General features: G+C 45.8%; 1 protein-coding gene across 1 annotated transcript; it reads right to left on the bottom strand.

Annotated features, from left to right (window-relative positions):
- Positions 1–62,420: 62,420 nt before the first annotated feature.
- Positions 62,421–132,281, bottom strand: LOC137434997 (cadherin-2). The gene is made up of 15 exons (XM_068128312.2): positions 131,999–132,281; positions 105,375–105,465; positions 97,965–98,206; positions 96,472–96,630; positions 95,970–96,125; positions 83,565–83,709; positions 82,639–82,811; positions 82,236–82,370; positions 79,344–79,529; positions 76,188–76,438; positions 74,619–74,761; positions 74,216–74,443; positions 72,974–73,204; positions 68,594–68,895; positions 62,421–63,846 (listed from the first exon to the last, which is right to left on the bottom strand). The coding sequence occupies exons 1-15, from the start codon at positions 132,062–132,064 to the stop codon at positions 63,640–63,642; spliced, it is 2,715 nt and encodes a 904-aa protein (XP_067984413.1). The 5' UTR covers positions 132,065–132,281; the 3' UTR covers positions 62,421–63,639.
- Between the last annotated feature and the right edge of the window lie 6,053 nt (positions 132,282–138,334).

Genomic DNA, 138,334 nt, shown 5'->3' with positions numbered 1-138,334 from the left:
TTGGTGAAGCTCAGAATATGATTCCCGATCCAGGAATTTTTTGAAGGATTTTTTTTACCATTGGAAGATAGGGCTCATTTTTTTTAAACATTATCTTCTATATATTGTATATATTCTATATTTAACATTGTGATATAAAAATAGTTTTCATATTTGTTGTAAATGTAGTTTAAACTCGTGGTTATGCGTTAGAGCGGTGTATTTTTTTTAGCAGCGTCGTCTTCAATGTTCATTTTTTTTTCTCTAATAAACACATATTCTGTCATTTTAAACCACCAAAGTGTGTATTAGGTTTCCCCGTTTCATAAAATGTATCGTTTGATACGTATAATGCTTTAAAACTGTTTTTTTTTTTTTTTACCTCAGAAGAGATATCAACATTTAGCTCAGCGAATGTCATTCACGGTGTCAGTATTTGATGAACTTATAAAGACTTAGTTCCAGATTTGTCAGTGGCTGAGGTATATTAACAAAAGAATAAAACAGATTTGGCAAAATTCCAACTTTTTTTTAAAAGATCGCATACTCACCCAGGGATGTGAGAGGCTGAAGAAGAAGATACCTCACATGGTTTCCCAGACCAAATAAATAATTCTGGCTCTAGCTCTGCGATTTTCAGTTTATTACTCCCGCCAAGGAGTAACGCATTCGATCGTGTCCGTCCGTGTGTGTGTATGTTCGTGTGTCCGTGTGTTTGTGAACAAGATATCTGGAAAAGTTCTGAACGGATTTGGATGAAAGTTGGTGGGATGATTGCCCTTGGGATAAGGAAGAATTGATTAGTTTTTGGTGAAGCTCAGGATATTATTCCGGATCCAGGAATTTTTTTGGGAAAGATTTTTTCTGTTTTACTGCATTAAAGCTTTTATTCTTATTCTTAAATGATGTTTTTCTCCTCTAATTCCGAGATATATCAAAATAAATTCTCTGACAGTTAGGGTCTACTTTCTTTTCCATTTATTGTTTTGGGGAGAGGGGATGTTAAAACAAAACGTATTATTCCAACTAAACCCACGGTGGGAGTACGCACTCTACTGAGTGGCGTTCTAGTTTCTTATATGTTTTTGGGTAGGTATATACAATATACATTCCTCACATGAAATGACTTGTTAACTCGAACGATCTTCTTGCGAACTCACGGTATGGGCTCGAATCTGAACTTGCGTCCTGATTTGATTAGAGCCAAAAATTAGGGGTAGGTGAAATAAAAATGCTTTAAAAAAATATTTATTATTAATAAAACTAATTGTCTTGGATATCATTAGAAAGGTCTGGGGTCAGGCTACAAATAGGTGGTATTTCACAGAAGGGCGGGTAAACGACGGGAGTAACTATACGCTTCGTCATCAGAGGTCACAAGGTCACGAAGTTGAAGGGGAAGTGAAAATGGGGGTACCCCTGTAGTAAAAGGGTTAATATCCAAAAATGCAAAGAGATTTAAAAAAGAAAACTGACTCATATTTTAGAGGGACTATATAGGAAGTTTTTAATATCAAGAAACTTTACAAATATATTAGCGTTACGGTGTTAACCCCTCCTGTTTCAGAGACAAATTTTGAGAAAATGGTAAAAAATGGGGATTTTGGGATATTTTTAGAATAATGCTACAAAGTTGATTTTGAAGCAGGGAAGAAAACCAAACCAGGGTATCTTAATGATTTAATTAATCTACAAGTGCTAAATGCCTCTTTTAACCCTTTGTATGACAATATTAACCCCTTTTCGCCCTTTGCATAAAATTCAAATACTTTATAAAGCAATAAAAAATTGTATTTCGTACGTCGTATATATACACATATATGCATTCAGGTGAGGGATGAATGATGTTAATTATTATACTTTATACAATATCCCATGCCAAAGCCCATTATTTAACCCCTTTACACCAGTATCATTAACCATTTAAATGCAATTCCTTTTCCTGTACCATAGCTGTCTTTGAAGAATGAGCCTAACGGGCCACCATACTTTCATAAAACAAAGGGCTCTTCAGTAATTGAAGATGCTAATCTCCTTCCTTGGAAACGTGTTTCAAGTAAAAAATTTAAAATGTCACATGGAAAATGAGTTGATTGGTGCATGCCGAGAAACCCTCATCTGTCAGGAAAACAAACCAAAGTATGTTGTTTGTACTTATCAAACACCAGGAGGCAAGTAGTTTCAAGATTGTTTGTAATTAATAGGACAGAAAGATATAATAATTAGGCCATTGCTGTACTTCATGACACTGTACTTCAATGCATGAAACCACACTGTACATTTCTCAGGTGTCTGATAATACCCTAAAAGCTGGGTTAGAAGGATTGCAGTTGTATCATAATCAAGGACAACCATCTATTAACTATGAGAGATAAAGCGTTTCTTCTAAATTCATTACTTTATCCTTTTTGTTAAAGTATTTCAAAATCTAGGGAAGCCCATGAGGATTATAACCTTCAAGTATGATGAAGACTAAAGCCTAAAATCCCTCATGTCTCAATCCTATAATTTATACACTATTTTGGTGAATGTTTGAATAATACCACATTGGGAATGAGTGGTAAAATGAACTGTGTGGCGAACACAAGGGACAAGAATTCAGCGCACCAGCAGGTGGCGCAAACGTCCAGGCGGGGAACTGTAATGCATGCCCCGCCTATCGGCCGATCGGCCACGCCCGGGGGCAAGGCGTGGCCTCGGGACATATATGCGGGCTCGAAATTCGAGCCCGCCCAGTGCTGAAGTGTGAGCTTTGAATAAAGACTCTTTGTTGTACCAACGCGTTGTGGCCTACCTCTCTGGCAATTGTTACATATTTATGTGAAGGTATGTGAATTACTATTCCGGGCTTTGCTTATCAATGTGTAGTCGATTAAAGGTTGTTGTGATTAAAGGGTCAGGAGCCCTTCTGAGAAAAAGGAGACCGGAAACGGATGAAGAAAAGACACGAGGTCCTGGAGACGCGACGATTCTTTTTCTTCCTCGCCAAGCTCGGACGCGAGCGGTATCGATTGAGCAACGTAAGAGAATCGGCGTTTCAAAGCCCGTCTGGCGAGAGGAGTTACCGGGACGTGTAACTACCCTTTGACACGTCAAGTCACTGTGGGTTTGTGCACGGAACCAAGCAGCTGGCACAGTTCGCCTCGCCGTCTACAAGGCCGCGTACGGGTCGCACCTTGGGCCGCGCGCGTGGGGCAAGCCACGTGTTGCTTTGCCTGCTTTACATTACCCACTTTGCTTGGCCAGGAGGTGCGTGCTGCAGCCGTTGTTCCCGGTACGGGACGTGCCCGGTGAAAGCACGTCAGGAAGGGTCCGTTCAACCGCCCACGTGCGGAGATCGAACTACAGGAGTACGGAGAGATTGTGAGAGACATCGACCACGGAGGGAGTCGGGAGTGGGGCTCACGTGAGGAATGTATAAGATGGCCATCTTAGAGTTAATGTAGATGAGTTTACATCTTTGTACTATTGATTGCTGATTGTTGATGGTTGATTGCTTGGGGAATATATCCTTGATTATTCCGGATCCTTGGTGTGGGGTTTTTTCTTGGTTGGAATTCATATTGATTGCGTTACGAAAGCGCATACATAATAAATCTTTCTGGCGGAGTTACTCTCACGGTCCGGGGGTCACCGAGACCAGGTAGTCACCGGGAGGACCACGTAACAGAATTGGGGGCTCGTCCAAATTACGATTTGCGGATTCGCAATTGGGTCTACGTCCGGGATTTAAAATTGTATCACATAATAAAATAATAGTTTTTATTAATTAAAATTTATTAATTAATTATTAATTGGTAAATTTTTGAGAAATTGTGTTAAAGTCTTGGGGGGAAGGTTAACAGGTGTTAACGATAGTCACCATGGCGTTTGTTGCACAGAACTTTGCAGTAACACCAAGTGAGGCACAGTTCCGAGCGTTACTAAAAGTGGACCTCTTGAAATTGGCCAAACATTTTAACTTGGAGGTCCGAACTAATTTGAGGAAGGCAGAGTTGCAGACCACGGTGATACAGTCTATGGTGGGATTAGGAACATGGGACGAGTTAGCCTGACAGTGGCTACCCGAAGAACCAGAAGACGTTGAGCTCTGGAAACTGGAGTTGCAATTACGGAGCCAGGAACGGATCAAAGAAGAAGAAAGGAAAGCAGAAAAGGAAAGAGCAGAAGAAGAAAGGAAAGCAGAAGAGAGGAGAGAAGAGAAACAAGCAGAGGAAAGGAGAGTGGAACAAGAACTCCAGGAAAGGTTAAAAGAAGAGGAAAGGAAAGCAGAAGAGAGGAGAGAAGAGAAACAAGCAGAGGAAAGGAGAGGGGAACGAGAACTCCAGGAAAGGTTAAAAGAAGAGGAAAGGAAAGCAGAAGAGAGGAGAGAAGAGAAACAAGCAGAGGAAAGGAGAGTGGAACGAGAACTCCAGGAAAGGTTAGCAGAAGAAGAAAGGAAAGCAGAAAAGGAAAGAGCAGAAGAAGAAAGGAAAGCAGAAAAGGAAAGAGCAGAAGAAGAAAGGAAAGCAGAAGAGAGGAGAGAAGAGAAACAAGCAGAGGAAAGGAGAGTGGAACGAGAACTCCAGGAAAGGTTAGAAGGAAGAAAAGCAGAGGAGAGGAGAGCTGCAAGGGACCTCGAAGCAGAGGAGAGAAAAGCGGAAAGGGAATTAAAGGAACGTGACATGGAGCTTCAGCAAGAAATTAAATTCAAGGAGCTGGAGTTAATGAGAGAACGGGGAGAGGGACCACCCTTGCTGATGGGGTCGACACCTAGCCAGAACACCTGGGATGTGGGCAGACATGTGAGGCTGGTTCCACCCTTCAGTGAAAAGGAAGTCGCTAAATTTTTTCCGCACTTTGAGAAAGTGGCTCGACAGTTAAGCTGGCCGGAGGAGGCCTGGACCATACTAGTACAAAGTGTGCTGGTGGGAAAAGCTCAAGAGATTTATTCGGCGCTACCAATGGACCAATGTGCAGATTATGAGGTATTGAAGAAGCACATCCTCAAAGCCTATGAGTTGGTTCCGGAAGCTTACCGGCAAAAATTCAGGAATGCCAGGAAGAGGGAGAGTGAGACCCATGTGGAGTTTGCCAGAGTGAAAGAAAACATGTTTGATCGGTGGTGTGAGTCAAAAGGAGTCGGGAAAGACTTCGAAACATTGCGTGACTTGATCCTGGTGGAGAAATTTCAACAGTGTGTCCACGAGGACATCAAAGTGTACCTGCAGGAAAAGAAAGTACCGAAGTTTTGGGACGCAGCCACCCTGGCAGATGATTATGCCTTAACACACCGGATAGGGGTCCACGAACCTAACTCCTCGCCTAGATCTCCGCAGGGGAGGTGGGGAACAGCAGGTGCGGAGAACGACAATACATGGCGGCGGCCTCGAGAGGATTATGGGGACAACGCGGATACCCCACCTGTTCAAAATGAGAGGGCTGCGGGCCCAAGACAAACTTATTTTTCGGGGGGCCCGAGGCAGACCACGAGTTTTTCCTCCGGGCCTACTTGCGCTTTTTGCAAGAAACCTGGACACTTGATGTCCAGTTGTTACCTCATGAAAAGGGAAGACCCAGAGCGGAGTCCGACTCGTACCACTCCGAATGCGATGGCAAACGTAAGAAATCGCCCACAGAAGAGTTACCAACCATTTATTTATGAGGGGTTGGTCTCACCCAAGGGAGACTTGACTAACCCAAGACCGGTTAGGGTTTTGAGGGACACAGGAGCCCATCAATCCTTAATGCTTGAAGGCATTTTGCCATTGTCAAAGAGTACCGCAACTGGTGATAGTGTTCGGTTACAAGGGATCGGTGGCTGTGTTAGTGCCCCACTTCATGTCATCCATTTGGAATCCGATCTGGTGTCAGGACCGGTCACCGTCGGTTTACAAGCCACGCTTCCTGTAGAGGGAGTATCTGTGATTATCGGGAATGATTTGGCCGGGGGGCAAATTTATGGTAACCCGAGGGTTGGTAAAGAGCACAGCAGGGAAAATAACACCCCACCAGCTCGGGATGGCGACAAAAGTTCCAAGTTATTTGTAGGGGGACTGAACTTCAACACAGAGGAAGAAGTTCTGACCTCTGTCTTCAACAGATATGGGCCGCTGGTGGAAGTGCGGGTGGTAAAAGACAGGGAAACGCAACGGTCAAGAGGGTTCGGCTTTGTCACGTTTGCAAGCACAAGAGATGCCAGGGAGGCAGAGAAGAATTGGAATGGTAAGGATTTGGAGGGTCGGACCATAACAGTAGGGAAGGCCTTTCGTAGGCGTCGAGAGGTCTACAGAAGAGGACAACTTGGCAGTAATTTTGGGGTTGGCAGCAGCCGATATTACTATGGAGGCTCCCAGAGTTACGGCACCTCCCGAAAGAATGAATGTCAGAGCACTGGCTGAGAAAGAGACCGCCAGTCAGGTAACGGCTGGGACAAGGGGTCCCACCGTAACGGTTAGGAGTCTGTAGAAGTTGAAGCACTATATACGGGGGAGCCACCGAGCCGGGGCTCCTACACGGACTAACCGTGAACGCCACGTTCTTAAAGGCGTCCAGGTAGTGAACTTTCCTGCACGGACTAACCGTGAACTCCACGTTCTTAAAGGCGTCCATGTAATGAACTTTCCTCCCCGGACTAACCGTGAACTCCACATTCCTTTTGGCGTCCATGTAGGGAATATTCCGCTGGGCCTCCCGAAAAAGTGCTATAGAGAGGTTTAAATTTGGGGGCTTTGGTCACCACCTCTTAACCGTCATTCAAGAGAAACTTGAAGTGGTTGACGCTTGGTCCAGAGGGAAATAATCTAGGGGATCGTGTGAAATTTTGTTGCTTTATTTTTAAGTGATGACTGTGCCCGAGGGGAACTGATGAGTTGGGGGGGGGGGGTGAGTTATCTGGTTTGTTTATCCAAGTTGGCCGGCAAAGAAAGTTTTCGCTGGGTTCAAACTTTCTTTCTTGAAGGGGGGGGAGTGTTACATATTTATGTGAAGGTATGTGAATTACTATTCCGGGCTTTGCTTATCAATGTGTAGTCGATTAAAGGTTGTTGTGATTAAAGGGTCAGGAGCCCTTCTGAGAAAAAGGAGACCGGAAACGGATGAAGAAAAGACACGAGGTCCTGGAGACGCGACGATTCTTTTTCTTCCTCGCCAAGCTCGGACGCGAGCGGTATCGATTGAGCAACGTAAGAGAATCGGCGTTTCAAAGCCCGTCTGGCGAGAGGAGTTACCGGGACGTGTAACTACCCTTTGACACGTCAAGTCACTGTGGGTTTGTGCACGGAACCAAGCAGCTGGCACAGTTCGCCTCGCCGTCTACAAGGCCGCGTACGGGTCGCACCTTGGGCCGCGCGCGTGGGGCAAGCCACGTGTTGCTTTGCCTGCTTTACATTACCCACTTTGCTTGGCCAGGAGGTGCGTGCTGCAGCCGTTGTTCCCGGTACGGGACGTGCCCGGTGAAAGCACGTCAGGAAGGGTCCGTTCAACCGCCCACGTGCGGAGATCGAACTACAGGAGTACGGAGACATTGTGAGAGACATCGACCACGGAGGGAGTCGGGAGTGGGGCTCACGTGAGGAATGTATAAGATGGCCATCTTAGAGTTAATGTAGATGAGTTTACATCTTTGTACTATTGATTGCTGATTGTTGATGGTTGATTGCTCGGGGAATATATCCTTGATTATTCCGGATCCTTGGTGTGAGGTTTTTTCTTTGTTGGAATTCATATTGATTGCGTTACGAAAGCGCATACATAATAAATCTTTCTGGCGGAGTTCCTCTCACGGTCCGGGGGTCACCGAGACCAGGTAGTCACCGGGAGGACCACGTAACACAATCGAGTCGTGTGTGCACAGCACCACACTGGTGACCCCGATTGGTTCAGCCGTTGCTGACCACCGAATGCGCCATGGCTACCAACGCCGTCGCAGTCAAACTCCCGGAGTTTTGGGAAGCGCAAGCCAACATTTGGTTTTTGCAAGCCGAAGCTCAATTCCAACTCCGAGGCATAACGGCAGACGAGACCCGGTACTACCACGTGGTTGCCGCCCTCGGGCCCGGCACTGCCGCCCGAGTCGTGTCCATCCTTCGGCGCCCGCCGGGCGACAACAAGTACGAGGCGCTCAAACGTTTCCTCATCGCCACGTTCGGGCTCACGGAGATCGAACGGGCCGACCGCCTCTTGGACCTTCCCGCCCTCGGCGACACACGACCATCCATCCAGATGGATTCCATGCTGTCCCTGCTTGGAGACCAGCCCCCGGATTTCTTATTCCGGGCGCTTTTCCTACGCCAGCTACCTGCACAGGTACGCCTCGTGCTGGCCGGTTCCAAAATAAAGGAACCCCGCGCCCTGGCTGGAGAGGCCGACAAGTATTTTGCGGCCTGCGACACACGGTCGGTGTACGGTGCTGCCGTAGTGGATCCCGGCGCGGAGGCTCCAGCGCTCCCGACTTCCCTCGTGGCCGCTGCTATGCCCCGTCCACTACCGCTGCCGCCACCACCACCGCCGGGGGGCACAGCCGCCACGGCCGTTACCGCTGCAAACCTGGTGCTACTACCATGCCAGGTTCGGCCGCCAGGCTAAAACGTGTCGCCCGCCGTGTTCTTTTGACGGGTCGGGAAACGACCGGCGCTCACTTGCAGCCATGAGTGTCGGCCATTCCGGCAGCCTCCTTTTCATCACAGACACCTTGTCCGGGCGCCGTTTCCTTTGCGACACAGGAGCGCAGGTAAGCGTCCTCCCCGCCTCCGCATCCGACAAGCAAACCGCGGGCCGGGGCCCCGCTTTGCTTGCCGCCAACGGTACACCCATCCGCACATTCGGGAAGCGTTGCCTCTCACTGCGGTTCAGAGAGCAGCGCTTTCAATGGTCGTTCGTCACCGCCAGCGTGCCAATGGCCCTGCTCGGTGCGGACTTCCTCTGTGCGAATGGGCTGTTGGTCGACGTGAAGTGCAGACGGCTTGTCCAGGCCGAAACATTCAGCTCGCTCGCTTGTTTGCTGAGCGGCTCACTGAGCGGCTCACTGAGCGGCTTGCCAAGCGGCTTGCTGGAAGGTTCCGTCCCGGCGAGTTTAGTTTGCACGCTTCCGGCAGCGGACGACTTTACCCGTCTCCTAGCCAGTTTCCCGGCCCTCACGCGGCCCACCTTCTCAGCGGTGGCCGTTAAACACGGGGTGGAGCACCATATACCCACACTCGGGCCGCCGGTCTACGCCCGGGCACACCGACTCGAACACACGAAGCTCGCGGTGGCGAAAGCGGGGTTCGCCACGCTGGTGCGGCTGAGGATCGTACGGCGCTCCAACAGCACTTGGGCTTCCCCTCTGCACATTGTGCCGAAGCCCGGCGGGGAATGGCGGCCGTGCGGGGACGACCACCGGCTCAATGATGCCACCACCCCCGACCGCTACCCGGTCCCGCATATTTTTTTTTTGTTTTGTATACAAGATCGAGGCTCGTGAAAGAGCGAACATTAATCACACAGAAAGACAAACAGACACATCAAACAAATAACATCGGGAGCGGTAGACAAGATGGGGAGAGAGGGGGAAGGACACAAACACAACATTTGAGAGCAGGGACCGAGAGACATGGAGACATCGAGAGAACTGTGGGAGGGAGAGGGCTTTGGGGGGGAGGCATGGGAAGGGGGAGGGGGGGTGGGAGAGGTATAAAACATATGGACACTGCCAGGACTTCCAGGAAAGAAGTTGTAATTTCAAACAAGGTGGATCTGGGGTGAATTAGTGGGGGTAGAAAAGATCAAGGTTTTGGATGGGGAAGATAAGAGATGGTGGTGAACAGCTGTTTTAAAGACCTGGAGGGAGGAGTGTGATTGAAGTGAGTGTGGGAGTTTGTTCCAGACCCGGGAGAAAAGAGGTATGAAAGAGTGAAGGTGAGCAGAGAGCCGAGATTTCGGCAGTTTAACCATCAGAGGGGGGCTGGCAGATCTTGTGCGACCTGTAGGAATATTTGGGGGACAGAGCACAGAGAGAGCTGGGGGAGCAAGGCCGGAGAGGAGTCGGTAGAAGACAGAAAGACCACCTACCTGCCTGCGGTGAGTGAGTGAAAGGCCCTCAGAGATAGCTTCATCGTGGGAGATTCCAATGATTCTGAAAGCTTTGGATTTAACAGCGTGAAGCCGAGCCAGGTGTGAGGCAGGAGCACCAGCCCATAGGGGAGAACAGTATTCCATTGAGCTGCGGATGAAAGCCTTGTATGTGGTGAGGAGCTCAGGTGTGCCTAGGAAGGACTTCGCACGACGGAGGATGCCCAGTCGGCGACTGGCTTTGGAGGCCAGCTTGGAAATGTGGTTTTCCCAAGAAAGATCATGGCAGATAGTGAGACCCAAAAGCTTGAGTGACAGAACTTCTTGGAGAGGATTGTTGAGAAAGTAGATGGGAGGGTTGTCCAGTCGATCTTTTCGGAGAGACATAGTAAGAGTGTGAGATTTGTCAGGATTGAAAGACATGTTCCACTTGTTTGACCAGTCTGTGATTTTGTCCAGGTCTTCAGAGAGTGAGGAGGCTGCAGACTGCCGATCTGAGGGAAGAGGAATGGAGCGGCAGAGAGTGGAGTCATCAGCAAAGAAATAGAGAGGATTTTCCAGAGAGTCGGAGAGATCATTGATAAAGACCAGAAAAAGCACAGGGCCCAGCACACTTCCTTGGGGAACTCCAGCCTGAACAGGAAGGGGAGATGAGAGAAATGCATTCAGGGCCACACGTTGACTACGACCAGAGAGGAAGTCCACAAGCCATGCATGGAGATTTCCATGGATACCATAGGAGGAGAGTTTGGTGAGCAGAGCTGGGTGCCAGACCATATCGAAGGCATGTGATATGTCAAGGGAGACAGCTCTGATTTCCTGTTTGGCATTGAGGACCTCCATCCCTTGTTGAGATAGCAGAAGCAGCATGTCCAGAGTAGAGTGACCTGGTCTGAAACCAAATTGATGATCAGAGATCAAGCCATTGGAGAAGAGGAAAGATTTCATATCCGAAGCAATGATGGATTCCATGACTTTGCTGATAACTGCGAGCAGGCTGATTGGTCTGTAGTTGCAAGGATCTGTTTTTGCACCTTTTTTGTGTAAAGGGGTAATGTTTGCTGATTTCCAGGATGCTGGCAGATGACCTTGAGCAAAAGATAGGGTGAAAAGAACAGAGAGAGGGTGAGATAGAGCGGCAGAGCAGTATTTTAGGACCCGTGGGCTGATGCCGTCTGGTCCAGTTGCAGAATCAGAGTCGAGGTTTGACAAAAACTCCTCCACCTTGTCAGGAGAGAAGGACACAGAGTCCAGGAGCAGTTGGGTTCGACTGGGAAAGGTGGGAACAGAGAGAGATGGGTTTGGGACTAAGGATTTTGAGGCAAACACAGAGTTGAGGCATTCGGCTTTGTCACGTGCGATGTCAACTGTGTGGCCATTTGAGGTAAGGGAGGGGATGGAGGGGGAACAAACACCAGAAACGGCTTTGACCAGACGCCACCAGGATTTGGAGGAAGGAGACAGGTTTGAGAGTTCATTCTTGAGTGAGGAGAGATAGTGCTTCCTGGCACTCCTGAGGGTAGACACACACTTGTTCCGAGCTTGGTGGAAGGAACTGAGATTGCCTTCAGTTGGATTAGCCTTCCAAGAGGCAAAGGTAAGTTGTTTCAGGGCAACTGCCTCACCACAAGATTCAGTGTATCATGGACGGGAGGAAGGGTAAGACAACTGAAGGCGAGATGGGATAAATCTGTGCATGAGAGAGATCAGTTTGCTTTGGAAGAATTCCCAGGAAGAATTGATGTCAGAGGCAGTGGAGATGGGAGACCAATCCAGACGATTGATGGCTGCTTGAAGACCGTCCCAGTCGGCCTGAGTGAAATGCCAGACTCGTCGACGCTGAGGAGGCTCTCTGAGAATGGCCAGAGAGATGTCCACTTTGACAAGCACATGATCAGAAGAACCGATTGGAGCAGAAGAAGAGCAGCAGACATTAGCAGGGAAGTTTGTCATAACCAAGTCTAGAAGAGAAGATACTCCATTGGCTGAGATCCGGTTCGGGAAATTGACAGATTGTGTCAATCCCAGTGAGTCACAGAAGTCCTTTGCTGAGGTGCCATGACTGGTGAGAGAGGAACCCACACCCATCCAGGTGGCATGATGACAGTTGAAGTCACCACATATGAGGAAGAGAGAGTTGGGATGAGTGGCTAGAAATTGGTCCATGTTGTCAGACAGTGAAATGTAGATGGAGTCATCACTGTTTGGGGGACGGTACAGAACACATATGAACAAAAGGTGGGAGCGGAGAGGAAGCCGTAGCCAGAGGTACTCCTGGGGGTGAGGAGGAGAGAGGGCAGTGCAAGGAGAGTGAGGAAGAGAGTTTTTGATAAAGATGGCCACCCCACCACCAGGCCGAGGCTCAGGTCTATCATACCGGAGGAGGGAGTAACCAGGAAGAGATATTAAGGAATCAGAGACATCTTGAAGGAGGAAAGTCTCTGTTAAGCAGATCAAGTCTGGATTGTCAGAAGCAACCTGTATGGAGAGATCAGTCAGGTTTGAGCGAAGGCCCCGGATGTTTGAGGTCCATACCGTTAATGAAGAGAGAGGGGGAGCATCGGGTACAGGACAGGGGAGGGGAGGAGTAGGGTAAGATGAAGGATGAGAGGGGAAGGTAGGGAGAGCAGTTGATAGTGTGTCAGAGATTGCAGAAGAGTTCCAAGAAAGGGAAGGATGAGGAGGATGAAAGGTTTGATGGTGAGGGGATGAGGCACAGTGAGGGGTTGTTTGAGGGGGGGCAGAGGAAAGTAGAAGGTTGGGGGGGGGGGGGTGGAGGTATGAGATAGAAGGGAGACGAAGTGGGGAGGAGGCAGCTTTGAGGAGGAGGGGGGAGGAGGGAGAATTGGAGAGGAATGGTATGGGGGGAGATTTGAATGGGAGGGGTTGGGGGGGAGTTTAGGAGGGGAGGGGCAAGGGGGGAGTTTAGGAGGGAAGGGGCAAGGGGGAAGTTTAGAAGTGGAGGGGCAAGGGGGGAGTTTAGGAGTGTAGGGGCGAGGGGGGGGATTTGGAGGGGAGGGGCAAAGGGGGAGTTTAGGAGGGGAAGGGCAAGGGGGGAGTTCAGGAGTGGAGGGGCAAGGGGGGGATTTGGAGGGGAGGGGCAAGGGGGGAGTTTAAGAGTGGAGGGGCAAGGGGGGAGTTTAGGAGTGTAGGTGCAAGGGGGGGGATTTGGATGGGACGGGCAAGAGGGGAGTTTAGAAAGTGGATGATTAATGAAAGACGAACATTGAAAACAAATTGGGTTTGTTGTGATTTTCAAGTTAGCAATCCGATTCAGAACGATGGAGGAGGGATGGAATGAATGTGAATTTAGACCATGTAGTGAGGGAGACGTATAAGATATTGAATTTCTTTTTTTTGACGTGGAATGAGTTGGAGAGGAAATTGAGAACAGCCTTTTAAATAGGAAGAAAAACAGCGTGTTGTAAAATACCACTGAGTAAAACACTGAAGGGGAAAGGTTAAACATATTTAAATAATATTTAAACAGAACCGTGAACAATCTTATATGCACAAAATACCAACGGGGGGAGAGCCGAGAGGGACCACCACGAGTCACGTGAACAGGGCAAACGGTGGATGGCAAGGAGATAATGGGGGCGGGGCGAACAGCACACCTGGACAGAAAATACAGGATGAGACAACAGTACACGTGGAGAAAGGAAAATAAATGTTTTTGGTTTTTTTTTTGTTTTTTTTGGGGGGGGTGTGGGGGGGGGTGGGGATTTAGAACGTTAGACAGAGTTTTATGTTCAGGGTTGAAGGGAAAAAACTAAGAGCCAAGCAAAACACGCTTAAGTTAACAAACACCGACGGGGGTACAACTACAAGGCCGCACACGAGGAGCAGAACACGATTAATTAATTACGAGTTACAGGAAATTCAAACCAAAACTAACTATAATCAAACAATAACGCATGGACGATAAAATAACGAGTTGAAATTTGACAATCTATCTGGGGAAATGGGGGAGAAACACGTGGTCGAAGAACGAACGAACGAATAAGAATGAATAAACGAATGAGAACAGAGAAGGAAATGTTTTTTGTTTTTTTTTGAGAGTTGAGATTTACATAAGGAAGTAGGCTATGGGGTGAAAAGACTGGGAAAACAGAGAACGAAAGTTATTGGATCACAAACGATGGACCGCTGAGAGAAAAACAAAGCCTCAAGGTTGTATAGTGTACACTGTACAAGGCCTCAAGACACGACACGAATTAACACGATTTTCAATACAGGTATGAAAGATTTGCACCGAAAATCTTCGTCGGGAGACAATATATACATCATAAAATAAATACAGTTATAACGAAAATACAAATGGGAACAAATTACTTAACTTTGATTTCGATGGAGAGCGTGCAGAGCTGAGAATAAACGAACTCTCGCCAGCAAGACCGGAAAACCAAATCGAGCAGATGGCGGAATATCCAGGACTTTTCCACACGGTTGGCAAACACGACTGTGTTTTCCAAGGTAGACCTCATCCGGGGCTACCACCAGGTCCCCGTACAACCGGGCGATGTCCCGAAGACGGCCGTCATCACCCCTTTCAGCCTCTTCGAGTTCCTGAGAATGCCTTTCGGGTTGAAGAATGCGGCCCAGGCGTTCCAACGGCTTATGGACAGCGTCTTGCGCGACTTACCTTTCCTCTTCGTCTACCTGGACGACATCCTAGTCGCTAGCGCTTCCCGGGAGGAGCACCTGCTCCACCTCCGCACGCTTTTCGAACGCCTGGGCCAGCATGGCCTAATCATCAACCCCGCAAAGTGCCGTTTCGGTGTCGCCATCATCGACTTCTTGGGGCACCGCATCACCAGGCACGGGGCCGTCCCTTTACCGGCCAAGGTGGAGGCGGTCAGGGATTTCCCTCGCCCCCGCACGATCAAGGGGCTCCAGGAATTCCTGGGCATGGTAAATTTTTACCACCGCTTCATGCCCCACGTCGCCCAGCTCCTCCGCCCCCTGCACGAGGCCCTCCGGGGCAAGCCGGGCAAAGGTGACATCGCCTGGTCGGAGCCGATGGCCACGGCGTTTGCGGGTGCAAAGCTGGCCCTGGCCAACGCCACCATGCTGGCGCACCCGGCGCCCGATGCACCGATCGCCCTCACCACCGACGCGTCAGACTACGCGGTGGGCGCGGTGCACGAGCAGTGGGTGCGTGGTGCTTGGCGGCCGCTGGCGTTTTTTAGCCGGCAACTTCGCCCGCACGAACGCCGCTATAGCACCTTCGACCGCGAGCTGCTAGGGCTCCACCTGGCGGTCCGACACTTCCGCCATCTGCTCGAGGGCCGCCCGTTCACGGCTTTCGTCGACCAGAAGCCCCTTGTGTTCGCGATGGCCAAGGTCGCCGAGCCATGGTCGGCACAGCAGCAGCGTCACCTCTCTGCCGTGTCCGAGTACACGACGGACGTCCGTCACATGGCGGGTAAAGACAACCCGGTGGCGGATTGCCTTTCCTGGTCCGTCGTGCACGCGGTCCACCTCGGGGTCGACTATACCCGGATGGCGGGCTCGGTGTCAAACTACACCGCACCACGGCCTACCACCCCCAGGCCAATGACCTGTGCGAGCGCTTTCATCGCTCAATGAAGGCCGCGCTCCGGGCCAGCCTCCGCGACGGCACCTGGGCCGACAGGCTCCCCTGGGTCCTGCTGGGCCTCAGGACGGCGCCCAAGGATGACCTGCGCACATCCTTGGCGGAGCTGGTCTTTGGGCAACCACTGCGGGTACCGGGCGAATTTATCCCCGACTCCACGGCTCCTTGGTCCGCGGCGCAACAGCGCTCCACCCTGCAGGAGACTGCCCGGAGGTTCGCCCCGGTGCCGACGGCACACCACGGTTGCCCGTCTTCCCATGTCGCCCCGGAGCTTCGCACGGCGGAGTACGTCTTCATCCGGCACGACGCCCACCGGGCACCGCTACGGCCCCCGTACGACGGGCCCTTCCGCGTGATGGAGACCGGGGACAAATATTTCACCATCGACATCGGCGGTGCCCCGGATCGTGTCTCCATGGACCGCCTCAAGCCGGCCCACCTCGATCTGGACCACCCCCCGCAAGCAGCTCTGCCTCCGCGTCGTGGCGGCCCCCCGGCGGTCAGGCCCGCGGCACCCCCCAGCCCCGCCGTCCCGCTACCCCCCAGCCCTGCACGCATCGCCAGGGGGCGTTTCGGCTGGGTCATCCGGCTTCCCCGCAAACTCACCCTTCAGGTGCGCGGGAATTCTGGGGGGGCGCGTGTGGTGGACACAAGGGACAAGAATTCAGCGCACCAGCAGGTGGCGCGAACGTCCAGGCGGGGAACTGTAATGCATGCCCCGCCTATCGGCCGATCGGCCACGCCTGGGGGCAAGGCATGGCCTCGGGACATATATGCGGGCTCTAAGCTCGAGCCCGCCCAGTGCTGAAGTGCGAGCTTTGAATAAAGACTCTTTGTTGTACCAACGCGTTGTGGCCTACCTCTCTGGCAATCGAGTCGTGTGTGCGCAGCACCACAACTGGTTTGTTTTTCAGGTCTACTTTTCGAGCCTCTTCACCAGAATGGAGACCGAAGAACAACCAATGATAATTGGCCAGAAGAGGCAGTTTTCTAATCTGACAGATTATGATGCCTGCGTTATCTGTCAACAGAATACGTCATGTTTTCTATCCAACCTCACGAACGTAGGCTACCCAAACCTTCTGCAAGCTTTATCACAGAGAAATGACGAAGTTTCTCAACGTCTTCTGCATGATGCAAGCAACAGGGACTCCTTCCTTGGCAAAGGCCCAAAGTTCCACCCCACCTGCCGGTCTGTGTACATACAGTCACGTGAAAAAGTAAGTACACCCCATGTAAAGTTTTGACTTTTTCAACATATTTCAACATACAGCTATTTGATCTTCATTTCAACAATATTGATAGATAAAGGTGATATAACAAAACAAACATGATGAAACATTTACATTTTGTAGTCCAATGTATAATTTAAATAAACATAAATGCAAATTTCGCATGTATAAAAAGTAAGTACACCCCTTTAGGAGTCGCGGAAGGCGAGAGAACGAGGCCATTCGTAGGGTTCGAAGATCGTTTATTGTAACAGCAAGATCCAGCACACTAAACTCGAACGGAAATCGGCACGCTCATATAAAGCCAAAAGCCCTCTTCGGAGGGCATGGCTCCGGCAACCGCGCGTGCGTCACGTCCGCACAACCACAAGTCCAACAGGCCCGTGCACGTGTATTATGCCCAAATAAGGTAATCACATAAGGTAACCGCCACATGCGGTTACCTGCACATAAGGTAACCGCCACATATGTCCCCCCAGAATGCACTCCACGGGCCTATGCGTAGGCCGAGGCGACCGAGGGGCTGGGCAAGTCCTCGGGGGAGGCTGCCGAGGTTCCTCGCGGGCCTCCCGAGGTTGCAGGTCGCGGGTGCAGTGCCGAGAAGGCTCGAGCGGTGGACGCGAAAAGCGGATGAGCCAACCGAGGGGCTGGTCAAGGCCTCGGGGGAGGCTGCCGAGGTTCCTCGCGGGCCTCCCGAGGATGCAGGATCGGAGAAGTAGTTGCGGTTGTAGTTGTAGTTGTGCGAGGGTGACGAAGCGGCCGTGCCGCTAACGTCAGCGCACGCGAAGGTGACAAAACAGCCGTTCCGCCAACGTCAGTGCGCGCGAAGGTGACGAAGCAGCCGTGCCTTCGGAGGGTCTTGGAGTAGGCTCGCCCCTCCGGTCGTAGAAGAGGAGCCGAGCGCGGTGCGTGAACCTCATAGTCATGGCCGTCGTCGTTACCGAAACTCCGGCATTTCAAAACCACGGTCGAAACTGCGCCCGAAGCCATGCGGGAGAAGCCGGCGTCACCAGCTTAGGTGGCTTCCCTGGCTAGGGCGCGCTTGCCGTGTTCGTTCACAGCCCCCGAATCCGTTCGGGGGCAGTCGGAGGTCACCAGTTTAGGAGTCGCGGAAGGCGAGAGAACGAGGCCATTCGTAGGGTTCGAAGATCGTTTATTGTAACAGCAAGATCCAGCACACTAAACTCGAACGGAAGTCGGCACGCTTATATAAAGCCAAAAGCCCTCTTCGGAGGGCGTGGCTCCGGCAACCGCGCGTGCGTCACATTCGCACAACCACAAGTCCAACAGGCCCGTGCACGTGTATTATGCCCAAATAAGGTAATCACATAAGGTAACCGCCACATGCGGTTACCTGCACATAAGGTAACCGCCACACCCCCACATTTATCACTACTTCAAATACCTAAAATTAGAATCAGGTGCATCAGCTCAGGTGCAAATGATTAGAACATCGTTAGAGAGAGGATCTTGGAGGAACCTGTCTTATTTAAACCTCAGCCATTTAGTTTGGTTTGCTCTTTGTTGTTGAAGTGTGCGGCGTCATCATGCCTAGATCAAAAGAGCTCTCTGAGGCCTTCAGAAAGAGGGTTATAGATGCCTACGAGTCTGGGTAGGTATTTAAAAAGATCTCCAAACAATTTGAAATCAATCATTCGACTGTCCGGAAGATCATGTACAAGTGGAGAAGATTCCAAACAATTGCCAACTTGTTCAGGGCAGACCGCCCCAGCAAGTTCAGCCCGAGAGCAGACCGCAAGATGCTGAAAGAAGTCTCTAAGAACCCCAGAATGTCATTCGGGGCCTACAGGTAGCTCTTGCCACTGTTGATGTCAAAGTGCACGAGTCTACCATTAGAAAGAGGCTGCACAAATTTGATCTACATGGGAGGTGTACCAGGAGGAAACCTTTGCTGTCCAGAAAGAACATCAGGGCAAGACTAAAGTTTGCCAATGAACACCTAGGCAAAGACCAGCACTTCTGGAACAATGTGCTCTGGACAGATGAGTCAAAGGTAGAGCTATTTGGCCACAGTACCAGAAGACATGTTTGGCGAAAACCAAACACAGCATTTGACCACAAGAACCTGATACCAACTGTGAAGCATTGTGGTGGAAATATTATGGTTTGGGGCGGTTTTGCTGCATCAGGGCCTGGGCAGCTCACCATCATAGAATCCACTCTGAATTCTTCATTGTACCAGAGGGTGCTTGAGGATAATGTGAGGCCATCTGTCGGAAAGTTGAAGCTCCGAAGGTGAACCTTGCAACATGACAATGACCCTAAACATACCAGTAAATCCACCAAGGAATGGCTGAAAAGAAAGAAATGGAGGGTTCTGGAATGGCCAAGTCAAAGCCCGGATCTACATCCCATCGAGATGTTGTGGAGGGATTTGAAACGAGCTGTGCATGCAAGAAACCCCTCAAACATCGCACAGCTGAAAGAATTCTGCATGGAGGAGTGGGCAAAAATTCTCCCAGTCGATGTCAGAGACTGGTAGACAGTTATAAGAAACACCTACTTGAGGTTGTTTCTGCCAAAGGGGGCAATACCAACTATTAGAGCCAAGGGTGTACTTACTTTTTCCACATGCGAAATTTGCATTTATGTTTATTTAAATTATACAATGGACTATAAAATGTAAATGTTTCATGATATTTGTTATATTATATCACCTTTATCTATCAATATTGTTGAAATGAAGATCAAATAGCTGTATGTTGAAATATGTTGAAAAAGTCAAAACTTTACATGGGGTGTACTTACTTTTTCACGTGACTGTAAGTAAGAAGGCTATCCATCATAAAAAGGTGAAAGTTGAACTCCTGAACGAAACCAAAGATTCAACAAAGGGAAGTTTGACAACACGGTCAAAACTCAGTGCACAATTCGACTTCAAGCGGAATTGTTTTGTTTGTGGTAAAGAAAGGGACAAAAAAGGAGATAAAAAAATTGACTGTAATTGCCACACGCGACACAGTTATCAGTATGGAAAAAAGCGAAAGAACTGAAAGACCAAAATATGTTACATTTGATCCAAGGTAATGGAGATCAGTGCATGGACATGATTGCAAATGATTTCCGATACCATAAGCTGTGTCTCAGTACATTTCTTAATAAGCGCATTTTGGGCACCGATAGTGATAACTGTAATTCGGTGCCAGCCTTCGAGAGGGCATTTCAGTGGTTAATTTCTGAGGTTGAACATAAATTATTTGAAGAGGGATGCGTTTACCCTATTTCATTCTTGCGAGATATGCTCTGTAAGTGGTTGACAAAGGTAGAAAATGCCGAAGAAGTGGCTGGTAACGGAAGGCGTCTCTGTAGGTATTTTGAAAACCATTGTGGTGATCGAATCAGGGTGGTGTCGCAGGTGGGTAGTTCCAATTTGCTATGCTCCTCAAATTTAGATTTAGGCAAAGTACTCGGAGAGGTAAAAAAGCTCGCAAGCTGCCCACAAGACATTCAATGCATTGAAGTCGGGTTTATTGGTGGTGAAAATGATAATGGCTCACATGTAGGCACAGGCAAACCAGAGTATCATGCAACTTTGACCGAGGCATTCCATGCCGCAAAATCTATTCGAAAGCAGGTGAAAATGTTAGGTCTTGATGAAAGAAAGCAATCAAACTATCTTCAGTGGAAATGAATCCTGAAGAATCAAACTTGGATATCTCGTACGAAAGTGCTGAGCAACGTGTCCCCCTTGACCTGTACAATTTTATGGCTTGGGTTATGTTTGAGGCAAGTGACGAATTGGATGCTGATGGGCGTGTTGTTCTTGAAAAGAAGCAGCATGAACGGGTTTTGAACCTTGCCCAGGATATTTGTGCTGCTACTGCAAATGTGAAAACTCCGAAACAAGTAGGCATTGCTTTACACATAATGAAAAAGACGAGAAGTAAGGACACAGTTACTTTGCTAAATAGATTCGGTCATTGTGTAAGCTATACGGACGCCCAGAGATATATTTCACATTTTGCTTCGGAAACAGATGACCAGGTCGATTTGCAAGGTTACTTCATTCCTCACAACATTGCGAAGGGGCTTTTTACCCAATTTGCCATCGATAACCTTGATTTTCATGAAAATACTGTTGATGGAAAAACCACCCATGGGACAACTCACATCATCTTTCAATATCCGAATCGTTCCACCGAACCAGTGAAGTCTTGTATCCCACGCCGCAGGAGTCGGTCTACATCTGTGAAGAGATCAGCTGGCTTAAAATCAAGGAAGAGTGGTGTTAGCCTTAAAGATCGTCAGCGAAGTCGCTCCCTTACTGGTATGAGACTTGTACCTGGTCATGATGAAGAAAACGACAAAGCGTTTGAAGGGACAAATGTGCATTTAAAAACATTGAGAATATTTGTAATTCAAGTTCTTTTTCTCGTTTATATTAGTCATTGGAAGCTCCACGAAAGCCTTCCATGTACAACATTGCATGATACTCTGATACGCCTGTCGCCTGTTCCGGAATCATGAAATTGCTTCATTAGCGTATCGCCTGGTTTTGGCTAGGACTTTTGTTTTGACCATTTTTGCCTTTCTCAGTGTTCTATTATCACTATTTTCCTGTCAGTAATATCTACATATGCATGGCTGGTTTATTTGTGAGGATATGTTTGCCTTTATAGGCTGCAGTTATCATTTAGAGCAAATACCAGTAACCATCATTTAACAATTAACGTATTAAAAATCAGGTTCATGTTATCAGTCAGTAAGGGTTAACTGCCAAACAAAGGGTTAAAAGAGACATTCAGAACTCATAGTGTGATTAAAGCATCAAGATACCCTGATGTCCTTCCCTGCTTCAAAACAATCTTTGTTTCATTATTCTGAAAATTCCAATTTGTTTTTACCATTTTCGCAAATTTTGTCCCCGAAACAGAAGGGGTTAACACTGTAATGCTAATGTATTTGTAAAGTTTCTTGATATTAAAAACTTCCTATATGGGTTCTCTAAAATATGAGTCAGTTTTCTTTTTACAACTTCTTTGCATATTTTGATTTTAACCCTTTTATTGAACAGGTATCCCAGATTTTCACTTCCCCTTCAACTTCGTGACCTTTTGACCTCTGATGATGTCATCGATGACGTCATCAAAATTTGCATACCACCAATTTTTAGCCTGATGCAAGGCCTTTCCAATGATACCCATCACAAGTGCTTTTATTAACTAAAAATATATAATAATGGCATTCATATTTCCCCTACCCCTAATTTTTGGCTCTAATCAAATCGGGACGCAAGTTCAGATTCGAGGCCACACCGTGAGTTCGCAAGAAGATCAGCCGAGTTAACAAGTCATTTCATATACGGAATGTATATACCTACCCAAAAACACATAAGGAAAAAGTATACCATGTTTGACCACCTAAAACCTTAAATAGGCACATTTTTGCCCTTTGGCTCCCCTACTATCGTGTCCAATATCAATCGCAGACCAAGACTCGTTATGACTATGAGTGGTCGATCACTCGTGTAGTTTGGACAATGATCTGAATTTTCGAAGTTGGAAGTGGAATTCACAGATACAAATCAGTCCAGTCCACAGATCTAAAAGGATTCAATGAAGGAATGACTTCTGGTGTTAAAGAGGTTCTCTGGTCTCGCCTAGATTGTTAACAAGCCTGGGGCGTCGTCCGGAACATGATCATCAAACGGACATTCTCACTCGTGACATAGGAGATGCTACAAATAGTCGACTCAACTTGGATCAGAACCCACCTTGAGTGTCGGAAAGTTTTGTGGCATCTGCGATGCAAGACCGATTGGGACAAAATTGAGAAGCTACAGAGATGGGCAACTCCTTTAATTCCTGAGTTGCATCACCAGCCCTACGAGCAACAACTGGAGATACTGCACCTGCGATCATTGTACTACCGACATTGATGGGATGACGTGACTAACAGGTCCAGGTTACTGCATGGGAATCTAAGGGTTCCAGTCAATCACGTATTCACACTTTACACCAAAGCGTGACACTGTGGAAACCAAGGCCTTGGTCAAGATCTCCTCCACAAGGTAAAGGTGCCGTGATGAAGCCAAATCTATGGGACTATCACGTTCCCATCACAGACAAGTCAGTGGCCTCTGTCTTATACTGCCTCCTTTATGGTCTTGCACCATCTACTCTTTCCATGTTTTTTCCTCTCCCCCACCTCCCCTTTGAGTTGGCTGCCAAAAATCATATCTATATATATCTAGGAACAAAATGTATATGGACAACCTTGCTAACAAGGAACTGGAAATCTGTAGGAAGCCTCCAAACAACATGACCCTGATACGCGAATACGGCGCATTCAGCGGCGATCAGCCATTATGGTTTATCCATGTTCCTTGAGCAATATTTAAGGAAAAACTTAACTCTAACAAACCAAATATATCATAAATAAATAATTATTCCCTGAACTATTTACATCTCGATATCAGGGCATATTTTGGGGCAAAACATTAAAGAATTGTTCAAAATGCTCAATCCTGAATTTAATCGTTTTGTTTGTGAGCGTAACATTAGAAGATGCATTTCTGTGGTGCTGTTAGTTATCACTTTCTGATTCACTGCTGCTGTCAAAGGTGGCAGTGTATGGGCACGGCTGCACTTCTTTTTGGATCCCTGACAGCGGCAGCCTATATAACAGGGAATGTTCTTCTTCCCACATGAGCAGTTTGTGTTACAGCCCTTGGTGCAACCACAGGAGATCGTCTGCATCATCTGCTGTGGCCAGGTCGGGTGTGTGGATTGCACTGGTACCAGCTTTCCATCGTCCACGTTGTTGATCAGGCTTGTGGTTGTTGCAGTGAATGGGTTGGTCTCCATGGCTGCCATCACTTTCACAATCATCTCTGAATCCCTTGCCACACGTATTGGACCTGACTCGTGGTGTGCATTGGAAGAGTTGAGATGCAACATTGACTTTAGTTGGGCGGATACTGTTGCAGTGACCGGCTTTGTGTACACCCATTTGGTTCGAGCAGCAACGTTGAGAGTGATTCCATCTAGGCCACTCTTCTTCTTGGCATCTGCGTTGTAGGTCTGCTCTAGAAGCATGTCAGGAGAGACTCCGTTGTGATGACCATCTGCTCTTCGCCCAATGAATGCTCCATTCGGTGTGGTGTGCTGTAAAACGTTAAATTTTCTAAACATAAATACTGTATATGGTTTTCCGAACAATATTTAATGACTGGCCCAATATTATGGCTGCCAAGGAAACTGCAGTTGGTACAGGCTGTCATAATTACTTAGTTATTGTCTATTTGGGTTGCTAGAACTAACTTTTCCATTCATGGGACATAGATAAACCATAATGGCTGATCGCCGCTGAAGGCGCCGTATTCGCGTATCAGGGTCATGTTGTTTAGAGGCTTCCTACAGATTTCCAGTGGCTTGTTAGCAAGGTTTTCCATAAACATTTTGTTCCTAGATACATATAGATATGATTTTGGCAGCCAACCTTTTACAGCCCGCCGTGTCTGTTAAACCTATTTGGCCCCCTGGGTATGTGGAACCAACTTCCACATTGTCTTCAATCTCATCATTCAGGACAGGTATAATTCATCACCATCTCAGATCGTCTTCAATCCTAAACCATGATCTTTTTTTACTGTCGTTAACCCCCCACTCCACCCAACCCCAAGCCCCCCTCTTTCCAAGTTTCCAGTTTCCACTCCTGGAAGTTTCCTTCTGTATCAATGTTGACCACCCCATCCCCAATGCATCCTTTTCTGCTCCCAATTCCTCCCCACACCCATTGTTTGGCCAAGACTCCCCCTTCAACACCACTGTTGCTCTCTCTCTCTCTCTCTCTCTCTCTCTCTCTCTCTCTCTTTCTTTCTCTCTCTCTCTCTCTCTCTCTCTCGCTCTCGCTCTCGCTCTCGCTCTCTCCCTCTCTCACACACCCTCTCTACTGTTCCTTTTATCTTGATCCGTTCAGTGTAGGGGAAGGCGGGGCAAGTTGAGCATATAGTCAGGTTCCTTGTGTAATTTCGCCAGAATTTCTTGGAGAGTAGCAAACCTATAGATTTTTGAGAACTTTAGGATCTATTTAAATTAAAAAATGATGTTTCAGATTTTTTCAATCTGTTGGTTGCCATGGAAACAGCAGATTTGGGGTGAAAATCACTTTTTTCTAAATTTAAATTTAAAGAATTCTTAAACAATACAAGATAACCAACTGATGATGGATTACACTTAAATAGCTAACAATGGATTTTATAAGATAATGAAATGTTGCATTTTAACTGTTGGTTGCCATGGTAACAGTAGTTTTGGGGTAAAAACGCTTTTGGGGTAAAAAATCTGAAACATGGATTTTCTGTTTTGAGCTAATGAATTTTTATTATATTTGCAGGACCAACGACAGGATGGATGAGGTACCACTGAGTGGCGCGGATCCCTGCCAGGTGAAAGAATCAACGAACTGGTCAAAATGCGTTCTGTGCCAAGATGATTCTTCCCAGAAAGGAGCCTTGGTGTTGCAACCAAAAGTCGAGTCATTCCGCCGTTTGATAGAGACAATACTGGAGCGATCCACTTTACAGGACGCTGGTTATGTACAGATTCATAAACGACTAGACGGGACGTCAGCTGAGCTGTTGCAAATGAAGAATGCTGTCTGGCACCGAAAATGCTATTCTAACTTAACTAACAAGGATCAAATTCATTGGGCCAGGGTTCGTTATGATCAGGCACTTTCATCAGGATCGCATATCGACAAAGGGCCAGGTCGCAAAGAGGAAAAGGTCCGATGTATGTGTGGAGTCATCAAGCTCCTCCACACCATTCACTCGGTCTTCCACAGAACCCTATGACAAGGCTTTGTGTTTCTTTTGCCAGAGGAACGATGGTAAACCTATTTACGTTGTTCGGAGTGACAGTGCGGGCAAATCTCTGAGAGACGCTGTTGAGGTTGCTCAGAACCCTGTGTTTATGACTCGATTGAACACTGCTATAGCACCAAGTGATGCACATGCAATAGACGTTATGTACCACAGATCTTGCTGGACGAAAAATGTCTTCCATGTCCTACGAGATCACGATGCCAAAGGAGGGAAGGAAAGAGCATCAATGACACAAGTTGCGAGTTTAATTGAACTGATCAACTTGGTAGACATCCTAACCAAGCAGCAAACTCAACTGTGTATGGAGGAAATCGAGACAACTTATGTTAACCTTCTCGGTGGTATAGATGCCTTAGTACATCACGTGCCCACATTCAGCAGGAAATGGCTGAAGGATAGAATCTTACAGGCATTACCAAATTTGAGGTCAGTGCTCCCAAAGAACAGACGGAAGTCTGCTATTCTCTATTCACTGGAGACATGCGAGGAGGATATGGTCAATGCTAGCATTACAAATGACGATACCATGGACCATATGGATGCCATATACAAAGCAGCTTTGCTGGTTCGCAAGAGTATCGAGAATTTCTCAAGCAAAGATCAGCAGAATGAATATATACTAGTTTCTAGCAGTGAACAGGACATTCCCAGCGAGCTCAGGGCAATGGTACGTTGGATAATGCTTGGTCCAGTGGAAGCGATGCAATCAGAAGCACGGACATCAGTTGTGGACAGATCAGTATTAACTGTAAGCCAAACCATCATGTACGGCCTCAAGTCTAGGAGGCAGGCGAAGTACAAACCACAGAATGAATCCGCTGTATTTCGTCCGCAGCGTCAAAGGGAAAATCCCAATGTGATTGGTATGGCTCTAGCTGTCCACCATGACACCAGGAACAAAAAGATGGTGGACCTTCTCAATGCACTGGGGGTACTGTGTTTCATACAGACATATCTTGCTTCTTGAGACATCGATTGCAAATGCTGTGGTTCAAAACACCGCACTGTTTCAAGGATTGTATGTTCCACCCATTCTCAAGCGAGGACGACTACCGGTCTTTGGTTTTGACAATACCGACTTTGAAGAGGATACTCCTAATGGCAAGGACACAACCCATGAAACCATTGTAGTAGTGTTTCAGAAGTCAGATGGTGCCGGAGAGACAATAGCACCCCCTCTACAGATCACAGAAGCAAAGAACTTGACTGTTACTCCGTACCATACGGACATTATACCATGTAACAAGCCAAACCCGGTTAGAGGTTCTCGAGATGGACTGGAGGAGTTCACAGTCAATAAGACAGGTGTTGACAAACACTACCAGCTGACACACCTGGGCTGGGTCTTAGCGTCAGTTCTCTCCAGAACAAACACAGAAGGGAATCTTACAAAACTCCCATGTTGGGCTGGCTACAACTCTCTCCTTCCAACACGCTCGTTTTCAGTGACGCAGGTCGGAGCTCTGCCTCTACTTCCCGAGGTAGCACATGAGTGGTCAACACTAATGACTGTGCTGGAGCAATTGGCCAAATTGAGCCAATCTGGAAGGCCCTTGGTGAGGAGAGAGCCCAGGCATTGCCAGCCTTCCACGCTTTCACAGGTGCCGATAATACTGGGCGGTTCGCTAGACTTGGAAAGGCAAAGTGGTTCCAGTGCTATCTGAAGGCCGATGACGACATAGTAGCTGCCTTTGCTACGCTCTGTACGGATGCTGAACTGTCAGAGGACCTGTACACAACTTTAGCTAGATTTGTCTGCTCAGCTTATTGTCCAAAAGGTGTCAATATTTCCAGCATCCCTGAACTTCGGTGGCATCTCTTCTGTAAGAACATGGCTGAGAACGACAGGCTACCACCAACTGTTGGGGCTCTGAGACAGCATATCATGCGGGTACATATCCAGGCATATGTGTGGAGTCAATCAGCCATTTCTCAGCAAACATTTCTCGATCCATTGAAGAATGGATACCACAAGGACACGTGTGATCAACTCAAACCAACTACCACAGACATTCTCCCTGCACCAAAGGCAATTATCGAGATGGTAAGGTGCCAGTGCAAGACTGAATGTTCATCACAGAGATGTTCCTGCCAGGCCAAGAACCTAACATGCACTTGTAGCGGTTACCGCTGGATGCACACAATCGCCTTGCACCGGCCAGAACACGGCCAGACGCGCCTCTCCCGGGCATGCCCGGACTCACTGTTCCCGGGCACGCCCGAACCTCCCGGGCACGCCCGGTCTCGTCTTTCCCGGGCATGCCCGCTCTCGCCTTTCCAGGGCTCGCCCAGAGCGTCCGGGCATGCCCGCTATCGCCTTTTCAGGGCTCGCCCAGAGCGTCCGGGCATGTCCGCTATCGCCTTTCCAGGGCTCGCCCAGAGCGTCCGGACATGCCCGCTATCGCCTTTCCAGGGCTCGCCCAGAGCGCCCGGGCACGCCCAGCCTCGACTTCCCAGGGCGCAGCCAAACACGCCCGGGCAGGTCCAGACTCGCCTTTCCAAGGCTCGCCCTTGACACCCGGGCATGCCCGGTATAGCTTTTGCCGGGCAAACTTCCCGACATAAATGTGTATATATATTGCTGCCTGATAAACGGGCTTGTGAGAATACCTGAGCTGTTTTGTTTCAATAAAGCAACTCGGACGAATTCCGTCTTTGGTCGCGTCAATTCTTTCGACTCGCGTTGGAGCGCAGTTCCTTCATTGGTGACCTACCGACATGGATACGGCACTGACGCTTAAACTGCCTACCTTCTGGGAGGCTCACGCGGCTGTTTGGTTCGCTCAGGCGGACTCTCAGTTCGCCCTGCGAGGCATCACCGCGGACGACACCCGCTTCCACCATGTTGTGGCGGCGCTCGGTTCCGCCACCGCGGCCCGCGCCTTGAGCCTCCTCGAGCACCCGCCGGCTGCTGACAAATACGACGCGCTGAAGACACTCCTCCTCGATGCTTTTGCCCTCTCACCGGCAGCACGCGCACGGCGCCTGCTCGCTCTGCCCGGGCTCGGCGACACGCGCCCGTCAGAGCGCATGGACTATATGCTCTCGTTGCTCGGTGAGCACTCTCCGGATTTTCTGTTCCGCGAGCTGTTCCTTCGCCAGCTGCCTCACCCGGTACGCCTCGCCCTGGCTGGCACGTTGATCACGGATTCCCGCGCCCTCGCCAGGGAAGCCGATAAGATCTCCTCGGCGGGCCAGCACATCGGCGCGGTTACCTGGAGCCCGCCGCCGTCCGAGGCGACGCCCACGACGCCCGAGCGCCCTGCGCGGTTGGAGGCCGAACTGCCGGTGCAACTGGCGGCCGCCACGCCGCACCGCCCGCTTCTGACACGACGGCCGGGGCCTCCACCTGACCGGGCGTGGTGTTATTACCACGCCAGGTTCGGACACAAGGCTCGGACGTGCCGGCCCCCGTGCACTTTCGGCAGGTCGGGAAACGGCCGGGCCGGCGTTCATTCCCAGCCATGAGCGCCGGCCACTCGGGCAACTTGCTGTTTATTCGGGACAAAGCGTCTGGGCGGCGTTTCCTGTGTGACACCGGCGCCCAACTGAGCGTCATACCCGCCTCCGAGCAGGACAGGCGGGACGCCGTTTGCGGCCCCTCTTTTGTCGCTGCTAATGGCTCGGCCATATGCACTTTCGGCCCACGCGTCGTCACCCTCTGCTTCGGCAGCCAGCGTTTTCAATGGACTTTTGTGACCGCCTGCGTCCCCATGGCTTTGCTGGGCGCCGACTTCCTCTGCGCGCACGGGCTGCTGGTCGACGTCAAACGTCGTCGCCTTGTCAATGCCGAGACCTTCAGCTCCCTGGCGTGCACGATGAGCAGCTCCGCGCCGACCGAACTGGCGTGCGCCCTCCCGGCAGCGAACGAGTTCGCTCGCCTGCTCGCGGAATTCCCGGCCCTCACGCGGCCGACGTTTTCGGCCGTCGCAGTGCGGCACGGGATCGAGCACCACATACCCACTACGGGCCCGCCGGTCTACGCCAGGGCCCGCCGCCTCGACCCGGCCAAGCTCGCCGTGGCGAAGGCCGAGTTTGACGCGTTGGAGCACCTCGGCATCGTGCGGCGCTCCGATAGTGCGTGGGCCTCGCCACTGCACATCGTGCCAAAGCCGGGGGGTGGATGGCGCCCGTGTGGCGACTACCGCCGTCTCAACGACGCTACCACCCCCGACAGGTACCCGATCCCGCATATTCAGGACTTTTCCGCTCGTTTGGCGGGACGGGTCATCTTTTCGAAAATTGACCTGATACAGGGCTACCACCAGGTACCTGTCCGGGCGGCCGACGTCCCGAAGACAGCCGTCATCACGCCGTTCGGCCTGTTCGAATTTTTGCGGATGCCGTTTGGCCTCAAGAACGCGGCCCAGGCGTTCCAGCGCTTGATGGACGGCGTGCTGCGCGATCTGCCGTTTCTTTTCGTCTATCTGGACGATATCCTCGTCACCAGCACGTCCCGCGCTGAGCACCTCCTCCACCTCCGAACACTGTTCGGTCGCCTCAGCGAGCACGGCTTAATTGTCAACCCGGTCAAATGCCACTTCGGCGCGACGACCGTTGACTTTTTGTTCCACCGCATCACCAAGACCGGGGCCGTGCCGCTGCCGACCAAGGTCGAGGCCATCACCATGTTCCCGCGTCCCCGTTCCATCAAGGCCCTCCAAGAGTTCCTCGGCATGGTGAATTTTTATCACCGATTCGTGCCCCGCGCTGCTCAGCTCATGCGGCCCCTTTACGAGGCCCTCCGGGGCAAGCCGGCCAAGCATGACATTGTTTGGTCCGCGGCCATGTACGCGGCCTTCGCCAGCACCAAACGGGCCCTCGCCGACGCAACGCTGCTGGCTCACCCGGTGCTCAACGCGCCCATTGCCCTCACTACGGACGCCTCCAACTACGCGGTGGGCGCCGTCCATGAGCAATGGGTGGACGGGGTTTGGCAGCCACTCGCTTTTTTCAGCCGGCAACTCCGGCCGAACGAGTTAAACTACAGCACGTTCGACCGCGAGCTGCTCGGGCTATTCCTGGCCGTTCGCCATTTCCGACACCTCCTGGAGGGCCGCCCGTTCACGGCTTTCGTCGACCACAAGCCGTTGGTCTACGCAATGGCTAAGGTCACGGAGCCGTGGTCGGCCCGCCAGCAGCGCCACCTCTCCACCGTGTCGGAGTTCACCACGGACATCCGGCACGTCGCCGGCAAAGACAACGCCGTGGCCGACTGTCTTTCTCGGGCCAGCGCGAACGCGGTCCACCTCGGCGTGGACTTCGCGCTCATGGCGGCCGACCAGACCACCGACGCCTCGGTGCAGGCACTCCGTGCGGCGGACACGGGCCTCCGCCTGGCCGACATTCCCTTCGCGGGCACCGTCCTGCTCTGCGACGTCTCCCAGGGCCAGCCTCGCCCCATCGTGCCCATTTCCTGGCAGCGCCGCATCTTCGCCTCCATCCACGGCCTTTCTCACCCGGGCCGGAAAGCTTCTCAGAAGCTGGTGTCGGCGCGTTTCGTCTGGCACGGCCTTCGATGAAACATCCGCGACTGGGCCAACGCCTGCACGGCCTGCCAGTGGGTCAAGGTCCACCGCCACACCCAGGCCCCGCTGGCACCTTTCGCCGTGCCTGAACGGCGTTTCGACCACGTCCACGTGGACCTGGTGGGTCCCCTGCCCCCCTCGCGGGGGTTCACCCACCTGCTCACCATGGTGGATAGGACCACCAGGTGGCCGGAGGCTGTGCCCCTCGCCTCCACCACCACCGCCGACGTGGCGCAGGCGTTCATCGCCACCTGGGTCGCGCGCTTCGGCACACCAGCGGACATCTCGTCCGACCGCGGCAAACAGTTCACGTCTGAGCTTTGGGGCGCGGTCGCCCATTCGTTGGGGGTCACGCTGCACCGCACCACGGCCTACCACCCCCAAGCCAACGGGTTGTGCGAGCGGTTTCACCGCTCCATGAAGGCCGCACTCATGGCCGGCCTTCAGGACGACGGTTGGGCCGACCGGCTGCCGTGGGTCCTTTTGGGCCTTCGCACGGCCCCCAAGGAAGACCTCCAGGCGTCCGCCGCCGAGCTCGTCTATGGCCAGCCGCTCCGCGTCCCGGGCGAATTCGTGCCCGACGCTACCAGTCCCTGGTCCGCCGCTCGCCAGCGCTCGGACCTCCAGGAGGCCGCACGACGATTTGCCCCCGTGCCGACGTCCCGCCATGGTGGCCCCCAGTCCTACGTCCCCCGGCGCTTCGCACAGCGGAGTACGTCTTTGTGCGTCATGACGCGCACCGGGGGCCACTCCGGCCGCCGTATGACGGGCCCTTCCGGGTCCTGCAACGGGGCGACAAGTCTTTCATCGTCGACTTCGGCGGCCGGCCGGACCGGATTTCTGTGGACCGCCTCAAACCGGCGCACATGGACGTCGACCGACCACCACGGTTGGCCCTTCCTCCGCGGCGAGGCCGCCCCCCGTCCACAGTTCCCCCCGCTCGACCACCCACCACCACGTCGGACCCCTCCCCACGACCCTCCAGGGGTCGCTTCGGCCGGGTCATCCGGACCCCCCTTAAATTGACCCTGCCGGTGCAGGTCGATTCTGGAGGGGCGTGTGTAGCGGTTACCGCTGGATGCACACAATCGCCTTGCACCGGCCAGAACACGGCCAGACGCGCCTCTCCCGGGCATGCCCGGACTCACTGTTCCCGGGCACGCCCGAACCTCCCGGGCACGCCCGGTCTCGTCTTTCCCGGGCATGCCCGCTCTCGCCTTTCCAGGGCTCACCCAGAGCGTCCGGGCATGCCCGCTCTCACCTTGCCAGGGCTCGCCCAGAGCGTCCGGGCATGTCCGCTATCGCCTTTCCAGGGCTCGCCCAGAGCGTCCGGGCATGCCCGCTATCGCCTTTCCAGGGCTCGCCCAGAGCGTCCGGGCATGCCCGCTATCGCCTTTCCAGGGCTCGCCCAGAGCGCCCGGGCACGCCCAGCCTCGACTTGCCAGGGCGCAGCCAAACACGCCCGGGCAGGTCCAGACTCGCCTTTCCAAGGTTCGCCCTTGACACCCGGGCATGCCCGGTATCGCTTTGGCCGGGCAAACTTCCCGACATAAATGTGTATATATATTGCTGCCCGATAAACGGGCTTGGGAGAATACCTGAGCTGTTTTGTTTCAATAAAGCAACTCGGACGAATTCCGTCTTTGGTCGCGTCAATTCTTTCGACTCGCGTTGGAGCGCAGTTCCTTCACACTGATCTTTGCATGTGCAGCACTTCGTGTGAGAATGACGAGGACTCAAACATTGAAAGGCAGGACCACGATAGCGATGATGACGATGGCAATGATGAGTGACATTGGAGTCAGTGATGCCATACCTGCTTTTTGGCAAATTAGCATAATTACTTGGCAGCTGTTTTAACGATGACAATAGAGTCGTTCTTCTAAAGTAGAATACGTAGCATCGAGTAGATAGTTGAAACTCTAAACCAGCATTGGACAGCAGTCTGGTTCAATGATTGAGTGTTGTTTGTTTTACGAATAATGCAACTGCTCCGGCCTATCGGCTTATCGGAACGTTCTCGGCATCATGCAATAATCATGTTACTGTGGCGGACACAAAAGCCCACTGGCGTGGTGACATCATTCCGCGCACCAAGTGGGCGGTGGCCACGCCCGAGGGGTAGGCGTGGCCTCATGATATACACCGGGCGCCCAGCCCGGAGCGGGCCAGTGTTACAGTGAGCTCCTACAATAAAGACGTTTATAAGTTACCGCTTGTCCGCTTCCTCCTTGCTCGCAAGCAGCGCGCGTAACGCCGCGCTTTACTGGTGACCCCCTCGACGTTGGATCTGCCGGAGCGATCCTTCCACACGCGACGCCATTGCCATGGCCAACTTCGTCAAACTTCCCGAATTTTGGGAGGCTCAGGCCGAAGTCTGGTTCGTCCAGGCCGAAGCCCAATTTCAGCTTCGGCGCCTCACCGGCGATGACACGCGCTATTGCCACGTCGTCGCCTCCCTCGGGCCCGGCACGGCCGCTCGAGTTGTGTCCGTCCTTCGCCACCCACCGGACGGCCAAAAGTACGAGGCACTCAAGCGGCTACTCCTAGCCACGTTCGGCCTCACGGACGACGCACGGGCCGACCGCCTCCTGGATCTCCCCGAGCTCGGTGACACGCGCCCGTCGGTCCGAATGGACCATATGCTGTCACTGTTGGGCGACGAAGCCCCCGGTTCTCTATTCCGGGCGCTTTTCCGTCGCCAACTTCCAGCGCAGGTTCGCCTCGCGTTGGCCGGGACCGGGCTAACGGAACCCCGAGCATTGGCAGCCGAGGCGGACAGGTACTTCGCCGCTTCGGACACGCGGGCGAGAGTCGGCGTGGCCGTCACGGCCCTCGAGGCTGATGCTGCTGATGCTGCTGTTCCACAGCATCCGCTTCTACAGCATACGCAGCATACTGATACGCACCTCGTGAACGCCGCCACGCCCCGCCCACCGCCGCGGCGAAAACCGCCACCGCGGGGAAACCCGCCAACTCCACCGGCCTGGCGGAGCCAGCCGCGCTCCTCCAGCTCCACCACCTGGTGCTGGTTCCACGCCAAGTTCGGCCACGAAGCTCGGCAGTGCCATCCGCCATGCTCCTTCAACAGGTCGGGAAACGCCCGGGCCGGCGCTCAATAGTGGCAATGAGCGCCGGCCGTTCGAGCAGCTTGCTGTTCATAACGGACACCTTCTCCGGGCGCCGTTACCTGTGCGACACGGGAGCGCAGGTGAGTGTCATTCCCGCCGGCACGTCAGACAAGCACGCCGCGGGTGGGGGCCCCGCGCTGCTTGCCGCGAACGGGACGCCCATCCGTACGTACGGAAAACGCTGCCTCTCTCTGCGGTTTGGAGGGCAGGTTTTCCGATGGACGTTCGTCACCGCCGACGTGCCCATGGCACTGCTTGGCGCGGACTTCCTGTGCGCTAATGGGCTCCTGGTCGACGTCAAGCGCAGACGTCTTGTCCAGGCCGAGACGTTCAGCTCGCTCGCTTGTGCGTTGCCCAGCTCAACCAGCAAGCGGCTTGCCGAACGGTTCGGTTCCGGCCACGTTGGTCTGTACGCTTCCGGCAGCGGACGCATTCACCCGCCTCCTCGCCGGCTTCCCGGCCCTCACGCGGCCCACCTTCTCGGCGGGGGCCGTCAAGCACGGAGTGGCCCATCACATCCCCACCGTCGGGCCACCGGTCTACGCCCGGGCACGCCGCCTCGAGCCGACGAAGCTGGCGGTGGCAAAAGCGGCGTTCGCTACCCTGGAGCGACTCGGCATCGTTCGGCGCTCAGAGAGCGCTTGGGCGTCGCCGCTGCACATCGTGCCGAAGCCCGGCGGGGGATGGCGACCGTGCGGGGACTATCGCCGTCTCAATGACGCCACGACTCCCGACCGCTACCCCGTCCCCCACATTCAGGACTTTTCCGCCCGTTTGGCGGGCAGGTCCTTCTTCTCGAAGGTGGACCTCATACGCGGCTACCATCAGGTCCCCGTCAGGCCGGAGGACGTCCCGAAGACGGCGGTCATCACGCCATTCGGACTCTTCGAGTTCCTGCGCATGCCCTTCGGTCTGAAGAATGCGGCTCAGGCGTTCCAGCGACTGATGGACAGCGTCCTGCGCGACTTGGATTTTGTCTACGTCTACCTGGACGATATCCTCGTCGCCAGCGCGTCCCGCGAAGAGCACCTATGCCACCTCCGCACGCTCTTCGAACGCCTGGGCCAGCATGGCCTGATTGTGAACCCCGCAAAGTGCCAGTTCGGCGCCGCCATAATCGATTTTCTGGGGCACTGTGTCACCAGGCACGGAGCCATCCCCCTGCCGGCCAAGGTGGAGGCGGTGAAGGGGTTTCCGCGCCCCCGCACGATCAGAGGGCTGCAGGAGTTCCTGGGCATGGTGAACTTTTACCATCGGTTCCTGCCCCGTATCGCCCAGCTCCTGCGCCCCCTGCACGAAGCTCTCCGAGGTAAGCCGGGCAAAGGCGACGTTACCTGGACCGAGCAGATGGACACGGCGTTCACGGGCGCGAAGCTCGCCTTGGCTAACGCCACCATGCTCGCGCACCCGGCGCCCGATGCACCGATCGCCCTCACCACCGATGCCTCGGACTACGCGGTGGGCGCGGTGCACGAGCAATGGGTGCGTGGAGCTTGGCAACCGCTGGCGTTCTTTAGCCGGCAGCTTCGCCCGCCCGAACGCCGTTACAGTACCTTCGACCGCGAGTTGCTCGGACTTCACTTGGCGGTCAGGCACTTCCGCCATCTGCTCGAGGGCCGTGCGTTCACTGCCTTCGTCGACCACAAGCCGCTGATCTTCGCGATGGGCAAGGTCACCGAGCCGTGGTCGGCCCGGCAGCAGCGTCACCTCTCGGCCGTGTCCGAGTACACGACGGACATCCAGCACGTCGCGGGGAAGGACAACCCGGTGGCGGATTGCCTTTCCCAGGCCGTCGCCCACGCAGTCCGCCTCGGCATCGACTATGCCCGGATGGCAGCGGACCAGGCCGCTGACCCCGACGTCCAGGCCTTGCGGACCGCCGTCACGGGCCTCCGCGTCACCGAGGTGCTGTTCGACGGCGCGGGCGCGGCCCTCTTGTGCGACGTCTCCCTCGGGCGTCCTCGCCCCATCGTGCCCGCGGGCTGGCAGCGCCAGGTGTTTGACGCCATCCACGGCCTGTCCCACCCGGGCGCGAGGGCCTCCCAAAGGCTGATCGCCGACAAGTTCGTCTGGCATGGCCTCCGGAAGGCCGTCCGCGGCTGGGCCAGGACGTGCCTCGCGTGCCAGCGCACCAAGGTGCACCGGCACACCCAGGCCCCGTTGGCCCTGTTCACGGTGCCGGAACGCCGGTTTGACCACGTCCACGTGGACCTGATGGGACCTCTGCCCCCCTCGCGGGGTTTCACCTACGTCCTCACCATGGTGGACCGCACCACCCGGTGGCCGGAGGCCGTGCCCTTGGCGTCGACAACGGCGGCCGATGTCGCGCAGGCTTTCATCGCCACCTGGGTCGCCCGGTTCGGCGCCCCCTCAGACATCTCATCCGACCGCGGCCCCCAGTTCACCTTGGAGCTCTGGGGGGCGGTTGCGCAGGGGCTCGGGGTCCGGCTGCACCGAACCACGGCCTACCACCCCCAGGCTAACGGCCTGTGTGAGCGATTTCACCGCTCATTGAAGGCCGCGCTCCGGGCCACCCTCCGCGACGGCGGCTGGGTCGACAGGCTCCCCTGGGTCCTGCTGGGCCTCCGGACGGCGCCCAAGGAGGACCTGCGCGCATCCGCGGCGGAGTTGGTCTTCGGGCAACCGCTGCGGGTGCCGGGCGAGTTCCTCCCCGACTCCACGGCACCATGGTCCGCGGCACAGCAGTGCTCCGCTCTGCAAGAGACCACCCAGAGGTTCGCCCCGGTGCCAACGGCATGCCACGGGCACCCACCGATGCACGTCGCCCCGGAGCTTCGCACGGCGGAGTACGTCTTCGTCCGCCACGATGCCCATCGGACACCACTGCGGCCCCCGTACGACGGGCCTTTCCGCGTGCTGGAGACCGGGGCGAAGCACTTCACCCTGGACATCGGCGGTACTCCTGACCGCGTTTCGGTAGACCGCCTCAAGCCGGCCCACCTCGATGTGGACCATCCACCGCCAGTGGCCCGACCCCCACGTCGGGGCCGCCCTCCTGCGGGCGGACCCCCGGCACCGCCCAGCCCCGCCGCCCCCCGGTCCTGCACCCATCCCAGGGGCAGCCAGGGGCATCCCACCTGGCATCCCTGCACCCCGGACGCCGCCGATCGCCAGGGGGCGCTTCGGCCGGGTCATTCGTCTGCCCCGCAAACTGGCCCTCCAGGTGCGCGGGAATTCTGGGGGGGCGCGTGTGGCGGACACAAAAGCCCACTGGCGTGGTGACATCATTCCACGCACCAAGTGGGCGGTGGCCACGCCCGAGGGGTAGGCGTGGCCTCATGATATACACCGGGCGCCCAGCCCGGAGCGGGCCAGTGTTACAGTGAGCTCCTACAATAAAGACGTTTATAAGTTACCGCTTGTCCGCTTCCTCCTTGCTCGCAAGCAGCGCGCGTAACGCCGCGCTTTATTACTACTATTATTTCAATACATATAATAAGAGTTTTATCCCAAACATAGCTTTTGGCATGACAACCTTCAAGTCAAGTTGCACTCAATTCATATTCGGACTGTCACTGATCACTATATTCTATCATGCGTTACTTGATTCAAGTACTTAAAGCAATGCATTAAAAACGTTAATTTGAACAAATTTAAACAGTTTCCATGGCAACCATTACTCAAAGTGCAGATATATATAATCTGTATCAAGAACAGTCCTCTAGTTAACAGTTATGCATCATCAGTTACTTCCTTGCGAGTAATTTTGAATTTTCAGAGCTAAAATTCGAAAAATTGGCTTTTTGCCCCAAAACGACCTATTTGACCATGTTATGTACATTTAAAAAATCTGAAACATGGATTTTCTGTTTTGGCATTGTTTAAACTTTCCAAAAATGTGAGGGTTGGCAACTCTCCAAAATATTCCAGCGAGCGTCAGATTATGGACACAAGGAACCTGACTAATAGGGGTAAGTTGAGCCACCACCTCCCAGCCAGTTATGAATGAGTCAGTCTTTGTGGTGGCGCCATCTATAGATGCCCCATTGCATAACTCCAAATTCTGCCATATTGTTTTCTAAATTGAAACAGAAACCAGTGTTGCGGAGGGAAAAATCCAATTTTCAGCCATAAAAGTAAAAAGGTGTAAAACAGGTAAGTTCACGTTTCTTCCATATGCAGCATAGATATAATATGGATATCAGATGACAATTGTTAGTCCAGGTATGTGTCTCCATTCTTGTCATAGACTTTAATACGATGGATGCGTAGAATATGTGTGTATGTGGAGACATCTCAGAAAGTTCAGACTGGGGTAAGTTGAGGCAGACCCTACGGGGCAAATCGAGCCATGGCTCAACTTGCCCCGTAGGGTCTGGCTCAACTTGCCAACTCATGTTGGTGGAGATAATAATAATTAGCATTTATAATGCGCTTTTCCCCAAAGGCTCAAAGCGCTTACAGAATACCATATTATTACCCCGGTCATTGGATACATTGCGAGCCTGCACCACACTGGGCGTTGTTCTGGACAGCTTGTGTTCAATTGTGACTCGTCAGTTTAGCAGCTTAATTGACTTGATTTCTGACATGTTTTAGTTTTAGTTCCAGATCCAAATGATGAAGCTGGCATTGATGAGCAAGATATTGTGCCTTAATTGCCACAGTCTGACTGTTGGCCTTTCTGGGTGTATTTGGGACACTTTTGTTTTATTGTGACTTAAAACTGTGGCAGCTGTTTGTTTTTTTTTTTTTGGGTTTTTTTTGTATACAAGATCGAGGCTCGTGAAAGGGCGAACATTAATCACACAGAAAGACAAACCGACACATAAAACATATAACATCGGGAGCGGTAGACAAGATGGGGAGAGAGGGGGAAGGACACAAACACAACATTTGAGAGCAGGGACCGAGAGACGTGGAGACATCGAGAGATCTGTGAGAGGGAGAGGGCTTTGGGGGGGGGGGCATGGGAAGGGGCGGGCATGGGAAGGGGGGGGGTGGTGGGAGAGGTATAAAACATATGGACACTGCCAGGACTTCCAGGAAAGAAGTTGGAATTTCAAACAAGGTGGATCTGGGGTGAATTAGCTGCCCGCCTGAGGGGTAAGCTGCCACATCCAGCTGCCACATTGAATTATAACCATGAACACAAGGTACATGTAAATATTTCGTTCAGTGTTGTAACAAGTACATTCAATATTTTTCAGGCAGACCAATTTTTGTACTTCAGTTATCTTTATTTGGGGCAATGATCAACTATTTGGGATACTTTTTGTTTAATTGTGACTTGAAACTGACAGGTGGATCGAGTTGACTTTTCTTACCACAGTTGACAATCGTGTTTTTCTATGAGAGTGACTCAATTTGTTCGTAACTGATTACTATAACCATGAACACAAGGCAATCATTTCGTTCAGTGTTGTAGAACTTTACAACATTAAATATTTTTCTGGCAAAACAATGGTTTTCTACTTTAGTTATCTTTATTTGGGGCAATGATCAACTTACCCCTATGTGGTACAACTTACCCCAGAGGTTGGATCAACTTACCCCTCAGGCGGGCAAGTTGAGCCATTTGGCCTCCGTTTTTTCAAAGGTCACAGTGACTTTCAGTGTGGGGATAGAAAGTAAGAACTAGCTACAAAATGTTTCCCAAGGATTAAATTAGAAGGCAAGATACTCATTTGTGCAAGATCATCAGTAAGTTCAGTCCTAACATTCCAAGAACAAAAACTGGCTCAACTTGCCCCGCCTTCCCCTACTCGCTTTTCCATGAGCCAAACTCTGCATACAAAAAACACAACCCCAAGAGGACGCCATCTAAAATTGTTTAAGAGTAGGTCCAAATTGGAAGTGAGAAGCAAGTTCTTCACCCCGAGAGTCATAAATGAATGGAATGGACTTCCATAACAAGTTGGTGAGGTTCTAAGACCTAAGTGTTACTTCCTTCAAAAATATCTTGATCTGTACTGATGGAACCAGACATTTAGACTACTATAGTCCAGTAGTATTTCCATGAGAAGTAAGGCAAGGCGTAAAGTAAGATTTGAAACCGTGCCTGGAAGAGATGTCGTGAGACCCAAAGAGCAGGGAAACACTTCATCATCATCATGAACATCACGTGTACGAAGGTGAAGGTAGTCCTGTAGATCTTCTTGTCTGCTCTAGTGCTTTACGAGGTTCCCAAATGACCTACGCAAAATAGCACGACTCCTAAGGCAAGGGATTTGAAAGGAATTTAGCAAACGACATCAAATTAAACCCAAAATCTTTTGGCCATGGTAAAATCAAGGCTAGAAAGGGACTCGGGAAACTGGAAGTATATGATGGTAGCACTGCTGCAGGCGACATCGAGAAAGCTGATGAACTTACCCTACTCATTTTCACTCTTTCATTCCTCTTTTCTCCCGCCTCTGGAACAAACTCCCTCACTCTCTTCAATCCCACTACTCCCTCCAGGTCTTTAAAACAGCTGTTCACCACCATCTCTTATCTTCCCCCATCCAAAACCTTGATCTTTTCTACCCCCGCTAATTTCACCCCAAATCCTGCACTTTTTTGAAATACCGACTTCTTTCCTGGAAGTCCTTGCAGTATCCGTGTTTTTTTTTTTACCTCTCCCCCCCCCCACCCCCGCCCCTTCCCAAGCCCTCTCCCTCCCACAGATCTCCTGATGTTAGTCAGGTTTACTATGTCAATAAATTATATTTCGTTCAAAATCATGGTAGATTAGCAAACCTATACATTTTTGGAAAGGTTATAGCATAAGGAAACTAAAAATCAATGTTTACATTTGGAGAGATGCCTGTATGGCGGCCATTTTGGATTTTCAAAATGGCCACTGTAAAATACATATTTGTTCTATTTCTGCCTCTAATTACCCTAAAAACTTTTTAAAATATACTAAACCTATATTTTCAGGGATAAGGAATCCAATGAAAGTATCAAATTAGTGCTATGGGGAATGGTAAGACACGAATCAAAGGTTTTGAATTGCAAAATACTGTCTTTATATTCGCGATAAGTTGCATAATCAAATACATGTTATCATTTTGTACAGGCAGTTAATAACATCAAAATGTGTCACAATAATTCATATCACCAAACATACACAGTCAGCAAAATCATATATACACATGCAGTCAGTATAACTTCACATCTACACAGGCAGTCAATGACAAAATATACACAGGCAGTCAATGGCATCAAACATACACGATTACAGAATATGCCATTTAGAGTTCGTCATCACCGTCCTGTGTGTCGTATCCGACAATATAGTCCGCATCGTTTTCACAGTCAGTTCCACACAAGCAAAGGTCGGTCAAATTGATTGGCAAATCGAATTGGTCGAATGGTCGATCGAATCGAATTCGATGAATCGAATCGAATCGAATCGATCGAATTGGTCGAATGGTCGAATGGTCGATCGAAGCGATTTGTCGAATTGGTCGAATTGGTCGAATCGAATTGGTCGGAATTGGCAAATGTAAACATTGATTTTCAGATTTTCCATGTAATAACGTTTCCAAAAATGTATAGGTTTGCTAATCTACCATGATTTTGAACGAAAAAACATAGTGAACCTGACTATGTCCCTGTTCTCTACTGTTGTACTTGTGTGCTTCCCTCTTTCTCCCCATCTTGTCTCCCGCTCCCTTTATCATACGTTTTATGTGTCAGTTTGTTTTTATGTGATTAATGTTTGCTCTCACACGAGCTTCGATCTTGCACACAAAAAAAAAGAAAAAAAGAAAGACTTTTCGGAGTTTCTTTACAAAATGGCGATTACGAAATGCAGAGACACGATGAGACGGGTGAGCGTTCTGAGCATTGCTGCTTTGGCAGTGGTGTTGGTTCTTTGCCGATGGTGTGCCGGGAGAAGAAAGACACAGCTGTGGGTACGGTAAAGCCCTAGATCGAGAGAAGTTCGGCTCAGGGGGCGTTCAACAACTTGGTTGTGGAACTTGCTGCAGAAGATTGCTAACTTCCAGAGGATACATCCGATATTCCTGAATGATACGCTTTAATTAGTCAGTGGAGCGTGATATTCCATAGAACTCTTCGGCCGGAGGTCACTGAAAGCTGAAGTTTAATTGGTCAATATATTGCGCCGCATCGGCGATTGTCGTAGGCCACAGCAGACTACACTATGATGCATGACTGTTGCTGACAACTCGTCGAAAAAGTTGAACATGTTCATCCTTTAGGTTTAGAACAATCACCGACGTGCAGGAGGATCTGACCTGGGCTGTGGGATGGTCGTCCCCAATTGCAATTGCCTTTCTGTGCTCGAAAGTGCAGCATACTTCATCCTTAGTGAGGGAATAGAGAGGAGAGGTTTCATATTGGCGAGCACAACCTTCAAAGTTTTCGAAAGGAAATTGACCTAAGCGTCATTATTGACCGGGACCTGAGGTTCTACCAACACATGGCGTACACAGTAAATATAGAGCCAATCAAATGCTAGGCCTCACATGTTAGCAGAGACTCCCTACTACCTCTCTTGTTCAAAGTAAAATGGTTGAAGTTATCCACTGTAAAGGATCACAAAGTGCTGACGTTTTAGGCTTTCCCCTTCGTTGGAGCAAAAAGGGGTTCAAAGCGCTATTTCTACCACTCTTGGAGTATGCAAACTGAGCATGCCAGATCAGATCAATCGCAGATATGCAGAACATTGAGAGAACAGAGAACAACTAAACTCATACCTGCTCTTAAGAATATGCCTTAGCAGGATAGATTACAAGAACTCGACTTGCGCTCGCTCCCTCCATGCACTACATATGCAAACGTGGAGACATGATACAGGTGTACAAAAAGCCTCATTGGTATAGACAACCAAAGTCCAGATTAATTCTTCACCAGAGCAGAATACCAAGCCACCAGAGGTCATCACTTGAAGCTTTTCAAACAACGAAGAGGACAACGTCAGGAGATCTTTCTTCAGTCAAGGAGAAATATATTGTTACGGTTTTCCGCCGCCCTTCCTACCCTTACCAAGGGGAGATCAAGCCCCTTGTTCTTTCTGGGCCGGCATAACCGAGACTTGAAACGACCCTTCCAGGCAAACGCAAGGTAGGGTTTCGGGACAAGTCTCGCACGTACCTAAATACCTGCGCCGCCACGGAAGCGGGGAACCAAGCCTCGCACGAGCCACGTGTAATTTGGGTACACCGAGCGGATTGCGTACCACATGGTCCGTGCAGTTACCGTTAGTATTGGAACCCGATTAGAGCGGTTCTATTCGTACCACACTTAGTCAATGAAGGAAAAGACGAAACGGTCGAATAAAGAAATAACAGGTTTAATTATTATTTACACTTATATGTACAAGTTGGTAGAAGACAGAGACACAGAGCAGCCTTATACAGTCGTATGCTTAGCCCAGACACGGGCCCGATCACACTCACAAAGGGGAAATGCAGATAGGCTGGCCGGGAGATGAGGCAGGGACGACCAGACGACGATCGCGGGACGCGCTGCCTTGGTCGTCCAGGAACGGCTTCGCCCGGCGTGGCTCTCCACGGTCACAACACGTCCCGCGATGAAGGCAAGCAGGTGGTGGAAGGGATCCTTATAGCGCGTCTCTCGAACAAAGGGGCAGATGAGGCAGGAAAGCGGGAGGGAATGTACGCGTCTCTCGGCGGCTTTCCACAGTGCGTTGAGTTACCGGTGCGCTATCACTCGCGTAACCCAATAGAGGCTCGGCCTCAAGCTCAACCGAGCATCCACTTTGGAAAGAGCGCTTATACTTAGTTCATGCGCGTCTTTTCTCCGAACTCGTAACTCTCATCAATACTCAGCCAAGCGCCTCCTCTCGCAGAACTGATAGCTCACCTCTCCACAGAAGGACTCCTTTACAAGCTCATAACTGACCGAACTGCTCAACTGCTGGTGGGGGCTTCACGCAACGGGTTTTATTGCCACGCCCTTAGCCCTCATGAATGTTCCAACCACACCCTGTGACGCATTTCCGCAGCCACTCCCTTCGAGCCCTGATTGGCGGCTCGCGCTTACCGTCAGCTTCTCCACCGCCCTCATTCAGTCCCTGCTCGATTTGCCAGGCCTGCCTCGTGTTAATTCGCGCCAAAAAGCCAAAGGCGCATAAGGAGGCATAAGGCGGCATAAGGCAATGGAGGCAATGAAAAGGACCTACTCTCATTATTCTACTCAACGCAAAACTAACACAGGAAAAGGACTATGCTCACAAATACTAAGAGATAACTGAACTATCGCGAGGCTACATGTTGTTGTGTGACTAAACTATGAGGGGGAAATTTAACCTTTATTGTACAAAACTCAAAACCGCAACAATATGATCCTAACAGTAGTTAGGTTCACCATGTTAACAAATATAATTTCGTTCAAAATTTTGGGAGATTCGCAAACCTGTACATTTTTGGTATCATCAGAGCATGGAGAATCCGAAAATCAATGTTGGCATTTGCACAGACACCTGCATGGCCGCCATTTTGGATTTTCAAAATGGCCGCCATAAAATACATATTTTGGGCTATCTCAGCTTCTAGTCAACCTAGAAACTTAATTAAATATGCTAATCCTATGTTTTCTGGGTCAAGGAATCCAATAAAGGCCTCAAAATAGTGCTCAGGATTATAGAAAAGCAACAAACAAAGGTAATTGAAAACCATTGTCTTTATATTTGTGATATTGTGGTGCTGTGCACACACAACTCGTTTGCCGAAAAGGTAGGCCACAACGCGTGGTTCAAACGAAAGCACTTTATTACAAGCTCGCACATCAGCACTGGGCGGGCTCGTCCTTCAAGCCCGCATATATGTCCCGAGGCCACGCCTTTACCCCCGGGCGTGGCCGATCGGCCGAAAGGCGGGGCAGATATCTCAGTTCCACGCCCGGACGCTCGCGCCACCCACTGGTGCGCGGAATTATTGATCATTGTGCCCGACACATGCGCCCCCCCAGAATTCCCGCGCACCTGAAGGGTGAGCTTGCGGGGAAGCCGGATGACCCGGCCGAAACGCCCTCTGGCGATGTGTGCAGGGCTGGGGGGTAGCGGGACAGCGGGGCTGAGGGTGCCGGGAGTCTGACCGCCGGGAGGCGGCCTAGACGCGGAGGCAGAGCTGCTTGCGGGGGGTGGTCCAGATCGAGGTGGGCCGGCTTGAGGTGGTCCACGGAGATACGATCCGGAGCACCGCCGATGTCCATGGTGAAATGTTTGTCCTCGGTCTCCAGCACACGGAAGGGTCCGTCATACGGGGGCCGCAGTGGTGCCCGGTGGGCGGCGTGCCGGACGAAAACGTACTCCGCCGTGCGAAGCTCCGGGGTGACGTGGGAGGACGGGCAACCGTGGTGTGCCGTCGGCACCTGGGCGAACCTCCTGGTCTCCTGCGGTCTCCTGCAGGGTGGAGCGCTGTTGCGCCGCGGACCAAGGAGCCGTGGAGTCGGGGATAAATTCGCCCGGCACCCGAAGCGATTGTCCGAAGACCAGCTCCGCCGCGGACATGCGCAGGTCGTCCTTCGGTGCCGCCCTGAGGCCCAGCAGGACCCAGGGGAGCCTGTCGGCCCAGCTGCCATCGCGGAGGCTGGCCCGGAGCGCGGCCTTCATTGAGCGATGAAAGCGCTCGCACAGGCCGTTGGCCTAGGGGTGGTAGGCCGTGGTGCGGTGCAGTTTGACGCCAAGCCCTTGCGCCACCGCTCCCCAGAGCTCCGACGTGAACTGGGGGCCGCGGTCGGACGAGATGTCCGAGGGGGCACCGAACCGGGCAACCCACGTGGCGATGAAGGCTTGCGCGACGTCAGCCGCAGCTGTCGCCGCCAATGGCATGGCCTCCGGCCACTGGGTGGTGCGGCCCACCATGGTGAGGAGGTGGGTGAACCCCCGCGAGGGGGGCAGAGGTCCCACCAAGTCGACGTGTACGTGGTCGAACCGACGCTCGGGCACCGTAAACGGGGCCAACGGGCCCTGGGTGTGGCGGTGGACCTTTGCGAGCTGGCACGCCATGCACGTCCTGGCCCAGTCGCGGACCTTCTTCCTGAGGCCATGCCAGACGAACTTCGCCGCGACGAGCTTCTGGGAGGCCTTCGTGCCCAGGTGGGAGAGGCCATGGATGGCGTCGTAAACCGGGCGCTGCCAGCCAGCGGGCACGATGGGGCGAGGCCGGCCGAGGGAGACGTCGCACAAGAGGGCCGTGCCCGTGACGTCGAACGGCACCTCGGTGACCCGGAGGCCCGTGATGGCGGTCCGCAAGGCCTGGACATCGGGGTCGGCGGTCTGGTCCTCCGCCATCTGGGCATAGTCGATCCCGAGGTGGACCGCATGTGCGACGGCCCGGGAAAGGCAATCCGCCACCGGGTTGTCTTTACCCACGACGTGACGGATGTCCGTCGTGTACTCGGACACGGCAGAGAGGTGACGTTGCTGCCGGGCCGACCATGGCTCGGTGACCTTGGCCATCGCGAACACAAGGGGCTTGTGATCGACAAAAGCCGTGAACGGGCGGCCCTTGAGCAGATGGCGGAAGTGTCAGACCGCCAGGTGGAGCCCGAGCAGCTCGCGGTCAAAGGTGCTGTAGCGGCGTTCGAGCGGGCGAAGCTGCCGGCTAAAAAACGCCAGCAGCTGCCAAGCACCACTCACCCACTGCTCGTGCACCGCGCCCACCGCGTAGTCCGACGCATCGGTGGTGAGGGCGATCGGTGCATCGGGCGCCGGGTGCACCAGCATGGTGGCGTTGGCCAGGGCCAGCTTTGCGGCTGCAAACGCCGCGGCCATCGACTCCGTCCAGGCGATGTCACCTTTGCCCGGCTTGCCCCGGAGGGCGTCGTGGGAGGGGGCGGAGGAGCTGGGCGATGTGGGGCACGAAGTGGTGATAAAAATTCACCATGCCCAGGAATTCCTGGAGCCCCTTGATCGTGCGGGGGCACGGGAAACTCCTGACCGCCTCCACCTTGGCCGGCAAAGGGATGGCCCGTGCCTGGTGATGCGGTGCCCCAAGAAGTCGATGGCAGTGACGCCGAAACGGCACTTCACGGGGTTGATTATCAGGCCGTGCTGGCCCAGGCGTTCAAAGCGCGTGCGGAGGTGGAGCAGGTGCTCCTCCCGGGACGCGTTCGCGACTAGGATGTCGTCCAGGTAGACGTAGATGAAAGGTAAGTCGTACAAGATACTGTCCATGAGCCGCTGGGACGCCTGGGCCGCATTTTTCAACCCAAAAGGCATCCGCAGGAACTCAAAGAGGCCGAAAGGGGTGATGACGGCCGTCTTTGGTACATCGTCCGGTCGTACGGGGACCTGGTGGTAGCCCCGGATGAGGTCCACCTTGGAGAAAACGGTTGTGCTTGCCAATCGGGCGGAAAAGTCTTGAATATGCGGGACCGGGTAGTGGTCGGGGGTGGTGGCATCGTTGAGCCAGCGGTAGTCACCGCACGGCCGCCATCTGCCGCCGGGCTTGGGCACAATATGCAGAGGAGAGGCCCATGCACTGTTGGAGCGCCGTACGATGCCCAGCCGCTCCAGCATGGCAAACTCCGCTTTCGCCACGGCGAGCTTCGTGGGGTCGAGGCGGCGCGCCCGGGCGTAGACCGGTGGGCCGACGGTGGGGATATGGTGCTCCACCCCGTGTTTGACGGCCACCACTGAAAAGGTGGGCCACGTGAGTGCTGGGAAACTGGTGAGGAGGCGGGTAAACTCGTCCGCTGCCGGAAGCGTACAGACTAACCTCGCCGGGACGGAACCACTCAGCAAGCCGCTTAGCAAGCCGCTCGGTGAGCCGCTCAGCGAGCTGCTCAACGAGCCGCTCAGCGAACAAGCGAGCGAGCTGAAGGTTTGGGCCTGGACGAGACGTCGACGCTTAACGTCCACCAACAGCCCATGTGCACAAAGGAAGTCCGCACCGTGCAGGGCCATTGGCAGGTGACGAACGACCATTGGAAGCGCTGCCCTCCGAACCACAGTGAGAGGCAATGCTTCCCGAATGTGCGGATGGGTGTTCCGTTGGCGGCAAGCAAAGCAGGGCCCCTGCCCGTGGCTTGCTTGTCGGACGCGGAGGCAGGGAGGACGCTTACCTGCGCTCCCGTGTCGCACAGAAAACGACGACCAGACGAGGTGTCCGTGATGAACAGGAGGCTGCCGGAATGGCTGACACTCATGGCCGCAAGTGAGCGCCGGCCCGGTCGTTTCCCGACCCGTCAAAAGAACACGGCGAGCGGCACGTTCTAGCCTCGCGGCCGAACCTGGCATGATAGTAGCACCAGGTTTGCGGCGGTGGCGGCTGCGTCGGCCGTGCCGGCGGCGGTGGTGGTGTCGGCGGCGGTAGTGGGCGGGGCGTAGCAGCGGCCACGAGGGAAGCAGGGGGCGCTGTAGCCTCCGCACCGGGATCCACTACGGCAGCACCGTACACCGACCGCATGTCGCAGGCCGCGAAAAATTTGTCGGCCTCTCCGGCCAGGGCGCGGGGTTCCGTTATTTTTGAACCGGCCAGCGTGAGGTGCACCTGTACAGGAAGCTGGCGGAGGAAAAGTGCTCGGAACAGGAAATCCGGGCGCTGGTCTCCAAGAAGGGACAGCATAAAATCCATCCGAACGGACGGTCGTGTGTCGCCGAGGGCGGGAAGGTCCAGGAGGCGGTCGGCGCGTTCGACCTCCGTGAGCCCGAACGTGGCGAGGAGGAGACGTTTGAGTGCCGCGTACTTGTGGTCGCCCGGCGGGCGCCGAAGGATGGACACGACGCGGGCGGCAGTGCAGGGCCCGAGGGCGGCGATCACGTGGTAGTACATGGTCTCGTCCACCGTGATGCCCCGGAGTTGGAATTGAGCTTCGGCCTGCACAAACCAAACGTCGGCTTGCGCTTCCCAGAACTCCGGGAGTTTGACGGCGACGGCGTTGGTAGCCATGGCGCGTTCGGGGGTCAGCGACAGCTGAACCAGTCGGGGTCACCAGTGTGGTGCTGTGCACACACAACTCGTTTGCCGAAAAGGTCGGCCACAACGCGTGGTACAAACGAAAACACTTTATTACACGCTCGCACATCAGCACTGGGCGGGCTCGACCTTCGAGCCCGCATATATGTCCCGAGGCCACACCTTGCCCCCGGGCGTGGCCGATCGGCCGAAAGGCAGGGCATGTATCTCAGTTCCACGCCCGGACGCTCGCGCCACCCACTGGTGCGCAGAATTATTGATCATTGTGCCCGCCACAATATGACTGTATTACATAATACATGATATTGCAAGTCCTTTGAAGTTATATGTATGGGTTTATAAACCAAGAAAGCAGCCTTGTTAGTATCAGATTGAAATATAAGTCCTATACACAGGATCTACAAGGTCTATACCGTTCAGGAATATGCTTTTACAGATCTTCATCACTGTCCTGAGTGTCATCTGGAAAGTCCTAAAAGTGAAGCAAGTGTTAGGATTAGAAGTCTAATGATCCCACCAATGGTTTTCTTGACCCAGAAAATATAGGATTAGCATATTTAAATAAGATTCTAGGTTGACTAGAAGCCGAGATAGCGCAAATTATGTATTTAATGGCGGCCATTTTAAAAATCCAAAATGGCAGCCATGCAGGTGTCTACGCAAATGCCAACATTAATTTTTGGATTCCTCATGCTCTGAATATTCCAAAAATGTGTAGTTTTGCTATTAAATCTCCAAAATTTTTGAACGAAAAAACATAGTGAACCTGACTACAGCCTTCCCGACAGTGCTATCGATGGTCCCTCTCTGCAAACTTTCAAGAACAGACTCCATCTCCACAGGCAGTCTATTAGATTCAATACTCCATGACCTTTTTGACCTGTGCCTTCTTAAAATACAAAGTACAGTACCTGCCTAACCCAAAGACTGCAGGAGTCCACAGGACAACATAGATCCTTCTCTTCTGTAACCAAATGGTGATGATGACGAATAAGGCAGAGGGGACAAGAGATAAAGATGGTGTATAAGGTGTAGGGGGTGGGGGAGTGGAAATGGAGGGGGAAACAAGTTGAGGGACAGGAAGACATATTATGGGCCGTGTATGGGATGGACTAGGTAGAGCAGGGGACGAGGGAGACGTTAAAAATCCGCCATTTTGCTTACAAAACAAGTAGAAGACCCCAGCAGATTGTTTTTAAAAAAGATTATGTAATTGAAAATGCAAGGACTTCTAAGGGGGGTGGGTGTCAACAAATTCTGGCATATTAACTATTGCTGACAGCAGAAACACCCCGCAACCCATACCTGTAGAAAACACATTATTTGAGCACGTCGGCAGTGTTTTTCATCCAATCATCAGGCAATTTTGTTTTTAAAAAACGTTATCCAGGGGTAGGCGTTCTTATGTTGAAAGTTTTGCATCAATCGCTCAAGCGGTTACAGACAAAACGAATTTAAAAGAGAATAAAGGTGGGAGAAAAGGGTCTTGGTAGATGTTCCACAGCATGGTCAAGCATGGTTTTTTTTTTTTGGTTTTTTTTCGTATACAAAATCGAGGCTCGTGTAAGAGCTAACATTAATCACAAAAAACAAACTGACATAAAACATGATAAAGGGAGCAGGAGACAAGATGGGGAGAGAGAGGGAAGTACACAAGCACAACAGTAGAGAACAGGGACATCGGGAGATCTGTGGGAGGGAGAGGGCTTGGGGTGTGGGAGCATGGGAAAGGGGGGGGGGGGGGGTGAGGGGTGGGAGAGGGCTTGGGCGGAGGAGGCATTGGAAGAGGTATAACACACATGGACACTGCTAGGACTTCCAGGAAAGAATTCGGTATTTCATAAAAGTGGATCTGGGGTGAATTAACGGAGGTAGAAAAGATCAAGGTTATGGATGGGAGAAGATAAGAGATGGTGGTGAACAGCTGTTTTAAAGACCTGGAGGGAGGAGTGGGATTGAAGAGAGTGAGGGAGCTTGTTCCAGAGGTGGGAGTAAAGAGGAATGAAAGAGTGAAGGTGAGCAGAGAGTCTTGATTTTGGCAATTTCACCAGAAGAGGGTTGCTGGTAGATTTTGTGCAACATGTTGGAATATTTGGGGGACAGAGCACAAATAGAGCTGGAGGAGCTAGACCAGATAGGAGTCGGTAGAAGACAGAAAGACCACCTACCTGCCTGCGGTGAGTGAGTGAAAGGCCCTCGGAGTTAGCTTCATCGTTGGAGATTCCAATGATTCTGCAAGCTTAGGTTTCAACAGCGTGAAGCCGATCTAGTTGTGAGGCAGGAGCACCAGCCCAGAGGGGAGAGCAGTATTCCATTGAGCTGTGGATGAAAGCCTCGCATGTGGTGAGGAGCTCAGGTGTGCCGAGGAAAGACTTCGCATGACGGAGGATGCCCAGTCGGCGACTGGCTTTGGAGGCCAGCTTGGAAATGTGGTTTTCCCAGGAAATATCATGGCAGATAGTGAGACCCAAAATATTGAGTGACAGAACTTCTTGGAGAGGATTGCAGAGAAAGTAGATGGGAGGGTTGTCCAGTCGGTATTTTCCGAGAGACATAGTAAGAGTGTGAGATTTGTCAGCATTGAAAGACATGTTCCACTTGTTTGACCAGCCTGTGATTTTGTCCAGGTCTGCAGAGGTCTGCAGAGACTATTTCATTCCACTTTACTCCTGCCTCTGGAACAAACTCCCAGAACACTGCCTTGGGGATCTCCAGCCTGAACAGGAAGGGGAGATGAAAGAAATCCATACAGGACCACACGTTGACTACGACCAGAGAGGAAGTCCGCAAGCCATGCGTGGAGATTTCCATGGATACCATAGGAGGAGAGTTTGGTGAGCAGAGCGGGGTGCCAGACCATGTCAAAGGCACGTGATATGTCAAGGGAGACAGCTCTAATTTCCTGTTTGGCATTGAGGCCCTCCAACCATTGTTGAGACAGCAGAAGCAACATGTCCAGAGTAGAGTGACCTGGTCTGAAACAAAAATTGATGATCAGAGATCAAGCCATTGGAGAAGGGGAAGGTTTTGATATCCAAAGCAATGATGGATTCCATGACTTTGCTGATAATTGGGAGAAGGCTGATTGGTCTGTAGTTGCAAGGATCTGTTTTGCACATTTTTTGTGTAAAGCGGTGATGTTGGCTGATTTCCAAGTGGATGGCAGATGACCTTCAGCAACAGAGAGGGTGAAGAGAACAGAGAGAGGGAGTGAAAGAGCGGAAGAGCAGGATTTTAGGACCCGTGGGCTGATGCCGTCTGGTCCAGTTGCAGAATCAGAGTGGAGGTTGACAGAAACTTCTCCACTTTGTCAGGAGAGGACACAGAGTCCAGGAGCAGCTGAGTTTGACTGGGTAAGGTGCGTACAGAGAGGGATGGGTTTGGGACACAAGATTTTGAGGCAAACACAGAGTTGAGGCATTCGGCTTTGTCACGTGCGGTGTCAGCTGTGTAGCCGTTTGACGTAAGGTAGAGGATGGAGGGGGAACAAACACCAGAAACAGATTTGACCAGATGCCACCAGGATTTGGAGGAAGGAGACAGGTTTGAGAGTTCAATCTTGAGTGAGGAGAGATAGTGCTTCCTGGCACTCCTGAAGGTAGACACACACTTGTTCCAAGCTTGGTGGAAGGAACTGAGATTACCTTCAGTTGGATTTGCCTTCCAAGACGCAAAGACAAGTTGTTTCAGGGCAACTGCTTCACCACAAGATTCAGTGTACCATGGATGGGAGGAAGGGTAAGACAACTGAAGACGAGATGGGATAAATCTGTGCATGAGAGAGAGCAGTTTGCTTTGGAAGAATTCCCAGGAAGAGTTGATGTCAGAGGCAGTAGAGTTGGAAGACCAGTCCAGATGATTGTTGACTGTTTGAAGACTTGAAGATGGTTGTGGTCTTGTGGATGCCAATATCTAGTGTGGATAGTTATGTTATAAATAGATGTCCCATTGTTAAAAAATAATAATTAAATAATAAGATAGTTAATAAAATCTCGGTTTAGACAAGATAGTTTACATAGTGGAGTAGTGCCGTGGTTGGATTGCAAATGGAGAGTTCCTGATGACGTAGACAAGTAGAATGACGCTTCAACAAATTCCTTAACTCACGTACTCCTCGTGAAGGACACCGTGGGATCTTTAACGTCCACCAACTAATATCGGCAGACGGGATGCCCAGCTTGACGTCCATCCTAGGGAATGGATAGTGTTGGTTCATATAGCACATGCAGAACAAATAAGGAGTGAATGAGTGAATGAATGAGTGAGTGCACCTTCACATTAATAACAGGGACACGAGAAGACAACGGATGAACACGTACGGTATATGGGAGATGAACCTGCATTCTCCACTTCATGAGCCAGATGGGGTTGCTCACGGTGGTTATATTAGCTCGTAGACCCAAATGGGGCAAACTGTCCATTTGATCTTGGTCTCCAGAACCACCAAACCACCGTAAAAATTGTTAACACTACCCAGCAGTTGTGCATGGAATAAATCGCTATGCGGGACGTGTGTTTCGGGGGTGTTAAATTAGCTTGTACGAAATAGATTCGCACTTCATTTACACCTTAACCACCTGAGTTATTTTTGATCGATCTATGTCGAGTTAAGGGAGGCGAGGTGGTCGTTGGGGTGGGGTAGTAATATGGCGGGGTCACGGAGGACCCAAAATACCCCACTTTCAGTGGTATGACCAATCCGGGAGCACCACACATCACCATTCGACCACCACACATCACCATTCAGTCACCGCACATCACCATTCGGCCACCACACATCACCATTCAATCACCACACATCACCATTTAGTCACCACACATCACCATTCGACCACCACACATCACCATTCAGTCACCACACATCACCATTCGGCCACCACACATCACCATTCAATCACCACACATCACCATTTAGTCACCACACATCATCATTCAGTCACCACACATCACCATTCAGTCACCACACATCACCATTCACTCACCACACATCACCATTCAGTCACCACACATCACCATTCAGTCACCACACATCACCAATCAGTCACCACACATCACCATTCAGTCACCGCACATCACCATTCAGTCACCGCACACACATCACCAGTCACCACACATCACCATTCGGTCACCGCACATCACCATTCAGTCACCGCACATCACCATTCGTCCACCACCCATCACCAATCAGTCACCGCACATCACCATTCTGTCACCACACATCACCATTCGGCCACCACACATCACCATTCAGTCACCGCACATCACCATTCAGTCACCGTACATCACTATTCGGTCACCACACCTCACCATTCAGTCGCCACACATCATTATGTCACCACACATCACCATTCGGTCACCACACATCACAATTCAGTCACCACACATCACCATTCAGTCACCGCACATCACCATTCAGTCACCGCACATCACCATTCGGTCACCACACATCACCATTCGGTCACCGCACATCACCATTCATTCACCGCCCATCACCATTCGGTCACCGCACATCACCATTCAGTCACCGCACATCACCATTCGACCACCACACATCACCATTCAGTCACCGCACATCACCATTCAGTCACCGCACATCACCATTCGGCCACCACACATCACCATTCGGTCACCACACATCACCATTCAGTCACCGCACATCACCATTCGGCCACCACACATCACCATTCAGTCACCGCACATCACCATTCAGTCACCACACATCACCATTCGGTCACCACACATCACCATTCTGTCACCACACATCACCATTCAGTCACCGCACATCATCATTCGGTCAGCACACATCACCATTCTGTCACCACACATCGCCAATCGATCACCACACCACCATTTGGTCAACACACATCACCATTCTGTCACCACACATCACCATTCGGTCACCACACATCACCATACGGTCGCCACACATCATTCTGTCACCACACATCACCATTCGGTCACCGCACATCACCATTCGGTCACCGCACATCACCATTCAGTCACCGCACATCACCATTCAGTCACCACACATCACCATTCAGTCACCGCACATCATCATTCGGTCAGCACACATCACCATTCTGTCACCACACATCACCATTCGGTTAGCACACATCACCATTCGGTCAGCACACATCACCATTCGGTCACAACACATCACCATTTGGACACAGCACATCACCATTCTGTCACCGCACATCATCATTCTATCACCACAAATCACTATTCGGTCACCACACATCACCATTCGGTCACCACACAATTTTATCACAGCACATCAGCATTCTGTCACTACACAATAACATCACCATTCGGTCAGCACACATCACCATTCGGTCACAACACATCACCATTTGGACACAGCACATCACCATTCTGTCACCGCACATCATCATTCTATCACCACAAATCACTATTCGGTCACCACACATCACCATTCGGTCACCACACAATTTTATCACAGCACATCAGCATTCTGTCACTATCTCCATTCGGTCACAAACATCACCATCAGTCCATACAGGTCACCACACATCACCATTCAGTCACACATCATCATTCGTCACAACATCACCATCACCCACATCATCGGTCACCACATCACCATTCGGTCACCACACATCACCATTCAGTCACCGCCTTTGTTCAAATTGTCCTGCAATGGTCAAACCCCCTTTCTTCTCATTTCCCTGAATTCTCTGAACGTGTATGTTGCCTTTACGAGTTTTTCCTTGTTGTGGTTACTTCCTGGATCAATATAATGATTTTGGACAGTCTGGCCACAACTCGTAGGTCAGTATGATTTTTGTATTTAGCCATTATTACCTTTCAGTGGTTGCAGCCACATGTGGTGTCCATGATGTCCTCACCAGTATACAGTACTAATATAATTAATCATCGACTGCATTTCTACTTCGTATATTATTCATCGACATTTTTCGTTTGTCTTGATCTTGTGTCGCCTTTGTGCCATTATATGTATTAATGCATTTCTATTTCATGTTGCTGTATGGTGTTACATTTCTACTTGGTATATTGATAACACCTGATCAGCAAGTGTGTGGCCTGATAATATATCTTATTATAATGGAGCCAAGGGTTGGCGTCAGGAAGGGCATCCGGCCATAAAAACATTGCCTCAAAACAGGGAACCATGAATTGTCATGGGGCCCGCAAGGCTAACCCTGCTCTAGCGGGGAAAAATGACCTTAAAACGATCATTCATTCATTCATTCAATGGAGCAAACGTATATGGTTATGTGTGTATGTATGTGAATAAAAAGTCTTCTTCTTCTTCTTCAAAAAAATAATAAAACCGAAAAACAGTCCGCGAAGCCATGAATCTGTGAAGCAGTGTGACTATATCTATCAATTATGTACTGTTTGAACGTCAGTTGTATCCTGTCTGTTAATTATGTACAGTTGGAATATACCTTTCAACCCTTTCGACTGCTGAGACCCCTTAGACCTTTGAAGACCTTTTAAGTCCCCCAAGACCCTTAACGACCCAAAAGACCCTCAAGATCCCCAAATACCCGTAAGAGGTTTTTGACCAATTAGACCACTTCGACCATTTTTGATTACAAATAAATTACAATTAAATAATATCACCAATATTACAAGGAAATTTGTACAAAAGAGATGTTTGTGTTATGATTGGTGTAAATAGTAAATCATGACAACACAGCAACTAATGTACAGTCATTATTCACAGTTTAAACAAGCCCGTGCCTCTACAGCGACGTGTGGTGAGGCGAGCGTAGCGAGCGGATCCACGCTAGTATGCTTAATCGCTGCCTAAGTAACAAAGTGAATAACTTCTTGTAACGATTTTGTTTGCCGAAGGTGACGTGGAAGGTCGCCCGGGAAATGAATGGGGTTCCATTTGCGGAGCCCTCCTGGACCCCGGGGTGGAGCATCAGGCAGGATCCCTCATGTGGACGAGTACACCCGGCACCGCAGAGAAGCCCCCTGTATTCTTTCGGTTTTAAATATTCTTGCCGAGAGGCATGTGGGAATATAAAGCTACTTAGGGCAAAAACCTTCATTTTCTATAGAATATCATTTGAGCTGTAATATTTGCTCCATCTCGAGCAGATTATTGTGCAAACACATCATACTCCATTGGCTCAAGTCGTAGAATTATTCTGCATTGGATGGGACGATGTCAGTGTCAGCATTTCGAGAGAACATACATTATTCAAACATTTCAGGTTGTTGAAGGTGGTGCAATGGTCTCAGGTGTCATTAGCTGGTGCTGTAATTCCATTATCAGATTCACGGTTGTCCTTGGAAGTGAAGATGGCCATTCACAGGTGACATGTGAACAACCTGGGAACATAAATGTTATAGTGTATAATCTGCTGGCCAGACACCCACACTCTGAGATAATAAGCAGTGTGACCTGGTGTCAACGGATATCCAAGATTAGAATACAGATCCCATGCTACCTGCAGGTTAGGCAGAAATTTGTAATTTGTTCAGTGTCAGCGTGGGATAGTTAATGTCCACCAAGCAGTGCTGACAGACAGGCCCTTAACGTCCATTCGATCGATGGTGTACACGTTGATACAGCCCTTGTAAGTGAAACACCAGAGTGGAAGCTGACAGCTAAGTTGGGATTCAAACCCAGGCGACACAGCTCAAAGGTGGGTGCATACCTGTAAGGCCTGTTCTATCCTGCTAGTCTATTATTAAGATATATTACACTAGTTAGGTATGTTTACACATGGTGTAAGCAATAAGGAACCATGCTTCATACGTAGGTATATAATAAATAGAAGCTTTATGATTATAGGCAAGCATCATCGACCTGCTGCTAGATATCAATTTTGGCTTACTTATTTATTTATTTTCATTTGTGGATGCTCTCCAACGGTTCTGTGATTTTTTCCCGGTGTACCGGCTTCGATGTCTGTCGGCACGCCAAATTTCAGCTTTTTACGGCACCCGGAAGGTACCGAACCTTAATATCAGTCAATCAGTGGTTAGAAAGAGCTTTATATATTATATATATCACGCAACTACCTCGGTATTGTCAGGTACCAGGTTTTCTGTGTTATTGTTCTATATCTGGATAGAATGGCGTGTTTTTAGAGATCCATCGAGCCCTATTGTGCAGGACCTGTTCACAGTTTATTGCAATGCTTTGACATCTTCCATTCCATAATGCGCCACAAAAGGTATCACTCAGTAACAGCTCCTGCTCAGACAGTATCGAACAATATCGACCTGGACCCTTGTGGATAGGAACTCCACACAGACAAGATTATTTAGGGCAGGCAAGTAAACCTCTTCCCAAATAAAGGTCATTAGTGAGCCAGCTGGGTTTTTATTGGCAATGCAATAGCAGGTCTCCCCAGGAAGGTAGCTTGTTTTTTTTTTGTATACAACATCGAAGCTCGTGTAAGATCTAACATCAATCACACAAAAAACAAACGGACACACAAAACATACAATAAAGGGAGCAGGAGACAAGATGGGGCGAGAGGGGGAAGCACACAAGTACAACAGCAGAGAACAGGGACATCGGGAGATCTGTGGGAGGGAGCGGGCATGGGGGCAGGAGCGGTATAAAAACATGGACACTGCTCGAACTTCCAGGATTTGAATTAACGGGGGTATTAGAGATAAAGGTTTTGGATGGGGGAAGATAAGAGATGGTGGTGAACAGCTGTTTTATAGACCTGGAGGGAGGAGTGGGATTGAAGAGAGTGAGGGAGTTTGTTCCACAGGTGGGAGAAAAGAGGAATGAAGGAGTGAAGGTGAGCAGAGAGTCTTGATTTTGGCAATTTCACCAGAAGAGGGTTGCTGGCAGATTTTGTGCAACCTGTAGGAATATTTGGGGGACAGAGCACAGATAGAGCTGGGGGGGGGGGGGGGGGGGCAAAGCCGGAGAGGAGTCGGTAGAAGACAGAAAGACCACCAACCTGCCTGCGGTGAGTAAGTGAAAGGCCCTCAGAGTTAGCTTCATCGCGGGAGATCCAATGATTCTGAAAGCTTTGGTTGAATAATATTGAATAATATAATTCAATAATATAATTATTAATACTAAGGCATGCCCGTACTATATCTATATCTAAAATTATATCCCCCCCTCTATTTACATGAAATGGTTTGGTCCATGAAATGTTTTGGTCCATTCGCAACGCCAAAGCGAACGGCGAACGGCTTGCGAGTACAGTGACAATCCCCCCCCCCCCCCCTCTATTTACATGAAACATGACATGAAATTTGTCCGTTTAATTAGTTTTAAAACATAGTTTAACGCCAACATATGGCATGCACGTACCCGTACTATCCGTAATGGCGCACGCTCTCACAGGAGCTCCGGAAGGTCGTATATCGCAGTTACGATGAATCGCAAATTAGTTTTTATTAGTTTTATTATTAGTTTTAAAACATAGTTTAACGCCAACATAGTTTGCAAACGTGAAATAAATGAATACGCTCTCAAATGTGCCATCCGAGGCAGAGTGTGTTCGCCACGTTCGGCACACGCGATAGCTCGCTGCTCTCTGATTGGTTGAATCGTTTTTTGGACATAGCTCGGTAACTACTTCTCCGATTAATATGAAACCTTGAAAAGGCACATCCTCGGGTCCCCAGCAATATACCTGGCAAGTTTCAAGTATATCGGACCCGTGGTTGTCGAGAAACAGCGGTCACAGACAAACAAACAAACACACAGAGATTACTGGAATTATAGATAGATTACAATAATTCAATATTAGTTGCAGTGGAGGATGGATAGATTTAAATGGGAATTACATATGTACCCGGATGCATTGGAGACAGAGGGGTATGGTCCCATGGGGTTATATTAGCAGGACTTGGAGGTCACTTGTTTGTGGATGGTTGATGATACTGAGACTGGTGGAGTGCAGACATGACTCCTGCATCAAAGTTCCTTGCATTACCTCAAGGCCCTTGGCTATCCTGCCATCTTTTCACCATGGTAATTGTGAAACCAGCTGGATTTCCAGAAACTTCTAGTTGAAATCCTTAATGTGCATTACTTCAGCTGGGTTCGAACCCACAACCTCTGGGATGCCAATCGGGTGCCCTCGCCGCCAAGGAATCACATCCGCTTCCCTGATGTTCTCTTTTAATTCCGCAGAACATTTAAAAAAAACTAAATCCGTTCTGAAGGTCACCGACTCCAGAGACGTAATCGAATCCAAAGTTCCCTATTCAATATAATTCAATGTTTGTCTTTTTCAGGAAAACTCGCCACACATTAAGTTGAGGTTTATGGGATGATGGACGGATGCCAGAGCATATTACCACCATAACTTTGCCTAAAGTTGTTAACCGAGTTCCAGGATTTGAAAAGGCTCATCAAAAACACATTTGATTGAAAAATAATGAATCTCACCATGACTACCTTTTTCATCTCGGAATTGCACAACCTCAGTGGAACTCCATTCTGATGAGGAATGCGTTGCAGAGTCGTTGCTGGAGAGTGCGATCCCAATTGTCATTACGGGATGCCTTTGGATACTCGTGCACGGCAAACAATTAAGCGCAGCACGCAGTGCTGTGGGAGAGGGGACTGGGAGATGCAATTCTTTAACAATGTCACACTGGCATTCATTCCATTTCCATTAAAGTACGCCATCTCATTTTCCATCTCAATAAGACTGTGCCATCCCCGCAACATTCAGAACTCCGCTGCCCGTCTACTCACCCATTCCCGGACCCGTGACCACATCACCCCCGTCCTTTACAAGCTTCACTGGCTCCCCATCTCCCAGAGAATCCAGTACAAAATCCTCCTCTTGACCTACAAAGCCCTCCATAACCTGGCCCCATCCTACCTGGCTGACCTCCTCTCCAGACACACTCCCACCCGCAACCTCCGCTCTGCTGGTACCAACCTCCTGACCCCCCCCCCCCCCCCCCCCATCCGGACCAAATTCAGATCCTGGGGGGACAGGGCCTTCTCCATCGCTGCTCCCACCCTCTGGAACTCACTACCTCACACCATCAGAGACTCCTCCTCACTCACCACATTCAAAACATCACTCAAGACCCACCTGTTCAGCACTGCATTCAACATTCAACCCACAGCATTTAACCCCTGACTATCACTTCTCCTTCTCCCTCCTTTTGCTTTAAATATTTCCCTATTGATTCTTGTCTTTTTGCAATTGTTGTTTTCATGTATTGTTATGCATTATGTTTTGCACTCTGTCAAAGCGCCTTTGGCCTTCATGAAAAGCGCTATACAAAATAAATGAATTATTATTATTATTCGCGAAAGCTCTTAATGCAAACTCTTCATCAAATGAATTGCGTCAATTGGAGAATATGACCTTGGCTTATCTTTCAGTTTGTCTGGTGTTGATTACATGGGAGTTTTTTCCTCCTTCTCCTACAATGTGTAATTTGCATGGAGGACCTTGTACACGTGAAAAATGATGGAGGGATTTTTTTTTTTGCTTTTGCTTTTTTTTGATTTCATTGCTTTCTGACCTCCATTCGGGTGCAATACGCCAGAGAACATCGTAACAACAACAACAACAACATGCATTTTAAGGCCATTTTCCCTGCTAGAGTGGGGGTTAGCCTTGCGGTCCCCATGACAATCTTCTCCATTTTGCCCTATTTTCTGCATCTCTCCTTGTTAACCCCCTTGCCCGCATTTCTTCTTCCACCATCTTTAGCCATGTCTTTTTCGGTCTTCCCCGTCCTCTACTTCCTTCTACATTCATTTCCATCACTCTTCTCAACCAGTCACTTTCATCCTTCCTCAACACATGACCAAACCATCTCAACCTGTTTCTCTTCACAGCATCAATCACAGGCTCTATTCCCATCATTTTTCGCAAATCATCATCCTGTATTATACAAGGTAAGGGGATGTATATTTCAAATACGATTTTCCTTGCAAGGAACTTAGACGCAAGAAGTGGCAATTGCGCCCATGAGAGCACGCGTCATGGTTGCCAATATCGGTTGTAAATGCTGAGTATCAAAGCAAGGAAGCAGCACGTACCATTTATAAAGTCTGGTATAATTCGACCAGGGTCAGGGTTCAACCGCCAAACTCCCAGACTCGGAGCGGATATTCCAACTATTAATTCCATCCACCGAGTCTGCTTTTTTTGGTGTTGGCTTAGAACTTAGAAAACCTTAGAAATTACACCTTAGAAAACCAACTGTCCTCGACACCAGCGGTGCCGAGCTTACAAAGGCAGGTGAGCCCATATCAAAGATCGAGCCTTATTTTATTGTGACGGCTCAAAACAAAGAAAACAAACCGACATCGACGACAACCGAAGAATCCATTTCCACAACTACGAAATATAAAAGAAACAAAAACAGAAAAGAAAACGCAGCGTCATTGCTGGGAAATGAAACCAACGGCATATTCGGGGTTCGAAAAGGCATTGGAGGTTCAAAAAGACTCAAAAGAGTTTTCAAAACGAGTTCAATTACCGGAAATGCAGCCAGGACTAGCAAGCAGAGAGGTAGGCGTGTTATTAACAGCATGCAAGAACCTGGGTTACCAAAAGGGGATCGCTATTGCAAGGTTTATGTGGTTAATCTAGCTGATGGTCAAATCATTGATATAAAAACAAAAAAAACAAAAACAAAAGGGAGGATAAAAAGCAACGAAAAATGGCACAGCATCTCCGAGTGAGCTAGTAATTACTCCATAATCTCCAGTGTAAAGTTTATCTTACAAGCTACAGGATTAGTTATCCAAAGGGTGTTCTGTGAGTCGGTGTTGCAGGTTCTTCACTACTACGTTTAAATCCACGCGACAGCAACCTCAGCTGCACGACAGACTCGGCGTAGCGTTCCATGGCAGGTGTAAACCGCTTTGGCCTAAACCAGCCTAGTTCACCAGGCCGAAGGTTCATGACCTCCTCACATTGGGTACCCTTTGGTTTAAATACCGTGCCCCATTCTCAAGAGCTCTCTCTTACACCTACGCAATCTTCGCTCCTCCGCCAAATAGGGAAGCATGAGACCATGGGTGTTAGATATTAAGGGGGGGAAACCTCCATTTTCTCCTTTGCTTTTCCATGCCTCCTTTACCGTGTTCAGGATTAAAAGCCATTCGCTGACACGTTCAGCCCCAAATCCTACTCTTCACTTACCTCATCGTTACCTGTCTCGATACACCAAACTTTACAAAACTCTCTTTTACATATCATGCTATACCCCACTGCCCAGTCTTTACATTTCACAACTAATATTTCCCTTTCATTTAAGCTGCCACGGTTTATATACTTACCGTGGATCGAAACTCCGAACTTTAAAATTTCTCTTGAGTTTTATCCTCGTACTCCCCCCTCATATGACATAACATTTACCCCCAATTTTCTGAACCTCCCATTCCCCACCCCAGCTTCGAAAGCCCTCCCGGTTTCAAAACCACATCCCTCCACGGAACCGAGACTTTTCCTTCGACTCCTGACTCAATCGTCCCCGCGGCCACCGTACATGTCGGCAAGGCGGCGGAACCGTGGACCCCAATCGTGCAGGTAGTCGTAGCCCTGGTCTCCGTTGGAGCTAGCCTCCAGTGAGCTCAGAGACCCTGCCGTAGAGCCGCTCCCTTCATAATCGAACATTAACAAGGAGTCGTAGGGTGGTGCCGTAGGGTCATTGTCTGCTGCCTTCAAGCTCTGGGGGAAGAGACAAGGTCAGGGAAGAGATTTTGTTATTACTGGGGTGATTTACCTGCACACTCTACCCCTGAACTACACGCATCACCTGTTGAAAGACTTAAGTGGCCGGCATAAGAAAGTTAGCGACTGTTTTTGTTTGAAGAAATGGCAGCAACAGCTGGCGTTGCCCATGGAATTTGGCTCCCATTACCATCTTTGGCCTTCCCATCCTCCCTCTGGGACAGCACAGTAATGCAACAGCTGCAGGTCTGAATCCCACGTCTGATCAGTGGGGTGCAAGACATTTGTGGAAGGCACAAGCTACCACAAACGACCTGAATTATGCTTGTATGAGAGTCAAGACTTTGAGGGAACTTTAGCCAAGTTAGGTTTCAATAATATTTCAGGAAACGTATTTAATTAATCAAACATTAGAACCAGACGACCATTTTGTTCCAGACGAACGACTTGCGTGAGGGTTTTACAGGCAGGGTGATTCATCAGTGTCTGCGCCGTTCATCAGATCGATGCTAAACTTGGCGTCCCATCTGCCAGCATTAGTTGGTGGCCGTTAAAGACCCCGCGGTGTCCTTCGCGAAGAGTAGGCGAGCTATCGGCGGCACCCTGAACAAATTGCATATTCCTGCCCTAACCTTAGTCTAACCTTAGTCGGACCTGGCCATGAGCCAAGCTTTCCCCTCCACACCACAATAACTTGGGAATAATTGTGGCTGTTGAACAAGAGAAGAAGAAGAGGAAGAAGAGAAAAGAAGAGTTTGTATTAACTTTAAATATTAATTGAAAATAAATGATTCGATGTAACAGTAACTACGGAGAAGTGCATACATAACACTTTATAATTGTTAGAATTCCCTTCCAAGCTAAGACAATTTTTTTTTGAGCTTAACTAAGAACCGCTCTCATGTTTATTTAGATCTTCAGAAGGCATTTAAGGAAGCAACAAAACGGACTCATTACCGTACGAAGCACCTCGTAAACAAGCAGCTTGAGTAGCAAACTGGCTTCGGAGGCAGAGAGATTATGTTGGAGGGGAAATAGTCAGCCTGGGAAGCAATAAATGTGGAAGCTTGACTAATAATCATTACTCCACATGGATTTCGGCAGAGGGAATGGGGAAGAGGGGTGGGGGGGGTAACCTGTAGCAACGATAAAGTACACCAGACTCAGGACTTAGCAGCAATGTCCTTTTGCTGAACGGCTACTCAAGAGATCTCGGAATTTGTGATACACCGTGCCATGCGCGTCGTTCGGCCATAGAAGGAATCGGTTTAACTCATGGGTCATGGTGGAAGTCTGTGGACATTTTCCTGATGCAGCAATATCAACGTGGCCTTTGCTCAGTGTGGGAAGAATGAATGAATGAATGAATGATCGTTTTAAGGCCATTATCCCCGCTAAAGCAGGGGTTAGCCCCTTTGCTCAGTGTGGGAAGGCCTGGCAATTTCCCTGCTGGAATGTGGCAGGCATCCCTTTTTCCATCACAAGAAACACAGCTGCTGTGTCTGTTACATAAGTTCGATGTAGTTTCAATGCTGAGGAACTTTTATTATGTTAGGTTAGGGTTAGGGTTAGAGTTAGGGTTCGGGTTAGGGTTAGGGTTAGGTCCTCTAACCTATCTAGGGTTAGGGTTAGGGTTACCCTAACCCTAACCCTAACCCTAACAACCCTAATCCACCAGGATGTTGTAGTGTGTAGTATAAGGTAGAAGCATGAAAGTAATTGGGAATATCAGCTCAAATGGCACAATGTAGAATTTTCTGGAATTCTTACCACCAGGTGGCAGGAAAAGGTAAATGCAAGTCTCACGTTGATTTGTCAGTGTCTGCAGTACTCTTTTGTATGATTAAGTTGTACAAACATTGGCATGTATCATAGTTGATATAATCAGTTTTATTATTTGATTCGATTTTTGATTTGGAGTCCAACAGGAGAGGATTTTGGATGGGAAGGTTATAGAAGAATGTTGGGATGGAGATCGGCAAAGAACAACAATAGGTTAAGAAATAGTAGGGGTACGATGGATGGGATGTTCACTCTGAGAAAGCTGGTGGAGAAGAGGTTGGAGGTGAAATGGATTTGGGATTTATGAACCTGGAGAAGGCCTATGACATTGTCCTGAAAGAGATGGCGATGGCGACACCGAGATGAATGGGAGTGCCGGAAGCAGAAGTTAAGTTGGTTGGAGGGATGTACAAGGGAACAAAGGGAAGAGATTTGGTTGGTTCTATGATGTTGGACTTCAGTGTGAAGAAAGGTACCATTGGACCTCACCCCTTATAATGGGAAGAGAAGAAGAGGAAGATTGATTTTTTTGGTCAGATTATGAGGTGGATTAAGTATAACTAGGGCAGGTAGAGTGATTCTAAATTTTGCTGCAATAAAACGTTTCAAAGGAGTTTAAGTTGGCAAAATTATTACACAGAGGCCTCATTGGCATATTGACAGTAATGTGATGTGATATCCTCAAAAGCTTTTCACATTATAGAGTATTGAAAGAATTGGGTCCTTCGCTCCCACTTTCACCCACCTCCCACCCCCACCAGTCCCAAAAAGACAGCCGCTAACAGCTGTCAAGGCAGAAAAACCTTCCAATGAAGTCACGACAGCTGCAGACGGAGGGGGAATCCGAGCGTTTGGCGACCGAACCCTGGCATGGTTCGGCAACACTTAGTGAGGAACAAGACAGGCCTTGTGATGGCGGGTGACACTGTAAGCAATTTCTGCGCAAAACCATTCCTGAGAACCAATTCCCGCAAATAAGTCACAGTGACCACGTGATGCTTATTCTCTCATAACCGCACCGCAAATGGAAGCTTAGCATTTTGGTGCCAATATCGGGGCGAAACCTCCGGCCTGTATTTGTCAGTAAATTCCAACTGCCAACATTTTCACACAAATGGGGCAAATCCATCTGGCTCTCTGCCCTCTCAGTGTGGTTTGATGAAAGTTTTCCAACAAAGCAGGCACTGAAGGAGTTGTTTGAGAACTATATGCTTGCAATTCCAAGTTGGAAGCAAGCATGGCTTTTGTGTGGTGTTGGGAGAAGAAGATTTCTGCAAATACAACTTGCTGTAATTAAATATATATATATATTACTCAGTACTATTGAGCACACCTTTACTTTTTCAGCATATTGATGACAATCAAGATAAGATATCTGCCACACATATTTAAAAAGCACTTGGTGCTTTGCATTGTGGGGTGGAAATATGCACGTTCGAAATGTGCATAATTGGAGGGTTCGAATCAAGTTTGAGTGTGCTGTCCCAAAGCTTTTGATAAAAAATAAACCAGAACGAAGTCGATGGCACGCCAGAGCAAATCCCCACACTCACTCCCCACAAATAGCAAAGTTGAAAGATGGCAACAGGTTTTACCAGGAATGACCCAATATCAAATTCTGAGTTAAACTTTTTCCATTTTGACCCCTGTTACCCTATTACCCTAAGTTCCCACCCCCTGGGACATGAACCGAGGGTCATATCTAAAAATCGTTAGATATTTCATGCGCCCGCCAATGTTGATTAAATATACAAAGTTTCATTAAAGAGGGAGTTGTGTTTTCTGGAGGTTATGTTTTCACCCCTGTCTGTCTGCTTGTTTGTCTGTGAACAGGATATCTCAAAAAGAGGGGGACAGATTCGGACGAAATTTGGTGGACAAGTCGGGTGTGTGACAACTAAGAATTGATTAAATGTTTGTGAAGATTAGAATACGGATCTGGATTAGAGAATTTTTTAAGTGATTCTTCACCATTGAGTGATAGGGCCAAAAACGATATATAGCACAATATTTCAAAAAGTTGTGGATGGTGGATGAGTTGGGTAAGTCACAATAAAAGCCCATTAGATTTTGGTTCAGGTGTGGCCTATCAGTGGGTTACAAAAGGTAAACTTTTCAGCCTGGCAGAGGTATGCTCTGTACCAAGTGACGTTGTAGTTTAAAATGTGGCTGTAATTGCATTGTATTGTTATATGACCTTTTGACCCCTCCCCAGGGGCAGGGCCAAAAATTATGCTGCTCTCGCACCTTCTTTCCATGTGGTGGTCACAACTACCAGGTTTGGTGAATTTCTGCATAATTGTTTAGGAGGAGATAGCGTGACGGACAGACGTCAGACAGACAGACAGACAGAACCATTTACAATATCCCCCGGTTTTTAGCTGCGACGAGCAGCTCTATGAGAGGACCGCGTTGTTGTTCTTGTTGTTGGGGTGCCTTTTTGAATAGCGCATGCGCATACACTCGGACGTGCGTTGGTATGAGAAAAGAACGGCTGGTCGAATTTGGTAGCACATATTGCAACGGATTTCCTCATGATTCTACACGTCGCAGCTGGTGACAACGCTGTGGTCATTTTTCTCTTCTTTTTAAGCATGGGGATAATGGTCCCAGCCAAAAAGTTTCCTTTTTTAAAATTCATAGTGGAATCTTTTATCTTTACTTCACCGCAGTCAAGACAGCCGGCTCAACATCCTCGCTCAAGTGGGGAGTGTTTCATTTGATACTTTGTTTTTCCATTTCTCCTTTCATTTCCAATTCCTATTCCTGTGAATTATTATATTTTATGTTTTTATTTTCACAAAATGTACACAATATTAATTTATTAAAACTTGTAAACACTATCCTTCTTTCCTGCAACATCTTGCATCTCGAAAACATTCGAGATTGCACGCAACAAAAATAACTTTTCTTCTATCCCTGGTTTCAAACGTTTCAGAACATAATTGAAAACTCCACCAACCTCTCCGATGAAGTCAACCATGTCGTTGGGATGGCCGGGTGGTGCTCCGCGGCAGGGATAGTGTGGCTGGGATAGGGCCGGACGCTCGTCCAACCGCCTCAAACCGGGCCCCTTAAAGCTTGGGGATTCATCCGGACATTGAAGCTGGCTCAGATCATAGTCCTGATCTTCCTCGCCGCCTCCCTCCTCATCATAACGGAGAATGTTATCTCGCACATCTTCCTCAGACTCAAAGAGTAGCTCCTTGGTGGCGTGGTCCTTGTCACGACGACGAGAATACACGGCAAATAGCAACACCAGCACTGCACACGCAGAAATAGCAAGTGTGCTTCAATTAGTGTTACACTTGAACACTTTAAAAGAGTTTACAAGGTACAGCAGTTGCTGACAGACGTCCCACGTCGAATCCCAAACTTGGGTTTAATGGCATGTTTGGTGTTCCCATCTGAGCAATTGCCTCATGATGATGGGGTCTCAGGATGAAAGCTTATACTGTAATGGTTTGTCTATTGTCTACTTACGTCTTTGTAAGTCATTTAAAAGTACAACGATGTCTCCTCGCTCCATGAGCCTTAGATCAATGCAAAAGAAACACCATGGTGTGGTATCTCTTTATAGTTTATTGGTCCCTATATCTACTGGATACCCATCATCTCACTCAGTGAGGCCTCCATCCTTTAAAAACAACATTCCAGCGCTTCCACAAGTCTGTACTTTTGGATAGGAAAGATTCATACAGCATTAGTTCAGAGGAATGTGTGCTTAAAGCTTGGCTAATACACTACTCCTTTGAAGCTTTATTTTATCAATCCTTTAACTCCAAAGACAACAAAAAGCTTACAAATCCCACCATCACAATCCCTATCATATAATATATCTGGATATCCTATACAGGTTTGACCATAACCTAAGACTTTAATGCACCAACATCCCCAAAAGACTCCACGCTTGGCTGCAAGTGGCCGGCGGCCTCTTCCATCCCCCACTCCCGTACTGGCAACCTCAAACCTCACCCAACCGCTTGTGACCAGCACGGCGCTCAGTCATGAGAAAGTTCAGAAAAATTATCATCTCGTACTCGAGCATCTCCTGGCAAAGACGCCTCGCTATAATGGTCACGATTACATGAAGCGTGACTTCGCCCGTCCTCCCATCAATTTATGAACCTGTGCTGTCCGGCACAATCATGGCGGATTCAAACCCTGAGGCTGGAATAGTGGAAAGCTGTTCAAGCGTTTGGCATGCCCTCTTCTTAACACCCAAAACTCATCCTTTAAACTCTCCCGAGGTTGTTTGCTCAAGGAGACTGTGGAAAAACCACTGAGTTTATGAGCTGCAGGGGGCCAGAGGTCAAATCAGCTTTGCTCTGACCCTTGGACATCCCCCAACATACTCTCCCCCTCCCAGCCCCCCTACACAAACTTCGGTATGTTACGCATGTTCATGTAATCCAGATGATGCCAAAACGACAAATCTAAGCCAATGTGAACGATTGCAGGTATATCTCAATCTCAATGACATCTCAATAACAATAAAATATCTCAATAAAATATCAATATAAAATAAAATATAAAATATCAATATAAAATAAATATAATATAATAATAATAATCAATCAATCAATATAATATAAAATCAATATAATATAATATAAAATATAATAATCAATAATAATCAATTAATATAATGAATATAATATATAATATATAAAATATATCTCAATAAAATATCTCAATAAAATATAAAATATCTCAATAAAATATCAATATAAAATAAAATATAAAATATCAATATAAAATAAAATATAAAATATCAATAGAAAATAAAATATAAAATATCAATATAAAATAAAATATAAAATATCAATATAAAATAAAATATAAAATATCAATATAAAATAAAATATAAAATAACAATATAAAATAAAATATAAAATATCAATATAAAATAAAATATAAAATATCAATATAAAATAAAATATAAAATAACAATATAAAATAAAATATAAAATATCAATATAAAATAAAATATAAAATATCAATAAAATATAAAATATCAATAGAAAATAAAATATAAAATATCAATATAAAATAAAATATAAAATATCAATATAAAATAAAATATAAAATATCAATAGAAAATAAAATATAAAATAATATAAAATAAAATATAAAATATCAATATAAAATAAAATATAAAATATCAATATAAAATAAAATATAAAATATCAATATAAAATAAAATATAAAATATAAATATAAAATAAAATATAAAATATCAATATAAAATAAAATATAAAATATCAATATAAAATAAAATATAAAATATCAATATAAAATAAAATATAAAATATAAATTTAAAATAAAATATAAAATATCAATATAAAATAAAATATAAAATATCAATATAAAATAAAATATAAAATATCAATATAAAATAAAATATAAAATATCAATATAAAATAAAATATAAAATATCAATATAAAATAAAATATAAAATATCAATATAAAATAAAATATAGAATATCAATATAAAATAAAATATAAAATATCAATATAAAATAAAATATAAAATATCAATATAAAATAAAATATAAAATAACAATATAAAATAAAATATAAAATATCAATATAAAATAAAATATAAAATATCAATATAAAATAAAATATAAAATATCAATATAAAATAAAATATAAAATATCAATATAAAATAAAATATAAAATAACAATATAAAATAAAATATAAAATATCAATATAAAATAAAATGTAAAATATCAATATAAAATAAATATAATATAATAATAATCAATCAATATTATATAAAATCAATATAATATAATATAAAATATAATAATCAATAATAATCAATAAATAAAATGAATATAATATAAAATATATAAAATATATCTCAATAAAATATCTCAATAAAATATAAAATATCTCAATAAAATATCAATATAAAATAAAATATAAAATATCAATATAAAATAAAATATAAAATATCAATATAAAATAAAATATAAAATATCAATATAAAATAAAATATAAAATATCAATATAAAATAAAATATAAAATATCAATATAAAATAAAATATAAAATATAAATTTAAAATAAAATATAAAATATCAATATAAAATAAAATATAAAATATCAATATAAAATAAAATATAAAATATCAATATAAAATAAAATATAAAATATCAATATAAAATAAAATATAAAATATCAATATAAAATAAATATAATATAATAATAATCAATCAATCAATATAATATATAATCAATATAATATAATATAAAATATAATAATCAATAATAATCCATAAATATAATGAATATAATATAAAATATATCTCAATAAAATGTAAAATATCTCAATAACAAGAAAGTAATAAAATAAAATTGTTTTGAAAAAACAACAACATAATAATGACTGATGAGATAAAGGGGAAATGAATAGAATGTAATCCACAGTTTCAACTCATGAGACACAATCACTCTTCCGAGGCACGGAGCTTCATTCCCTGAAGCATTTGCAAAAAAAAAAAATCCTTCCCTTCTTAAATGCTGCAAACTGATTCTCAATTAGAGAAGGGCATGCGAGGGAGGAATAAAAACCAAACAACAAAGGTAATGATGTGGACTGCTCCGCGGGCAAAACCACAGATCATCTCGCAAAGGTTCGCATCAACACCAGGCTCGACGGCCATTTTGAAGTTATTCCTCAAACGTGAAAAAAGAAAACCCCCAGAAATAAAGAAAATGAAAAACAAAAGGATAATTGAGGATAAAAATCTTATCCGATCTGATTTTTCTGTTAGCGGCTCATGGCGCTGCTCTCATAGCACCGGACCGGATAAGATCTACATGACACAAGCTGTTCAAACACACCTTCTAGAAGTTATAAAAGTAAAGATGAAAGAGGACCAACAAGAACTAGAAAGAAAAGCAGGTTGAAAGCCGACAAGTGGATTTACGAGCCCTTGCATGTCGTTAGTAAGTTTAAGTGATTGGCCAGGCAACTGCAAAGGTTGCACCGAGTCGATTTTGTTTAACTGTTGAAAACGTTTTACTTTACAAAGGCAAGCCCCGAAAAAGGTCGTGAGATCGGGACGGTTTGGAGGGTAGTGGGGGGCGCGGGGGGAAGAGGGTGAGGTCAAGAGAACATCCGCCATACCCCTAACTGAAGGAATCACTCACTCGATTATGCTTCGGCATCGAAGTAGGAAAGTAAAGTTTTCAGAAACACAAGTCTTGTCAAAAAATATATCCACAATCCGCATAAGCCTCTTACTCAAATCCTGATATTCCGCATAAACTTTTCCGACTCGAGCTAATTCCCATGGCCTCACGCCCACTTGGAGTTTTCATTTACCGAGTAGGAGCAGAATACAGATGAGGATGGAGATGATGGCACCCGTCCCCAGGCCCGCCACGAACGGCTCCACAAGGGCACAGTCGCCAGCCTCATTACAGGTGCACACCTTCACCAGGACCGTGGACACGTTTGCCAGTGCTGGATTGCCGGAGTCTGTGACCAGCATTGGGACTTCGTAACGTCCCACCGGCAGGTAGTGAAGCCTCATTCGAAGGTGTACTCGTCGTCCTGCACAGTAAGCGATAATTGGGAGTCGGGCCGCGTTATGAAGAGCCACAACCGGACTCTGTGATGATGATAACTTCAAGGAATGTTTTAAACCAACAGGACAATTTCATGAACGTGATGTATTCAGATTCAATAACACAAATGAATCATGCTCCCTCGTACTAAGATGGAATCATTCAGGATTTATGGATTCGATTTCTACATGACGGAAATAACTTATTTTTGAAGGCTGAGTGAGCCTGGAGGTTTGAAATGAAATTTTGATTTCATGAGCCCAGGTAATTCTTTATTGGAATCATTGGAATTTTTGGAATCATTGGAATTTCCCGCGATGAAGCTAACTCCGAGGGCCTTTCACTCCCTCGCCACAGGCAGGTTGGTGGTCTTTTTGTCTTCTACCGACTCCTCTCCGGCCTTGCTCCCCCAGCTCTCTCTGGGCTCTGTCCCCCAAATATTCCTGCAGGTCGCACAAGATCTGCCAGCCACCCTCTGATGGTTAAACTGCAAAATCTAGGCTCTCTGCTCACCTTCACTCCTTCATTCCTCTTTACTCCCGCCTCTGTAACAAACTCCCTCACTCCAGGTCTTTAAAACAGCTGTTCACCACCATCTCTTATCTTCCCCCATCCAAAACCTTGATCTTTTCTACCCCCGCTAATTCACCCCAGATCCCCCTTTTTGAAATTCCAACTTCTTTCCTGGAAGTCCTTGCAGTGTCCATATGGTTTATACCTCTCCCACCTCCCCCCAAGCCCTCTCCCTCCCACAGTTCTCTCGATGTCCCTGCTCTCAAATGTTGTGTTTGTGTCCTTCCCCCTCTCTTCCCATCTTGTCTACCGCTCCCCTTATTTTGTGTTTTATGTGTCGGTTTGTATCGGTTTGACTTTTTGTGTGATTAATGTTGTAACAATGTTTGCATGAGCTCTTTCACGAGCCTCGATCTTGTATACAAGAAAAAAAAAATTCACGGAAGAGACGCACACTGAGATTTCCACAAAACAAAGAACCTACCATCCACCCGTTCGAGTGTCCAGTTCCGCCTGATATCACGTGGGCTGGAGACGAGCTCAAAGGAGAACGGTCCAGCGTTGTGTTCTACATCTGCATCATCGGCCGTGATGTTGATTCCACGCGAGTTAGGACTTTCACAGACCTCCGCTTCGACCGGGCGCACGGTCGGTGCGTTGTCATTCACGTCCGTCAGCTCCAGCAGCAAGGTTCCCGTTCCAGTTCCCCCACCTGGCAGGCATCATCAAGGAAGGATCCAGTACACTTTGTCGTGCATATCCGCGCTCCTCGCCACAACAGTATCATCCATAAGATATATTACTGCGATACAACTGTGGCACCTGCGGTAGCAGTTTCCAGTTAAAAGAGTTTATTTAAGTGTATTTAACCGATGCTATGTCCTTACTGCTGTCGGAAGCTAGGAAGGTGGCGAGATACGTGTTGCGGGAGGTGAAGGGAGACTCTCGGTCCAGCTCCGCCACCGTGGTCACACGCCCAGTCACCAGGTCCACTGACAGCCAACCAGCAGGATCACTCAGTTTAGAATATCTGAAAGAGAGTGGAGCAGGATTTCTAAAACCATCATTTGTGACCTGTGAAAATCCATGTCACCATTGCACACTGCCCTTTTTGGGTAGTGCTCCAATATAATGCCCTGTAGAGACCTTCTCTCTATCGCCGTCTGTTTCTCCCATATCCGTTCATACAACTTTTTGAGATATCTTATTCACAAACAGACAGACAGACAGACAGACAGGGGTGAAAACATAACCTTTGTCCACCTTTGGTTGCAGAGGTAATAAATGGTACTTGTGTGATTTTTTTCCCTCCATCTTCTACATAATGCTACGTCCCCTCCTTCCACCCATTTGCACCTACCATGAGGTAGAAAGGCCTTGGAGTAGAGCGTTTAACAAGCTGGCTGTTCCATCTAACTATATTATTTCAGGTTATGCTTAAAAACCACCAGTAATCTTAAGCCTTGAGACTTCCTGCATTTTAAAAGACGTGTGTGTTCGGTGTGAGATCGACCACACAAAAAGCCGACAGAGCCATTTCATTGGCAGCGCTGAGTTTCTCTGCCTTTATCAGTTCCCTCTGAGCCAACAATGGTGTAATAAAGAAGAATAGAATAAACATTCCTTATTTATTTTTTGTTTCGTTGTTTTGTCCTTCATTTACCGAGTGACCATGGTACTGATGGTGCAGTGGGTGGTCTGAATCAGACTAGACCCTTCGCTTATTTAACTTGCTCATAATTAGTATCACAATCATTATTATCAAAATAATTATTATCAAAATAATTAGTATCAAAATAATTAGTATCAAAATAATTATTATCAAAATAATTAGTATCAAAATAATTAGTATCAAAATAATTATTATGAAAATAATTATTATCAAAATAATTAGTATCAAAATAATTAGTATCAAAATAATTATTATCAAAATAATTATTATCAAAATAATTAGTATCAAAATAATTAGTATCAAAATAATCATCAAAATAATTAGTATCAAAATAATTATTATCAAAATAATTAGTATCAAAATAATTATTATCAAAATAATTAGTATCAAAATAATTAGTATCAAAATAATTATTATCAAAATAATTAGTATCAAAATAATTAGTATCAAAATAATTATTATCAAAATTATTATTATCAAAATAATTAGCATCAAAATAATTAGTATCAAAATAATTAGTATCAAAATAATTAGTATCAAAATAATTAGTATCAAAATAATTATTATCAAAATAATTAGTATCAAAATAATTATTATCAAAATAATTATTATCCATTTCATGATGGTTTGTATGATGCAAAAAACTACTCTTATTAAGTCATTATCAAGAAAACCTTTCAAATGTCTAATTCTAACATTTCTATCTCATTACAAAATGTCTTCACAACCTTTAACCAAGAAAACCTCAACTCGACGCCGCTTTTATGCATACACCCCTGGGTACCTCACGGCCTGCCGCATGTCCACATCAGGGTCTCTGGCGGTGAGGTTGAGGAGACGCGAGCCGATTGGTAGGTTCTCAGGAACGCGCACACGCTGCGTGCCGCCAGGAAACGTCGGGGGTTCGTTCACATCCCGAACCATCACGGAGACCGTGGCCGAGCTCGAAGGAGTGAAACGCGAGCCGACCAAGCGCTCCTCATTCCTCGCCTCCACCACCAACATGAACTGGCGGTCAAGTTCATAGTCCACGGGCTGTCGTGCGGGGCAGCGAGGGCGGGGGGTGAGTTGAGTTGGGTAGTACAACTTGGCATTGTACCACAATTTGGTGATACTCTGATGCAGGTAATGATGTAAAATAAAATGGTATAGGCAGGTTAAAAGCACCACAGGATGATAAGTACCTCCGACTGACACCTATAATTGGATTGTGATGTTCTAGTTTCACCTTTAACAAGAAGCTTCAAGTTTGAAGTAACAGCTTAAGAGAAAAAGTAAAATGTAATGATGGCAGAGGCTGCCAACTGCTGTGCTGCCTCCAGCATTTTGCACATCAGCACAGAGGCAAGCACGATGCTCTGAGGAGCTACATCTACAATATTAAAGGCCTTTATGGATTTTACAAAATGTGATTAACTAGTGCAGTGCTCTGTCATGCAAACATTGTTACACACACCTTTGTGTCTTTGTAACACATCTTGGGCACAATCATTTATGCTCATATATTAGCCCATTTCCTAGTTTGCCGTGACGCCGAGAGCCACAAAACCTCAAACCTTTGACTTGCATGTAGTACGGCAGATAGGTGAAATATTTGGGAGGATTGTGCCTTTGATGATACAAGCACAAGAGTTGGCACATAGTTAGAGTATGCCCTAAGAAAGATATTTGGCTATAGGGCCATCGCAGATTTGTCCTGTGACAACAATAGCGGCCATTTTTCAAAAAAGGACAAATCTGCGATGGCCCTATAGCCAAATATCTTTCTTAGGGCATACTCTGTGTGCCAAATGCCATGCTTGTATCATCAAAGGCACAATTCCTGCACCTATCTGCCATACTAATGCAGGCAGGTGACCCGTTTGGTGTTACCATCTGAGCACATGGCTGAGGATGCTGGGATACCAGGTTCAAATCCCACTTACTGTGCTGATTTTCCCAATGTCTTAATAATACTCGTCCTCTATATAATATATCCACAAGCTCCTCTTTGAGTAAGGGAGTTGTGGTGGGGGGATAAATGTATTGCTCTCACTGAAGGAATGCCAAGAGAATCATACAAATGTCATCCATTACCAAAACATAAATTAATTAAAAGCAAACATAACCTGTACATTTATCTCTGCACATAAGACAGCAATAGGGCAACATTAAAAGCCACAGCAATCTGTTTCCCAAAGTAAACGATGTCTGTAAATTAATTGGGCAATACAAAATCACTCAAACCTATCATCGGTTACCCTTTATCCAAAATAGTGAAATTAAAGCTAATAAAATAGCTGTTACAGTTCAACTTCAAAGCACTTTTCTCAACAAGATCGAGGCTCATGGAGGAGAAAGGTGACGGAAGGTAGGAACTGACTGTGGGGCAGCGGAGAAACCTATGGATACAATGACCAAGGGATGAAACAAACAGGGAGAGAGGGAAGAGACAGAGGAGGGGTGGAAACACTGAAACCTGCAAATAAGAGGGTCGGGTTATGAAGAGTTAATGGGAGAAATAAAGATTTTGGGTAAGGATGGGGGATGATATGAGATGGTGGTACACCTCCTGCTTGAAGCTCTGGAGGAAAGAATGGAATAGCACATTAGCACAGCCTCTATAAAGCGGACATAGGGGAGAGGCATGGGAAAAAAGAGACAAGGTGTGCTGTCAGCCGGGATTTTGGAAGTTTGGTAACTTTTGGAAGTCTAAAACAGGAGTCAAAAACACAAGACATTGTTAGAATCAGTTGTTGAAGACATCAAAACACACTAGATATCTGCAATCACAAAGCAGTCACAAAAGGTAAGTCTCCCCTAGCTCACCCTTGGTAATTGCTCGTGACTTACCCTTGGCCCACGATCCAATGATGGCCATTTTTTTTCAGACCACCATATGACCTTGACCTTCAATATTTAGTGATAGGGTGTAAATTAATAAAATGTATCCCCATCTACAATCTATCCATAATACGCATCATAAAAATTGGAGAAAAATTATTCAAGTTGTGATCAAAAAGGCAACTTTTTATTTATTAGATCACAATCTGAAAAAAGTAGGTCAAGGGCACTAATCGAATATCAGATGCGCAACTGCAGTGCAGAACCACTATTACGATGCAAGAATGTATTGGAAGGCCAAGCGGTCTTTGAGATCCTGCATTGGCAAAATTGAGCGATGACAAAAAAGGCTTTTTTTCCCTGACAGGCATTTGACCTTGACCTTTAACCCAGAGGGGTGTGATGTAAATTAAGGCATTTGACCTTGACCTTTAACCCAGAGGGGTGTGATGTAAATTAAGGCATTTGACCTTGACCTTTAACCCAGAGGGGTGTAATGTAAATTAAGGCATTTGACCTTGACCTTTAACCCAGAGGGGTGTGATGTAAATTAAGGCATTTGACCTTGACCTTTAACCCAGAGGGGTGTAATGTAAATTAAGGCATTTGACCTTGACCTTTAATCCAGAGGGGTGTGATGTAAATTAAGGCATTTGACCTTGACCTTTAACCCAGAGGGGTGTGATGTAAATTAAGCATGCATGCACCATACTCTAAACTATCTAGAAAGGGCAATTTCATTCCGATCGGACAAAATTTAGTCGAGTTATGGTGAAAAATGTTAAATGCCGATAATTAGGTCATGCCCTTAAGTTAGGTCAACAACAACAAAAAAATGTCAACCCCGTATAGTTTCTATTCACTTTATTGATGTGAAATTTCCTTACGAAATTCCCAGCCGGCTCTGAGATACAGCTTGGAAATTGATACAGTTAGGAAATTGGGAATGTTGAGAGTGCAGGAGAAAGAAAACCTAAATGGTGGTTTCATACTCCTAAGGGTCTAAGAAACTCTGAGGTACCATTAAAAATTTGGGCCACTGATTCTTGAAACAAACCCTACAACAGCTATTAATCCTCCACCTAGCCTATTGGGGAGGCTTAATAAGATTACTAACCTTTACGACAGTGAGCACTCCATCATTTGTGGCAGGATCAGTGAAGACAGCAAAGTGCTTTCCAGGATCTCCACGAACTACTGAGTAGTGCACGTTCCACGCGGGAGAGTGAGGCTCATCTAAGTCGGTCACGGTCAGGTTGACAACGGGCTGGTTGACCATGTTCTCTCGGACCGTGCCGTAGAACTACGGGAATCGGGCACGAGAAGCACCAAACAAAAATAAATACAGTCCAGAGCCAATAAGAACAGGAAAAAGAATTCGAGTAGAAATGATAGGTTGAGGGAAATAAACAGAAATGGAAAATGGGGAGGTGAAGGAATTCACCTTGAAAGGAGGATGGGTTTACATACAACACAGAGAACAGAAGTTTTCATATACCAATGAAGTTGTTTCATATACCCTCAACAACAGTGATGGATAGCCACTTCAAACTTAACATTTGCTTCAGCAAAACAAAAGCTGTTTAAATAAAACGGATTAAAAGAAACATGTCCAGTCATTAAAACTGCAAACCACAACAATATTGTCATGTGGGAGGGGGAAATCCATCGATAGATTGTGTTTAGACTTTAGCTTGCACCGTATGCTTGAGTAGCTTAGATTTAGGCCTGTATCAGGGAAACTGTGAGAGGTAAGTCGTATTGTAAAACATGCGCCGATGAGGCGGTGAGTGCAAACCTTAAAGCGAAATTGTAAACGGTAAACTTAACAGCTCAGTTTAAAATGGCCTTGTGTGCATCGAGAAGGTCCCAGCTGTGGTGGAGCGCCGCCCCCGTACTGTGGAGTAGCCAATAAAGACCAGCCATGGGGGGACCGAAGAGATAATAAAAACTGTTGCACATGCACGCGCTCTCTTTCTCTCCCTGTGTTTTGTCGTCCCCACGGGAAGGAAGGATGGAGAGATTGGGCAGTGCGCGGCCCCCTCATCATGACTCCTTCTCATCACTATCCCGAGTCGCACTTCATTTTGTGCCATACCCAACTTCACGACCACACCATCATGGTACAGCAACACCAGCCCGTATCTCCCTTAAGTCCTCGCCTGCTCCTTTCATTGTTTGAATCCGGTTTTTAGAGCCATAGTGGATTATTTATTTTCATTACTTCCGTGGACAGAGGTTATGTTTCACCCCTGTCTGTCTGTCTATTTGTCTGTCTGTCATTTGGGTCCGTTTGTTTGGTACTTGCAAAAATCGAAGATTTTTCAAGTATATTGGTTGGTCGCGTGTGTTATTCTGTCTGTTTGTCTCTTTGTTTATATGTATGTCAATTACCTACAGGTCATAATTTAAAAACGATCTTCACAAAACTTCACCAAATGGTGAATTGCTCATAAGAAAGGAGCCTATTGATTTTGAGGTCAAAAGGTCAACATAGGACAAAGGTCAAAAACGTACGTCATATTTCTAAAATCCTCAATTATCATTGATTGAATTGACATATGAAGAGGTCACTGAATTCAACCACCAATTACTTTTGAGGTCAACATAGTCCAAAAGGTCCACAAAGGCCGAATTTCTAAAATCCTCAATTTTCATCCGAGTGACTTGAAATTTGAAGAGGATTTGCATATTTGGTCATTTAATTAAACCACTAATCATTTTTGAGGTCAAATGTTTTTAAGGGATTTCACAAGTATCATGCTCTGGTGGACATCTTTCTTGTTTGTTTGTCCCTGAGCAGGATATCTCAAAAGGTTGTGGACGACTTTGGACGAAATTTGATGGACAGGTTGGGTGTCTGGCAAGGATGAATTGATTTGATTTTGGTGAAGATCTAAATCCGGATACTATAATTTTTTAAGTGATGCTTCACCATAGAGTGATAGGTCTAAAACCATACGATATCTCAAGCACGATATCTCTAGAAGTTATGGACGGATTCGGGCAAAACTTGGTGGACCGGTTGGGTGTGTGACAAGGACGAAATGATTAGATTTTGGTGAAGATCTGAATCCAGATACGATATTATTTTTTTACTTTTCAAGTGATTTTTTACCATTGCGAGATGGGGCTAAAGACGATATTTTAAAAAGTTGTGGACGAGTTATGACAAAACTAGGTGGATGAGTTGGGTGTGTGACAAGGAAGAAATGATTAGATTTTGGTGAAGATCTGAATCCAGATACGATATTATTTTTTTTACTTTTCAAGTGATTCTTTACCATTGCGAGATGGGGCTAAAAACGATATTTTAAAAAGTTGTGGACGAGTTATGACAAAACTAGGTGGATGAGTTGGCTAGGTCACAAGAACAAGACGATTAGATTTTCGTTCCCGTCTGGATCCAGATCTGGCCTATCAGTGCGATGCAAAACATAAACCTTTTAGCCTGGCGGAGGTACGCGCTCTACCGAGTGCCATTCTAGTTGTACATAGGATTTCAGATTCCTTTCATCACTGTTTGTGTCTGTCGACGGCTTGGTTCATTCCGTTTATTTATTCATAATGTCCTGTCCATCTTTATGCTCATATACATTTAATAATAAAACCATTTTAATTGTAAAGGAACATCTTCCCTCCTTCTGCAGCCATGTGCGCATGAACAACCGCCAGGTTAAGATTAATTTGAACAATCCTTGGGGTTTCGTAAGCAGCGTAAATTAAGAACGTGGTAATTTCTGACATTGTTTCGGCTGTTTGTGGAGGTCTTAGACCTCCGGCCCATAGCTTCGCGTTAGCGAACCCTCTGACATGAGAATATTTAAAGCTAAGCAACGCTTCTGGTGAGAAAGAAGAGGTCGATAAAGAAAACAGAATGGAGGAAAAGAGAGCATGAAATAGAAAAAAGAGGCGACTAAAACAGGATGCAAGGTGGAACCTTATAAATAAACAACTTATTTTGACCTTCAACTACATTCGCCACTTTTTCACACATCCTACACCTTACCGTAGACATGGTGAAGTGTGGCGGATTGTCATTCTTATCGGTGATGGTGATAACAGCAGTGGCAGTGTTGGACAAACCAAAGGATGAACCTTCCATGTCTGTGGCCTCAATCACCAACATGTAGCTTGGAACTTTCTGTAAGGAACAGAGGAGCATCTTGCACTCAAAATCAAGAACCTGTGACCTCGTGATGATGAGTTTCCAAAATCAAAATTACTAGAAACAGTCCTCCATTATTTCTGTTGCACTAAAGTCATATCTGGCATGGACACGGATATGTAGACACAGAGAAGGCAAATGGATAGGCAACGAGAGATACTTTAAATGGACGAAATTTTGTGGAGTCCTAAGCAAAGAAAGTTCAACAAATTTAAGGTTAGAGAGGATTCTGAAGGTGTGATACCTCTCGATCAAGGCCAGAGGCGATGGTGCTGATGAGACCAGAGCTGTTGTTGATGGTAAACATAGTCGGATAAGGAAAGTCAGGTGTCTGCGAAAGAACTTTATAACGAATCATCCCATTAAGCTGCTGCGGGTCATCCAGGTCTTCAGCTGTGACTCGCATCACTGGAGTACCTGGGATGTTCGGGAGAAAAATGACCAGAATTGTGTTTTGGGTGAAGACAGCAGGTTTCCTTTTTATTTCCTGTAGTGTCTTGGGGTGGGGGGAAGTGAAGAAGGGAGTTATACATGGTGAAGTGTGATGGATTGTCATTCTTATCGCAGAAATATCAAATTTTTACACAAAAGAGACTTGGGATTTAAACCCACATGTAAAAAGATCTGGAGTGTCCAAACGATCATTGGTTTAAAGTGGGTCAGAACAAATGAAGGTTCAAGCAGAGTTACTTTGGGACTTCACCCGGCACAAACCCGGACATCATTGCCTTATTTCACGGGGAAATATAAAAAAAACTAGGCTTACCTATACGTCACTTTAATCAATTGTATATGGCAATATATTAAAGTATATGGCTTTTTCCTTTAATTTACACTAGCCTAGTTCAATTTTTTCTTGGTCCTCATTATCACCTCAATACCTTCAACACAACAATTACAGCACCTTCCGATTTCCCCGGAGCTGTAGCGGATCTCTGTTAAGGTTTCACATCCATTTAAAGAATGATAACGTTAACACAAAGAATGAGATAAACCAATGAAGCAAGTAAAGATGATGTGAAGCGAAGGTAAAACCAAAAGGATGTGCTGGATGTTGGGAAGTTGGAATGAGGGAGAAAAGGGAAATGGAGCAGGAAAAGAGCGAAGATGGTTGTGAAAACAGGATATGGGTTGGGGTAGGAAAAGAGTAGTCGGACAAGTATAACACACCTGGTGATGAGGTTTCAGGTACTGAGCCATTGTACACAGTAGAGTGAAATTCGGGTTTATTATCATTCTGGTCAATAACCTGAATGAGCAAGTCCACCGGATTCTCCACCTGCTTCCCATTGAGGTCCACAGCATGACCTTTGAGCTGACAAAAACAATGACGTCAGGGGTTAGTCTACTGGTCCAAATGGGGGTTGCTCAATAAAGCAGGCTTGGCTTTGGTAATCCTCTTCAACCTGCCTAGTGTTGCAACTAAATGATTGGTTTATTATTCTTCACAGTACTTTGAAAACATCACACAAACAAACTTTGAGAAGCAAAAGATGGACGACATTGCCATTCAGAAAGTTCATGAAGAGTTCAGCCTGTTTAAGATACCTAAAACGTGAAACATCACCGACTTATTTATTGTTAAAAAGAGAGCTTGAAATTTTCCCTTTGTTGATATTAAAGGTGAGGTTTGGAATGAGAACATACACATATGTACGTTTCATTTTCAAAAAGGTCACCAAAAATGTATTCTTTGGACTCGATAACAAGCTTTGAGAAAACAAACCAAACTGTCCGCGAGGTATAAAATTGACAATTAACTTGTGAGGGCATTAAAAACAAGGCACAAATGGGAGGTGTCCCGTTAGATCTTTGTTTCTGACAAAACCCATGTGGGGTACACCACCGAGAGATCTTGTCCTCCACAGCCCTTTATGTCACGCCACAAATGCAGCTATAAATAGTTATTCTTGGAACCAGGAATGTACTTTGTATTGAAAAGAATAAACAAAAAACAACCGAGATAATTATGGGTGATTAAAATTACATAGCATTTTACCAAAACCAATAAATTAACTAGGAGCAATCAGAGATTGCACACCCTCACCCGGACTTGCTTTGTGTGGTGTATGTGTACTGGTGTGGTACGTAAATAATAATAATACATAATTCATAATAAACATAATTCATACGTTACATACGTTATTAATATACATACGTTATTAGTACGTAATTAATGGGCGTACTCACGTACCAATATCATTCCCATCTACCATTGTCATTATTATGTACCATTGTTATTCTGTATCATTACCATTATCATGCTCATTATTATTATAATTATGTACTATTATCATTATTACTATCATCATTATTATTATGTACCATTATTGCCATCATTATAATTATAATCATATACCATTATCATTATTACTTTTATCATTATTATTATGTACCATTATTGCCATCATTATCATTACTAGGGCATGCCCGTACTATATATATATCTAAAATTATATCCCCCCCCCCTCTATTTACATGAAATGGTTTGGTCCATTCGCAAAGCCAAAGCGAACGGCTTGCGAGTACGGTGACAATCCCCCCCCTCTATTTACATGAAATGGTTTGGTCCAAAGCGAACGGCTTGCGAGTACGGTGACAATCCCCCCCCCCCCCTCTATTTACATGAAATGGTTTGGTCCAAAGCGAACGGCTTGCGAGTATGGTGACAATCCCCCCCCCTCTATTTACATGAAATGGTTTGGTCCAAAGCGAACGGCTTGCGGAGTTTGGTAAAGAAATCGCCATAGCGTGCACAAACGCGCAGGAAAGCGAAAGAATCGCAAATTAGTTTTAATTAGTTTTAAAACATAGTTTAACGCCAACATAGCGCCAACATAGTTTGCCAACGGGAAATAAATGAATACGCTCTCAAATGTGCCGTCCGAGGCAGAGTCTGTTCGCCACGTTCGGCACACGTGATAGCTCGCTGCTCTCTGATTGGTTGAATCGTTTTTTGGACATAGCTCGGTAACTACTTCTCTGATTAATATGAAACCTTGAAAAGGCACATCCTCGGGTCCCCAGCAATATACCTGGCAAGTTTCAAGTATATCGGACCCGTGGTTGTCGAGAAACAGCGGTCGCATACACACACACAGACACACAGAGATTACTGGAATTATAGATAGATAATTATGAACCTCGTGTTGGCTTAACCGTTAACGTGGCTGGCTTGTGCTATTAGGGTCCTGAGTTCAAGTCTCATGGCATTGAATTAACTCCAGGTCGGTTGACTCTGCCTGTCATCATGCCAACATGCATTTTAAGGCCATTTTCCCTGCTAGAGCGGGGGTTAGCCTTGCGGTCCCCATGACAATCTTCTCCATTTTGCCCTATTTTCTGCATCTCTCCTTGTTAACCCCCTTGTCCGCATTTCTTCTTCCACCATCTTTAGCCAAGTCTTTCTCGGTCTTCCCCGTCCTCTACTTCCTTCTACATTAACTTCCATCACTCTTCTCAACCAGTCACTTTCATCCTTCCTCAACACATGACCAAACCATCTCAACCTGTTCCTCTTCACAGCATCAATCACAGGCAATATTCCCATCATCTTTCGCAATTCATCATTTGTCTTCCTCTCTCTCAACGATACTCCGCACATCCATCGAACCATTCGCATTTCCACCCTTTCCAGCCTTCGTTGCTGCTCTACGTTCATTACCCATGTCTCGCTCCCATAAATCATAACACTTCTCACACATGCAGCATACACCTTTCCCTTCAGCTTCAGCGACACTCTCCTCCTCATCAGCACGCCACTCAGTTCCCGAAACTTCTTCCATGCACATCTCACTCGAGCAACCGTTGCCGAGTCTGATCCACCTTCTCCATTCAGCATGTCTCCGAAGTAGCAAAATGTTTTCACACCTTCCAGCTTCACGCCGTCTCCAAGATCCAACTCAACATTTCCTCCATCTGCAGCTCCCTCTGTGCACACCTTACATTTGAATGTAGCTGCCACACTGGTAAATGACCCTCTCAGACCACTACATTTTTGATGAACCCACTCAGCGCACATTGTACATTGAATGGAGTTCACTCCGACACCCTTCCTGCACACAGCACACGGCCACTTCCCAGTTCTTTCCACCTCACCACATGCTTTACCACTTGCCATCACCTTCGTCTTTCCGATATTCACCTTCAGACCTTTTGTCTCCATACATTCCTTCCACTTGTTCATCTTTTCCTTCAGTCCATCCATACTTTCCGCAATCAACACCAGATCATCTGCATACAACAACTCCCACGGTAAGCCCTCCTTTACGTTCTGAGCCAGCACCTCCATCACAGCTACAAATAGTAGTGGACTTAGTACCGACCCTTGATGCACTCCCACCTTCACCTCAAAATCACCACTGTTCCTGTCCTTCGTCCTTACAGCTGTGCACGCTCTTTTGTACATTGCCATCACTACTCTGATCAACCATTCCTCCACTCCTAACTTCCTCAATGCCCATGTCAATACTTTGCGTGGAACCCTATCGAATGCTTTCTCCAGATCAACAAACCCAAAAAAACAACTTCTTCCTCTTATCCATGTACTTCTCCTGCAACTGCCTCACAATGAAAAGCGCATCTGTCGTTCCTCTTCCTGGCATAAATCCAAACTGCATTTCGTCGATCTTCACTTTCTTCCTTATCCTCCTCTCCAACACCCTTTCCAATACCTTCATTCCATGCTCCAATAACTTTATCGCTCAGTACGAGCCACACTCCAGAGGGTCACCTTTCCCCTTGTATAGAGGGACGAGGGTACTCAGTTCCCAATCCACTGGAATGCGGCCTTCTTTCACCACCAGATTACAGATCTCTGTCATTCTCTTCACACCCCAACTTCCTGCTGCCTTCAATATATCTCCCACACTCCCGTCGGCCCTCCCGCTTTTCCACTCTTCATTGCTTTTATCGCTTCCTCAACTTCCTTCTCAGTTATCTTCTCTGCCGGTCCTAAAACTGGGTTACTCTCTATGTTGCCATCCCATTCATTCTCTGTATTCAACAGCATTTCCATATATCTTTTCCATCTTCCTTTAATTCCATCTGGGTCGACAACGATTTGTCCCACTTCATCCTTCAAGCAACTCACCCCCATCACATCACACCTCTCTTTCGCTATGTGCTTTGCAATCCTGAATCCTGCTTTCTGACCCTCTTCCGAATCCAAGCGTTCTCCGAACATTTTCCTACATGCCTCCTGCGCCTTTGCTACCTCTTTCTTTGCAGCCTTCCTGGCTGCCTTATAACTTTCATGCTCTGCTGTTTCTGCTCCCATACCCTTCGCCTTCTGCCACTCCTTGAACTTCTTCCTCTTCTCGTCAATCCTCTTTCCAACTTCAACATCCCACCACCATGTTTCCGAGTGCCTCGGTGGTCCTTTTTTCCATCCACATACCTCACCAACGGCTCCCAACAGACTAGCTTTCATTGACATCCAACCACTTTCAAGCTCAACCACATCATCCTCTACCCTACTCAGCCTCTCTTTTAATGCCTCCCTTACTGTCACCTCTTTCAACCTCCACACCTTCATTCTCGGTTGGTACTTCACCCGCCGAGCTCTCCTCGCACCTTTCACCCTTATGTCGCAGACAACCAAGTGGTGCTGTGAAACAGCCTCCTCCCCCGGGATCACCTTTGTGTCCCGGAGGTGCCCCCTATCTCGCCTACGCACCATCAGGTAGTCAACGGTTGTCGTCGACCCACCTGACGTGTATGTAACAAGCTTATTATCCTCTTTCTGGAACTGAGTATTACAAATCAACAAATCAGCTCCATCAGCAAACTCCAAAATCCTTTCACCTTCTCCATTTCTCACACCATATCCGTAACCCCCATGAACTCCCTCAAAACCATCCATACTCCTTCCCACATGTCCATTCAGGTCTCCTCCCACCACAACAACTTCCTCATCTTTCACGTTTTCCATCAGCTTCTCTATCGCACACCAGAACTTGTCCTTCTCTTCATCGCTTCGACCAACCTGCGGAGCATATTCCGAGATGACGTTCACCAAGAGCTTTCCAATCATTATTTTCACCATCATCAACCTATCACTCACTCTAGTCACACTCACCACACTGTCTACAAACTCCTCAGAAAACAGGACACCAACACCATTCACGCCCTCCGGGCACCCTTGCCACACAAACTTGTATTTCTGTCCCTGCCTACCCTTCACCATTCTCACACCACTTCCCTTCCATCTCGTCTCTTGCACACAACATATGTCCACTCTTCTTCCGACCAATACTTCCACCACTTCTCCTGATCTCCCTGTCATTGTCCCTACATTCCATGTCCCAAACCTCAGAAACCGATCTCCACTTCGGGCTGCACCCTGCCCATATGTACTTGTAATTGTCATGGTTCTCTTTTTGAGGCAATGTTTTTATGGCCGGATGCCCTTCCTGACGCCAACCCTCTTAGTCGTCTCTTATGACACGCAGGGATACGGTGTACCTATTCTGACCAGGGTACACACTGGGAAACGTTTAAAACATGGAAATTCTGGAGGGGGGGGGGGGGGGTCGGCAAAATGAGGACCAGCTTACTGGTAACAGGAGGCACTTCATCAGCAGCAGCCACTCCCCCAGGAAATGATGCAACCAGCAGCCACAGGCTGAACATGACCCACTATCATTATTATTATCATTTACATTATCATTATCATGATGTACCATTATCATAATTATTATAATTGCAATTATCATGATGTACCATTATCATAGTTATTATCATTATGTATCATTATCATTATGTACGAGAATCATGTACTATTACCATTATCATAATTATTATCATTATCATAATTATTATCATTTCCATAATCATTATCATATTTTTTTAATCATTTCCATTATCATTATCATTGTTATTATTACTTCCATTATTATTACTAGGGCATTGCCCGTACTATATCTATATCTAAAATTATATCCCCCCCCCTCTATTTACATGAAATGGTTTGGTCCAAAGCGAACGGCTTGCGAGTACGGTGACAATCCCCCCCCCCCTCTATTTACATGCAATGGTTTGGTCCAAAGCGAACGGCTTCCGGAGTTTGGTAAAGAAATCGCCATCGCGTGCACAAACGCGCAGGAAAGCGAATGAATCGCAAATTCGGTTTTATTAGTTTTAAAACATAGTTTAACGCCAACATAGTTTGCAAACGTGAAATAAATGAATACGCTGTCAAATGTGCCATCCGAGGCAGAGTGTGTCCTCCACGTTCGGCACACGCGATCGTTCGCTGCTCTCTGATTGGTTGAATCGTTTTTTGGACATAGCTCGGTAAGTAATTGTCCGATTAATATGAAACCTTGAAAAGGCACATCCTCGGGTCCCCAGCAATATACCTGGCAAGTTAAAAGTATATCGGACCCGTGGTTGTCGAGAAACAGCGGTCACAGACAAACAAACGTACAGACGTACAGACGTACAGAGATTACTGGAATTATAGATAGATTATTATTATTATTATTATTATCATTTCCATTATCTTATCATTTTGTAGCATTATCATTATCATGATGTACCATGATCACAATTATTATCATTTCCATTATCATGATCATTATTATTATGTATGAGAATCATGTACCATTATTATCATTATCTTTACTAGGGCATGCCCGTACTATATATATGCCCGTACTATATATCTATCTAAAATTATATCCCCCCCCTCTATTTACATGAAATGGTTTGGTCCATTCGCAACGCCAAAGCGAACGGCGAACGGCTTGCGAGTACAGTGACAATCCCCCCCCTCTATTTACATGAAATGGTTTCGTCCATTCGCAACGACCACAGAACCCCCCCCCTCTATTTACATGGAATGGTTTGGTCCATTCGCAACGCCGGCACACGCGATCGTTCGCTGCTCTCTGATTGGTTGAATCGTTTTTTGGACATAGCTCGGTAAGTAATTGTCCGATTAATATGAAACCTTGAAAAGGCACATCCTCGGGTCCCCAGCAATATACCTGGCAAGTTAAAAGTATATCGGACCCGTGGTTGTCGAGAAACAGCGGTCACAGACAAACAAACGTACAGACGTACAGACAGACAGACAGAGATTACTGGAATTATAGATAGATGATTTCAACAGTACATAATTAATAGACATATGTTCTGTGCAGCCAAAAAACAGACAAATAAACAAGAAATATCATGCATAGCACGATACCAGCAAAATCCCTAAAATATGTTGTTGACCTTTGGCCTATTTGACCTTTTGGCATGTGTTGACCTCAAGAATAATTGGTGGTTGAAATCAGTTAGCCGATTTCAAATTTCAAGTCAATCGGATGAAAATTGAGGATTTTAGAAATTTGGAAAAAAGTGGTTGACCTTTGGCCTATGTTGACCTTTTGGCCTCAAAAATATATAGGATTTTGTCGGACCACGAACTCTACCATTTGGTGAAGTTTCGTGAAGATCGGTTTAAAATTGTGACCTGTAGGCATGGATTGGTGAGCAGACACACAAACACACAAACAAACACACACACAAACCAACATCAACATATCATTTTAATAATATACAAAAATTAACATACTTGCAAAAAAATGTTTTTTTGTTTTTTTTTGCCAAGTAATAACGTTCACGACCAACCAATATACTTGAAAATTCTTTGATTTTCGCAAGTAACAACAAACGGACCCAAATGCAATCCTTTGCCGAGCGTAACAAGTTGCAAATATATCATATGTGTCGTGAAATTGTGCCTAAGTTTGAACCCAGGTGTTATGCGGCTTCTGTCCACTGCGCGGCAGATATAAGAACTCAGACAGACAGGGCTACGATCATTCCTGTGAAATTTATCGTGTGTAATGTTGTGCATACTTAGATGGTGCGTATCATTCCTTTATTCCAGGCTTGCTTGTGCTAGTTGCAAATCCATTACTGATTCCTATGAATGCTGAATATTGATATGTTGCTTGTTGGTTTTCTTACAGGTATTGCTAGAGATCGATTCAGAATTAAACTCACAATCTGAGACAATGTTGTAACTCTGGTTTTTACAACAATTAATTCTGAATCCTCTCTTGTCTTGAGCGGGAACGCCATGACTCATAAGCTGATACAAGTTCCGATCTTCGGAGCGGATCAACAGGCGCCGGACGCGTCTGCCCAGCTCCAGCATTGGCTAAGTCTGCTGACAAGCTACCTGGGAGCCCAGGAGGGTCTCACAGATGCAACCAAGCTCGCGGTGCTGAACTCCCGCGTGTCTCATATAGTTTTCACGTACATATCCCAGTGCGGCACATACGCCGACAATGAGGCAGAATTACGACGGATTTACATCAAGACTCGGAGCGTGGTCTATACTCGATATCTGCTTGCGTCTCGGCGAGAAAACCCATCGGAGACCATCGACCACTTGGTCCAGGAACTTCACCGATTAGCGAAGGACTGTACAACAGAAGCACGGACACACAAACAAGTATGTGACGATTTGATGAGAGACGCATTTGTTTCGGGGCTTCACTCGCCTATAACACGACAGAGATTGCTTGAAGAAACGGATCTGACGCTGGAAAAAGCTCATAAATTATCGCTTGTGTACCAAGAAGTACAGGCACAATCGAAAGCGTACGAACGACCGTACGTCACTGCGGGTTTAACCAGACCGGAGAGAGCTACTATCGCGGAGCAAATGGATGCTGCACCTCGGCCGGAATCGGGGACAACGGACACTCTCGAGGATCCCGGCCCGAGTGTGACAGCCGCCGCCGCCGCCGCTGCCGCTCCATCAGCCGGAAGTAACGCTAGTGCTTTTTCTGCGGGAACCGGAATCATTTAAGGTCAGTTTGTCCGGCCAGAGAAGCGACGTGTCATTCCTGCTCTCGGAAAGGACATTTTGCAAAGGTTTGTCGCTCGTCACGGGGCCGGCGAACTCGCTCGACTTTGTCTGTGATTCTCTCTCCACCCGAGAGACAATCGGTGCCCCGCGCAGCCTTGATTGGGATCACCTCCCCGCACAGCTCACGCGACCTTGACTAGGATCAACTCGCTGATGAGACAATCGGCGCCTGGCTCGGCTCGAACGCCCTTGACTGGGATCATCTCCCCGCGCAAGCTTCGGATGTCTCGAACGCCCTTGCCTGGGATCCCTTCATCGCCTGGGGCACGTTCGGCTTCACGATCGACGCTGGCTGGCGTCGGGTCCACACGCGCGGCTCGCGCGCCCCCTCTGGATGACTCGACGACTACCGGGCCACCTGGACTGTCAAACGCTGTTATTCCAATTATGATTGAGGGGCAGAACGCAAACGCCTTAATCGACACGGGTTCTACTGATAGCTATGTCGATTTACGACTTGTTCAGAAGCATAGCTGGCCGATTCTCGGGTCAACACGCCAAATTTTTATGGCTTCCCAAGGGCTATGGCTACGCACTTGAGGGGAATGCTGGCTGAAGCTTGTGATTAATGGCCGAATGTTTCCGGATGTGCACTTAATGGTCTTACCAGCGTTATGTGCAGAAGTGTTGCTAGGACACGATTTTCTCCGTCGGCATGGCCGTTTGGAAATGGAATTTGGTGGTGATGATACTCTTGCTGTGTGTGCTCTGGCAGGGATGGAAGTTGACCCACTGTCGCTGTTTCCCAATGTGACTCCTGGCTGTACACCGGTTGCCGTTAAATCGCGACGCCATTCACGGGCTGACACGCAATTGATTGCTGAGGAGACTGGGCAGCTATTAAAGGAGGGCATAATCGATCCTAGTCGATCGCCTTGGAGAGCCCAGGTTTTGGTGGTTCAGACCGAAACTCACCGCAAATGCATGGTAATCGACTATTCGCAGACGATTAATCAGTTTACGCAATTGGACGCCTACCCACTCCCGGGATTGGATTCTCTGGTTCGACAGGTGGCACAGTACTCGGTATATAGTACTTTCGATCTCCGCAGCGCGTATCATCAGATTCCAATCTCTGAGGCAGATCGCATCCAGACAGGGTTTGAATCCGGACAGAGGTTGTACCAGTTCACCCGTCTGCCTTTTGGGGTCACAAATGGGGTTCCTGCTGCCAAAGGGCCATGGATGACATCATTGCTAAGGAGAGCTTAACCGATGTCTTTGTTTACCTGGATAATCTCACTGTTTGTGGGTACGATCAAGCTCATCATGATGCTAATCTGAAGCGCTTCCTCAAGGTTGCGCACAAGTACCACCTGACTATGAACAAGGCTAAATGTCGCTATTCCACTCGAACGATAGATCTCCTGGGGTACACCGTGACCCACGGCATTATCACCTTCTATCTCAGAAGATAAGGAGCGACTGCGACCCTTGCTCGACATGGCCCCGCCACATGATCGTGCTTCTTTGAAGTGTGCTCTCGGGCTTTTTGCTCATTATTCAAAGTGGGTTCAAAATTTTTCTGAGAAGCTTCATCCACTTGTGGATTGCAAAGAGTTCCCCATTAGTCACGCCACTAAGGCCGCTTTCCATGGCCTGAAGTCAGACATAGCTGGCGCCGCTGTCTCGTCTATTGATGAAAACAAGTCCTTTGTTTTGGAAAGCGATGCGTCGGAACATGCGATAGCTGCCACACTCTCTCAAGGGGGGCAACCTGTGGCCTTCTTTACAAGGACTCTCTCCTCTGCGGAAAAACGACACTCGTCTGTTGAAAAGGAGGCGTACGCTATTGTTGGGTCTATCAGGCGCCGGCGGCCATATTTGCTTGGCAAATGTTTTGAGATCATTACTGATCAACAAAGTGTCGCTTTTATGTACGACACGCGCCATGCTCAGCGCATTAGCCGCATTAATAATGAGAAAATCACTCGCTGGAGGATTGAATTAGCCGATTATTGCTACACTATCAGGTATTGCCCAAGGCGGGATAATCTCGCAGCGGATGCATTATCATGGCCAGCGGTGTGTGCAAGTCTCACCTCCTTTGAGGACCTGCACGTTCTTCATGACTCATTGTGCCATCCCGGCGTGACGCATTTAGCTCATTATGTGCGCAGTCGCAATTTGCCCTACTCCATTGAGGATATTTGTCAGCTATCTCGCACTTGTTCTGTTTGTGCTGAACTCAAACCTCGCTTCTACAACCCTCGGATGGGTACGCTGGTCCAGGCTACCCGTCCGTGGGAGAGATTGGCAATGGACTTCAAAGGACCCCTGCCGACTACGTGTCTACCGCCTTGTCCAGGAATACCGGCTTCGGGTAGTTCTCGTTATCTTCTCACGATCATTGACGAGTTCTCCAGATTCCCTTTTGCTTTCCCGTGCGGCGATATGTCCGCCGCAACGGTTATCCGGTGTCTGCAGTACTTGTTTTCTATGTTTGGGAATCCGGCCTACGTGCACACCGATCGAGGAGCGGTGTTTTTGTCCCAGGATTTGAGAACCTTCTTGCTCCAGCGTAATGTCGCGTCTAGCTATACTACTCCATATAGGCCACAGGCGAACGGACAGGTGGAACAATTTAATGGCATTATATGGAAAGCCATTACTCTGGGCCTTAAAACCCGCGGACTAGGACTGGACCGGTGGGCCTGGGTGGTACCCGGGGCGCTAAGCTCGATCAGGACTTTATTGTGCACCGCTACTAATCAAACTCCCCATGACCGTATGTTTCGTTACTCGCGTCGTTCTGGCGGTATCCGTCCTTTGCCGGGCTGGCTTGCTGAGCCCGGACCGGCTTTCCTCAAACGCGTGGTTCATTCAAGTAAATATGACCCGCTCGTTGACAAGGTTCATATCCTCCAAGCCAACCCTGAGCACGCTCGAGTGCTGCTGCCAAATGGACGTGAGTCTACAGTCTCGGTGCGTCATCTTGCCCCATGCGGGGATGCTGTTGGGCCGGACTTTGGCCCGGTTAATCCGTCGATGGGGAATCCACCGTCAACCCCACCACCACACGCGCCCGATACGGATGGCCTTGTGGAGCCACCGCCATCACCCGAGTTAGGCGGTTATTCCGACGCGGGGGAATTCGGCTTTGTGGTTGAAGCTCCTGACGCCTATCGGACGCGCGCCGGAAGAGAAATTCGCTGCCCCGATCGCTATGGCTGGGACTGACATGGACTGCTGCTAACTGATGTTTTTATGCTGCTATGGCTTGCTAGCTTGATTTCCACCACGAGGGGTAGTGTAGTTTTAACGCTGGGGAGAATGTAGTGAAATTGTGCCTAAGTTTGAACCCAGGTGTTATGCGGCTTCTGTCCACTGCGCAGCAGTTATAAGAACGCAGACAGACAGCGCTACGATTATTCCTGTGACATTCATCATGTGTAATGTTGTGCATACTTAGATGGTGCGTATCATTCCTTTGTTCCAGGCTTGCTTGTGCTAGTTGCAAATCCATTACTGATTCCTATGAATGCTGAATATTGATATGTTGCTTGTTGGTTTTCTTACAGGTATTGCTAGAGATCGATTCAGAATTAAACTCACAATCTGAGACAATGTTGTAACTCTGGTTTTTACAACAATATGTAATCACAGCAATTATTACATTTTTTTTCTTTAAAAGAATAAATTCTTTTAAAAAAAACAATTACAAAAAACACTGCACTAATAGTTTCTTGTAAACATGGTACCTGGTAGCTAGCGATCTGTTCTCGGTCCAGCCAGCGTGTGACAAACATTTGGCCAGAAATGGCGTCTATTTTGAAGACCCCAACAGGTGGCTGGTCAGAGCCAGGACCCGTCACGCTATAGCGCAAGTCGTTGTGTTTATCGTTATCTGATTTCACCTGGAGCCAGACAACACATCGCTTTGTCTCATTGCCAAAATACGAGCAATTTAACTTTGATACACCAAGCAAAGCGATGAAAGTTGAAGAGGCATAAAATAGGAATGGGAAACAGTTTTAGGAAGAAAAGAAAATGTATAAAAACAACCACAATATTTAAACGTGACTATTCAAATCAAAGCACCCCGACACATCCCAGGCAAACGTCGTTATGAAGTCAGCGAAAACAAAATTCCCCAAGTAAAAAACTATGGACCCATTTGGAAGCAAGAAAGCAGAAATGCACCAACTAGCAGAAGTTTGGCGTCTCTGTTACAAGCATCGAACTAGTGGCTTGATGACCCACCGTTACAAGAGGCTTTGGGAATGGACCTCGTTCATTCTCTGGCACACTGATCGGTGGAATAACCCAATCACGCTTTTGCCTTCGAGAGCTCCCACTTCGCCGAAGTTGGGAGAAGTACAGAGTGGCTGGCTCGGAGTGTTGTCCGGTTGTCCAACGAACCTACGGTAACAGATAAATTGGTTAATATAACTTGGTTTCTTAACCTGGCATGCGCAGGTGATGATCGGGTTGGAGATGCACTTTATCGAATGATGAAGCATTCTACATTACACACTGAGAACACTACTTCCTGAGAGCAGACATGCCAAGGATTATTAAGGGAGGAGGCAGGAAATAAATAATTCTACACGCACCTGCATTAATGAAATTGTAACGTTCAATGGCCTTAAGTCGAGCATTCAGAGGAAAACACCTCAAAATAACATGGATTGCTATCTTAACCCTTAGATGCAGGCGTCACAAATCTTACATAAGCGCAGCCATTGGGCCTCGGCAGCCCAACGGATGTATTCGTGTAATATATATATATTATTAATAATTCTTTTTTTCTTCATATCCTTTTTCAATCCAAGTCGATGCTCATGGATTTGCTCAGAAAATGTGAATCATTGATCCTAATATTTGGAAGAATCCCATACAAGTAATGATTCATTTTTTAATTTTTTTGCAAAACAATTTTTTTGTTCTTAGTTTTTCAACTTTTTTTCTCTAAAAGTTGAGGCTCGTGGAGGAGTAGCTCAAAAATATGATTCACTGATCCTTTTATTTCGAATGTATATGACCACAACTGTCAAAAATCCTACACCAATACAGCCATTGGGCCTCAGAGGCCCCACGAATGTATTTGTGTAAAGTTTTTTAATTTTCATATTTTTGTCACTGAATTATTTGTAACCAAGTTATAGGAGCATATAATGAGGGTCATATCGAGAAAATAATGATATAACATAGTAGTACAACAACATTTATGCGGGGCCTCGAAGGTCCCAGGCCTGCATTCGTGTCGGATTTTTGGGTTATAAGTGAAGAATGAAGATTTTCCCACGAGCCTGAATGAAATTTTTATTTATTTATGTCACTGAATGTTGTGGAACAACATGAAAGTCAGTGAAAATGAGGCTCATTCCCAAAAAAAATTGTACAGCATTGTTTTTGCAACAAAAAAAACCTTGTGGGCATCCGAGGTCCAATCACTGCATCTAAGGGTTAATATCAGTAAAGATGTAAAATATTTCACCATCAAGTTTCATGTCGACCAATTTTGAGACAAAAATCATAAATGCACAAAATGGCAGAAGTCTGCTACATCTTCAGCCAATACAGACAGGCTGAGCAAAACTCATAAATGCACAGTAAAAGGTTCTTACTGATCAACTACTAAAGGTTAATCCCTCATTGGGTGAAGATCGGTGATAGAAATGTCAAAAGCAAGATGTCACACACCATCGTCCACTCCAAATCAATCATCGACTCCGATTCTAAGAGCAACACACCTGTTTCCTGTTGGGTTGCTTCATCTTTGCCTTCATCGCCTGTACTTGTAGTTTGACGACTGTGTGTGGTTTGCCCAGGCCGTGTCTTTCTCCATCCCTCGCATACACCGAGAACTTGAGTGTCCTCCGTGAAAGCAGCAGACGCCGACTCGCGAATATGGTGCCGTTTGTGGTGATGCGGAAGGCTGGGTCACCGACTCCCAAAATGACCTCACCACCACCCTTGCAGTCATCAAAGTGCACTGCGGAGCCGAGAGAAAGCACCAAAATGGTGAGCAACGGTAAGGAAAAGCTGTGGATACAAAGAGAAGCTGACTGTTTGATCGAGTGGTTAAAGACTTGTTTGTTTCTCCACTAGCTGATTCATTCCCAAGGCTGCTCACTCTTGCCAACCCACTGTAGGCAAGCATGGTAAATATGCCAAATGCCCCTTCACAAGAGATAAGGGAGAGGAATCCGTAGGCTGGTTTACAGTTTACGGATCGAAAGAAATTGAGGAGCTTCCACAGATGGATTCATAAACAGAATAGATTATGGCGAGTGTAAGTAAGATGAGTGTTCAGGCATCACCATCACAAAAGGTCCATTATCCTGGATGCCTTCAAGTACTCCAGCGTGCCTTTATCTACAGGGTGTATTACAATCCCCAAAACAAAGATGAAATTTCCACCAAGCTGTGCATTTTGGACATCAGCTTCGATGGAAAAGAGTTACAATGGTGTAATGTCCATGGAATATTCCTTACAAATTGCATCTAAAAGCTCCTGAGATTCGCATAGCTCCTTTAAGTTATTCAGTCACAGCTCCCACCCACACATCATAGCACTCCAGAGAAAACGTTTTAAACCAGCCTTGGTGGAGTAATGGTTAGAGCATCTGCTCTGAGCCTGGGAGGTCGGTGGTTCGAACCCTGGCCGAGCCATACCAAAGACTTAAAAATGGTATGTGCTGCTTCCTTGCTTGAGGTTCAGCATTTAAAAGGATAAGAGGATAAGAGGATCAGAGGATCACAGGATAAGAGCATGGACAATCCCCATAGGTTGGCATCCAAGAGGAGGAGGAAATTCCTCCTTAGGGAATGCCCCACTGAGTGCGGTGAGAAAGGCGGCACCATTGTTGTAGCATCGCTGGTACCCACAGTGCCCTGAGAAGTGACGGCACTTCCCTCAAGCTCAGTGACTGCGTTTTGTCTCGTGTATTCGGCTGCATGTCCATGTATGTGAAATGTGTTTGTGTGGCAGCTCCACCTCGAGCCTTATATCCTGTAAAAAAAATATTATACCATGAATGAAATATGAATGATCGTTTTCAGGCCATTTTTCCCCGCTACAGCGGGGGTTAGCCTTGTGGGCCCCATGACAATCATGGTTCCCTGTTTGAGGCAATGCTTTTATGGCCGGATGCCCTTCCTGACGCCAACCCTTGGTCGCCTCTTACGATGCGCAGGGATACGGTGTACCTATTCTAAATCGGGGTACACACCGGGATCATTCATCCCAGCAAGCTGGTACTCAATTTGCCGACCTCGGAAGGATGACAGGCTGAGTCAACCCCCCTGGTGATAATTTAGCGATCGACCGGGATTCCGAACCCAGGATCCTAGGATCCCAAGCCGGCACCCTGACCGCTAAACCAACACCAGGCTGCTGATATACCATGACCACTGATAAAGATGATGGTGCCACCATAAATAAATTTTAAAAACCACCTTTAGAGGCCATTTTCCCCTGCAAAGCAGGGATTGGCCTTTTTCAGGGACCGTGGTTGTTGTTTTTTGGTCCCCTTTTTGAAGCAATGTTTTACGGCCGGATGCCCTTCCTGCCGCCAGCCCTTTTTACGACAAACAGGGCATTACCAGTGAACTGGTACTCAATTAGCCGACCTCGGAAGGATGACAGGCTGAGTCAACCCCCCTGGCGTTAATTCAGCGATCGACCGGGATTTGAACCCAGAATCCTAGGATCCTAAGCTGGCACCCTAGCCGCTAGCCCAACACCAGGGATGGTGCCACCATGACCACTGATAAAGATGATGATGCCACCATGACCACTGATAAAGATGATGGTGCCACCATGACCACTGATAAAGATGATGGTGCCACCATGACCACTGATAAAGATGATGGTGCCACCATGACCACTGATAAAGATGATGGTGCCACCATGACCACTGATAAAGATGATGGTGCCACCATGACCACTGATAAAGATGATGGTGCCACCATGACCACTGATAAAGATGATGGTGCCACCATGACCACTGATAAAGATGATGGTGCCACCATGACCACTGATAAAGATGATGGTGCCACCATGACCACTAATAAAGACGATGGTGCCACCATGACCACTAATAAAGACGATGGTGCCACCATGACCACTGATAAAGATGATGGTGCCACCATGACCACTAATAAAGATGATGGTGCCACCATGACCACTGATAAAGATGATGGTGCCACCATGACCACTGATAAAGATGATGGTGCCATCATGACCACTGATAAAGATGATGGTGCCATCATGACCACTGATAAAGATGATGGTGCCACCATGGCCACTGATAAAGATGATGGTGCCACCATGACCACTGATAAAGATGATGGTGCCACCATGACCACTGATAAAAATGATGGTACCACCATGACCACTGATAAAGATGATGGTGCCACCATGACCACTGATAAAGACGATGGTGCCACCATGACCACTGATATCGGGGGTTCCACCTGCTTTGGAAATTAGTTTCACTGCCGTACGTTTCAGGATCGGAAAGAAAGATCTTTGGTTAATTGGAACTTTTGCACTTCGCAAATGATCATGTGTTTTCCCTTCGCTTGTTCCTGCCACGTATTCCTCATAATGAATGTTAAATAAGCTAAAAGGTTCAAGATCATGCATCGAAAACAACTGCCTTGTGAAAACATTTGAAAAAAAACTTCCAAAAACCAATGCAAGAATGTCTTCTAATTAGTATCCCACCTCGATCGTGCGGGGATGTGGGACTCGCTGCTAAAGGATTCAGGACCACCAGGCTCGAACCTGGACTCTGCTTGCCAGTACTTGATTAAATAAATAAAGATTTCAAATATTTTCACTCCAGCATTTCCAAACTTGGTGTTTTGGCTTCAGAGGTCCTGTCTAGATCTTCCCCGGGGCAGTTTTCTTGGAAAAATTCTTTCCTCCATTCTAATTAGTTCGGTCCCTGCGAGGTAACAAATATCCCCCAAGGAAGATGTTAGTTTGCTCTACCATCAAGTTTTGAGGCGTAAATTAACGACACATAACGAATAGCTGATGAGCGTACGTAGCCCGAGGTTGTGCCGTGTTCAACAGAGTAGTCTGTTTAACAGTAATTTCTTCAAACTGAGACCCAATTTGAAAACATTCTGTCCTGTTATTAGTGCAAAATGGAGGCAGAGAAAGTTCTTCTTCCAGTGTTGTATGAAAACAGGAAGTGTGGACTTTATTTTGTGACAACATGCACTGCTTTCCGGATTCATACTCTGCAATGGTTGTGATTTTATACGCATACACTACTAGTTCCCGACTGCAAAGCCGCAATGAGCCGGCGAAGCCAAAGCCTCTTGCCACTATTTTACCCATCACGATGGCATCAGTAGGTTAGGTAGTTGATAGTAGGTCGGTGTAGGTACCGTACCTGGTAAGACTTGGTAAAAGAGAAGAGCAGACAGTCCTCCCCAATACCTACATACAATAAATGTCACAAGAAGCTTAAGGAAGTAACTATACGATGTGCTAGCTTAAGGCCTATTTTAAGAAATTTTAACTGGGCTTAACATACGTTTTCACAGTATGTGTGTAGTCTTCTAACTTCAGTCGCTGTCAGGACTGGTTCTCTCCGGGCACGGCAGCTTCCTCCACCAGAAGAAGTTAGCTTGCAGTAAGATCAGTGCCAACAGATCAGACGATAGCGCCGTTTCAACGGCAATGTGTGACTGTCGTTAATCAAACAGAGCTTTCTTTCTTTATGTAAACCGCTTATACCGTATTTCTGGCCGTGAAAAACTATCCCCTACGGCCGCGAGATTTCTAAAAAATAATTCTTCGTCAATTTTAGAATATTTGACGCCGTTTTCAGCGTCCGAAACGCGTAATAAGCTTTTTAAAAATATTTTTCAAATGCTCGAATCTCATTGGTTCCGGTGTTTGGTGACGATTTTCGTTGAAGATAACGAGGTTGGTCTTAACGTATTTTAATTACAAATTAGAGGTGCATTAGATTGTGAATCAAACAAAGACAGGTGAAACAAACTCCTATTGAACTTTTTCGCAATTGTTTTATGCAAACTTCCGCATCCGGTCGATGGCGGCCTCCCTTGCGTGATTTGGTTTTAGAAACATTTTTTCAAATGCTCGAATCTCATTGGTTCCGGTGTTTGGTGACACTTTTCGTTGAAGATAACCAGGCCCGTGCGGGCCGAGGTTGGTCTTAAAGTATTTTAATTATCAATTAGAGGTGCATAAGATTGTGAATCAAACAAAGACGGGTGAAAGAAACTCCTATTGAACGTTTTTCAATTTCTAATGCATACTTCCGCATCCGCAAGATGGCGGCCTCCATTGAGCTTCGGAATTCTCAACCCAAGGCATAATCTGGTTTTCGACATAATACGTACGCGTTTATTGACAACACCGGCTTCGCCGGCTATAAAATCACAGGCCTAAGAACTCAGACAATGTGGACCAAAATGCCTCGCTGTAGACATGAAATCCAAAGCCAAAGGGATACCTCGACACGCAGCCATTTCTCATGGGATTTATTGATTTATAAGTATGAAAAACAAAATATTTATAAAGTTTGTGCAAGACATTCCAAACACCTCATAAATGAGAAATAATCCAATCGGGATAATTTGTCAATAATGACGTCACTGATTGCTTCAGTTGGAAATCCAGCAAAACAGGAAGTTGGTGGTGCTCTTTGGAATGAATCTCTCATGGGTTTTCAGGTGGCATCACTCTCCCATATGATGGCAACACAGTAAAACTGCTCTTGCTTTTATCTTGGGTCCGAAGGTAACAATTGATCTTCACAATGGCTAGCATTCACTCACCCTCAAGGCATTAGCATAGACCACCACCCAAAAGGAGAAGTGTGCGAGGGTCCCAAGTCCACAAGAACATCATTATCACCTATTACCGATGATACGACTTTGTTGGATCATATACAGGCCAAGCCAGGCCGTCTTTGGTGCAGTTCTGAAAGCATCCCTACTCAGATAGTGATTGCCTCGAGGTAGGAAACTGTAGTTAGCAAATTGTTAGATTATTATATTATTTTTCGGGCCTTCCTCACACTAAATAGGCCATTGCCCATGGTTATTGTTCTTGTTTTATAAAATGAATCTTTTTCCTAACCCTTCCCCGAACCCTAACCCTAACGCTAACCCTAACCCTAACACTAAATAGGCCATTGTCCATGGTTATTGTTGTAGTTTTATAAAATGAATCTTTTTCCTAAACCTTCCCCTAACCCTAACCCTAAACCTAACTAGGCCATTGTCCATGGTTATTGTGGTAGTTTTATAAAATGAATCTTTTTCCTAACCCTTCCCCTAACCCTAATAAGGCTACCACCCGCTGTTGCAGGGAAAATGGCCTTTAAAATGCCTGTTGTTGTTGTTCCCCTAACCCTAACCCTAACAACCCTAACCCTAACCCTAACAACTAACCCTAACCCTACCCTACCCCTACCCTAACTCAACCTTACCCTAACCCTACCCAACCCTACCCTAACCCTACCCTAACTCAACCTTACCCTAACCCTACCCAACCTTACCCTAACCCTACCCAACCCTACCCTACCCCTACCCTAACTCAACCTTACCCTAACCCTACCCAACCCTACCCTAACCCTACCCCACCCCCCCACCCCCCCACCCCTGCCCCTCAAACAGGAAATTAAGCTAGAAACAAGCCGTAATGACAAACTGTTAAGTCTTGGCAATCTCATGTGAGCAAAAACCCTCAAAATGAATGGTTATTTATGATTGCAGTATAAGCAGCCCTCCAGCACCAACTCTCTCTCTCTCTCTCTCACATTATGTATATTTACATAGATTAACTGCTAAGACATTTTAATTGCTTTCCAAAAAGGGCTCAAAACAACAGGGAGTACAATAATGGCCTTTGTGTTTGCCCGTATATTGCCTCTTCATTCATTCATAACACAATATCAGCAAGGTCAAGGAATTTATCATCGCAGTTGACAAATTCTTCCTCTTCTCCAATGATGCGATCTCTGGCCATCAGTTCGGATTCAGATCTGGCCGCTCTACCTTGGTCACGCTGCTTCTGCTCTCCCAACAATGGACGGAGGCCCTCAATGCCAGGCATGAGATGAGGTCAGTCTTTCTGGACGTACCTCATGACGATGCAGTTCAGCATCCCTCCTAGTTCGCCAAACTCTTTTCAAATTTCCAATTTCCCCTTCCTGAGAGTTTGCTTCTGTATCCATCTTGTCCACCCCATCCATGTGTGCTTCCCTACCCCTGAATTCTTCCCCACATCTCTAATTCCTCCCAGTCTCCCTCTATCTTGTCCCTCATTCCTGCTCTTGGTATGTTTTACCCCTCTCTTTCTACTGTTTCTTTTGTTCTGTTAGGCCTACATCCTCGTCCGTTTTCTAGTTTAGCTCCTCCATTAGCATCACCACCATCTCTTGTCTTCCCACATCCAAAACCTTGATCTCTTCTACCCCCGTTAATTCTCCCCAGATCCACTGTTTTTTTAAATCCCGACTTCTTTCTTTCCTGGAAGTTCTAGCAGTGTCCATGTGATTTATACCTTTCCCACCCCGCTCCCCCACCTTCCCCTGCCTCCTCCCCCCAAGCCCTCTCCCTCCCACAGATCTTCCGTTGTCCCTGTGCTCTGCTGTTGTACTTGTGTACTTCCCTCTCTCTCCACATCTTGTGTCCCGTTCCCTTTATTGCATGTTTTGTGTGTCCGTTTGTCCTTTTTGTGATTGATGTTAGCTCTTACGCTCACTCATTCATTCATTCATTCATTCATTCATTCATTCTTACACGAGCCTCGATCTTGTATAAAAAAATAAAATTAAAAAAAGCTCCTCCACGAGCCTCGACTCTGTATATTCAAATGCAATTCAAAAACTGTCAGAAATAACATTTTCATTAATGGTTCGGCCATGACTACTATCGTCTCGTCTCCATTGGAAAGGTATCTCATCACGACCATTTAATGTTCCCACATGCAGCCAGGAGCTGAAACAAATGTGAAAATTATTTTATAAAAATAATTGATGTTATCTTTGATGAGTAAAAGATAAACTACACAGAACGTGGCTGATCATTTGTGTCACATTTACGAGGCCACAGTGCCAGGTTTGCACCCACTGGTTTAATGGCAGGTGGTGTATGTGACTCACCGCTCGCCACCCGCTGGTTGCTGCGCAGTTCCGCGGGCACCTCCGCCTTGTACAATCGCTGAGAAAATGAAGGTTTGCACTGGCGACCGGTCTGTAAGACAAACACACACTCGTATGTGCACGACAAATCAATCCGAACATTTCAAGGAGGAAAGAGATCCACAAAAGGGCAATGAAAACGTGAATGCAGAACAAATGTTTCGACCCTGTGATCATTGTCCAGCGAGCGAGGTGTTCAGACGGCTTAGGCCGGACATCCTTTGAAATTTCGGTTGCTAGGATTGCCTCCATTATAAGTAAGAAGTGTTCAAGCATTTAATATGAGGACTGCTCGGTGAAATATACCCCAAGTACTGTACTTTGATCGCCCATTAAACTCAAAGATGAAACAAAAGAAGAGCGGGTTATGAAAAAACACATAGACAAGTGTGTCCAACACAAACCACAATCCCGGTAACATATTACAATCGTAAAAAGCAAAAATCTCCGGCATGCTTTGGGACAGCTGTTACAGAAAGGCTGCCCCCGCTGACCCCACCACTTAAGAATGGTCATCAGTGAGACGTTGCTCTCTGTCCCTTTCCATCGTTTGGATCATGGGGGAGCTGACGATGCATCCACCCTGTTTTGCGACGCATCCTAATCACCATATTCACAGTGGTTATTTAACAGATGTGACTAACCGAGAATAGGAATGGCTTTGTCAGGTGTTCGAAATGGAGTTAACACTTTAAAAGAAATCGCACAATGATCACTCACCAACAAAATGTACCAGGATTTAGCTCAGGTGGGACACAATATGCTTACAGACACATGGGGGTCAATAATGCTTGCAGATAGCTCATGGAGAAGAAAACATGCAACTCAAAATAAAGACCAATTACTGCACTGTAGTTACAATAAGGAAGCCGGACAATTAATAATACATACATACACAGGCACACACATGCACACACACACACACACACACACACACACACACACACACGTGTGTGTGTGTGTGTGTGTGTGTGTATGTGTGTGTGTGAGTGTGTGTGTGAGTGTGTGTGAGTGTGTATGTGAGTGTGTCATCAGCATCACTTACAAATAGATTGACTTGTGTACATACATTACAACAGCAGAAACAATGTTACCTTGTGTACATACATTAAATCTGGTTATTTTCCTTAACTTGGTGTGCCAACTGATTATCCTTCACAGATTATTACTGATTATCCACAATAATCGATTTATTGGTTGGAAAGTAAATAATCGATTTAGTTGGTGGGAAAGTCAATAATAATCGATTTAGTTGGTGGGAAAGTCAATAATTGATTTAGTTGGTTGGAAAGTCAATAATCGATTTACTTGGTGGGAAAGTCAATAATCGATTTAGTTGGTGGGAAAGTCAATAATCGATTTACTTGGTGGGAAAGTCAATAATCGATTTAGTTGGTGGGAAAGTCAATAATCGATTTAGTTGGTGGGAAAGTCAATAATCGATTTAGTTGGTGGGAAAGTCAATAATCGATTTAGTTGGTGGGAAAGTCAATAATTGATTTAGTTGGTTGGAAAGTCAATAATCGATTTACTTGGTGGGAAAGTCAATAAACGATTTAGTTGGTGGGAAAGTCAATAATCGATTTAGTTGGTGGGAAAGTCAATAATCGATTTAGTTGGTTGGAAAGTCAATAATCGATTTAGTTGGTTGGAAAGTCAATAATCGATTTACTTGGTGGGAAAGTCAATAAACGATTTAGTTGGTGGGAAAGTCAATAATCGATTTAGTTGGTGGGAAAGTCAATAATCGATTTAGTTGGTTGGAAAGTCAATAATCGATTTACTTGGTGGGAAAGTCAATAAACGATTTAGTTGGTGGGAATGTCAATAATCGATTTAGTTGGTGGGAAAGTCAATAATCGATTTAGTTGGTTGGAAAGCCAATAATCGATTTACTTGGTGGGAAAGTCAATAATCGATTTAGTTGGTTGGAAAGTCAATAATCGATTTACTTGGTGTGAAAGTCAATAATCGATTTACTTGGTGGGAAAGTCAATAATCGATTTAGTTGGAAAGTTAATAATCGATTTGGTTTGGAAAGTTAATAAACTATTTCGTTGGTTGGAAAGTTAATAATCCATTTGGTTGGAAAGGTAATAATCGATTTAGTTGGAAAGTTAATAAACTATTTAGTTGGTTGGAAAGTTAATAAACGATTTCGTTGGTTTGGAAAGTTAATAAACGATTTAGTTGGTTTGGAAAGTTAATAATCGATTTGGTTGGAAAGGTAATAATCGATTTAGTTGGTTGTAAAGCTAATAAACGATTTAGTTGGTTGTAAAGCTAATAAACGATTTAGTTGGCTGGAAAGTTAATAAACTATTTAGTTGGTTTGGAAAGTTAATAAACGACTTAGTTGGTTTGGAAAGTTAATAAACGATTTAGTTGGAATGGTAATAATCGATTTAGTTGGTTGGAAAGTTAATAAACGATTTAGTTGGTTGGAAAGTTAATAAACTATTTAGTTGGTTGTAAAGCTAATAAACGATTTAGTTGGTTGTAAAGCTAATAAACGATTTAGTTGGTTGGAAAGTTAATAAACTATTTAGTTGGTTTGGAAAGTTAATAAACTATTTAGTTGGTTTGGAAAGTTAATAAACGATTTAGTTGGTGGGAAAGTCAATTATCGATTGAGTTGGTGGGAAAGTCAATAATCGATTTAGTTGGTGGGAAAGTCAATAATTGATTTAGTTGGTTGGAAAGTCAATAATCGATTTACTTGGTGGGAAAGTCAATAAACGATTTAGTTGGTGGGAAAGTCAATAATCGAATTAGTTGGTGGGAAAGTCAATAATCGATTTAGTTGGTTGGAAAGTCAATAATCGATTTAGTTGGTTGGAAAGTCAATAATCGATTTACTTGGTGGGAAAGTCAATAAACGATTTAGTTGGTGGGAAAGTCAATAATCGATTTAGTTGGTGGGAAAGTCAATAATCGATTTAGTTGGTTGGAAAGTCAATAATCGATTTACTTGGTGGGAAAGTCAATAAACGATTTAGTTGGTGGGAATGTCAATAATCGATTTAGTTGGTGGGAAAGTCAATAATCGATTTAGTTGGTTGGAAAGCCAATAATCGATTTACTTGGTGGGAAAGTCAATAATCGATTTAGTTGGTTGGAAAGTCAATAATCGATTTACTTGGTGTGAAAGTCAATAATCGATTTACTTGGTGGGAAAGTCAAAAATCGATTTAGTTGGAAAGTTAATAATCGATTTGGTTTGGAAAGTTAATAAACTATTTCGTTGGTTGGAAAGTTAATAATCCATTTGGTTGGAAAGGTAATAATCGATTTAGTTGGAAAGTTAATAAACTATTTAGTTGGTTGGAAAGTTAATAAACGATTTCGTTGGTTTGGAAAGTTAATAAACGATTTAGTTGGTTTGGAAAGTTAATAATCGATTTGGTTGGAAAGGTAATAATCGATTTAGTTGGTTGTAAAGCTAATAAACGATTTAGTTGGTTGTAAAGCTAATAAACGATTTAGTTGGCTGGAAAGTTAATAAACTATTTAGTTGGTTTGGAAAGTTAATAAACGACTTAGTTGGTTTGGAAAGTTAATAAACGATTTAGTTGGAATGGTAATAATCGATTTAGTTGGTTGGAAAGTTAATAAACGATTTAGTTGGTTGGAAAGTTAATAAACTATTTAGTTGGTTGTAAAGCTAATAAACGATTTAGTTGGTTGTAAAGCTAATAAACGATTTAGTTGGTTGTAAAGCTAATAAACGATTTAGTTGGTTGGAAAGTTAATAAACTATTTAGTTGGTTTGGAAAGTTAATAAACTATTTAGTTGGTTTGGAAAGTTAATAAACGATTTAGTTGGAATGGTAATAATCGATTTAGTTGGTTGGAAAGTTAATAAACGATTAAGTTGGTTTGGAAAGTTAATAAACGATTTAGTTGGTTTGGAAAGTTAATAAACTATTTAGTTGGTTTGGAAAGTTAATAAACGATTTAGTTGGTTTGGAAAGTTAATAAACAATTTAGTTGGAATGGTAATAATCGATTTAGTTGGTTGGAAAGTTAATAAACGATTAAGTTGGTTTGGAAAGTTAATAAACGATTTAGTTGGTTTGGAAAGTTAATAAACTATTTAGTTGGTTTGGAAAGTTAATAAACTATTTAGTTGGTTTGGAAAGTTAATAAACGATTTAGTTGGTTTGGAAAGTTAATAAACAATTTAGTTGGAATGGTAATAATCGATTTAGTTGGTTGGAAAGTTAATAAACGATTTAGTTGGTTTGGAAAGTTAATAAACGATTTAGTTGGTTTGGAAAGTTAATAAACTATTTAGTTGGTTGGAAAGTTAATAATCGATTTGGTTGGAAAGGTAATAATCGATTTAGTTGGTTGTAAAGCTAATAAACGATTTAGTTGGTTGTAAAGCTAATAAACGATTTAGTTGGCTGGAAAGTTAATAAACTATTTAGTTGGTTTGGAAAGTTAATAAACGACTTAGTTGGTTTGGAAAGTTAATAAACGACTTAGTTGGAATGGTAATAATCGATTTAGTTGGTTGGAAAGTTAATAAACGATTTAGTTGGTTGGAAAGTTAATAAACTATTTAGTTGGTTGTAAAGCTAATAAACGATTTAGTTGGTTGTAAAGCTAATAAACGATTTAGTTGGTTGGAAAGTTAATAAACTATTTAGTTGGTTTGGAAAGTTAATAAACTATTTAGTTGGTTTGGAAAGTTAATAAACGATTTAGTTGGAATGGTAATAATCGATTTAGTTGGTTGGAAAGTTAATAAACGATTAAGTTGGTTTGGAAAGTTAATAAACGATTTAGTTGGTTTGGAAAGTTAATAAACTATTTAGTTGGTTTGGAAAGTTAATAAACTATTTAGTTGGTTTGGAAAGTTAATAAACGATTTAGTTGGTTTGGAAAGTTAATAAACAATTTAGTTGGAATGGTAATAATCGATTTAGTTGGTTGGAAAGTTAATAAACGATTTAGTTGGTTTGGAAAGTTAATAAACGATTTAGTTGGTTTGGAAAGTTAATAAACGATTTAGTTGGTTTGGAAAGTTAATAAACTATTTAGTTGGTTGGAAAGTTAATAATCGATTTGGTTGGAAAGGTAATAATTGATTTAGTTGGTTGGAAAGTTAATAAACGATTTAGTTGGTTGTAAAGCTAATAAACGATTTTGTTGGTTGGAAAGTTAATAAACTATTTAGTTGGTTGTAAAGTTAATAAACGATTTAGTTGGTTTGGAAAGTTAATAAACTATTTAGTTGGTTTGGAAAGTTAATAAACAATTTAGTTGGAATGGTAGTAATCTATTTCGTTGGTTGGAAAATTAATAAACGATTTAGTTGGTTTGGAAAGTTAATAAACGATTTAGTTGGTTTGGAAAGTTAATAAACTATTTAGTTGGTTGGAAAGTTAATAATCGATTTGGTTGGAAAGGTAATAATCGATTTAGTTGGTTGGAAAGTTAATAAACGATTTAGTTGGTTGTAAAGCTAATAAACGATTTTGTTGGTTGGAAAGTTAATAAACTATTTAGTTGGTTGTAAAGTTAATAAACGACTTAGTTGGTTTGGAAAGTTAACAAATTATTTAGTTGGTTGGAAAGTTAATAATCGATTTGGTTGGAAAGTTAATAATCGATTTGGTTGGAAAGTTAATAAACTATTTCGTTGGTTGTAAAGCTAATAAACGATTTAGTTGGTTTGGAAAGTTAATAAACTATTTAGTTGGTTGGACAGTTAATAAACTATTTAGTTGGTTTGGAAAGTTAATAAACTATTTCGTTGGTTTGGAAAGTTAAAAACTATTTAGTTGGTTGGACAGTTAATAAACTATTTAGTTGGTTTAGAAAGTTAATAAACGATTTAGTTGGTTTGGAAAGTTAATAAACGATTTAGTTGGTTTGTTAAGTTAATAAACGATTTAGTTGGTTTGGAAAGTTAATAAACTATTTCGTTGGTTGGAAAGTTAATAATCGATTTGGTTGGAAAGGTAATAATCGATTTGGTTGGCTGGAAAGTTAATAAACTATTTAGTTGGTTGTAAAGCAAATAAACGATTTAGTTGGTTGTAAAGCTAATAAACGCTTTAGTTGGTTGGAAAGTTAATAAACTATTTAGTTGCTTGTAAAGCTAATAAACGATTTAGTTGGTTTGGAAAGTTAATAAACTATTTAGTTGGTTGTAAAGCTAACGATTTAGTTGGTTTGGAAAGTTAATAAACTATTTAGTTGGTTGGACAGTTAATAAACTATTTAGTTGGTTTGGAAAGTAAATAAACTATTTAGTTGGTTTGGAAAGTTAAAAACCTATATAGTTGGTTGGACAGTTAATAAACTATTTCGTTGGTTTGGAAAGTTAAAAACTTATATAGTTGGTTGGACAGTTAATAAACTATTTAGTTGGTTTGGAAAGTAAATAAACTATTTAGTTGGTTTGGAAAGTTAAAAACCTATTTAGTTGGTTTGGAAAGTTAAAAACCTATATAGTTGGTTGGACAGTTAATAAACTATTTAGTTGGTTTGGAAAGTTAAAAACCTATATAGTTGGTTGGACAGTTAATAAACTATTTCGTTGGTTTGGAAAGTTAATAAACGATTTAGTTGGTTTGGAAAGTTCATAAACGATTTATTTGGAATGGTAATAATCGATTTAGTTGGTTGGAAAGTTAATAAACGATTTAGTTGGAAAGTTAATAATCGATTTGGTTGGTTGTAAAGCTAATAAACGATTTAGTTGGTTGTAAAGCTAATAAACGATTTAGTTGGTTGTAAAGCTAATAAACGATTTAGTTGGTTGTAAAGCTAATAAACGATTTAGTTGGTTGTAAAGCTAATAAACGATTTAGTTGGTTGTAAAGCTAATAAACGATTTCGTTGGTTGTAAAGCTAATAAACGATTTAGTTGGTTGTAAAGCTAATAAACGATTTAGTTGGTTGTAAAGCTAATAAACGATTTAGTTGGTTGTAAAGCTAATAAACGATTTAGTTGGTTGTAAAGCTAATAAACGATTTAGTTGGTTGTAAAGCTAATAAACGATTTAGTTGGTTGGAAAGTTAATAAACTATTGAGTTGGTTGTAAAGCTAATAAATGATTTAGTTGGTTTGGAAAGTTAATAAACTATTTAGTTGGTTGGACAGTTAATAAACTATTTAGTTGGTTTGAAAAGTTAATGAACTATTTAGTTGGTTTGGAAAGTTAAAAACCTATTTAGTTGGTTGGACAGCTAATAAACGATTTAGTTGGTTTGGAAAGTTAATAAACTATTTAGTTGGCTTGGAAAGTTCATAAACGATTTAGTTGGAATGGTAATAATCGATTTAGTTGGTTGGAAAGTTAATAAACGATTTAGTTGGAAAGTTAATAATCGATTTGGTTGGAAAAGTAATAATCGATTTCGTTGGAAAGTTAATAAACGATTTAGTTGGTTGGAAAGTTAATAAACTATTTAGTTGGTTTGGAAAGTTAATAAACGATTTAGTTGGTTTGAAAGTTAATAAACGATTTAGTTGGAATGGTAATAATCGATTTAGTTGGTTTGAAAGTTAATAAACGATTTAGTTGGTTGTAAAGCTAATAATAGATTTTCTTGATAGTTGAAAGAAAAAATCGTGTCCATTTAATTATAAAGGTGCCTGTTATAAAAACCAAACTTTCCGGGTTGCAGAAGAAGAAGAAGAAGAAGAGGAAGAAGAAGAAGAAGAATCAGGATTGGGAGTTCAATGCAGTTGTTCCAAAGGTAACATTTATTATTATACGACATCAGGAACACTAGTTTAGAAGGACATGGAAGGAGCACACAAAATTATATCGAGTAATACTCTAAGCCTTCTCTTCCACTAAGCAATACAAATATATATAAAAGTACATGAAAGGAGCACACAAACAACAACCAGTCAAGATGACAGAGGAAGCAGCACTAGCAACAACAAGAGCAACGTGTTATAAAATAGTATTTTTACGTCTGCCATCGAAGGTGTATGTAGGTTATGTTTTCACCCCTGTATGTTTGTTTGTTTATTGTTTGTTACTTGCGAAAATCAAAGCTTTTTCAAGTATATTGGTTGGTCTTGTGTGTTATTAGCTCCCACCGGACCGAAATGGGGACTTATAGATTGGGTCTCGTCCGTCAATCCATCTGTCCGCCTGCCACCATATATTGGTGATGTATGGACCGATTTTGTTCAAACTTGGCACAAAGACAATACATGAGAGTACATACATGCAGAAGATCTTGTTTTGTAATCTGACCAAAGATGGCCGACTGGCGGCCTTTAATGCCAAACAGCAAAATTACTAAAACCACGGGGGCTATGACATTTGATGTATTTTTCTCCTTGTTCTGTCTGTTTGTCTGTCTGTCTGTCTGTTTGTCTGTTTGTATGTCAATCGCCTACTGGTCATAATTTTAAACCGATCTTCACAAGACTTCACCAAATGGTAGAGTTGGTCATAAGGAGGAAGCTTATTGATTTTGAGGATTTTGAGGTTTGTTTGTCTGTCTGTCTATAAAAAAGACATCTCAAATAGTTGTGGATGGATTCGGACGAAATTTGGTGGAGAGGTTGGGTATGAGACACAGCCGAAATGATTAGATTTTGACACAGACAAAATGATTAGATTTTGGTGAAGATCCAGATCTGGATCCGATAATTTTTTGAGTGATTCTTCATCATTGAGAGATAGGGCTAAAACCGCTATATAGCATGATATCTCACAAAGGTATGGACGGATTCGGACAAAACTTGGTGGACACATTGGTTGTGTGACTAGGGCAAATTGATTTGATTTTGTTGAGGATTCCAATATGCATCCGGATACGAGAATTTTAAAAACATTTTTCAAGTGATTCTTCACCATTGAGTGATCGGGCCAAAAACGATGTATATATAGCATGATATTTCAAAAAGTTGTGAAAAACTTGTGACAAGAACTTATGACTTGGTGGATGAGTTGGGTAAGTGACAAGAACAAGCCGGTTATATTTTGGTTCAGATCCGGATCCAGATCTGACCAATCGGTGGGATGCAAAATGTAAACTGTTCAGTCTGGCGGAGGTTTGCTCTCTACCGAATGCTGCTCTACTTTTGAGTGTTACACTTAATTTCACATCCTCTTTGACATTCATAGATTTGTGAGGTATGCAATATGTTTGTGAAGTACAACATGATGTCTTTTGATTAGACCTTCAGCGAATTTACAAGTTATTGTAAATTATAACCCTTCTATAGACAGTGTGCATGTGACATCACCACATTTGTGATCCGCCATCTCAGAGTGCAACTCAACAAAGGAAAACTACACGTAGAATACATCATTGTGTTTACATTTGTTAAAATGGTGAATTTCTAGACTGTATTTTGTTGTGGTAATTGTGCCGTTAGGGATGATTGGTTGTCATATCATCGATTGCCAACAAGCCAGTGGCGTACAGAGGTGTCTGGCACCTCGGGGCAAAACATAATTTGTCACCTACCCAACTCATCCATCAAGTTTTGTCATAACTTGTCCACAATTTTTTGAGATGTCGTGCTATACTGTATGTTGCTTTTGGCCCTATCTCTCAATGGTGAAGAAGAACTTTTAAGAATATTGTATCTGGATCTGGATCTTTGTCCATGTCATACACCCAACCTGTTCACCAAATGTAGTCGGAATCTGCACACAACTTTTTGAGATATCCTGCTCACAGACAAACAAAACAGACAAGGGTGAAAACATAACCTCTGTCGTCCTTCGGTGGCAGATGTATCACATCAAGCTTATCTGCTCAACCAGCACGAGTCTGTGTCATTGATGTATTATAGGACTACCTTTGCTCATACAACGTGATAGCAATTCTTCACAAAAACAGCCACATGACCTATCCAGCCAGATGTTCCCAATGGTTGGAGGCATCCAAATTTTTCCCATTGATTTCACGTCTTCCAAGGTGTAGATGTTTTTCGTAAATGTAAGATAATTGAGTGTATCTGGATATAAAATGGTTGGAAAGTTAATCTCGCTTCTGGACCTTGCTGTAGTGTGCAATTCATCCAGATCTGTGCAGCCTATAACCTGTTTTTTTAAATAATATCACTCCCTAGACAGAGTATCCAACGTATCAACATCCCCATGCTTCGGCAGAGGTTTTGACCCCGATGGTTTGGCCACGACAAAGCACACAGGGCACAATAACACCAATTTTCTACTTCACCAATTTGTGAATGGACGTTCCTACATCCTCCGCTAGTACTCCAATATGGCCGTTAGGTCATGTGTGTGCGCACACTATAGGAGACGTTTTCGTCATGGGACTACCGGTAAACGGGGAACGTCTGATAAGGAAAACCCCTACACTGCGGACAGCGGCCCCATCAATTGACTCTGAATCCACACAGAAAGACGATTTCACCCTTTGTACTTCTACTCAATCTTTGTGGGGGGTCCAGCTAGAGGGGCCAGCTTCCTTGGGGTTGTGGGCTTCCAGTGAGAATGCTTGGGGCTTTTGATCATGATACAATAGAGATACACTTGGAGAAATAAGGGATGTGGGGAAGAATGAGGAGTAGGGAAGGACACAGGGCATTGACAATATGGATGCAACCGTAAAACTCTCAGGAAGGACAAAATGGAAACTGGAAAGAGGTGGGCGTGGGCGGGAGGGGTTAATGGGAGTAGAAATATCATGGTTGTGGATGGGGAATTATCTGAGATGGTAGTGAATGACTCAAAAACCATGCCTCAAAAGCCTCAAAAAGAGAACCATGACAATCACAAGTACATATGGGCAGGGTGCAGCCCGAAGTGGAGATCGGTTTCTGAGGTTTGGGACATGGAATGTGGGGACAATGACAGGGAGATCAGGAGAAGTGGTGGAAGTATTGGTCAGAAGAAGAGTGGACATATGTTGTGTGCAAGAGACGAGATGGAAGGGAAGTGGTGTGAGAATGGTGAAGGGTAGGCAGGGACAGAAATACAAGTTTGTGTGGCAAGGGTGCCCGGAGGGCGTGAATGGTGTTAGTGTCCTGTTTTCTGAGGAGTTTGTAGACAGTGTGGTGAGTGTGACCAGAGTGAGTGATAGGTTGATGATGGTGAAAATGATGATTGGAAAGCTCTTGGTGAACGTCATCTCGGGATATGCTCCGCAGGTTGGTCGAAGCGATGAAGAGAAGGACAAGTTCTGGTGTGCGATAGAGAAGCTGATGGAAAACGTGAAAGATGAGGAAGTTGTTGTGGTGGGAGGAGACCTGAATGGACATGTGGGAAGGAGTATGGATGGTTTTGAGGGAGTTCATGGGGGTTACGGATATGGTGTGAGAAATGGAGAAGGTGAAAGGATTTTGGAGTTTGCTGATGGACCTGATTTGTTGATTTGTAATACTCAGTTCCAGAAAGAGGACAATAAGCTTGTTACATACACGTCAGGTGGGTCGACGACAACCGTTGACTACCTGATGGTGCGTCGGCGAGATAGGGGGCACCTCCGGGACACAAAGGTGATCCCGGGGGAGGAGGCTGTTTCACAGCACCACTTGGTTGTCTGCGACATAAGGGTGAAAGGTGCGAGGAGAGCTCGGCGGGTGAAGTACCAACCGAGAATGAAGGTGTGGAGGTTGAAAGAGGTGACAGTAAGGGAGGCATTAAAAGAGAGGCTGAGTAGGGTAGAGGATGATGTGGTTGAGCTTGAAAGTGGTTGGATGTCAATGAAAGCTAGTCTGTTGGGAGCCGTTGGTGAGGTATGTGGATGGACAAAAGGACCACCGAGGCACTCGGAAACATGGTGGTGGGATGTTGAGGTTGGAAAGAGGATTGACGAGAAGAGGAAGAAGTTCAAAGAGTGGCAGAAGGCGAAGGGTACGGGAGCAGAAACAGCAGAGCATGAAAGTTATAAGGCAGCCAGGAAGGCTGCAAAGAAAGAGGTAGCAAAGGCGCAGGAGGCATGTAGGAAAATGTTCGGAGAACGCTTGGATTCGGAAGAGGGTCAGAAAGCAGTATTCAGGATTGCAAAGCAGATAGCGAAAGAGAGGTGTGATGTGATGGGGGTGAGTTGCTTGAAGGATGAAGTGGGACAAATCGTTGTCGACCCAGATGGAATTAAAGGAAGATGGAAAAGATATATGGAAATGCTGTTGAATACAGAGAATGAATGGGATGGCAACATAGAGAGTAACCCAGTTTTAGGACCAGCAGAGAAGATAACTGAGAAGGAAGTTGAGGAAGCGATAAAAGCAATGAAGAGTGGAAAAGCGGGAGGGCCGACGGGAGTTGTGGGAGATATGTTGAAGGCAGCAGGAAGTTGGGGTGTGAAGAGAATGACAGAGATCTGTAATCTGGTGGTGAAAGAAGGCCGCATTCCAGTGGATTGGGAACTGAGTACCCTCGTCCCTCTATACAAGGGGAAAGGTGACCCTCTGGAGTGTGGCTCGTACCGAGCGATAAAGTTATTGGAGCATGGAATGAAGGTATTGGAAAGGGTGTTGGAGAGGAGGATAAGGAAGAAAGTGAAGATCGACGAAATGCAGTTTGGATTTATGCCAGGAAGAGGAACGACAGATGCGCTTTTCATTGTGAGGCAGTTGCAGGAGAAGTACATGGATAAGAGGAAGAAGTTGTTTTTTGGGTTTGTTGATCTGGAGAAAGCATTCGATAGGGTTCCACGCAAAGTATTGACATGGGCATTGAGGAAGTTAGCAGTGGAGGAATGGTTGATCAGAGTAGTGATGGCAATGTACAAAAGAGCACGCACAGCTGTAAGGACGAAGGACGGGAACAGTGGTGAGTTTGAGGTGAAGGTGGGAGTGCATCAGGGGTCGGTACTAAGTCCACTACTATTTGTAGCTGTGATGGAGGTGCTGGCTCAGACCGTAAAGGAGGGTTTACCGTGGGAGTTGTTGTATGCAGATGATCTGGTGTTGATTGCGGAAAGTATGGATGGACTGAAGGAAAGATGAACAAGTGGAAGGAATGTATGGAGACAAAAGGTCTGAAGGTGAATATCGGAAAGACAAAGGTGATGGCAAGTGGTAAAGCATGTGGTGAGGTGGAAAGAACTGGGAAGTGGCCGTGTGCTGTGTGCAGGAAGGGTGTCGGAGTGAACTCCATTCAATGTACAATGTGTGCTGAGTGGGTTCATCAAAAATGTAGTGGTCTGAGAGGGTCATTAACCAGTGTGGCAGCTACATTCAAATGTAAGGTGTGCACAGAGGGAGCTGCAGATGAAGGAAATGTTGAGTTGGATCTTGGAGACGGCGTGAAGCTGGAAGGTGTGAAAACATTTTGCTACCTCGGAGACATGCTGAATGGAGAAGGTGGATCAGACTCGGCAACGGTTGCTCGAGTGAGATGTGCATGGAAGAAGTTTCGGGATCTGAGTGGCGTGCTGATGAGGAGGAGAGTGTCGCTGAAGCTGAAGGGAAAGGTGTATGCTGCATGTGCGAGAAGTGTTATGATTTATGGGAGCAAGACCAGAAAGGAGGCGGTAGAAGACAGAGAGACCACCGACCTGTCTGTGATGGGAAAGTGTTAGACCCATAGATTCAGCTTCATTGTGAGATATTCCAATAATCTTGAAGGCCTTGGTTTCCATGGCATCAAGCTGAGCAAGATGTGAGGCAGGAGCCTAAGCCCAAAGGGGAGAGGAGTACTCCATAATATTGTGGATGAAGGCCTTGTAGGTGGATAAGAGTTCAGGTGTGCCAAGTGTTACATGCTCCTCCCCAGTCCCCTGGTCACGGTGTACCTCCGAGCCCCGAGAGGAGTCACGGCAGAAAAATGTGTTATTCTGTATGTCAAAGATCAATGGAGAAGCCACCCCAATTGTTACTCACAAACAAATATTGTATTAAGATCACACAAGAATAACAGTACAACAATAATAGTATTCAAAAGTACAATCAATATGTCATATACCATCAGTTTTGTAATATATAACTCACTGTGCTCCAAGTGAGTGAAACAAGAACATCCCCAATGTCTCTTATTCCCGGCTTCTAGACAAAGTTGTTTCGCTCCAGCGATCGCCAGAAGGATGTTCAATTGAGACCAGAATCCCGTTCGGATGGCAAGAACAGTCCCGCTGCCAAAGCGGGGCAAAGGCGCCCTCAAGGCGACTGGGAAATCCAAAGGCGCCCTCCAGGCGACTGAGAGATCACACCCTCGGGTATGGACGTTCCACAGCTCACAGTCGGCGACACGCAGACTTTCCACTCAAAAGCCACGTCACACACACACACCCCTAGATCGACGTCTGAAGGCGGTGAAAATGGTCGAAACGAGACGAAACCGTGAGCGAAGCGCAAGTCCTGCGCGAGTCAAAATGGCCGACGGCCCGGTCTCGTGGCGCAACGGCACGACGATGATTCTCTCCTGAATCGATCGCAAAACCTGGCACGCAGGTTAATCTGTCACAGCGATAACCACTCTGTCGCAGGAATCCCTTTCCTGGGAAACCCAAAAGTTCACTCGTGACTCTTGCTTGCCAACGTTCGCTTCAGACCGCAAGTAGCTCGGCTCCTTCTTGTCCGACTCACTCGCTCCGCCTTCTTTTTCTCTTCTTCCTCTTCGTCGTCCGGTTCCCGATCTGGTTTCCTGTTTCTTTTTAACACTAACTTTTCACCTTTTGAAAACAGTTCATAAACAATAAACCTTTTGAAAACAATAATAGTACATGGAATCAGAAATGTTTTACAGTGGATGAAAACCACCACAACGGAAGTGACGAATCCGTAACACAAGGAAGGATTTTGTATGATGGAGGATGCCCAATCGGTGGCTGGTTTTGGAGGCCACCTTGGAAATATGGTTTGCCCAAGAAAGATCATGGCTGGTAGTGAGGCCCAAAAGGTTGATTGACTGGAATTTTTCAAGAGGATTGTTAAGCAAGTAAATGGGAGGGTTTGCCAGACGGTCCTTCAGAGCAAAAGAGAAAAAAGGAGGGATAAAGAGAGAGAGAGGGGGAGGGAGATAAAGAGAAGGAGGGAGGGAGGGAGAGTGAGAGAGATAGTGAGAGTGTGAGATTTGTCAGGATTGAAAGACATATTCCAAGTGTTTGACCAGCTTGTGATTCTATCAAGGTCTGAAGAGAAGGAAGAGGCTGCAGCATATCTATGTGAAGCATGAAGGATATCACGGTAAAGAGTGGAGTCATCAGCATATGCAGCAGATAAAGGGGGTTTTCCAGAGAGTCAGAGAGATCATTGATAAAGATCAGGAATAGGATGGGGCCTAGAACACCACTTTGGGGCACAGGGAGGGGGATGAAAGGATTCCGTTGAGAGCCACACGTTGGCTACGAGAGTAGAGGAAGTCAGTAAGCCATGTGTGGAGTTGGTCTTGGATGTCATAGGCAGAGAGTTTCGATAGTAAGGCGGGATGCCAGACTGTATCAAAGGCACCAAATATTTCCAGAGAGACGGCCCTGATCTCATGTCGTCCATTGTTGGGCAAGTAGAAGCAGCATGTCCAAGATGGAGTTTTTAGACAGTTCACACAAATAAATTATAGACCATTAATGCGAACACATTTTACAGTCTAAACAAAGACATCTTAGAGTTTGGACAATTATTACGAGGACATTATTTATTATTGTTTCGTATGCCACCTGCGGTGGCATCATTTTCTGGAAGCGTGGCTGTGCCACTGATGCAGTGCCCTTATTTCCAGTAAGCTGGTACTCATTTTCCAGGCCGAGGATGGGTGACAGACTAAGTCAACCCACCTGGTGTTATTTAACGGCACGATAGGGGCTCAAATTTAGGACCCTAAGATCTTAAGCCAGCCGTCTTACTCGTTAAGCCAATTCAAGGCTTCCAAGGACATTTTAGACAGTTAAATGGTGGAAACATCACTGCAGTACAAGATCGCCATGTCAAGTCTGAAATCAAGTCTGGCATTGTTTGTCAGTCTCCATGTGCATGTGTGTGTATGTTTGTGTGTGTTTGTCTTCAGGTTCCTTCATGCTTTTCTTTTCTTTTCACTTCATTTTTGAGGTCTTGGTATTTGGTCATTTTCTTGATTTCTGCGTTGTTTAGGCCAAACTCACTGGGAACTGACTGACACCTCAATTACCAATGCCTTCTTTTCCTTTTTGTACCTCAGTACTACATCCCATCAAAATGCTTTGTTTTCTATGGTCAGGCTCGATGGGATCATCACATTGTTACTTTCTCGTTCTCAATTATTGCTTTTGGTTCATGATTCCATGAGTTTTCTGGGACTGGGATATTGATTTTTTTTTCAGATGGGCCAGTGGATTACTCAACATACCTTGTTGTGCCTTTGTGTGTATAGCTGTTCTGACATGAGTTTTTTACATCCCGATAGACGGTGGCTCGTGCTTTCTGTTTCTACCTTGCAGAACAGAACATACGCGTGAGTGTGTGTGTGTGTGTGTGTGTGTGTGATTTCTCTTACAGTTATTCCATGAGCCTTAGACCCTGTAAAAAAAAAGGCAATTACTTAAAGGAATCGCGATTGTTTTGTTTAAATCACAGAATCAAATTTTGTTTGAAATGAACACTGAAAAGTACAAAAAAAAAATGAGGAAACTAGAGACCTGTTAATTATATTCAGTATGTATATTTAAATTGACAATGATACATACATATGCTTTGCCCTCCCTTTCCCAACGCCGTCCTTTTCCTGGATGTACCATATTCAGTGTGTACATCTATCTATAATTCCAGCAATCTCTGTGTGTATGTTTGTATGTTTGTATGTTTGTATGTTTGTATGTTTGTATGTATGTTTGTCTGTGACCGCTGTTTCTCGACAACTACCGGTCCGATATACTTGAAACTTGCCAGGTATATTGCTGGGGACCCGAGGATGTGCCTTTTCAAGGTTTGAAATTAATCGGACAAGCAGTTACCGAGCTATGTCCAAAAAACGATTCAACCAATCAGAGAGCAGCGAGCTATCACGTGTGCCGAACGTGGCGAACAGACTCTGCCTCGGACGGCACATTTGAGAGCGTATTCATTTATTTCACGTTTGCAAACTATGTTGGCGCTATGTTGGCGTTAAACTATGTTTTAAAACTAATAAAAACTAATTTGCGATTCATCGTAACTGCGATATACGACCTTCCGGAGCTCCCGTGAGAGCGTGCGCCATTACGGATAGTAATTCAATTAAAAACATAAAAACATTGTCCCAATTCAGTCAGAGCGAAGGGCGTTGTTTTAAGCGAAGAGCGTTTTATTTTTCCCCTTAAATTCAGTCGCCGGACGGTGAAAGCTTTTTTTTGGGGGCAGCTACTGGCAGCCACGTACGGCCAATCACAGGACACGTTGTTGTGTCGACGTGCCGTGTTGTTTTCCCTCGCGGTTTGGAATGTTTTTCCTTTTCATTTTTTTTCTCTTCCTTACGGAAGTACGGGCATTTCCTTAAATTTGCGATTCTTTCGCTTTCCTGCTCGTTTGGGCACGCTATGGCGATTTCTTTACCAAACTCCGCAAGCCGTTCGCTTTGGACCAAACCATTTCATGTAAATAGAGGGGGGGGGGGATTGTCACCGTACTCGCAAGCCGTTCGCTTTGGACCAAACCATTTCATGTAAATAGAGGGGGGGGATATAATTTTAGATATAGATATAGTACGGGCATGCCCTAGTCTACTCAAAACCAACACACACGACCCCGGCTCAATTCCCTTCCCCGATCCTTCCCATCCCCCCCAAAACAAATACTGTATATATCTATCTATAATTCCAGTAATCTCTGTGTGTATGTTTGTATGTTTGTATGTATGTATGTATGTATGTATGTATGTATGTTTGTATGTTTGTCTGTGACCGCTGTTTCTCGACAACTACCGGTCCGATATACTTGAAACTTGCCAGGTATATTGCTGGGGACCCGAGGATGTGCCTTTTCAAGGTTTCATATTAATCGAAGAAGTAGTTACCGAGCTATGTCCAAAATACGATTCAACCAATCAGAGAGCAGCGAGCTATCACGTGTGCCGAACGTGGCGAACAGACTCTGCCTCGGATGGCACATTTGAGAGCGTATTCATTTATTTCCCGTCGGCAAACTATGTTGGCGTTAAACTATGTTTTAAAACTAATTAAAACTAATTTGCGATTCATTCGCTTTCCTGCGCGTTTGTGCACGCGATGGCGATTTCTTTACCAAACTCCGCAAGCCGTTAGCTTTGGACCAAACCATTTCATGTAAATAGAGGGGGGGGATTGTCACCGTACTCGCAAGCCGTTCGCTTTGGACCAAACCATTTCATGTAAATAGAGGGGGGGGGGGATTGTCACCGTACTCGCAAGCCGTTCGCTTTGGACCAAACCATTTCATGTAAATAGAGGGGGGGGGGGGGGATTGTCACCGTACTCGCAAGCCGTTCGCTTTGGACCAAACCATTGCATGTAAATAGAGGGGGGGGATATACTTTTAGATATATATATAGTACGGGCATGCCCTAGTATATATATAATTTGGTCTCCCTTGCCAAAGCTTCACATCTTCTCCAGTTTATCAGTAATTCCATGAAGTCAATGAGACTGCACATGTCACCTCACTGGGAATTCAAGATTTAGACAGTATCGCCTTTTCCCTCTCCCATTATGGACGTAATTCTTTATTACCTGCGCCACCGGAGGTGGGCGGAGGTTACGTTTCAGCCCTGTTTGTCTGTGAGCAGGATATCTCAAAGGGTTAGGGATGGATTTGGCCGAAATTTGGTTGGGCAGGTTGGGTGTGTGACATTTTCTAATTTGATGGAGACCCGAATCTGGATCCGAGAATTTAAAAAAAAGTATTCTTCACAATTGAGAGATGGGGGCCAAAAACGATGTATACTGCAGCATGTTATCTCAACAAGTTGTAGACGGATTCGGACAAAACTTGGTGGGTGACAAGAACAAGCTGATTAGACGTTGGTTCAGATCTGGATAGAGATCTGGCCTGTCAGTGGGATATAAAACGTAAACCGCTCAGTCTGGCACAGGTATGCACTCTACCAATTTATCGTTGTAGTTACCTCCGCAACCAAAGGTAAATGGAGGTTATGTTTTCACCCCTGTCTGTCTGTCCCTTTGTCTGTCGTTTGTGAACAAAATATCTCAAAAAGTTGTGGACAGATTCGGACGAAATTTAGCAGAGATGTAGCGTATGTTACAAGAACGAAATGATTAGATTTTGGTGAAGATCCGCATTCGGATCCGACTACTAAAAATTTTAAAGTAATTCTTCACCATTGGGAGATGGGGACAAAAACGATACATAGCAGGATATCTCAAATAGTTGTGGACGGATTTGGACGAAACTTGGTGGACCGGTTGGGTGTCTGACAAGGACAAATATATTCCATTTTGGTGAAGATCTGAATATGGATTCGGATATGAGAATTATTTAATTTTTTAAGTGATTCTTCACCATTGGGAGATCGGGTCAAAAACGATACATAGCAGGATATCTCAAAAAGTTATGGATGGATTTGGACGAAACTTAGTGGACTGGTTGGGTGTCTGACGGGGAAGATTCGATTCGATTTTGGTGAAGAACTGAATATGAATTCGGATATGAGGATTATTAATTTTTTTAAGTGATTCTTCACCATTGGGAGATCGGGCCAAAAACGATACATAGCAGGATATCTCAAAAAGTTGTGGACGGATTTGGACGAAACTTAGTGGACTGGTTGGGTGTCTGACGAGGAAGATTCGATTCGATTTTGGTGAAGAACTGAATATGGATTCGGATATGAGAATTATTTAATTTTTTAAGTGATTCTTCACCATTGGGAGATAGGGCCAAAAACGATACATAGCAGGATCTCTAAAAAGGTTATGTATGGATTTGGACGAAACTTGGTGGACCGGTTGGCTGTGTGACAAGGAAGAATCGATTCGATTTTGGTGAACATCTGAATATGAATTCGGATATGAGAATTATTTAATTTTTTAAGTGATTCGTCACCATTGGGACAAAGGGCCAAAAATGATACATAGCAGGATATCTCAAAAAGTTGTGGACGGATTTGGACGAAATTTAGTGGACTGGTAGGGTGTCTGACGAGGAAGATTCGAATCGATTTTGGTGAAGAACTGAATATGGATTCGGATATGAGAATTATTTAATTTTTTAAGTGATTCTTCACCATTGGGAGATAGGGCCAAAAACGATACATAGCAGGATCTCTAAAAAGGTTATGTATGGATTTGGACGAAACTTGGTGGACCGGTTGGCTGTGTGACAAGGAAGAATCGATTCGATTTTGGTGAACATCTGAATATGAATTCGGATATGAGAATTATTTAATTTTTTAAGTGATTCTTCACCATTGGGACAAAGGGCCAAAAATGATACATAGCAGGATATCTCAAAAAGTTGTGGACGGATTTGGACGAAACTTAGTGGACTGGTTGGGTGTCTGACGAGGAAGATTCGATTCGATTTTGGTGAAGAACTGAATATGGATTCGGATATGAGAATTATTTAATTTTTTAAGTGATTCTTCACCATTGGGAGAAAGGGCCAAAAATGATACATAGCAGGATCTCTAAAAAGGTTATGGATGGATTTGGACGAAACTTGGTGGACCGGTTGGCTGTGTGACAAGGAAGAATCGATTCGATTTTGGTGAACATCTGAATATGAATTCGGATATGAGAATTATTTAATTTTTTAAGTGATTCTTCACCATTGGGACAAAGGGCCAAAAATGATACATAGCAGGATATCTCAAAAAGTTGTGGACGGATTTGGACGAAACTTAGTGGACTGGTTGGGTGTCTGACGAGGAAGATTCGATTCGATTTTGGTGAAGAACTGAATATGGATTCGGATATGAGAATTATTTAATTTTTTAAGTGATTCTTCACCATTGGGAGAAAGGGTCAAAAATGATACATAGCAGGATCTCTAAAAAGGTTATGGATGGATTTGGACGAAACTTGGTGGACCGGTTGGTTGGCTGTGTGACAAGGAAGAATCGATTCGATTTTGGTGAACATCTGAATATGAATTCGGATATGAGAATTATTTAATTTTTTAAGTGATTCTTCACCATTGGGACAAAGGGCCAAAAATGATACATAGCAGGATATCTCAAAAAGTTGTGGACGGATTTGGACGAAACTTAGTGGACTGGTTGGGTGTCTGACGAGGAAGATTCGATTCGATTTTGGTGAAGACCTGAATATGGATTCGGATATGAGAATTATTTAATTTTTTAAGTGATTCTTCACCATTGGGACAAAGGGCCAAAAATGATACATAGCAGGATATCTCAAAAAGTTATAGATGGATTTGGACGAAACTTAGTGGACTGGTTGGGTGTCTGACAAGGACGATTCGATTCGATTTTGGTGAACATCTGAATATGAATTCGGATATGAGAATTATTTAATTTTGTAAGTGATTTTTCACCATTGGGAGATAGGGCCAAAAACGATACATAGCAGGATATCTCAAAAAGTTGTGGATGGTGATTCCTGTGATTGATTTTGATTAAATGTGATTCTGTATTGTGATTTTCTGGTCTACCCTGGGATACAAAACGTAAACCGTTCACCTGGCGGAGGTATGATCTCTACTGAGTGCCGTTCTAGTTCTTCTTGAATCTCTTATGCTTTAAATCTACATATCCACTCCCCGTCCCATGCACATCCCGTTATCCTCCTCTAAATCCTGTTTCAAACATCCTCAGTCGGATTTCTTTTGTTCTCAACCTTGACTGAGTTCCATCTCGACAGGACATAAGATGAGACATCTCACACGCTGAACTGCTTAAAGCTCACATGTTACCTGGTCAACTTCTTAACTATCACTTGGTTACCTCATGCTCACATGCTTATTATGTTTGCATTGAAACACCTGCTCACCCGATCCCTCCCCCTTGTTTATCTACATGATGTCACCTGCTCACCTATCACCTAAGTAACGCTGTATGTTTTCTCATATATTCGTTCACGTCCCACACGTTGCATGAAATAGTTGTTTGCATTCTATCACAGTGATTGACAGGTGGCCCCTTCAACGCTGCTTCGTGGTCATTATATCGACGCACAAGTGCGTTATATGCTGCAGTGCAAGCGCAGCAATCATGAATCGCTTCTTACAGAGCACTGCCCATGGACTAAAGAGCAATAACTGTCAGCCCAGAAGTCTACAAAATGGATCGTCGTGTTATAATATCACCCTGTCAAGGAGCTGCCCTACTACTCACCTGACAATGTTCAGATTTTGTAGCTTGAGGTTGTGCATCAAAGGTACCATTGTTGTGAATGTCTGCTGCGTGTGTGTTGTTGGTTGTTATCTCCAAATGTGGGATTCAGAAGGTGAAACGGAGCCCTCCAAAGTCTCGATGTATCCGCCTTCGTGTGTGTGTGTGTGTGTGTGTGTGTGTGTGTGTGTGTGTGTGTGTGTGTGTGTGTGTGTGTGTCTTCATACGACGTGGGGTTCAGAAGGTGCAACGGAATCATCCGAGGGGTCGAAGTATCCACCTACGTTTTGGTAAGCGGATCATCATTCATGGACCAAGCCGTGAAGTTTTCTTGCTTTCTCAGCCACCGAAGGTGCACAAAGGTCATGTTTTCACCCCTGTCTGTCCGTTTGTCAGTTTGTCTGTCCGTTTGTGAACAAAATATCTCAAAAGGTTGTGGACGGATTCGGACGAAATTTGGCAGAGATGTAGCGTATATGACAAGGACGAAATGATTCGATTTTGGTGAAGATCTGAATTTGGATTTGGATATGAGAATTATTTAATTTTTTAAGTGATTCTTCACCATTGGGAGACAGGGCCAAAAACGATAAGGGCAGGATATCTCTAAAAGTTATGGATGGATTTGGACGAAACTTGTCGGACAGGTTGGGTGTCTGACAAGGAGGAATCGATTCAATTTTGGTGAAGAACTGAATATGGATTCGGATATGAGAATTATTTAATTTTTTAAGTGATTGTTCACCATTGGGAGATAGGGCCAAAAACGATATAGCGGGATATCTCTAAAAGTTATGGATGGATTTGGACGAATCTTGGTGGACCGGTTGGGTGTGTGTACGAGGAAGAATCGATTCGATTTTGGTGAAGATCCGGATCTGGATCCAGGTAGTAGAATTTTTAAGTGATTCTTCACCATTGAGTGATATGGCCAACCAGGCGGGGCTATGCTCTCCACTGAGTGCCGTTCTAGTTGTTACTTGCCAGAAAAGATTCCGGCAAGTATGTTGATCGGTTGGTTTGTCTGTCTGTCTCTGTCTGTTTGTTCGCAGTACTACGTCTACACCGTTGCACGTAGAATCGCCAAACTTTACACACATATTTGTCTTGCCCTGGAATAGACTGTGCCCAATTGATGACGTCAACGGTCACGTGGTTCGGCCGCCATCTTGGAAAAACCGAAAAACTTTGCACCTCTATATCTCTGAAAGTGCTGAATAGAAAAAATTGAGACATGGCTCATTGTAAAGAACTCTCCACGGGGAATAATAATATGTTAATGATAATGTCATAGGTGCCTCCATTATGACATCATAATTCGACAAGTACAAAACTTAATCCGTTCAAGATGAAATTTCTTGAGCATCATCAAGGAATAAATTAGTTCAGAAAACAAATAATGATGACGTCATCGGTCACGTGGTTCGGCCGCCATATTTGTCCAAAATGGCCGATAAAAAAGTACATTCTGGCAAGTCCTCGGTCTCTGACCGATTTTTCATCTGTTTGTCTGTTTGTTCGCAGTACTACGTCTACACCGTTGCATGTAGAATCGCCAAACTTTCCACACATATTGGTCTTGTCCTGGAATAGACTGTGCCCAATTTTCAACTCTCTTGGCCCAAGGCCTCCATTATAACGTCATAATTTGATGATTCGACAAGTACAAAACTTCATCCAATCAAGATGCAATTTCTTGAGCGACATGACGGCATAAACTGGTGGAGAAAAAAAAAAATGATGACATCATCGGTCACGTGGTTTGCCGGCCATCTTGGAAAAATGGAAAAACTTTGCACCTCTATATCTCCGAAAGTGCTGAATAGCAAAAATTGAGGCATGGCTCATTGTAAAGAACTCCCCATGTGGAATAAAATATGTTAATGATGATGTCATAGGTGCCTCCATTATGACATCATAATTCGACAAGTACAAAACTTCATCCGATCAAGATGAAATTTCTTGAGCATCATCAAGGAATAAATTAGTTTAGAAAACAAATAATGATGACATCATCGGTCACGTGGTTCGGCCGCCATATTTGTCCAAAATGGCCGATAAAAAAGTACATTCCGGCAAGTCCTCGGTCTCTGACCGATTTTTCATTTGTTTGTCTGTGAGCACGATATCTCAAAAAGTCGTGGACGGATTCTGACAAAACTTGGTGGACAGGTTGGGTGTGTGACAAGAACAAGTTGATTAGATGTTGGTGAAGATCTGGATCTGGATACTGTAATTTTTAAGTGATTCTTCACCATTGACAAATGGGGCAAAAAACGCTACAGAGCAGGACATCTCCAAAACATTGTGGACAAATTATGACAAAACCTGGTGGACGAGTTGGTTCGTGACAAGAACTAGCCAATTAGATGTTGGGTCACGATGCATATCCGGCCTATCAGTGGGATACAAAACGTAAACTGGTCAGCCTGTTGCTCTACCGAGTGCCAGACGTACGTGCGCTACCGAATGCCGTTCTTGTTATCAAAGTTTTGTGCTGAGGGCTCTTTTCAGGATTGTCACCAAGCCCCAGGCAGCGTCCAACTATAGTTTGTTTATATTAATATTCCCAGGGATAGTTTTTAAGATATCTGTGAGGTTCTTCTTCATCATTCGCGTTGCTCCAATAATAACTCGTACAATTTTGGCACTCTTCAGAATCATTTTTCAAATCTGGGTATTTGGTCATTTTCTTGCTTTCTGCGTTGTTTAGGCAAAAATCGCTGGGGACTGACACCTCAATTAGCTTTCTTTCGTTTTTTACACATAAGTACTTTATCTGGTCGCAGTGCTTTGTATTCTTTGTTCACGCTCGATGGGACAATCACGTCGTATGTGAGCGTTACTTTCTTGTTCTCAATTATCGCTTCTGGTTCATGTTTCCATGACTTTTCTGGGACTGGGATATTGAAGTTTTGACACGCGTGCCGGTGGATTACTTTACCGGTACCGTTGGATTACTTTACATACCTTGTTGTGCCTTTGGGTGTACAGCTGCTCTGACATGAGTTTTTTACTTCCCGATAGGAGGTGGCTCGTACGTTCTGTTTCTACCTTGCAGAACCTATACTTGTCCGATTGACCCAGTCCCACTATTTTCTTAAAGCCATTAGTGTAGCGTCCTTCGTCTCGGGCATTTATAATGATTCGTTCTCCGTACCAGTTGAGCTGACCTCTTCTTAGCCGTTACAAAGAGCCTTCTTTGTCTATGCCTAATCGGTCCAATTCTTTTTATATATCTTCCTGCTTTTTTATCAATTTTATTATTATCAATTATTTATCAATTATTATTAATTTTTAGATATATTTTCATTTTTTAGCTGGTGTTGGCTTAGCGGTTAGCGTGCCAGCTTGGGATCCTGGGTTTGAATCCCGGTCGATCGCTGAATTAACGCCAGGGGGGTTGACAGCCTGTCATCCTTCCGAGGTCGGCAAATTGAATACCAGGTCACTGGTATTTCCCTGTGTGTCGCAAGAGGCGACTAACAGGGTTCGCGGCAGGAAGGGCATCCGGCCATAAAACATTGGTTCAAAAAGGGGACCACGGTGCCCGAAAAAGGCCAACCCCTGCTCTTTGGGGGAAAATGGCCTCGAAAGGTGGTTCTTCTCTTCTTCCTGCTTTTTTGTCGTTCTCCCAGCTGTCGGCCACGTATCAGACTATCAGTCAATCACAATGAAGCAAAACAAACGAGATCGTACTCGTAGGTTGAAAACACAACAGCTCGGCATTAAGGGCTAAACAAAGCACAGTAGTGTGCGTGGATCGATCTCTATCCAGGTCAGTATGCACCCCCCCCGCCCCCCCCACCCCACCCAACCACACAACGCCCGCTTCCCACCCCCACCCCACCACCCACAAAGGGATACTCAGCAATGGTCACGTGGGTATGCAAAACCTTATTATCAACAACTCTACTTGGATGAGGTGTTTATAAGAACTTAATGGTCTCATCAGAGAGATAAAGCTATATGATCGATATAAGAGTGATGCAAGGTCAGGCTGTGGCGGTAAAGACCGGGAGATAGACAGCTCAGGAGTCGGACGGACACGCGAACACGGACACAGAGACGCGCACTTGCTGTGTGCTCATTGCAAATGCGCGGCACGTCCGTCGCTCGCCACAGCCCACAGAACCTCTCGCTCTCTGAGGAGACCGAGCGAAGCTTTGCCCGGACCCGGGTCCGGCTCGGGGACGGAGCACGGACCATGGGACGGACACAAAGAACGGACAAACGAGACGTAAAAAAAACACCGCCACAGGCAAATAGACAAGGGACGAGCGAGCGGACACGGACGACGTGAGAGGAGAAGTGAGGTAAAGTGGAGGACAAAAGACGAGGTGCGAGGTTAGACAGAGGGATGCGGCTAAATGGACGGACAATGGGACGACGTCGCGAGTAAAGCGGCACGGTACCTCGGAATGAGCGAATAAAGCGGCGCGGTACCTCGGAATGAGCGAACGGCGCGAACTGCACCATCAGCACCACCAGGATCACCATGCCGGTTCCCATGTCTCCCGCTCACTCTCACTTTGTCTTTCGTACTCCTTCTCCAGCACCGCTCGGCCAGGGACATGGATGGGGATGGGGACGGGGGAAGGGGAGGAGAGGAGAGTGCAGAAGAGCGAGTGAGTTGTGATGGCGCGAGCGATGAGTGCGGGAACTGAGGGCAGAGCGCGGGCTCTGCGGAGCCGAGGGCCCGTGACGTCACGGACATCAGCAGTGCCGCAGCAGCTGGGGGTGGGCAGGGGGTGTACAGAGGGGAGGGGGGAGGTGGTGGATGGGTTGGGAAGGACGAGGTTTGAGGTATGAACCACTCCTGGGAGAGAGAGAGAGACAGAGAGAGAAAGAGGGGAGGAGTGCGGACATTAAGGGAAGAGGGAGAAGGAGAAAGTTGGAATGCCCGAGACTGGAGAGAAACAAAATGAAGACCGTTGTTTGCGGTTCATGGGTTGTAGCTACGTGTTCCCTTTAAAAGAACGTAGGGAGGAGCTGTGAATCGTCGCATCCTTCGAGGAACGTTAGTGATCGAACGGAACTGCGCTATGGACGCCGTTCGGCACCACGGCAGACCTTTGGTCTACGATGATCGACATGTCCGATCTAGTGCTGGGAATCAGGTCTTCGTGCTGCCAGCCGGTGTGGTTAACGTGGACCCATGGAGAGGGAGCGTGTGTAGTGAATCCAAGAGGTTATACAGGAATGGATAGATTTGCTACATTATCTTTGTTGTGAGCTCCGATGGAAACAAAGATAATCAGTCACCATTGTTGGAAGAAACCGAACCTTGTTATCATCTCATTCTGGTTTAAATGTCTCCGGATAGGCATTGAATATGAGACGCATGAACACGACTGTCGGCGGTTGGGAGGGGACACATGTGCACTACATTTTGCCCCAACCACACTCTGACATCTCTCACCCACCATGATAACCCACCTCCACCCTCACACCTCAACACCCGCTCCATATGTTATATACGATGTGTTAAATAAGGGTCCATGTTTTATACGAGTATATATATACATATATATTGTTGCGGATCTCCGACGTCGGCCTTCCCCTTATCAAGGGGGGTTTAATCCCCTTGTCCTTTATCTGGCCGACGCGATCCTGGAGCTTATAACGTCCTTCCCGGGCAGCGTTAGGTAGGGTTTTTAGGACTAGGGATTCGCTATTACCGAAGTACTAACGCTGACCGGAAACGAGGGAATAACTCCCGCCCGAATCACGGATATGGATGGAATATGCCGAGCGGATAGCAATCCGCGATCCGAGCTGTTAACAAGGACTAACCCGATTATAGCGGTTCCTAATCGTGCCACGTTTACCCAATGGAGAAAAGACTAGGACGATCGAATTTAGGAAGAAACCAGGAAGAACAAGTAATTTATTAACAATTTGTACAATCAATAAGAATAGGAAGGAAAAGGAAGAATGTACAGGGAAGAGGAAGAAAAAGGACCTTTAACCTTTAATGATGTTATCTGTGTGGGTTCTCAAAGTGGCAACAATATATATATATATATATATATTATATATATATATATATATATATATATATATATATATATATATATATATATATATATATATATATATATATATATATATATATAAAATTATATATATCTATCTATAATTCCAGTAATCTCTGTGTGTGTGTCTGTCTGTGTGTTTGTCTGTGACCGCTGTTTCTCGACAACCACGGGTCCGATATACTTGAAACTTGCCAGGTATATTGCTGGGGACCCGAGGATGTGCCTTTTCAAGGTTTCATATTAATCGGACAATTACTTACCGAGATATGTCCAAAAAACGCTTCAACCAATCAGAGAGCAGCGAGCTATCACGTGTGCCGAACGTGGCGATCAGACTCTGCCTCGGACGGCACATTTGACAGCGTATTCATTTATTTCACGTTGGAAAACTATGTTGCCGTTAAACTATGTTTTAAAACGAATTCAAACTGCGATTAAATTAAAACGATTCATCCTAACTGCGATTTGCGAACTTCCGGACAGTGAAGACTGTCCGGCAGCACGCTTTCCGGCAGCCAATCACAGAACGCTTTGTTGCGTAGGCGTGGCCGATGTGAGACGAGCGGAGCTGAGCGCGTTACGAGCTGACCGCCATTACGGTACGTAATTCGATTTCTTATGCGCATTATTTCTCCCAATTCAGTCAGAGCGAAGGGCGGAAGCGAAGAGCGTTGTATTTTTTGTTTACGGGCGTACGGGCGGGGTAGAGCGTACGGGTAGCGTTTTTTTTTTTTTTTGGCAAGGAACGGGCAACCACGCGTTTGTGCACGCGATGGCGATTGCTTTACCAAACTCCGGAAGCCGTTCGCTTTGGACCAAACCATTGCATGTAAATAGAGGGGGGGGTTCTGTGGTCGTTGCGAATGGACCAAACCATTCATGTAAATAGAGGGGGGGGGTTGTCACTGTACTCGCAAGCCGTTCGCCGTTCGCTTTGGCGTTGCGAATGAACCAAACCATTTCATGTAAATAGAGGGGGGGGATATAATTTTAGATAGATATATAGTACGGGCATATATATAGTACGGGCATGCCCTAGTCTATCTATAATTCCAGTAATCTCTGTATGTCTGTGACCGCTGTTTCTCGACAACCACGGGTCCGATATACTTTAAACTTGCCAGGTATATTGCTGGGGACCTGAGGATGTGCCTTTTCAAGGTTTCATATTAATCGGAGAAGTAGTTACCGAGCTATGTCCAAAAAACGATTCAACCAATCAGAGAGCAGCGAGCTATCACGTGTGCCGAACGTGGCGAACAGACTCTGCCTCGGACGGCACATTTGAGAGCGTATTCATTTATTTCACGTTGGCAAACTATGTTGCCGTTAAACTATGTTTTAAAACTAATTAAAACTAATTTGCGATTCATCGTAACTGCGATTTGTCTTTACCAAACTCCGCAAGCCGTTCGCTTTGGACCAAACCATTTCATGTAAATAGAGGGGGGGGATTGTCACCGTACTCGCAAGCCGTTCGCTTTGGACCAAACCATTTCATGTAAATAGAGGGGGGGGGATATAATTTTAGATATACTGTATATATAGTACGGGCATGCCCTAGTATATATAATTATATATATATATATATATATATATATATATATATATATATATATATATATATATATATATATATATACGTATATATATATATATATATATATATATATATATATATATATATATATATATATATATATATATATATATATAATTATATATATATATATATAATTATATATATATATATATATATATATATATATATATATATATATACATATATATATATATAATGTGTTAATTAGGATCCATATATATATTTATATATATATACTGTATATACACTAAATGGCCAAAAATATGTAGACACCCGAACATCACACCCATATGTGCTCGTCAAACATCTCATTCCAAAATCATAGGCATTAATATGAAGTTGGTCACCCCTTTGCTGCTATAACAGCCTCCACTCTTCCGGGAAGGCTTTCCACGAGATGTCGGAACATTGCTGCGGGGATTTGCTTCCAGTCCGCCACAAGAGCATTCGTGAGGTCGTGCACTGATGTTCGGCGATTAGGCCTGGCTCGCAGTCGGCGTTCCAATTCATCCCAAAGGTGTTCGATGGGGGTTGCGGTCAGGGCTCTGTGCAGGCCAGTCAAGTTCTTCTACACCGATCTCGACAAACCATTTCTGTATGGACCTCGCTTTGTGCACGGGCCCATTGTCATGCTGAAACAGGAAAGGGCCTTCCTCAAAATGTTGCCACAAAGTTGGAAGCACACATTGGTCCAGAACGTCATTGTATGATGTGGCGTTAAGATTTCCCTTCCCTGGGACTAAGGGGCCGAGCCCAAACCATGAAAAACAGCCCCAGACCATTACTCCTCCTCCACCAAACCTTACAGTTGGCACTATGCATTCGGGCAGGTAGCGTTCTCCTGGCATATGCCAAACCCAGATTCGTCCGTTGGACTGCCAGATGGTGAAGCGTGATTCATCACTCCAGAGAACGCGTTTCCACTGCTCCAGAGTCCAATGGTGGCGAGCTTCACACCACTCCAGCCGACGCGTGGCATTGCGCATGGTGATCTTAGGCTTGTGTGTGGCTGCTCGGTCATGGAAACCCATTTCATGAAGCTCCCGATGAACAGTGGTTGTGTTGACCTTGCTTCCAGAGGCAGTTTGGGACTTGGTAGTGAGTGTTGCAACCGAGGACAGACGATTTTAACGCCCTATGCGTTTCAGCACTCGGCAGTCCCGTTCTGTGAGCTTGTGTGGCCTACCACTTCGCGGCTGAGCTGTTGTTGCTCCTAGACGTTTCCAATTCACAATAACAGCACCTACAATTGACCAGGGCAGCTCTAGCAGGGCAGACATTTGATGAACTGACTTGTTGGAAAGGTGGCATCCTATGACGGTGCCACGTTGAAAGTCACTGAGCTCTTCAGTACGGCCCATTCTACTGCCAATGTTTGTCTATGGAGAATGCATGGCTGTGTGCTTGATTATATATACCTGTCAGCAATAGGTGCGGCTGAAACAGCCGAATCCACTCATTAGAGGCGGACTTGGCATCAGACTTGGCATTTAATATGGAATTTTTTTTTTTTTCTTGACTTGGGTTTACTTTCTGAACTCAGTATATCAATCTGGTGAGTTTCTTTTACACTTCGGTGATGTCTTTGTTGAAAGAACCATGTCACTGATTGTCTTTCGCAGCAAGAAGTCAATAACAGGAATACAGTCACGTGAAAAAGTAAGTACACCCCATGTAAAGTTTTGACTTTTTCAACATATTTCAACATACAGCTATTTGATCTTCATTTCAACAATATTGATAGATAAAGGTGATATAATATAACAAATATCATGAAACATTTACATTTTGTAGTCCATTGTATAATTTAAATAAACATAAATGCAAATTTAGCATGTGGAAAAAGTAAGTACACCCCGACATTTATCACTACTTAAAATACCTAAAATTAGAATCAGATGCACCAGCTCAGGTGCAAATGATTAGAACATTGCTAGAGAGGATCTTGGAGGAACCTGTCTTATTTAAACCTCAGACATTTAGTTTGGTATGCTCTTTGTTGTTGAAGTGTGCGACGTCTCCATGCCTTGATCAAAATAGCTCTCTGAGGCCTTCAGAAAGGAGGTTATAGATGCCTACGAGTCTGGGAAGGGATTTTAAAAGATCTCCAAACAATTTGAAATCAATCAATTGACTGTCTGGAAGATCATCTACAAGTGGAGAAGATTCCAAACAACTGCCAACTTGTTCAGGCCAGGCCGTCCCAGAAAGTTCAACCTGAGAGCAGACTGCAAGATGCTGAAATAAGTCTCTAAGAACCCCAGAATGTCATCACGGGACCTACAGGTAGCTCTTGCCACTTTTGATGTCAAAGTGCACGAGTCTACCATTAGAAAGAGGCTGCACAAATTTGATCTACATGGGAGGTGTGCCAGGAGGAAACCTTTGCTGTCCAGAAAGAACATCAGGGCAAGACTAAAGTTTGCCAATGAACACCTCGGCAAAGACCAGCACTTCTCGAACAATGTGCTCTGGACAGATGAGTCAAAGGTGAACTATTTGGCCACAGTACCAGAAGACATGTTTGGCGAAAACCAAAGACAGCATTTGACCACAAGAACCTGATACCAACTGTAAAGCATGGTGGTGGAAATATTATGGTTTGGGGCAGCTTTGCTGCATCAGGGCCTGGGCAGCTCACCATCTTAGAATCCACTATGAATTCTTCATTGTATCAGAGGGTGCTTGAGGATAATGTGAGGCCATCTGCCAGAAAGTTGAAGCTCAACCGAAGGTGGACCTTGCAACATGACAATGACCCTAAACATACCAGTAAATCCACCAAGGAATGGCTGAAAAAAAAGAAATGGAGGGTTCTGGAATGGCCAAGTCAAAGCCCGGATCTAAATCCCATCGGGATGTTGTGGGAGGATTTGAAACGAGCTGTGCATGCAAGAAACCCCTCAAACATCGCACAGCTGAAAGAATTCTGCATGGAGGAGTGGGCAAAAATTTCTCCCAGTCGATGTCAGAGACTGGTAGACAGTTATAAGAAATGCCTACTTGAGGTTGTTTCTGCCAAAGGGGGCAATACCACCTATGAGAGCCAAGGGTGTACTTACTTTTTCCACATGCGAAATTTTCATTTATGTTTATTTAAATTATACAATGGACTACAAAATGCAAATGTTTCATGAT

This window comes from Myxine glutinosa, chromosome 9 (assembly GCF_964187855.1).
Source record: "Myxine glutinosa chromosome 9, kmMyxGlut1.1, whole genome shotgun sequence".
Classification (NCBI taxonomy): Eukaryota; Metazoa; Chordata; class Myxini; order Myxiniformes; family Myxinidae; genus Myxine; species Myxine glutinosa.
Note: the sequence above shows the minus strand (reverse complement) of the source record. Positions and strands in the feature narration are given on the sequence as shown.

Bases quoted from the DNA above. Each gene is read 5' to 3' on its own strand.
- LOC137434997 (XM_068128312.2), bottom strand. From the start codon at position 132,064: ATGGGAACCGGCATGGTGATCCTGGTGGTGCTGATGGTGCAGTTCGCG. The intron at 74,762-76,187 runs GTACCCAGGGGT...ACTCTCTTTCAG, and splicing joins GACATGCGGCAGGCCGTGAG to ATATTCTAAACTGAGTGATC. The intron at 68,896-72,973 runs GTAAATGAAAAC...CTGCGTGTGCAG, and splicing joins CTGTATTCTGCTCCTACTCG to TGCTGGTGTTGCTATTTGCC.